The sequence below is a fragment of the Mya arenaria genome, chromosome 4 (genome assembly GCF_026914265.1).
Source record: "Mya arenaria isolate MELC-2E11 chromosome 4, ASM2691426v1".
NCBI classification, from domain to species: domain Eukaryota; kingdom Metazoa; phylum Mollusca; class Bivalvia; order Myida; family Myidae; genus Mya; species Mya arenaria.
In genome coordinates this window covers 74,894,025-75,030,861 of record NC_069125.1, presented here as the reverse complement: position 1 = coordinate 75,030,861, position 136,837 = coordinate 74,894,025, and the positions used below count along the sequence as shown (strand labels likewise).

At 39.4% G+C, this 136,837-nt stretch overlaps 7 protein-coding genes across 12 annotated transcripts; 3 read left to right on the top strand and 4 right to left on the bottom strand.

Annotated features, from left to right (window-relative positions):
• Positions 1-12,276: 12,276 nt before the first annotated feature.
• Positions 12,277-15,402, top strand: LOC128230249 (alpha-(1,3)-fucosyltransferase 7-like). The gene is made up of 2 exons (XM_052942359.1): positions 12,277-13,655; positions 14,179-15,402. The coding sequence occupies exons 1-2, from the start codon at positions 12,522-12,524 to the stop codon at positions 14,236-14,238; spliced, it is 1,194 nt and encodes a 397-aa protein (XP_052798319.1). The 5' UTR covers positions 12,277-12,521; the 3' UTR covers positions 14,239-15,402.
• Positions 15,403-21,078: 5,676 nt separating this feature from the next.
• LOC128231073 (serine-rich adhesin for platelets-like) lies at positions 21,079-31,789 on the bottom strand. Its single transcript, XM_052943494.1, has 8 exons — positions 31,756-31,789; positions 27,238-30,276; positions 24,925-27,078; positions 24,603-24,842; positions 23,658-24,473; positions 23,189-23,575; positions 21,354-23,018; positions 21,079-21,200 (listed from the first exon to the last, which is right to left on the bottom strand). The coding sequence occupies exons 1-8, from the start codon at positions 31,787-31,789 to the stop codon at positions 21,079-21,081; spliced, it is 8,457 nt and encodes a 2,818-aa protein (XP_052799454.1).
• Positions 31,790-32,096: 307 nt separating this feature from the next.
• Positions 32,097-42,817, bottom strand: LOC128230350 (alpha-(1,3)-fucosyltransferase C-like). Of its 3 annotated transcripts, XM_052942543.1 has the most exons (6): positions 42,712-42,779; positions 38,961-39,067; positions 38,542-38,624; positions 35,676-35,746; positions 32,954-34,108; positions 32,097-32,588 (listed from the first exon to the last, which is right to left on the bottom strand). In XM_052942543.1, the coding sequence occupies exons 5-6, from the start codon at positions 34,106-34,108 to the stop codon at positions 32,529-32,531; spliced, it is 1,215 nt and encodes a 404-aa protein (XP_052798503.1). In that variant the 5' UTR covers positions 35,676-35,746; positions 38,542-38,624; positions 38,961-39,067; positions 42,712-42,779; the 3' UTR covers positions 32,097-32,528. The 3 variants fall into 3 exon arrangements, with proteins under 3 accessions (XP_052798503.1, XP_052798502.1, XP_052798501.1); XM_052942542.1 differs by lacking the exon at positions 38,961-39,067 and having other exon boundaries at positions 42,712-42,817; XM_052942541.1 differs by lacking the exons at positions 35,676-35,746; positions 38,961-39,067 and having other exon boundaries at positions 42,712-42,817.
• Positions 42,818-44,646: 1,829 nt separating this feature from the next.
• On the top strand, positions 44,647-46,920 carry LOC128231926 (refilin-A-like). Its single transcript, XM_052945181.1, has 2 exons — positions 44,647-44,980; positions 45,505-46,920. Exon 2 carries the CDS (start codon positions 45,655-45,657, stop codon positions 46,243-46,245), a length of 591 nt encoding a protein of 196 aa, XP_052801141.1. The 5' UTR covers positions 44,647-44,980; positions 45,505-45,654; the 3' UTR covers positions 46,246-46,920.
• Positions 46,921-48,998: 2,078 nt separating this feature from the next.
• Positions 48,999-55,238, bottom strand: LOC128230212 (dynein regulatory complex subunit 2-like). Its single transcript, XM_052942287.1, has 10 exons — positions 55,132-55,238; positions 54,113-54,256; positions 53,481-53,733; positions 52,793-53,016; positions 52,150-52,347; positions 51,243-51,320; positions 50,143-50,283; positions 49,860-50,012; positions 49,468-49,685; positions 48,999-49,219 (listed from the first exon to the last, which is right to left on the bottom strand). The coding sequence occupies exons 2-10, from the start codon at positions 54,248-54,250 to the stop codon at positions 49,126-49,128; spliced, it is 1,497 nt and encodes a 498-aa protein (XP_052798247.1). The 5' UTR covers positions 54,251-54,256; positions 55,132-55,238; the 3' UTR covers positions 48,999-49,125.
• Positions 55,239-56,339: 1,101 nt separating this feature from the next.
• LOC128231318 (tyrosine-protein kinase receptor cam-1-like) lies at positions 56,340-95,954 on the top strand. Its single transcript, XM_052943975.1, has 20 exons — positions 56,340-56,449; positions 71,785-71,874; positions 72,180-72,266; positions 80,038-80,109; positions 80,660-80,731; positions 80,886-80,957; positions 85,718-85,789; positions 87,106-87,177; positions 87,288-87,359; positions 88,473-88,544; positions 89,011-89,237; positions 89,521-89,684; positions 89,815-89,910; positions 90,962-91,063; positions 91,343-91,481; positions 92,213-92,311; positions 92,475-92,674; positions 92,796-92,918; positions 93,235-93,470; positions 93,576-95,954. Coding segments are annotated over exons 7-20 (1,752 nt in total). The 5' UTR covers positions 56,340-56,449; positions 71,785-71,874; positions 72,180-72,266; positions 80,038-80,109; positions 80,660-80,731; positions 80,886-80,957; positions 85,718-85,787; the 3' UTR covers positions 93,724-95,954.
• A 3,003-nt stretch (positions 95,955-98,957) lies between these two features.
• Positions 98,958-134,317, bottom strand: LOC128231317 (NAD(+) hydrolase SARM1-like). Of its 4 annotated transcripts, XM_052943972.1 has the most exons (11): positions 133,382-133,496; positions 128,704-128,834; positions 120,875-120,955; positions 113,938-115,304; positions 113,236-113,415; positions 110,796-110,920; positions 108,583-108,818; positions 105,497-105,626; positions 103,127-103,316; positions 101,980-102,101; positions 98,958-100,556 (listed from the first exon to the last, which is right to left on the bottom strand). In XM_052943972.1, exons 3-11 carry the CDS (start codon positions 120,906-120,908, stop codon positions 100,328-100,330), a joined length of 2,613 nt encoding a protein of 870 aa, XP_052799932.1. In that variant the 5' UTR covers positions 120,909-120,955; positions 128,704-128,834; positions 133,382-133,496; the 3' UTR covers positions 98,958-100,327. The 4 variants fall into 4 exon arrangements, with proteins under 4 accessions (XP_052799932.1, XP_052799931.1, XP_052799930.1 ...); XM_052943971.1 differs by lacking the exons at positions 128,704-128,834; positions 133,382-133,496 and adding an exon at positions 134,063-134,317; XM_052943970.1 differs by lacking the exon at positions 128,704-128,834 and having other exon boundaries at positions 133,382-133,505.
• Between the last annotated feature and the right edge of the window lie 2,520 nt (positions 134,318-136,837).

Genomic DNA, 136,837 nt, shown 5'->3' with positions numbered 1-136,837 from the left:
AGTATTTATATTTTACCCATTGTCCAATTTTATATTTATTAAAAATCGTTTCATGATGGTAGTAGGGTTAATATAGAATGATGAATGGAAGTTGGTATTGTATCAATAACACAACAATAGAACACTGCACTGAATGTTATAATGATTGAATTGTCGGACTTTTCATCATTATCTCGCCACTATTTCAGCATGCTACACTCAGGGAGTTTTTTGTTCAATAGAAGTAGGAAGAACGACCAACATATGGTAAAAAGTATGAAAATTAACCAAAACTGACAGCTTCTTCATTCAAACTGCTACGCCGTATATTAAACAGCTACACAGTATATAAACGGCTACATCGTATATAAAACTGCTACACCGCATATAAACGGCTACACCGTATATGAAACTGCTACATCGTATATAAAACTGCTGCATCGTATATAAAACTGCTACACCGCATATAAACGGCTACACCGTATATGAAACTGCTACATCGTATATAAAACTGCTGCACCGTATATAAAACTGCTACACCGCATATAAACGGCTACACCGTATATGAAACTGCTACATCGTATATAAAACTGCTGCATCGTATATAAAACTGCTACACCGCATATAAACGGCTACACCGTATATGAAACTGCTACATCGGATATTAAATGGCTACACCGTATATAAAACTGCTACACCGTATATAAACGGCTACATCGTATATGAAACTGCTACATCGTATATAAAACTGCTACACCGGATATAAACGGCTACATCGTATATGAAACTGCTACATCGTATATAAAACTGCTACACCGGATATAAACGGCTACATCGTATATGAAACTGCTACATCGTATATAAAACTGCTGCACCGTATATAAAACTGCTACACCGTATATAAACGGCTACATCGTATATGAAACTGCTACATCGTATATAAAACTGCTACATAAAACTGCTACACCTTATATAAACGGCTACATCGTATATGAAACTGCTACATCGTATATAAAACTGCTACACCTTATATAAACGGCTTCATCGTATATGAAACTGCTACATCGTATATAAAACTGCTACATCGTATATAAAACTGCTACACCTTATATAAACGGCTACATCGTATATGAAACTGCTACATCGTATATAAAACTGCTACACCTTATATAAACGGCTACATCGTATATGAAACTGCAACATCGTATATAAAACTGCTACACCTTATATAAACGGCTACATCGTATATGAAACTGCTACATCGTATATAAAACTGCTACACCTTATATAAACGGCTACATCGTATATGAAACTGCTACATCGTACATAAAACTACTACACCTTATATAAACGGCTACATCGTATATGAAACTGCTACATCGTATATAAAACTGCTACACCTTATATAAACGGCTACATCGTATATGAAACTGCTACATCGGATATAAAACGGCTACACCGTATATAAACGGCTACATCGTATATGAAACTGCTACACCGTATATAAACTGCTACATCGTATATGAAACTGCTACATCGTATATAAAACTGCTACACCTTATATAAACGGATACATCGTATATGAAACTGCTACATCGTATATGAAACTGCTACATCGGATATAAAACGGCTACACCGTATATAAACTGCTACATCGGATATAGAACTGCTACACCGTATATAAACGGCTACATCGTATATAAAACCGCTCCTTCGTGATTTGAACGGCTACAACTAATATTAAACAGCTATACCATATATAAAAAGGTTACATCGTGAATTAAACGGCTACAGTTTTTTTTAAACGGCTGCACCGGATATTAAACAGCTATACCGTATATTAAACAGCTACATCGTATATAACACAGCTACACCGTATATTAAACAGCCGCACCTTATATAAAACGGCTACATCATGAATTCAACGGCTACATCTTATATAAAACGGCTACATCATTAAGTACACGAGTGCACCGGATATTAAACAGCTACACCGTATATTAAACGGCTACACCGTATATAGCACAGCTACACCGTATATTAAACAGCTATACCGTATATTAAATGCCTACATCGTCAGTTCAACGGCTACACCTTATATAAAACGACTACATCGTGAATTAAACGGCTACACCGTATATTAAACGGTTACGTCGTGAATTCAACGGCTACATCTTATATTAAACGGCTACACCGTATATTTAACGGCTACATCTTATATTAAACGGCTACACTGTATATTAAACGGCTACACCGTATATTTAACGGCTACATCTTATATTAAACGGCTACACCGTATATTAAACGGTTACGTCGTGAATTCAACGGCTACATCTTATATTAAACGGCTACACTGTATATTTAACGGCTACATCTTATATTAAACGGCTACACTGTATATTAAACGGCTACACCGTATATTTAACGGCTACATCTTATATTAAACGGCTACACCGTGTATTAAACGGTTACGTCGTGAATTCAACGGCTACATCTTATATTAAACGGCTACACCGTATATTTAACGGCTACATCTTATATTAAACTGCTACACCGTATATTAAACGGTTACGTCGTGAATTCAACGGCTACATCTTATATTAAACGGCTACACCGTATATTTAACGGCTACATCTTATATTAAACGGCTACACTGTATATTAAACGGCTACACCGTATATTTAACGGCTACATCTTATATTAAACGGCTACACCGTATATTTAACGGCTACATCTTATATTAAACGGCTACACTGTATATTAAACTGCTACACCGTATATTAAACGGCTACACTGTATATAAAACGGCTGCATCGGATAAAACGGCTACACCGTCGGTGTTGGAGGTGAACGTTGAGCAGGTATAATGACTAACGACAAATGCTTGTACCGAGTTAATTCAGAATCTTTCCTCAGGCTGTAATGATCTCCATTTGCAAATATATAAACATGGGAAACTATTTCGTTTAAATGTTCGTATAAATAATCAACCGCATAAAAGATGCCAATTACTGTTTGAGAAATTCATTTAGCGAAATGATATATAATAATATACCCATACATTTATTATAATATTGGCAAAAAAAACACATACTTATTTTTATCCATTTTTACAAGCTAAATGTATTGTTTTTGTTGAAAAAAAATACTTCCGCGGCATTGTTGCAACTGAACTTAACTTATCTTTATTTCCATCACACATGGTGATATTCATATTATATACAAATAATGATTAATAATAGAAATGACAATACTGTACACAATGAGCAGATTAGCGTTTCACTTTGGCAATGAATACGATTCTACAATGCAAAAAGCATTATGCCGCTCACATGTATTTACAATATAGAATTATGTCTAAGCCATTCAGACAATTATATATAAACATATATGATCGTCTCAGGAACTGTTTGCGAGTCAGCTTGTAGTCAGGAACTGTTTGCGAGTTTGCTGATAGTCAGGAACTGTTTGCGAGTCAGTTGGTAGTCAGGAACTGTTTGCGAGTCAGTTGGTAGTCAGGAACTGTTTGCGAGTCAGCTGGTAGTCAGGAACTGTTTGCGAGTCAGTTGGTAGTCAGGAACTGTTTGCGAGTCAGCTGATAGTCAGGAACTGTTTGCAAGTCAGCTGGTAGTCAGGAACTGTTTGCGAGTTTGCTGATAGTCAGGAACTGTTTGCGAGTCAGTTGGTAGTCAGGAACTGTTTGCGAGTCAGTTGGTAGTCAGGAACTATTTGCGAGTCAGCTGGTAGTCAGGATCTATGAGTTATGTGCCAAGAAGTGCGAGGACGAATGTTTCTTCGTCAATTGATGCTAGTTCATGGGCAAGGTTGACGTCAAGTCATGTGACGTCAGCGATAAAACACCAACGATCTCTTGTCTACTACATTCGTATATGCTGTGTATTTCTGCGTTATTAACGATTTTACCACAGTTGTAACATCGTTGAAGACAGTTCGTTGGTATTCTGCACCAGAGCTTAGCAATTAATTCGGTTGTGTTCAAAATAGTTCGTGTTCAAATCATAAAACACTGTTACCTCAGAAACATTTGGATGTAACACTTTGAAAAGTCTGAATCTTCGTCCGACATCGTTCTATCTGCGCACTACATAGTATTTTTAGAAAGCACGAGACAGTTCACAGTAGTTTTCCATTGGTGTCTAGATGGTATTTGTTTAGGGTGTATTAACTATTAAAGCATGGTTCATAAAGTTATGAAGTCCAAAAGCACATACCAATTTACAGATGTTTTACTAGTACGTTCGTTTAGAGTCACTCAAGACAGAAGTAAATGTTAAACGACAATTTCCCGAGTATTACAGACGAATATAACTTGTTAAGTCCCAGTATGGACTCGCACATATCAGATCTAGTTGTAAAGTGGAATCGTTCGAGTTTCTTAATAATAAAGTGTTGGAGTCGATTGATTGTAGGAATGTCACTAGCTGTAATATAATTCCAAAATTCACTACAATATAGAACAATTGGCATAATTGTTTTGATATTCAGGGCAACAGACACTAGTGCACGGGATGGATCCCTTGAGGGGTCATTGCGTAAACTGCATTTTTCAGCTTTCTGCTATCTCGTTTCTATGGTAGGTTTTCATATTATGTTGGAAGTTCGGTTAACAAAAAGGTGAGTAGCCGAATTAGTCTGCGTAATAATATAGTTTCCAACATAATCGCGATGTCTTGCTGTAAACAATTATCGATTCTCGTTGACTGATAGTATGTATATACGATATCCATCACTCGCTGTAGGTTGAGGGGGACAATGCTATCAGAGCTATGTCGTCTGCGTATGATGGGTTGCCGGCCTTTGTTGATTGTACGGTGCAGCCATGTTAAATGTTTTTATGCCCCCACAAAGTGGCGGCATATAGGGTTGCCCTTGTCCGTACGTACGTACGTACGTACGTACGTCCCGAAGATTGTTTCCGATCTAATTCTTGAAAACCGTTTGTCCAATCCTCACCAAACTTTAAACACATGTTTGTGACCATAATATCTTGATCAAGTTCGATAGTCATGGAAATCGCTTTAGTCATTTAGGAGTTACGGCCCTTTTTTGCCAAAAATTCCCGAAGATTGTTTCCGATCTAATTCTTGAAAACTGTTTGTCCAATCCTCACCAAACTTTAAACACATGTTTGTGACCATAATATCTTGATCAAGTTCGATAGTCATGGAAATCGCTTTAGTCATTTAGGAGTTACGGCCCTTTTTTGCCAAAAATACTTCAAAAATATATGTTTCCAATCTAATTCTTGAAAAGTATGTGTCCAATCCTCACCAAACTTTACATACATGATTGTGACCATAATATCTTGATCAAGTTCGATAGCCATGGAAATCGCTTTTGTCATTTAGGAGTTACGGCCCTTTATTTGCAAAAAAAGACTTGAAAAATACGTCCCGAAGATTGTTTCCGATCTAATTCTTGAAAACTGTTTGTCCAATCCTCACCAAACTTTTATTTTTTAAATCTTTTAGTAGTTGGTTCACGTATAGTAAATAATAAAACGTGGAAAGGACGCCCCCTTGGCGGCCCATTTTCCGTATGGTCATGTTCTTTACGATATGAATACATTAGTGTTCGTAATTCCAACTCAGCCATGCCAAGAAATCCATCCAAATTTCGATTAAGAAGGAAACCCTTGTATGCAGGGGCTATTCCTGCATATACCTGGCATATGCGAATGTTCCAGTCAGTGGTTTTGTGATTCTCCAGGCAACTTTTATCAGTTATCTGCTAACAGCTAAATCATCGAATTTTAATCGCCATTACGGCCAGCATGAACTGCATGGGAGTAATGATTTTGGTCAGTTTTTGGAATAGTGCATGATTTCAAGGTTTTACGCTTCATCTCAATTTGTATATTTCGACACTTGTCAAACATAAAACAAATGTTTCATTATGAAACAAATATGATATGACATGATTTTCTGAACTATAATAAAGCTAAGTATTAAATCTTTGATGTTGTTTAAAAATATCCTTGACAACAGTGTTTAAATCTCTAAACCAAACACTTGAGTTATGTTTAAAGATTGAAAACATCAAGTGCAGATGCAAGAAACTGTATGTCTTAAACTCCGCAACATCTAAGTGTATGAATATAGCGCATTTAGCTTAGATTGTGTCGATTAATTTAATAACTTGATTACGGTATTGTTGTATAAGAGGCTATCAGGATTTGGCCTGCGTTAGGATTGTTTTTACTTCGTGCCTTTATCAATTAAAAGTCCCTTTTCAACTACATATAGTTGATTAGCATCAGTAGAAGTAGTTATGCACCAGTCAATTGTAACCACGCCCCCCCTCCAGGTCCGGGGGTATACCTGGGATAGCCGGGGAAATGGGCCATTTTTTTACCTTTCAGGTGACCCCGCAGTGCCGGGTGAATGCGGTGGTTTTGTCTTCGTGCAAAATATAGCGGGGAATTCGCCTTACCCAGGCTCCCTGGGGTGCGGGGGCATTTGGCGGGGATTTGTCCAACAGTTCGTCCCCGCAGGGCGGAGATTTTATCCGGGGTTGGCTGGACCGGAAGTCAAAGTCCCCGCTATTCCCCGGACCTGGGGGTGGGGGGTGGTGGTTACAATTGACTGGTGCATTATTGGATAGTTAGTAGTTGGAGGAATAGCTGAAGCTGTAGAAGTGGCAACAACAACAACAGTATCAACATCAGCGTCGGTGGGTTCAGGGCAATCAACTTCATATCGGTGGTGGTGGTGGCAAATCGCCCCACCTTGAGAAAGATGCATTCGTGCCATGCAAAGTCAACGGCAGCCTTTTGGTCGAGCATGCCTACGAAAACGTTGCTGTTATGCACTGTCGTAACACAACTAAGTATCTTGAAATATCCTCGATTGTCATTGGCCCTCACAAAAATCAAGTATCTGCTACCTTTTATTTCTGACAAAAGAAAAAACAAGTTAGCCTAGGTCCCTATAGTAGAAGTTTCACTTAAACAGACGCGCCCAGGAGAATAGGGATTCATGTTTACTGTTCAATGGCCGTGAAAATGGGCATATGGATACATTTTAAGATAATTGATTGTAGGAACATTGAAAACTTAAAAATAACACATTTCTTCCAACTTTCCTTATTCTATGTTGTAACGGAACCCTGTATACAGCCAGTTATTAAATCTATAATAGCTGCAGTTATCGAATATCATAAACCAGAACTTCGATACACATTCATGACCACTAGCGCTTAACACGTCACAATTCCACAAAGCCTGATATAACTAGTATGGTTACTAGTACATCCTTACTGCGCCCGGTTAGGGCCACGTCCGCGCTACGTGGGTTTTGAACATGTTCAAAGTCCATGCAGCAGGAACGCGGTAACCGGGTGCCTTGGAGACAATGCTGTGTCAATGAAAAATCCCCATTGCGTCCTCAGTTTGCACTGCGTTACGGCATTTTTCGTGGACGCAGCAAGGTCTTCATTAGCTTTGGTGTTATTGGGTCATTTAATTTAGTAAGTGCCTCCTGGACCGCACACGGTTAATTGGCATTTAGTTATTACGTATCTATAAGTAAACCCGTTTTCCCCATTTTTTATATGAAAAATACTTTTGGTAATGCACCAGTCAGTCGGGGGTTTACCGGGGATAGCGGCGAAAATGGACCGTGTTTTTACCTTCCAGGTGGCCCCGTAGTGCCGAGTAAATGTGGTGGTTTTCTTTTCGCGCTGAAAATAGCGGAAAATGGGCCGTGCCTTTGTGCCGGAAATTATCCGTTCTATTAACGAGATTTGTCCCCGTTTTAGCCAAGGTTTTCCCGGAGTTTAACGAGATCAAAACGTATGCTTTAAATACATGAACATTGTTAGAAACCTTACCTAGGATGTACCCGGGGGGGGGGGGTGCGGGGATTATACCAGCAGTTTGTCCCCATTTTACCTGTGATTGGCTAGACAGAAAGACCCCGCTATTCCCCGAACCTGCGGCGGGGGGGGGGGGGGGGGGGGGGGGGTCGTGGTTACAATGGACTTGGTATACCAAATCTATCACTGGCGAAGCTCCATGTATGCACTGTAGACCCGATCATGCACATAATTTTCAGAAAATGTGCCATTGAGTCCTAAATATACCCAAACAAACGTTTCTTCGGGATATTTTTTAATAAAAAAAACATGAAGATATATGTCTTACGACACTCTAGCAGGACAGGCTTGTACATCTTATTTGGTCTGGCTACGATCCTTGTAGACCTCAAGATAGAAGTATCACATCCACCACCGGGTGCACACCTCAAGTACCAGTACACTTCTCAAGCACATGGTGCAAATCTCCAGCATCGGGTGCACACCTCAAGCAAATGGTGCAAATCTCCATCACCAGTGCACACCTCAAGCAAATGGTGCAAATCTCCAGCACCAGTGCACCCCTCAAGCAAATGGTGCAAATCGCCAGCACCAGTGCACACCTCAAGCAAATGGTGCAAATCTCCAGCACCAGTGCACAGCTCAAGCAAATGGTGCAAATCTCCATTACCGGGTGCACAGCTCAAGCAAATGGTGCAAATCTCCAGCACCAGTGCACACCTCAAGTAAATGGTGCAAATCTCCATTACCGGGTGCACACCTCAAGCAAATGGTGCAAATCGCCAGCACCAGTGCACACCTCAAGCAAATGGTGCAAATCTCCAGCACCAGTGCACACCTCAAGCAAATGGTGCAAATCTCCAACACCAGTGCACACCTCAAGCAAATAGTGCAAATCTCCAACACCAGTGCACACCTGAAACAAATGGTGCAAATCTCCAACACAAGTTGCACACGTGCAGTACAATCGGATACGTCAAGCAAATGACGCAAATTTCAAGGGTGCACACCTCAGGCAAATGACCGAAACCTCCATCACCGAGAATACACCTCAAGCACCAATGCACACCTCAAACAAACAAATCAAATTTTCAACACCGGTTGCATACCTCAGGCACCAGTGCACACCTCAATCAAATGGTACAAATCTCCAACATCGGATGCACACCTCAAGTCAATCGTGCAAATCTCCAACACCGGGTGCACACATCCGGCATCAGAGCCACCCCAAGCAAATGGTGCAAATCTCCATCACCGGGTGCACACCTCCAGCACCAGTGCACACCTCAAGCAAATGGTGCAAATCTCCATCAACGGGTGCACACCTCCAGTACCAGTGCACACCTCAAGCAAATGGTACAAATCTCTATAACCGGGTGCACACCTCCAGCACCAGTGCACACCTCAACCAAATCGTGCAAATCCCTATTACCGGGTGCATACCTCCAGCACCAGTGTACACCTCCAACAAATGATGCAAATCTCCATTATCGGGTGCACACCTCCAGCACAAGTGCACACCTCAAGCAAATCATGCAAACCTCCAACACCGGGTGCACACCCCCAGCATCAATACACAACTGAAGCCAATGGTGCAAATCTCTATAACCGGGTGCACCCCCCAGCATCAGTGCACAACTTAAGCAAATGATGCAAATCTCCATTACCGGGTGCACCCCCCCCCCCTAGCGTCAGTGCACAACTAAAGCAAATGGTGCAAATCTCCATTACCGGGTGTACACCTCCAGCATCAGTGCACAACTGAAGCATATGGTACAAATCTCCACCAACCGATGCATTCCTCCCATGCCAAGTGCACACCTCAAACGGGTGCACACCGATAGCTGTTGACACACACCTCCAGCTTCGGATGCATACCTCCAATGCTGGGTGCACACCTAAAACACCTCCAGAACCTGGTGCTCACCTCTAGCACCAGGCGCACACCTCCATCACCGGATGAAAACGTCAACCGAGTGCACAACTCCAAAACCTTGTGCAAGCCTCTTACACTGGATGCATACCTCAAGCATTGGTTGCAACCCTCAAGCACATGACACACAACTCCAATCCCTTGTGAACGCCTCTTAAATCGGGTGCATACCTCGAGCAACGGGTACAAACGTCCAGCACTTGGCGTACTACTTAAGTACCGGGTGCATACCCCCAGCACCGGTTACAAACCTACATTATCGGGTATAAATTCAATACCAGGCGAACACCACCAATTCTAGGCGCAAACCGTCAGCCCCGGGTGCACACCCCAAATATCATTGCACATATCCAGTAACGGGTGCACATCGCAAACACAGCACTGGGTACACACCACTAGTACAGGGTACACACATCTAGCACAATGTATACACCTTCAACGACGGCCGCCGACGGTACACCTGATGAAAACGTCCAGCGCCGGGCACACAACTCCAATTCCTTGTGCACACCTCTTATACCGGGTACATACCTTCAGCACCGGGCGTACAACTTCAACTCCAGGCGTACACATACAACCCGGTGTGCAGATCTCTAATACCGGATGCACACCTCCTGCGGCACTCACCTTAAACACCGGGGTACTAACCTCAAGAACCGGGCAAACACCGACAGCACTGGGCACTTATCTTTAGCACCGGGTACTCAGCTCTAGCACCGGGCGCATACATCTAGCACTTGGCACTCACCTTAAGCACCGGGTACTCACCTCAAGCGTTGGATGCACACCCCCAGCACTTGGCACTCACCTTTAGCACCGGGTACTCAGCTCTAGCACCGGGCGCATACCTCCAGCACCGGGCGCATACCTCCAGCACTTGGCACTCACCTTAATCACCGAGTACTCACCTCGAGCATCGGTCTGAAGTTTCGCCGTCTCTCATGCCTCTATACATGATCAAGAATGTTTAGAGCTAAAATAGAAGAAAACGACAACCATTTAGAGCTGAAAAGGAAAGGAGAATGTTTAGAGTTGTTCATAGGTAGATTGGCATATATATATATACATACAACATGTAATTATAAACAATTCACTAATGCTCCACTTCCGATGGTTTTGAATAACATGAGCTGACTTTAAGTGACACTCATATTTAAAATCAATACATACACACGTCTTACAAACATAAATTTTGAGTGATAAACCTTTAACACCTGACCAAATAATGCATTAATGGAAATATTAATTATTTATAACAAGATTGTAACCGTGTATTTAATAGCTTAAAACGCACATATATTAACTGACTTGCGAGTGCTAAATACTTTAAAGTGATTAACTTTTTATAAAAGGTAGAAATACCGTCTTTTCAGCACCTTTCTTTCAAATTGAACAAAGTATCCTTCCTAAGAACCACTGTTTTCGAAATTTATTCATCCTTACTTAAAACAATTGTACTCATTGTGGAGTGTGATACATGTATCTTATTTGGAAGAAAGAGTGCATCTTTAAACTATTTATCAACTGCGACGGATATAGTCACCATCTGAGAGCAGCAGCATACAGCATAACACAAGGCCGCTAGGCCGCTAACTTCGCGCCGCTAGGACGCTAGGCAGCTAACTTCACGCCGCTAGGCCGCTAGGTCGCTAACTTCACGTACATCGCAATCTTGATATTACATGAATGATGACAAATGGAAACAATGCGTTTATAAAAACCAAACTCAAGTCAAATAGTTGTTGTTGTTTTTTATATAAAATACATTATCTTATGACTGACTAATGGACGAACATGGCTACCAAATCTGCTCTGAAAGATCAAACATGGAAGTAATATGCGGGCTGAAATTCTTAAGAAAGCTGTTGTTGGCTGTGTAATGTCCGACAATTCCGGATAAAAAAATCTCGATATTTGATAATAAAAAAGAACGGACTATTGAGTTTCTACCAGCTGAAACTTCACCGTAAAATTTCCAAATGTACATGTACTCGTATCATACACATCTGTCGTTATCCATTTGAATCAAAGGGTTACTACGGAGGTGGTCGGCATTATTAAGTGGTTTCGAGGAGAATAAATGTGTGTAAAGCCTATGCAATCATAAGAACAATTTTTCCTCAGAGGTTTACTATGAAAAGCCTTTTCAAAAGTATTCCTGTGTACGTATATGCATGATGGTATGTATAATAGGTCGGTTATTAAATCGTAAAATACGTAAAATAATAATAATAATAATAATAATAATAATAAAAATAAAGCTTTATATAATCTTACAACAGAATATGATGATTTTCATATCAAATGCAGAAGCTTTTTAAACATCTAGTTAACAAAACTGATTGAGGGATTAAAACTTAATTATTAAAGCAAGAACGTTTTGAACCACATGAATGCACGAGCTAGTTATAGGCTCTACCCAAGCTACATGTAAGAATATGAATAGCTCTATGAATAGCTCTTACTAAAAAGAGCAATGATCCATACGACAGAGTAAGGGGAAGGAACTCCAGACTACATCACGATATTCAGGCCTACTTCGTCCGATGTCTTGTACCGACTAGTTACGGGGAGCGGCGATATACATGTATGTCGATGTTTCCGAGTTGTATCACAATACAACGTAGCCACGCCGCGCTCACTGTAAAATGGATTACACTAAAGGTTAAATCGATTGTCAATATTAAGTAAATCAACAATAGACGAGTGTGGTCATTAAACAGGACGTGTACATGTTAAAACCGTTTGTGAAGATTATGTCCTGTTATGTATAATGGGAAGATACACTAGGAAAATTTGTTTAAAAATATTTGTATTGATATTAATCGTTGTGTTGCTTAGTGTTATATATCTGAAATCATCCAAAGATTATTCAGGTGTGGAAAAGATAGTTTCGTTTCCAAATAAACATTTTAGACAAAAACAAGTTAAGAAGATTTTACACTGGACGACATTCTTTGAGAAACCCCCGGATATCACATCAGCCCGGACGTGCCTGAAAACATGTGACAGTCGGTGCGAGGTGACCGCCGACAAAGCGGAAGTCCAGTCCGCCGACGCAGTGGTATTCCACCTGTCTGATGTGTGGACGAAGAAGTGGCGGATCGGAACTAGGTCTGTGGTCGAGTTCCCGCGGTGGCGCGACCCACACCAGGTCTGGGTGTTAGAGAATCTTGAGCCGCCACCACACCTTTGGGGTGACCTAGCCATACTCAATGGCCGATTCAACTGGACACGATGGTACCGCGTAGATGCCGATATCCATACGCCATACGGCGCGCATCGACGCCTTGGTGATCAGGAGAGGCAGGAGACTTCCAAGCTTTTACAGGATAGAAACACATTCCTGGAAAAAACAGGTGAGGCTGCGGCGATGATCAGTAACTGCCGCGACCCGGGTCGGCGGTACAGAATTGTACGCGAATTAGAGAAATATATAAACATTGAGAAGTTCGGAAGCTGTTACAATACCCCGTGTGGTTTAAATCCGGTGAACCCTTACGACACATCGTGTGACTCCGTCTTGAAACAATTTAAATTTTATTTTGCATTTGAAAATGATCACTGCAAGGACTATGTGACTGAAAAATATTGGCATGCCCTGGACCGTGACCAGATACCCATTGTCAACTGGAAGCACGTATATGAAGATCTTGTTATACCACATTCCTATATAAACATATATGATTTCGATAGTTTACAAACTGCCGGACAGTACATTCGGAAAGTGAGCCAGGACGAAAACCTATACAACAGCTACTTCCATTACCGACAATACTACACTAAGGCAGAACGCACGTGCTCTGCGTGCAAGCTGTGCCAGGATCTGCATAACAAATCCAAACCGGCGCAGGTATACAGGGATCTTGACGCCTGGGTTCGAGACGATGTCTGCGAGAAAGCGGGGGTACGTCGGTTACATATCTGGTAGCATGGTAAAGTAAAAACATTACATGTATAAACATAGTTATGTGGTGTGGGCCTAAAGAATACATTCGGTTAGTGTTACCCGAAAATGCCGACCGTACCGTGTTTAAAGTCAGTTGATAAAAACAAAACACATTGTGAGTGTGTGTTTTAATAATGTATTGTATTTCAAATCTTAAACAGACCAATAACATTATTCTCCAATGATAACATTAACGTTCTCATATAAAGTCCTGATATTTAAAAAAAATCAAAATAAAAAGCCTACCTACCTTACCTGTTTTTGAAAAGGATGTAACCCTAACCGAACCATTTTTGGCGATAAAAGTAAATAAAAATATCGGTCAATTTAACAGCCAGAACGTATAACTATGTCTTATTGTGTCTTGACAAATACCGAATGAGTACAACACACGTTTATAAGGCCCTATATACGACGTTAAATAAGGCAGAAGATCGTATATATATAATTTAATTATGTATATTTTAAATTTTGTTTTCAGGTTTGGAACAACATCGTAAGGAACGTTCACAGTTTGTTGTTTTTCAAGCTGGGCATTTAAAATATCACTAAAGAAGCCTTGTTTGCACGCATGGAAAGCCGTCACTGAGGCGACTGGTTCTACCCCACTGAAATGGCGTGTGTGAGGATGGTCTGTAAACGCCTGACACGCCGTTGTGCGACCCTTCACTGAGAGGGCTTTTTCTACCTCACTGAAGTGACGTATGTGCGGATGGTCTGTGAGCGCCTGACACGCCGTTTGGCGACCCTTCACTGAGACGGCTGCTTCTACCTCACTAAAGTGACGTATGTGCGGATGGTCTGTGAGCGCCTGACACGCCGTTGTGCGACCCGTCACTGAGAGGGCTGGTTATACCTCACTAAAGTGACGTATGTGCGGATGGTCTGTGAACGCCTGACACGCCGTTGTGCGACCCTTCACTGAGAGGGCTGGTTCTACCTCACTAAAGTGACGTATGTGCGGATGGTCTGTGAGCGCCTGACACGCCGTTTGGCGACCCTTCACTGAGACGACTGGTTCTACCCCACTGAAATAGCGTGTGTGAGGATGGTCTGTAAACGCCTGACACGCCGTTGTGCGACCCTTCACTGAGAGGGCTGGTTCTACCTCACTGAAGTGACGTATTGGAAGAAACGTCCTGGGCACCACTTATTTGCTGTTTGGGTGGTCATTCACTGCCCGTGCTGTTTTTCATTAATTGAAACACCATGTTCCTATTAAAAGACCCTGGCTGCGTACTCCCGAACTCTATATGTGTCGCGTAGAACCGTTTGAGTGTTCCTGGTGATGTCCGGTACGCGCTGTGACGCCCGATCGCAAACCGCCCTTTACATTCAAAAGACATGAAAGAAAGAACACTTGTAACATTGTTAGCTTTGTAGCTTTTGCACCACTTAATCCTCAAATGTTGACTGCACATTGTTATAGAGATTATTTTTTAATCGTTTTAGTAGTGCTATTAAAATCGTTCAAGACGAAAATAACAATACCGTTTTTTCTAAACGGATAAAAGGCATGGCTTGCATAGTTGGGTATTGCTATCTGACTTGTCCATTTGGGCTTTATTACATGTAACATTCGGCTTGACCTGTGGCAATGACCTGTGGCATGTTGTTTTTTCAATTGCTCGATAAAGATAGTCTGTTAGCTGGTAAAAGTCGCATATTGATATTATAGGAGTAAAAAAATAATAAAAATAATTAAAACGCTATAAAAGGTTCTTCAAATATCTAACTTACTTAAATTCGTAACATGTACTGTGTGTTAAATTCGCGGAAGCGGGATTTAATTGATAAACAATTCCGAACAGTAAAAGCCCATTAGTACGTGACCACGAGCAGAACGCAAACACCCCTGTCTCTTTTAAACCGGACGGAAAGTCTCGACGGGATGAGACGATATTGCAATCACAATCATAAAGATTGTGACCCTTGATTAATATATAGACTAGTACTGCATGCGATGTTACATTTGGTTATAAAATTATAGGCCTAATCAGTGATGGTCACGGAAAAAACACTCAAGAATAAATTTACAAATAAAAAACCAATACAAATTCTAAAGTAATACGAAAAGAATACACAACGGCGGCGCCGCCGTGCGTACATATTTAAAAACCAGCATCAAGAAAAGCAAGCAAGCGGCAGGTTATGTGGCCTTGAGACAGTAGCAAGGACATGTGGCCTCCAGACAGTAGTTAGGACACGTGGCCTCCAGACAGTAGTTAGGACACGTGGCCTTCTGACAGTATCAAGGGCACATGCCCTTCAGACAGTAGCAAGGACACGTGGCCTTCTGACAGTATCAAGGACACATGCCCTTCAGACAGTAGCAAGGACACGTGGCCTTCAGACAGTAGTTAGGACACATGCCCTTCAGACAGTAGCAAGGACACGTGGCCTTCAGACAGTAGTTAGGACACGTGGCCTTCAGACAGTAGCAAGGACACATGCCATTCAGACAGTAGCAAGGACACGTGGCCTTCAGACAGTAGCAAGGACACATGCCCTTCAGACAGTAGCAAGGACACGTGGCCTTCAGACAGTAGTTAGGACACGTGGCCTTCAGACAGTAGCAAGGACACATGCCCTTCAGACAGTAGTTAGGACACGTGGCATTCAGACAGTAGTTAGGACACGTGGCCTTCTGACAGTATCAAGGACACGTGGCCTTCAGACAGTAGCAAGGACACGTGGCCTTCAGACAGTAGTTAGGACACATGCCCTTCAGACAGTAGCAAGGACACGTGGCCTTCAGACAGTAGTTGGACACGTGGCCTTCAGACAGTAGCAAGGACACATGCCCTTCAGACAGTAGCAAGGACACGTGGCCTTCAGACAGTAACAAGGACACGTGGCCTTCAGACAGTAGCAAGGACACGTGGCCTTTAGACAGTAGCAAGGACACATGCCCTTCAGACAGTAGTTGGACACGTGGCCTTCAGACAGTAGCAAGGACACATGCCCTTCAGACAGTAGCAAGGGCACGTGGCCTTCAGACAGTATCAAGGACACGTGGCCTTCAGACAGTAGCAAGGACACGTGCCCTTCAGACAGTAGCAAGGACACGTGGCCTTCAGACAGTAGCAAGGACACATGCCCTTCAGACAGTAGCAAGGACACGTGGCCTTCAGACAGTAGCAAGGACACGTGGCCTTTAGACAGTAGCAAGGACACATGCCCTTCAGACAGTAGCAAGGACACGTGGCCTTCAGACAGTAGCAAGGACACATGCCCTTCAGACAGTAGCAAGGACATATGCCCTTCAGACAGTAGTTAGGACACGTGGCCTTCAGACAGTAGTAAGGACACGTGGCCTTCAGACAGTAGCAAGGGCACATGCCCTTCAGACAGTAGCAAGGACACATGCCCTTCAGACAGTAGCAAGGACACGTGGCCTTCAGACAGCAGCAAGGGCACGTGGCCTTCAGACAGTAGTTAGGACACGTGGCCTTCAGACAGTAGTTAGGACACGTGGCCTTCAGACAGTAGCAAGGACACTTCGCCTTCAGACAGTAGCAAGGACACGTGGCCTTCAGACAGTAGCAAGGACACGTGGCCTTCAGACAGTAGCAAGGGCACATGCCCTTCAGACAGTAGCAAGGACACGTGGCCTTCAGACAGTAGCAAGGGCACATGCCCTTCAGACAGTAGCAAGGACACGTGGCCTTCAGACAGTAGCAAGGACACATGCCCTTCAGACAGTAGCAAGGACACATGCCCTTCAGACAGTAGTTAGGACACGTGGCCTTCAGACAGTAGTTAGGACACGTGGCCTTCTGACAGTATCAAGGACACGTGGCCTTCAGACAGTATCAAGGACACGTGGCCTTCAGACAGTAGCAAGGACACTTCGCCTTCAGACAGTAGTTAGGACACGTGGCCTTCTGACAGTATCAAGGACACGTGACCTTCAGACAGTATCAAGGACACGTGGCCTTCAGACAGTATCAAGGACACGTGGCCTTCAGACAGTAGCAAGGGCACGTGGCCTTCAGACAGTAGCAAGGACACGTGGCCTTCAGACAGTAGCAAGGACACGTGGCCTTCAGACAGTAGCAAGGACACGTGCCCTTCAGACAGTAGCAAGGACACGTGGCCTTCAGACAGTAGCAAGGACACGTGGCCTTCAGACAGTAGTTAGGACACGTGGCCTTCGGACAGTAGCAAGGAAACGTGACCTTCTGGCAGTAGCAATGACACGTGGCCTTCAGACAGTATCAAGGAAACGTGGCCTTCAGACAGTAGCAAGGACACGTGGCCTTCAGACAGTAGCAAGGACACGTGGCTTTCTGACAGTAGCAAGGACACGTTGCCTTCTGACAGTAGCAATGACACGTGGCCTTCTGACAGTAGCAAGGACATGTGGCATTCAGACAGTAGCAAGGACATGTGGCCTTCGGACAGTAGCAAGGACATGTGGCCTTCAGACAGTAGCAAGGACACTTCGCCTTCGGACAGTAGCAAGGACATGTGGCCTTCAGACAGTAGCAAGGATACGTGGCCTTCAGACAGTAGCAAGGCACGCCACAGCTCCTTGCAAGAGTTTCAGGGCCACAGCTTCTTGCGTCTGTCTGAAGGCCACGGCTCCTTGCGTCTGTCTAAAGGCCACATGTCCCTGCTTCTGTTTAAAGATCGCAGCTTATTGCTACTTTATCAAGGCGACGCGTCCTTGCTTCTGTTTCAAGGCCACAGCTCCGTGTGTCTGTCTGAAGGCCAAATGTTCTTTCTTCTTTGTAAAGGTCGCAGCTTATTGCTATTTTCTCAATGCCACAGCTCCTTGCTATTGCCTCAATGCCAAATATCCTTGCTTTTGTTTGAATGCCACATCGGACAGTAGCAAGAAGCTGTTGGCTTCAGACAGTTGCAATGACCAGTGGCCGTTTGATAATAGAAATGGCCTGGTGCCTTAAGTAGCAAGGACCTGTGACCGACAAACAGTAGCGATAAGCTGTGGGATTGAGACGATAGCAAGGGTTATTGGCCTTCAGACAGTGCAAAGATATGTGACATTCAGAAAGAAGCAAGGACGTGTGACCTTCAGACAGTAGCAACGACACGTGACATTGAGACAGTAGCAAGGAGCGGTGGCCTTCATACAGAAGCTATGACCTGTGGCCGTAAGCATTTAGGGCTTGTGATCTTCAGACAGAAGCAACGAGCTGTGGCCTTCAGACAGTAGCAATGAGCTGTGGCCTGGAGACGTCAGCAAGAAGCTGTGGCCTTGAGATAGTAGCAAGGAGCTGTAGTATTCAGACATTAGTATTGAGCTTTGGCCTTCAAACGGTAGCAAAAATATTTCAAAAAAAATCAAAAAAAAACAAAAAAACAACAACAAACAAACGGTATAGTGCCTTGCGAAACTGAAATGAGGTATGGGGAACAGCATCGTCGGATACCTCCAATACACTAATGCGCTATGCTCCACTATGTATGAAGTGTAACGAATTGAAGTACTGTGTATGTCGACGATGGGGGGCCAGGGGACCGGGGTGTCGCTAATGACTACACTAACCTTCAATGACGCGCTTCCGCCACTCCGTCATGAATCCGTAGTCAGGCACGCATATCTGTATCACTAGGTTTGGGCAAAGCACAGGCCCGAGAGTGGTCCTCTAAGATGAACATTAGGTAACGACACACAATATAGCACAAGACAGGCGTTACGCACGGTATCCTGGATCTCATATTGGTAATGCAAATAAAAACTACAAAAGAAACGAAACATCTTAACCAGCTATATGACCAATTTAGTGTTTATTAGCAAATTGTTTACAAAACAGTAGGCCCTAATTATGTATAATAAAATATATTTTCTTAGAACGAAGAAACCACGTGAGGTTTCGCAGAAAACTTTAACATGCCAAAACTGGGCCAAATAAAAAAATTGGAAATTATCAGTTTGAAATAGAACCACACTGAAAGAGGATAAGACCAATGATTTAAAAATGCAGACGACCAGCGGGACGAATGCTCCAGTGAGCGAGAATTGAACAGCAGCGATAAAAGCCTAAAAACTAACACTGGAAACGCGGCAGTCCGGTGCTCGCAGCGCCAGTGTTGACTATCCCAACTTTCACAAACTGTTATACCTTTGACGAACTTCAGAAGAAGCCAGAATATCTCGTTTTCTTAGCAAATCGTCTGAATGGGCGGGACGTATATCAGCTCACTATGTCATGGATTGATGCAAATGGAAGAGCTTTTTCCATTGGATATATCTGATAGGGTTAAGTATCTAGGAATAGTATTTAGCAATAGTGGGTCTATCTATTAAGGATAAATAGAAATATCAATACATCCTGTTAAAGCTAGGTACTGCCTTTTAGGAAAATTTATGCAACCATTTAGCCTCTGTCGATTGATTTGCAAATACATGTATATATATTCAACAAAATATATATTCATAAAAATAATCAAGCCTAAACTGTATGATAGTGAACGTTGGGGATACAAAAATTATGAAGGTTTGGAAAGGGTTCAACATAAATTTAAGTAGTTTGCGTGTGAAAATCAAACACAACTTATTGTATAGTTTTAGGTGAACCATGCGTTAACCGTTATCAATTGGCATGCAAATAGTCTCGAACTACCTGTATTTCAGAATGGATAATCCTTGTATCATCAATGTACCAAAAATTAGCAAATGCTTATTACAAGTTATGTTATTATATTTATAATGTAAATATACGTAGGAATATTTTTATTAAATACATTTTTAAAACATATTCTTATAAAATTGTTCTCTTGATAAATTATGGGATTCACATATATTCCCAAATCATGAATGGCTGGCCTGTAATGTGAAACAGACAAACACAGACTTGTATAGCACTATTTATACTTCTATTAAATATATAAATGATATATTGTTTTAAACGATTTTAGAAATTGAAAGTTATCTAATATGTACGCCTTACATTTTTTTTTGATTAAGTTTCGAACCAGAGATCATCGTCTGTCGATCTGCAAGTCTTCGTTGTACCATAACATTAGTATTGAAGATAAGTGCCACTGTATGATTGAATGTAGTGCGTGTATTTCTTCACTAACTACTGTAACACTGGTGGTTGTACTGGGGATGCCAGAGTCTGCACTAGACACGCTGTTAGAGGCTGTTGTACGTACTGTCTGCTTCACTAACTACTGTAACACTGGTGGTTGTACTAGCTTGTTGTACGTACTGTCTGCTTTACTAACTACTATTACACTGGTCGTTGGACTCGGGTGTCCAGAGTCTGCACTAGACACGCTGTTAGAAGATCTGATGTACGTATTGTCTGCTTCACTAACTACTTTAACACTGGTGGTTGTACTGGGGCTGCCAGAGTCTGCACTAGACACACTGTTAGAGGCTCTGTTGTACGTATTGTCTGCTTCACTAACTACTGTTAGAGGCGCCATTGTAGGTATTGTCTGCTTCACTAACTACTGTAACACCTGTGGTTGTACTGGGGCTGCCAGAGTCTGCACCAGACACAGTTAGAGGCGCTTCAACAACTACTGTAACAAAGAACGCAGCAGGTAAACACTTTTGAAAGTGGCTGTTCTTTGACCTTGAATGTGATTGTAAGCAAGTTCGTGGAATACAATGAATGCCAGTGATGTTGAAAAAGGTAACGAAAAAACAACTGACAAATGAGTGTGACCAAACACCTGTGGTTGTACTGGGACTGCCAGAGTCTGCACCAGAAACACTGTTAGAGGCGCTGTTGTGCGTATTGTCTGCTTCACTAACTACTGTAACACTGGTGGTTGTACTGGGGCTGCCAGAGTCTGCACTAGACACACTGTTAGAGGCTCTGTTGTGCGTATTGTCTGCTTCACTAACTACTGTAACACCTGTGGTTGTACTGTAGCTGCCAGTGTCTGCACCAGACACACTGTTAGAGGCGCCATTGTAGGTATTGTTTGCTTCACTAACTACTGTAACACCTGTGGTTGTACTGTAGCTGCCAGAGTCTGCACTAGACACACTGTTAGAGGCGCTATTGTACGTATTGTCTGCTTCACTAACTACTTTAACACCTGTGGTTGTACTGGGGCTGCCTGAGTCTGCACTAGACACACTGTTAGAGGCTCTGTTGTGCGTACTGTCTGCTTCACTAACTACTGTAACACTGGTGGTTGTACTGGGACTGCCAGTGTCTGCACCAGACACACTGTTAGAGGCGCCATTGTAGGTATTGTTTGCTTCACTAACTACTGTAACACCTGTGGTTGTACTGTAGCTGCCAGAGTCTGCACTAGACACACTGTTAGAGGCGCTATTGTACGTATTGTCTGCTTCACTAACTACTGTAACACCTGTGGTTGTACTGTAGCTGCCAGTGTCTGCACCAGACACACTGTTAGAGGCGCCATTGTAGGTATTGTTTGCTTCACTAACTACTGTAACACCTGTGGTTGTACTGTAGCTGCCAGAGTCTGCACTAGACACACTGTTAGAGGCGCTATTGTACGTATTGTCTGCTTCACTAACTACTTTAACACCTGTGGTTGTACTGGGGCTGCCTGAGTCTGCACCAGACACACTGTTAGAGGCTCTGTTGTACGTATTGTCTGCTTCACTAACTACTGTAACACTGGTGGTTGTACTGGGGCTACCAGAGTCTGCACCAGACACACTGTTAGAGGCGCTGTTGTACGTATTGTCTGCTTCACTAACTACTGTAACACTGGTGGTTGTACTGTGGCTGCCAGAGTCTGCACCAGACACACTGTTAGAGGCGCTGTTGTACGTATTGTCTGCTTCACTAACTACTGTAACACTGGTGGTTGTACTGTGGCTGCCAGAGTCTGCACCAGACACACTGTTAGAGGCGATGTTGTGCGTACTGTCTGCTTCACTAACTACTGTAACACTGGTGGTTGTACTGGGGCTGCCAGAGTCTGCACTAGACACACTGTTAGAGGCTCTGTTGTACGTATTGTCTGCTTCACTAACTACTTTAACACCTGTGGTTGTACTGGGACTGCCAGAGTCTGCACTAGACACACTGTTAGAGGCTCTGTTGTACGTACTGTCTGCTTCACTAACTACTGTAACACTGGTGGTTGTACTGGGGCTGCCAGAGTCTGCACTAGACACACTGTTAGAGGCTCTGTTGTACGTACTGTCTGCTTCACTAACTACTGTAACACTGGTGGTTGTACTGGGGCTGCCAGAGTCTGCACTAGACACACTGTTAGAGGCTCTGTTGTACGTATTGTCTGCTTCACTAACTACTGTAACACCTGTGGTTGTACTGGGACTGCCAGAGTATGCACCAGACACACTGTTAGAGGCGCTGTTGTGCGTACTGTCTGCTTCACTAACTACTGTAACACAGGTGGTTGTACTAGCTTGTTGTACGTACTGTCTGCTTTACTAACTACTGTTATACTGGTCGTTGGACTCGGGTGTCCAGAGTCTGCACTAGACACGCTGTTAGAAGATCTGATGTACGTATTGTCTATTTCACTAACTACTTTAACACTGGTGGTTGTACTGGGGCTGCCAGAGTCTGCACTAGACACACTGTTAGAGGCTCTGTTGTACGTATTGTCTGCTTCACTAACTATTTTAACACCTGTGGTTGTACTGGGGCTGCCAGAATCTGCACCAGACACACTGTTAGAGGCGCTGCTGTGCGTACTGTCTGCTTCACTAACTACTGTAACACTGGTGGTTGTACTGGGGCTGCCAGAGTCTGCACCAGACACACTGTTAGAGACGCTGTTGTGCGTATTGTCTGCTTCACTAACTACTGTATTACCTGTGGTTGTACTGTAGCTGCCAGTGTCTGCACCAGACACACTGTTAGAGGCGCCATTGTAGGTATTGTCTGCTTCACTAACAACTTTAACACCTGTGGTTGTACTGGGGCTGCCAGTGTCTGCACCAGACAGACACACTGTTAGAGGCGCCATTGTAGGTATTGTCTGCTTCACTAACTACTGTAACACCTGTGGTTGTACTGTAGCTGCCAGTGTCTGCACTAGACACACTGTTAGAGGCGCCATTGTAGGTATTGTCTGCTTCACTAACTATTTTAACACCTGTGGTTGTACTGGGACTGCCAGAGTCTGCACCAGACACACTGTTAGAGGCGCTGCTGTGCGTACTGTCTGCTTCACTAACTACTGTAACACTGGTGGTTGTACTGGGGCTGCCAGAGTCTGCACCAGACACACTGTTAGAGGCGCTGTTGTGCGTATTGTCTGCTTCACTAACTACTGTAACACCTGTGGTTGTACTGTAGCTGCCAGTGTCTGCACCAGACACACTGTTAGAGGCGCCATTGTAGGTATTGTCTGCTTCACTAACAACTTTAACACCTGTGGTTGTACTGGGGCTGCCAGAGTCTGCACTAGAAACACTGCTAGAGGCTCTGTTGTACGTATTGTCTGCTTCACTAACTACTGTAACACTGGTGGTTGTACTGGGGCGACCAGAGTCTGCACCAGACACACTGTTAGAGGCGCTGTTGTACGTATTGTCTGCTTCACTAACTACTGTAACACTGGTGGTTGTACTGTGGCTGCCAGAGTCTGCACCAGACACACTGTTAGAGGCGCTGTTGTGCGTACTGTCTGCTTCACTAACTACTGTAACACTGGTGGTTGTACTGGGGCGACCAGAGTCTGCACCAGACACACTGTTAGAGGCTCTGTTATACGTATTGTCTGCTTCACTAACTACTTTAACACCTGTGGTTGTACTGGGACTGCCAGAGTCTGCACCAGACACACTGTTAGAGGCGCTGTTGTGCGAACTGTCTGCTTCACTAACTACTGTAACACAGGTGGTTGTACTGGGGCTGCCAGAGTCTGCACTAGACACGCTGTTAGAGGCTGCTGTACGTACTGTCTGCTTCACTAACTACTGTAACACTGGTGGTTGTACTAGCTTGTTGTACGTACTGTCTGCTTTACTAACTACTGTGACACTGGTCGTTCGACTCGGATGTCCAGAGTCTGCACTAGACACGCTGTTAGAGGATCTGATGTACGTATTGTCTGCTTCACTAACTACTTTAACACTGGTGGTTGTACTGGGGCTGCCAGAGTCTGCACTAGACACACTGTTAGAGGCTCTGTTGTACGTATTGTCTGCTTCACTAACTACTTTAACACCTGTGGTTGTACTGGGACTGCCAGAGTCTGCACCAGACAGACACACTGTTAGAGGCGCTGCTGTGTGTACTGTCTGCTTCACTAACTACTGTAACACTGGTGGTTGTACTGTGGCTGCCAGAGTCTGCACCAGACACACTGTTAGAGGCGCTGTTGTGTGTACTGTCTGCTTCACTAACTACTGTAACACTGGTGGTTGTACTGGGACTGCCAGAGTCTGCACCAGACACACTGTTAGAGGCGCTGCTGTGTGAACTGTCTGCTTCACTAACTACTGTAACACTGGTGGTTGTACTGTGGCTGCCAGAGTCTGCACCAGACACACTGTTAGAGGCGCTGCTGTGTGTACTGTCTGCTTCACTAACTACTGTAACACTGGTGGTTGTACTGGGACTGCCAGAGTCTGCACTAGACACACTGTTAGAGGCGCTGCTGTGTGTACTGTCTGCTTCACTAACTACTGTAACACTGGTGGTTGTACTGTGGCTGCCAGAGTCTGCACCAGACACACTGTTAGAGGCGCTGTTGTGCGTATTGTCTGCTTCACTAACTACTGTAACACCTGGGGTTGTACTGTAGCTGCCAGAGTCTGCACCAGACACACTGTTAGAGGCGCCATTGTAGGTATTGGCTGCTTCACTAACTACTTTAACACCTGTGGTTGTACTGGGGCTGCCAGAGTCTGCACTAGACACACTGCTAGAGGCTCTGTTGTACGTATTGTCTGCTTCACTAACTACTGTAACACTGGTGGTTGTACTGGGGCTACCAGAGTCTGCACCAGACACACTGTTAGAGGCGCTGTTGTACGTATTGTCTGCTTCACTAACTACTGTAACACTGGTGGTTGTACTGTGGCTGCCAAAGTCTGCACCAGACACACTGTTAGAGGCGCTGTTGTGCGTACTGTCTGCTTCACTAACTACTGTAACACTGGTGGTTGTACTGGGGCTGCCAGAGTCTGCACTAGACACACTGTTAGAGGCTCTGTTGTACGTATTGTCTGCTTCACTAACTACTTTAACACCTGTGGTTGTACTGGGACTGCCAGAGTCTGCACCAGACACACTGTTAGAGGCGCTGTTGTGCGTACTGTCTGTTTCACTAACTACTGTAACACTGGTGGTTGTACTGTAGCTGCCTGAGTCTGCACTAGACACACTGTTAGAGGCTCTGTTGTACGTATTGTCTGCTTCACTAACTACTTTAACACCTGTGGTTGTACTGGGACTGCCAGAGTCTGCACCAGACACACTGTTAGAGGCTCTGTTATACGTATTGTCTGCTTCACTAACTACTGTAACACCTGTGGTTGTACTGGGACTGCCAGAGTCTGCACCAGACACACTGTTAGAGGCTCTGTTGTGCGTATTGTCTGCTTCACTAACTACTGTAACACCTGTGGTTGTACTGGGACTGCCAGAGTCTGCACCAGACACACTGTTAGAGGCTCTGTTGTACGTATTGTCTGCTTCACTAACTACTTTAACACCTGTGGTTGTACTGGGACTGCCAGAGTATGCACCAGACACACTGTTAGAGGCGCTGTTGTGCGTACTGTCTGCTTCACTAACTACTGTAACACTGGTGGTTGTACTGTAGCTGCCTGAGTCTGCACTAGACACACTGTTAGAGGCTCTGTTGTACGCACTGTCTGCTTCACTAACTACTTTAACACCCGTGGTTGTACTGTGGCTGCCAGAGTCTGCACTAGACACACTGCTAGAGGCTCTGTTGTACGTATTGTCTGTTTCACTAACTACTGTAACACTGGTGGTTGTACTGGGGCGACCAGAGTCTGCACCAGACACACTGTTAGAGGCGCTGTTGTACGTATTGTCTGCTTCACTAACTACTGTAACACTGGTGGTTGTACTGTGGCTGCCAGAGTCTGCACCAGACACACTGTTAGAGGCGCTTTTGTGCGTACTGTCTGCTTCACTAACTACTGTAACACTGGTGGTTGTACTGGGGCTGCCAGAGTCTGCACTAGACACACTGTTAGAGGCGCCATTGTAGGTATTGTCTGCTTCACTAACTACTTTTACACCTGTGGTTGTACTGGGGCTGCCAGAGTCTGCACTAGACACACTGCTAGAGGCTCTGTTGTACGTATTGTCTGTTTCACTAACTACTGTAACACTGGTGGTTGTACTGGGGCGACCAGAGTCTGCACCAGACACACTGTTAGAGGCGCTGTTGTACGTATTGTCTGCTTCACTAACTACTGTAACACTGGTGGTTGTACTGTGGCTGCCAGAGTCTGCACCAGACACACTGTTAGAGGCGCTTTTGTGCGTACTGTCTGCTTCACTAACTACTGTAACACTGGTGGTTGTACTGGGGCTGCCAGAGTCTGCACTAGACACACTGTTAGAGGCTCTGTTGTACGTATTGTCTGCTTCACTAACTACTTAAACACCTGTGGTTGTACTGGGACTGCCAGAGTCTGCACCAGACACACTGTTAGAGGCGCTGTTGTACGTATTGTCTGCTTCACTAACTACTTTAACACCTGTGGTTGTACTGGGACTGCCAGAGTCTGCACCAGACACACTGTTAGAGGCGCTGTTGTGCGTACTGTCTGTTTCACTAACTACTGTAACACTGGTGGTTGTACTGTAGCTGCCTGAGTCTGCACTAGACACACTGTTAGAGGCTCTGTTGTACGTATTGTCTGCTTCACTAACTACTTTAACACCTGTGGTTGTACTGTGGCTGCCAGAGTCTGCACTAGACACACTGTTAGAGGCTCTTTTGTACGCACTGTCTGCTTCACTAACTACTGTAACACTGGTGGTTGTACTGGGGCTGCCAGAGTCTGCACCAGACACACTGTTAGAGGCGCTGTTGTGCGTACTGTCTGCTTCACTAACTACTGTAACACTGGTGGTTGTACTGTGACTGCCAGAGTCTGCACTAGACACACTGTTAGAGGCGCTGTTGTACGTATTGTCTGCTTCACTAACTACTGTAACACTGGTGGTTGTACTGTGACTGCCAGAGTCTGCACTAGACACACTGTTAGAGGCGCTGTTGTACGTATTGTCTGCTTCACTAACTACTGTAACACTGGTGGTTGTACTGTGACTGCCAGAGTCTGCACTAGACACACTGTTAGAGGCGCTGTTGTACGTATTGTCTGCTTCACTAACTACTGTAACACTGGTGGTTGTACTGTGACTGCCAGAGTCTGCAATAGACACACTGTTAGAGGCGCTGTTGTACGTACTGTTTGCTTCACTAACTACTGTAACACTGGTGGTTGTACTTGGGCTGCCAGAGTCTGCACTAGACACACTGTTAGAGGCTCTGTTGTACGTATTGTCTGCTTTACTAACTACTTTAACACCTGTGGTTGTACTTGGGCTGCCAGAGTCTGCACTAGACACACTGTTAGAGGCTCTGTTGTACGTATTGTCTGCTTCACTAACCACTTTAACACCTGTGGTTGTACTGGGGCTGCCAGAGTCTGCACTAGACACACTGTTAGAGGATTTGTTGTACGTATTGTCTGCTTCACTAACTACTGTAACACCTGTGGTTGTACTGGGGCTGCCAGAGTCTGCACCAGACACACTGTTAGAGGCTCTGTTGTACGTATTGTCTGCTTCACTAACTACTTTAACACCTGTGGTTGTACTGGGACTGCCAGAGTCTGCACCAGACACACTGTTAGAGGCTCTGTTATACGTATTGTCTGCTTCACTAACTACTTTAACACCTGTGGTTGTACTGGGACTGCCAGAGTCTGCACCAGACACACTGCTAGAGGCTCTGTTATACGTATTGTCTGCTTCACTAACTACTTTAACCCCTGTGGTTGTACTGGGGCTGCCAGAGTCTGCACCAGACACACTGCTAGAGGCTCTGTTATACGTATTGTCTGCTTCACTAACTACTGTAACACCTGTGGTTGTACTGGGGCTGCCAGAGTCTGCACCAGACACACTGTTAGAGGCGCTGTTGTACGTATTGTCTGCTTCACTAACTACTGTAACACCTGTGGTTGTACTGGGGCTGCCAGAGTCTGCACCAGACACACTGTTAGAGGCTCTGTTATACGTATTGTCTGCTTCACTAACTACTGTAACACTGGTGGTTGTACTGGGGCGACCAGAGTCTGCACCAGACACACTGCTAGAGGCTCTGTTATACGTATTGTCTGCTTCACTAACTACTGTAACACTGGTGGTTGTACTGGGGCTGCCAGAGTCTGCACCAGACACACTGCTAGAGGCTCTGTTATACGTATTGTCTGCTTCACTAACTACTGTAACACCTGTGGTTGTACTGGGGCTGCCAGAGTCTGCACTAGACACACTGTTAGAGGCTCTGTTGTACGTATTGTCTGCTTCACTAACTACTGTAACACCTGTGGTTGTACTGGGGCTGCCAGAGTCTGCACTAGACACACTGTTAGAGGATTTGTTGTACGTATTGTCTGCTTCACTAACTACTGTAACACCTGTGGTTGTACTGGGGCTGCCAGAGTCTGCACTAGACACACTGTTAGAGGATTTGTTGTACGTATTGTCTGCTTCACTAACTACTGTAACACCTGTGGTTGTACTGTGGCTGCCAGAGTCTGCACTAGACACACTGCTAGAGGCTCTGTTATACGTATTGTCTGCTTCACTAACTACTTTAACCCCTGTGGTTGTACTGGGGCTGCCTGAGTCTGCACCAGACACACTGTTAGAGGCTCTGTTGTACGTACTGTCTGCTTCACTAACTACTGTAACACCTGTGGTTGTACTGGGGCTGCCTGAGTCTGCACTAGACACACTGTTAGAGGATTTGTTGTACGTACTGTTTGCTTCACTAACTACTGTAACACTGGTGGTTGTACTGTGGCTGCCAGAGTCTGCACTAGACACACTGTTAGAGGCGCTGTTGTACGTATTGTCTGCTTCACTAACCACTTTAACACCTGTGGTTGTACTGGGACTGCCAGAGTCTGCACTAGACACACTGTTAGAGGATCTGTTATACGTATTGTCTGCTTCACTAACTACTGTAACACCTGTGGTTGTACTGTGGCTGCCAGAGTCTGCACTAGACACACTGTTAGAGGCTCTGTTGTACGTATTGTCTGCTTCACTAACCACTTTAACACCTGTGGTTGTACTGGGACTGCCAGAGTCTGCACCAGACACACTGTTAGAGGCTCTGTTATACGTGTTGTCTGCTTCACTAACTACTGTAACACCTGTGGTTGTACTGGGGCTGCCAGAGTCTGCACTAGACACACTGTTAGAGGCTCTGTTGTACGTATTGTCTGCTTCACTAACTACTGTAACACCTGTGGTTGTACTGGGGCTGCCAGAGTCTGCACCAGACACACTGTTAGAGGATTTGTTGTACGTATTGTCTGCTTCACTAACTACTGTAACACCTGTGGTTGTACTGGGGCTGCCAGAGTCTGCACCAGACACAGTTAGAGGCGCTTCAACAACTACTGTAACAAAGAACGCAGCAGGTAAACACTTTTGAAAGTGGCTGTTCTTTGACCTTGAATGTGATTGTAAGCAAGTTCGTGGAATACAATGAATGCCAGTGATGTTGAAAAAGGTAACGAAAAAACAACTGACAAATGAGTGTGACCAAAATTCAGAATGTCACCTTGACCTTTGTTCTACAGACAGGGTTATTCACGCGACTCGCTAACTTCTCAGGGTAAACTAATTTTTAAATCCTCCAATTCAGCATACACAAAGGCAAGATGGGCAAGACACAGTGCAAGTTGTACTCAAAACATAAACAGACCATAATATATAAACACATGGCCACTCACGAATCAGTTTTGAAAGCCTTTATGCGTACGTATATAGTCCACGGGTTGTGTAAGCAATTTTAACAACTCGACTAAGAATAACTAGATGTGACTAATGTGTGTATCATTTCAGTCGATATTTACGATACGTCACCTTATTAAATTCATTATTGGTAGTCAGGTAGGGAATGTTGTTTTATCAATCAATAGTTTGATAATGGTTTTCATTTGAGCATAATATAATGTTTTGACAGTTTTTCACAATTGAGAGTTGACAGATGTTTACCTGAAATTTAAACAAATGTTTCGCATTACGGCAATCTGTGCTAATGAAAATGATATCCTCAATCCTATTTTAGTCTGATTAACCCTTATTGGATTATTTAATAAACAAATCAATGCCTATGGGTATGGTGGCATATAACTGCCGTATGATAACCTGTTAACGTTCGCGAATGAAGTGGTTAACACGAAACAATATTCGCGAACGCTATCAGGTTATCTTACGGCAGCAATATGCCACCATACTATGGCCATTAAACACATGGTCACGGTGATAATACACACATATAAAGATAGAAACACACAAAGTTTAAGTAGTACAAAAGTGATCTTAATACAAACAAGGGCGGCTATTGGCCGCTTTGTCTTAGAAATGATTAATGATAATGTAATTTGTGCCCGTCAAACGCAATAAAAATAAAGTTATAAGGTAAACAAGAAACGCCGCAATGCGACGAAACCCGGTTTTAAATGATTTACAGCAAAACTTCAGCCTTCGTTGTGAGATACAGTTTGAACTCCTTTCCTTTTTTCAGTTACAGTGGCATTGAACTTGACCCCAGTGTCCCAAAATGCAATCCCATGGAAATCCTCCATAAACTCTTCCTATATACCACGTTTGGTTATAAAGAACTAACCATTTTTCTATTTTTAGTAATTGTGACCTTGGCATTGCCTATGATACTCGGTGCCCCAAACACAATACCATGAAAGGTATTTATAAACTCTTATATATACAAAATTTGGTTGAAATATGTCAACACTGACTAAAGTTATTCAGTACCAACCATATTTCCATTTTAAGTAAGAGTGACATTGATCTTGACCCGAATGGCCCAAACGCAATCCCATGAAAGGTATCCATAAAGTCTTCTTATATACCAAGTTTGGTCACCATGTCAACATTAACTGACATTATTCGATATGATAGGTGAGTTTGACGCCGCCCTCATGCCGGCCGGCCCCAACAACGGCGAACGTCATTCTATTAACCAGGTTTCACTTTGATTAAAAATATAAAAAATGTGCCTGTCACAAGCAATAAAAAACAAAAAGTCTATCAAGGGTCATTATTTGTATTAAGGGCCATTATGGAGTTATGTAACCTAATTGTGTGGTGGCCGTTGTCAAGTTGACTCAATTAACAATGTTTTGATGACGTATAAATGCTTCTGAATTAAACTCACACTAATTAAGTTGAACTGTTTATTTCGTGTCTTGCATATGTGATCAAGTTCCTGTATCAGGACTAACTGGAGTATTTTCTATCAATACATTCTCATGCATCGTCATACATAAACAGACACTAAGTGAAATGCAACTTCTTTATCAGCATTTTTACAAATTGTGCAATATAATTTAATAATAAATCATTTATAATTCATGTCGATCTTATATATATCCACAAAGTTCACTGTTGATAGTGTCGATGTCGACTGTTTAAACACATGGTGTAGTACAAATGTACCTCTATTAAAGTCAAATATGAATCTGAACACAATATATCAGAAAATGTGTGCACATCTTTCGGCGGAAACAAATCAATGAGTGAAATATTTCGCGGCGTCCGCAGCGTCAGAACTTCGTTGTGGCAGACAGCAAGCACAAGCAGCTGTAAATAGGCCATCCAGTAACCTTCTCAGCTTCTCGGCCGCTCAGATGCCAAACTTCGAGAAAAGGAAGTTGTCCACCGATGCCACCCACTTGTTAAATACCTGCAATGCGAATTCATATTTCAAATCAACTGCTTCAACTACACGCCAACGTTCAAAGTACTATAAATGTAAATTATGGATTTCAATTCCGCCTTATGGATTCCAATGGTCCGTGTTTTCCTGTTATTATATACAGTGTACAACCAAACGTTTACGTCACGATAAAAAAACATATTAGATAAAGACTTATTTATGACAGAATATCCAAAAAATGTATTAGTATGAAAAGTATTATCATGTTTGTAATTAGAAATTATCTGATTTATCATGTTTGTATTTAGAAATAGTATACATATATATTTATATATATCCTCAGCAGTGCCATATAGTATATGGTTTGATTCATGTCATGAACTGAGCATTACCCCGACTTTGGGACACGTGTCGTTCGCTATCCATGCTTCAAGGTTTTCCACCACTTTGCGGGGGCGGCCCTCGTGTAGAGCGCGACACACCGAGCAGGTTGCACACGGCTCCTGGATGTCGTACTCCGCATGCCACTGGAAGTACCTGTTGTATAGATCCGTGTCTTCACTAACGCGCTGTATATAGCTCGCCAGTGCCGTGGTGTCCCGGAAATCTCGAAGACTGATGAAGGAATCCGGGATCACAGTGTCCGGACTCACCATGCTGTAGTCCCAGTTCACGATTGGGATCTGGTCCCGGTGTAAGGTCTGCCAATACTTCTCTGTCACATAATCCCTACAGTAAGAATTTTCTAGAGCCAAGTAGAACTTGTATTTCTTAGTCAAATCATCACATGACGTGTGGTTTTGTGGATCACCGCAAATGTTGTTATAGCACTTGCCATACATTTCAATGTTTAAATGTTTTTGTAAATCACCAACTATTCTATACCTTCGGCCTGCATCTACACAGTTACTTACCTTACCCGTTATTTCTTTGGTTTTCTCAGAAAATATGTTTCTAGTTTTCATCTTTTCGATGTTTCTAATAGCCTCTTCTGTCGTTAGTCTCCTCGGCTCGGAGTAAGGGAGGTGGATGTCGGCATCACTGCGGTACCACATGGTCCAGTTGAAGATGCCATTGAGGGCCGCCAGATCGCCGAACATATTAGCGGGCGGCTCAAGGTTGGATAGAACCCATACTTGGTCCGCATCGCGACGTACCGGTAAATCCACCAACTTTTTCGTCCCCAATTCCCAATTTTCTGCCCATACACTGGTTAACACGAATACAATTGCACTGGCATCAGCTGTGGCGTTTTTATCATCTGTTAATGTGCACTGTACGGGACATTTCTGCATGCACATTCGCTGCTTCTCAATTTTAAAGTCACTCTTATATCGAATCCACAGAAGTATTCGGTGTCCTGATTCGGTACGATTAGGTCTGTCAACAACATTCCTGGTATGGGTTGATAATGTGTGTATCTCCTGTCTAGTCTCTATTAACAACACGGCAAGTCGTATAGTAGCCAACACCACAACTGCCATACATATTTTTACTAGTTTTTTCCTGGTCACTGTGCACTGCAGTTGAATCTCATCGCTTATCATCTGAAACATTCGAGCATTTCTTGTCATACTTGCTAGATTTTGAAAGCAATTGACAGTGTGATCGATCGCTCGCTCGTAATAGGGTACATGTGTATGTAAATGTTTACCAACGAACTGGTCAAAACGGTGTCAATACTGTTATGTTTAATCGTCGCTGATCACAGATATAATCCGAGCGCCCGCGAGGGTTTATTGAAAGTTTTGAGGCCAGGAGATTTATTTACAAATTCTAAACTCCCGATGTATGGCATTAATGAAAATCCGGTTTTGCCACGGACCTATGGTTTATAGGCCAATCATTTGCATTACGTAAAGGCGCGTAAAATTTGAGTCCAGTAAAAATGTGGGGTGGGGTTAGGTTTTTGCTTATTTTATATGTATATGTTTATTACTCAGTGGTGTTCTTACTTATATAAGACAATAAAGTAAGGATGTCAGCAAAAGTGGAAAAAAAAACACTTTATAAATGGTCAACACACTGAAGTTTTTACAAGAAATGGATAACTTATTTTTCATAACAGACTTTCGCATAACTTTGAAGGCCAGTGAGTTGTTATATGTGCAATTTTTTTTTGTCAACTGACAAATGTCATTTTGACTTATCCAGGGGGTGTACACGTATTCCGAATATGAAATGGTTTAATTGAGGATTTTGAATATGAGCTGTAAGATGGCAGCGAAACGTTAAAAAAGTGATTTTAGTACTCTGTTTTCGCTAGTAAGTAGTATAAATTAAATATTTCCAAAACATAATGACGCGAATTCGGCTCTACAATCTTATGTTTCTCTTGGCTTATTATTTCAAGCGGAGGTTACGGAATAAAAAAGTTATTGAAGGAAAACCTTCGACCACTCTGATGGTTGATGGTTGTTCAGTAAACATTTGTAAAATACGGACGGACAATCAAACAGACCAGCCTATAATTATATAGAAAATATTCAATATTTGGTGGTATAATATTCTAAAAAGTGGTCGCGAGTTCAATTTGTCGCACTGCTCAAATGCCCAAATGTGGTTAACTGTTATCAGCACACGTTTAGGTGGTTTAACCGAATGAACTTAATCATAAAACCTCTTGAACAGCAAATAAAGATTCAGGAAATTAAAATATTCCATTTGAATAATAAGGAAGGAAAAAGTATTGCAAAAAAGTATGCATTTTGAGCTTCCCACATTTGTAAACATCAGACTAGACTAAAGTTTTCCTATAATAACTGTTTTATTCCCTAACCTAATAACATGAAATAAAAGGCTAAGAGAAACATGAAGTTCGAAGAACCAAATTCGCGTCATGAGTTTTTGGAAATCTTTAATTTATACTACTTACCAGGCGAAAACAGGGTCCAAAAATCGGAATACGTGTAACCACTGAAAAAATCAGGGATTCCTTATCTGCGTTTTAATATTAAAGTAAAACCAAGAATGTAGACAGAAAAGGTAAAAGAATGTGATAATGTTTGTTTTTTTAAAAATACACAAACTCCTATATAATAAACCGGTATGAGGATCTAATTATTTTATTAAATATACCCGGTATATGTATACTTAAAACATGATTTTTTTTACCTCCAGTGACTTCTAGGTAGAAATTTAAGTATCAATTTGAAACAACCATACTCGTTCGTCACAGCACGGACCTATAAAAATAGGTCATAATAATGCTTAAAGTAAAAGTTTCATTCAGGCAGTGGCTAAGCTGAAGGCAAAAAATATCAATCGGGTGAAAAAATACAAGAAACGCCGCAATGCGACGAAACCAGGTTTTTAATGATTGACAGAAGAACTTCAGCCTGTGTCTGTTTTCCTATTTTTAGTAACAGTGACCTTGACCCTAGGGACCCCAAATGCAATCGATTGAAAGGTATCCATAATCTCTTCCTTTATACCAAGTTGGGTCAGGATATGTCAACCCCAACTTAAGTTATTCAGTTTCAACCATTTTTCTATTTTTAGTAACCGTGACATTGACCGTGAATCTAGGGACCCCAAACGCAATCCCATGAAAGGTATCCATAAACTCTTCCTTTATACCTGGTTTGGTCAAGATATGTGGACCCTGACTAAAGTTATTCAGTTTCAACTATTTTTCTATATTTAGTAACAGTGACCTTGACCTAGACCCTAGGGATCCCAAATGCAATCCCATGAAAGATATCCATAAACTCTTCCTATAGACCAAGTTGGCTCAAGATATGTCAACCCTAACTAAAGATATTCAGTTTCAACCGGTTTTTTTCTATTTTTAGTAACAGTGACCTTGACCCTTGGGAACCCAAAGGCAATCCCATGAAAGGTCTCCATAAACTCTTCATATAGACCAAGTTTAGTCAAAATATGTCATCCCTAACTAAAGTTATTCAGTTTCAACTGTTTTTAGTAACAGTGACCTTGACCCTAGGGACCCCAAACGCAATCTCATGAAAGGTCTCCATAAACTCTTTCTATGGAATAAATTTGGTCAAGATATGTCAACCATAACTAAAGTTATTCAGTTTCAACCGTTTTTTATTTTTAGTAACAGTGACCTTGATTTGACCCTAATGACCCCAAACGCAATCCCATGAAAGGTACCCATTAACTGTTTCTATAGACCAAGTTTGGTCAAGATATATCAACCCTTACTAAAGTTATTCAGTTTCAACCATTTCTCTATTTTTAGTAACAGTGACCTTGAAACTAGGGACCCCAAACGCAATCCCATGAAAGGTCTCCATAAACTATTCCTATAGACCAAGTTTAGTCAAGATATGTCATCCCTAACTAAAGTAATTCAGTTTCAACAGTTTTTGACCAGGTTTTCACATAGTGAAACCTGGTTATTAGAATGGCGTACGTCGTTGTTCGGGCGGGCGGGCGGGCGGCCGGCCGGGCGGCGTCAAACTCACCTATGAAACTGAATAATTGGTCAAGATATATCAACCCTTACTAAAGTTATTCAGTTTCAACCATTTTTTTTATTTTTAGTAACAGTGACCTTGAAACTAGGGACCCAAACGCAATCCCATGAAAAATCTCCATACACTCTTCCTATAGACCAAGTTTAGTCAAGATATGTCATCCCTAACTAAAGTAATTCAGTTTCAACCGTTTTTAACCAGGTTTTCACATAGTGAAACCTGGTTATTAGAATGGCGAACGTCGTTGTTCGGGCGGGCGGCCGGGCGGCGTCAAACTCACCTATGAAACTGAATAACTTTAGTTAGGGTTGACATATCTTGACCACACTTGGTATATAGGAAGAGTTTATGGCTACCTTTCATGGGATTGCGTTTGGGGTCCCTAGGGTCAAGGTCAAGGTCACTGTTACTAAAAATAGAAAAACAGTTGAAACTGAATAACTTGAGTTAGGGATGACATATTTTGACTAAACTTGGTTTATAGGAATAGTTTATAGAGACCTTTCATGGGATTGTGTTTGGGTCCCTAGGTTCAAGGTCAAGGTCACTGTTACTAAAAATAGAAAAACGGTTGAAATTGAATAACTTTAGTTGGGGTTGACATATCTTGACCAAACTTGGTCTATATGAAGAGTTTATGGAGACCTTTCATGGGATTGTGTTTGGGGTCCCTAGGTTCAAGGCCAAGGTGACTGTTACTAAAAATAGAAAAGTGGTTGAAACTGAATAACTTTAGTAAGGGTTGACATATCTTGACCAAACTTGGTCTATAGAAAGAGTTTATGGGTACCTTTCATGGGAATGGGATTGGGGTCCCTAGGTTCAAGGCCAAGGTGACTGTTACTAAAAATAGAAAAGTGGTTGAAACTGAATAACTTTAGTAAGGGTTGACATATCTTGACCAAACTTGGTCTATAGAAAGAGTTTATGGGTACCTTTCATGGGAATGGGATTGGGGTCCCTAGGTTCAAGGTCAAGGTCACTGTTACTAAAAATAGAAAAAAACGGTTGAAACTGAATAACATTAGTAAGGGCTGACATATCTTGACTAAACTTGGTGTACAGGAAGAGTTTATAGATACCTTTCATGGGATTGCGTTTGGGGTCCCTAGGGTCAAGGTCACTGTTACTAAAAATAGAAAAACGGTTGAAACTGAATAACTTTAGTAAGGGCTGACATATCTTGACTAAACTTGGTGTACAGGAAGAGTTTAAAGATACCTTTCATGGGATTGCGTTTGGGGTCCCTAGGGCCAAGGTCAAGGTCACTGTTACTAAAAACAGAAAAACAGTTGCAACTGAATAACTTTAGTTAGGGTTAACATATCTTGACCAAGTTTGATGCCGCCAGGCTGTCACTATGTGAAAACCTGGAAAACCTGGTTAAAAATAGCATTATAATATTTTTATAGAGACAGTTAATGCCAGAATTTACTTCCAGTGACCTCTAGGTAGAAATTTGGAACAACCATACTGATGATACTAACATTCGGACCTATAACAATCAATACATGTAGGTCAGTGACCACAGTTACCTGTTTTTTAGACTGCAGTTTGGGCCAGTCAAGCTTTCCCAACTAGGATTCAAGAGATTCAGTCACTAGGTTGATATCTTGGTCTGAAAATAATAAAGAAAAAACAGACAAAATAATCAAATAATACATTATTGATAGTATTTTTACATAGTACATTGTTTTTAATATTTCATATAATTCTTATCATTTACAAGTACGGTAATGAAGGTTCACAAATTTAAGATCGAGAAATTATGTATAGAAACCAGATCAGATTTGTTCAATAAAACAACTGCATACCAGGAATGCATGTGCAAAATAAGTTATCTCCAAGATGCAATAGTTATCTCCAAGATGCAATAGCTCAACAAGCAATAACTACATGTAGTCATATTTTGCTATTTTCTTCAACAACACTGGCAAGGGTACTGTTTATTTACCCACTCAGTGATCTTGGAAGGTTTTTTTCTGCATGCTCACACCTCCCATCTATGCTTAAAACTGAAGAGAGAACGCAGGGTCTGGTGCTGTTGACTGCTACAATAACCTGTTTGACATTTCTCCTTGCTAATTTCCATCTAAGGTAATGCACCAGTCATTTGTAACCACGCCCCCCCCCCCCCCCCAGGTCCGGGAAATAGCCAGGACTTTGACTTTCGGTCCAGCCAACCCAGGGAAAATCCCCGCCCTGCAGGGATGAACTGATGGTTAAACCCCGGCCAAATGCCCCCGCACCCCAGAGACTCTATATAAGGCCCAATCTCGGCTTAATTTGGCGCTATGACAAAACCACCGCGGGGCCACCTGGAAAGTAAAAACATGGCCCTTTTCCCCGGTATACCCCCGGACCTGGGGGGGGGGGGGGGGCTGTGGTTACAATTGACTGGTGCATAAGTGTTACTTGTTTGTCAACATAAAGGTTAAAGAAAGTCTCTGCTATTTAAAATTGCAGATTTTATTCCATTTGTTAAAAATTCTGACGTTAAACAGCTGAACTGATTGAGATTTAGGTCCTTTCAGCTTGACATTCCTTTCTGTATCAACACATAACTGCCACTCAATGCATTGATTGACACTGCCAGCCGTTTGTGTGGCACTAGCTGTTAGGGCATAGAGGGGCAACTGTATACCCCCAGGACTGGGATTGTTTTGGCAAAACCCTAGATACTATTTTAGTCTAGTACTGTCTACACAGCAGCATATACGTTATAGCAATACAAAATTGTAGCATTTATTGAATAGTTTGCTTTTTAGCATTTAAGTAGATAAATGTTAAAAAACAAGAACAAGATTTTTTTTTAAGATAACATCTGAAATTGGAGCTATAATTTACTATTATATACTTCAGGTTTATTCTTTGGCGTGACAATGAAATGTTTATTTATTAACAGGTACCGACTACCAAGGGTAATTGACATTTGAGTACCTGGATCCAAACTTTATACCAGTCTATGACCTACTAGCATTCAGATGCAATATTTCTACACAGGTATATAATTCTCTCTTTTTTTTTGGTCAGTCAGTCTGGATTTGGGTTTTTTCATGGGTTGCACAAACATTCCATGAAAAAGGAGAACATAAATGAATTTTTGATCATTTATGGAAGAGTTTTACAATTAATAATATAAATAATAAAGGATATAATTAGAAACAAGCAATGTATGCACAACTTACTGATTTATCCCCAATGTAAGGCAAATCACTGATACTGTAGTCTGATATACAAATCACTGATACTGTAGTCTGATATATAAATCACTGATACTGTAGTCTGATATACAAATCACTGATACTGTAGTCTGATATATAAATCACTGATACTGTAGTCTGATATACAAATCACTGATACTGTAGTCTGATATACAAATCACTGATACTGTAGTCTGATATATAAATCACTGATACTGTAGTCTGATATACAAATCACTGATACTGTAGTCTGATATACAAATCACTGATACTGTAGTCTGATATACAAATCACTGATACTGTAGTCCCCAATGTAAGGCATACTGTAGTCTGAGTTATATTATTTTGTTAACTTTGCTTACCTTTTTAACCTTTTAAATTCAATCCATGAAATTTTAACTGTTGAGTTATTGCAGATTTGTTTATCATTTGATTCAAAAATCATTTTATAAATCAAATAAAAGTAAATGAAATCTCTTATCAACGGCGTACCTGAAGCGTTTTGAAATGTACGTCCGTACATTTAAACGAAGTGTTGTCATGTTAAGGTCTTTCTTTTTATAATTTATTCTCAAGTTGTTAACTTGTTATACAGGGTGTCCTTTCTGTTTTGAACATTTTTAATAAGACACTAATGAGGGAACCACTTCAAGCATTACCTAGGCTCTGAACACCTACATACAGTAAAATTAAGACAAATATTAACCATAGAGTAGTGTACCAGTCTAGAGTACAATGTAGATATCCTTAGCCTAGTCTAAATTAATAGACATGTTATACGGGATTCTTTCAATCCCCAACGTCTAAACAGGTTTGTGCAAAATCACGGGGGTTTTGAAAAGTAATAAAACTGCATTGAGAGAAATATTTTATGTTTGAAATAGATAATAAAAGGTTTATATTCGTATTTTACCATGTAAGTGCAAAGATATTTTGCACAAAACAAGCATTAAATGCATTAAAACACAGGAATACATGTACCTTTCCTATAAAATGAAACATGGTTGACACAGACAGCTTCGAGATAGACCTTGTGAATACAATCTTAACAACTCAGCCATGGCCGAACTTGCAAAGTATTCCGATTGTCATAAAACTGTGAACCACAGCCTTGCTTGTGCCCTTCATGTATATATCGTTATGTTTTGACATAATGAAATGAAGAAAACCCATCAAACTCATAATTATTCGTTGTAGAGTAAACCTGGGAGGAAAAGTGCGCCCGGTGTAGGGCTTGTGAACCCACGACCGCCGGAACACTAGCACGGCGCTCTAACCAACTGAGCTAACCGGGAGGCTAGTTCTAACCCACACACACTACACTCCTCCCACCATTAACCTTTTTAGCTGATGGAGGCACTCCTGCCGTTTACCGCTGCCACCAGTAAAGTAAACCTGGGAGGAAAAGTGCGCCCGGTGTGGGGCTCGAACCCACAACCGCCGGAACACTAGCACAGCGCTCTAACCAACTGAGCTAACCGGGCGGCTAGTTCTAACCCACACACACTACAGTTGGATATTTATTTTTTGTGTACGGAACTAAAATAAAATAGCATTATCTGGTATAATTTCTTGTGATTATTGTTGATATTTTATAGACGCAATATGCTTTAACCCTGAATCACGATCGGAATGACTAGCCACTTTTGGTACAAAACAACTTGTACGTGAAGGATTTGCCTAACAAATGGTAAAAAAGATCCGTCAACGTACAATTATTTGGACTATCCTTACTGGTTGACGGTACATTTCTGAACAGGACACAAATCCCGAACATCGACTAAAACACGCGTTTGTTTACCAAGATCGATTATTCAAAGACCTAGATCAATACAGAGGCTTGCCTTGGTCACACTTGCGAAATTTCATCTTGTTTTGTTAAGTATTTTCCTAAAAAATGCCATTCAATGTTTATAGGCTTATAGATCAAAATGTAGCACATGGGGGAATGACGTCAGAAGGCGCACGCCCATCTTTAGGTTTTGCAGTTATGTTGACCTACATTCAAAATATTTATAAATAGAAATCAGGCTTTACTGTTTACATTTGAATTGCATGTTTTGAAAAACATTGGAACCAATAAATAACTTTACAGCTAAGTGTTTATTTAATAAAGCATTCTTTATTAATTATAATTGTATGACCCATGTATTTTCACTTTTAAAGTGTTCGGTATTTGTGCCCTCCATAGCATAAATTTAAGGGTGATTTACTGTCCATAAAATGCATGATTTTTGACATAAAATTGATGAGGTCGTGAATCTGTATTTTGACAGATGTCGTCACATTAACCAAAGATGTTTCATATCAAATTTTGACTTACTACAACAAAAACTCTCCAAGAAAATTGTGAAAAACCTCAAAAAGTGTTCGGATTTGTGACCGTAGCCAGTAGCCTTCAATTGTTACTCCTGATTTGGAGATTTTAGCACTTGCCATATCGGGGGCACCAGAATTGATTTGTACACCCAGTAGTACTGGTGATAGCCTATAGGTACATACCTGATCAAAAATCCATGATTTATATACGCATTTGTTGTCAAGGGTTGTCAATGAAGCATTTTCGAGGAGGCTGCCATTCTGAAAATTCTTAAATCATAACTTTTGCAAGCGGTTACAAACAACTAGTATTAGCATTTGATGTATTTTTTAGCGGAATTAGGTATCTTTGACAGTATTATTTTGAGCTTTGATAAAACTAAGGATTAACTTATGGTATAACTTGATGATGATGATGATGATGTTTTAATATGAAAAAAATGCGTTAAAATGCTTTTTTGTGCTACTTTACCATCGGGGAGTTCATCGACAGACGACCTATGATTTGGAGGTATTTTTGCCTAATTTTATATTTTCCAGAGTTCATTTTGTTACAGCCTGGGACCAATAACAATAATCTTACTCCCAGTTACAGCTCAAATAACACTGCTATTTTCTGTCAAAGTAAAGCATGATGTTTATTGGCGGCATTTGGGGCGTAAGGTTCATTCCAATTGCCGGTTTACCATGATGGGAGACGGTGGCGCGCTCGCGGCATTATTTGAGCAACCTAAGATTACCCCAAGTTGAAAAACGCACACGGCAATAGCTCGGCACATCACAATATGTCCAAACAGAATATGGAACATACGAATCCCAGTAATTACACACATACATGTAGGTGGGAAACAGAAAATCGCCATGAAAACATATTGAAGATAAAAATGATTACATACATGTACATCGACGTGGACCAACAAACCATTTTTTAAGAAAGACGATGTTATTAAACATGCTCATTTAAATCTAGATACACAAACAAGCTTGTGCAAACTTTTGAATGAAGTTATCTAAAACATATCAAGAAAGGGACTTTCAAACTTCGCTATCACGTGGTGCAAACACATCATTAGGTATATATAGTACGTCTGGTTGTATCAAGAAGTTGCTAATGTAAAACTATTTGTTCCATTAGTGTAATAAAGGTTGAACGATAATCTCATACAAGATTGGCATAGTAGATTAGAAAATGTGAAGTGGGGCTTGATTTTGCAATAATATGTCAAGTTTTAAACTTCAAAATATTAAACACTTCGAAATTTGTGTCTAAACTTCGGGTATCGCCACATGATTCAGCATTGTGCATTAAGCATTGAAAGGGGTAAATGGAATAGAGCACACTTAACGCATTTGCATCAGAGCTAGTATATTAACTTTTTGTTACTTATTTAAGATGAAATATCAATTATTCATGAATTCACATCGTATAACTTGACAATCACATGAGAAAAGTAACCTTCCTGTCTTAAAATCAGTGGTAGACACAAACCTTTCAACACAAATTATTCCCAGCAAACATTTGACGTCGGACTCCGACATGGGATTTTGATGATTTTTGCAAAGTGACTTTACTTTAGATCAAACCCCGCCTTAAAGGTGACGTCGCAGTTCGTTTTTGACGTAGATCCATTCCCACAAATGTCATAGTATTTAGATCTAGCTTTTCTCTACTTAGCAAGGTCAAATACATTAACACATTTCTCTCCTCTGTTACCACAATGGACTAGATGAGCTGATACATACATGTATGCATACATAACCGGCAAACAAGACAAAAAAATGAATTCTCAACCACCAACTTCACCGCCATGAATTGTTCGTAATATCTGCTTCAGGTTTGTATGGAGTTGGTTCAGGTATGTTATATAAATATTTGTCCTCCGAAACCGTACCCGGATGACTTCTAGCTGACGGTCTCCTGTATGCGATCCGGATAATACTAGGACAATTCCCTGTTACACAATGTGGCTTGGAGACCGGGCCAAATATGACTTAAGCAGTTGAGCAGTACATACTTTCAGTACCCCTGTGCAGCCGAATTGATCGACATATTGACCAAGAACGCATTCCGATCATTTATTTATAACAAATCCTATTGATCAGTGGTGAAAGTGACACTAGTATTTGATTGTTTCTTTACATGTTAAGTCTGTTTAGTTTGTTGTGTTGATAGCACTAGATTATAGTCTTTACCATTGCGTGTGTGCATGTTGTGCATAATCATATACCACAAAGTGTTTATAATTTCAATTTTCGCGGCTTTATTGAGTGTCAATTCAAAATTGAAATAGGATTTAACCATTCAGTAAGCAGAAACTAAACATAAATCTTGCACGCGCGAGTGTGGGATAACAAAACACTCTTATCCATAAAGCCCAAGGTTTAGAATTTCACATCGTGAAATGGACTTTGTTTAAGACTATGTGTGGATATCCTGTGTTTCTTCAAAAAGGTAAAATCAGTTTTTAGTTCAAGTAATTAAACTGTCATTGGACTTATTATCCGACTGGAATGAGGCAATTGCGAGTTCCAGGTGTTTATTTTTTATTAAACAAAACTTATTGATTTACGTACTTTATGACTTTAACTTGTCTCAATAAACATTTAACTGAACGCGTCATGTACCTTTGCATTGCAATACCGTCACGGATCGATAATGAATTAAATATTCAATCTGGCTGGCATGTAAAATTGAATATCAATAAGTATGGCTGTGTTTCGTATTTACAGCCATTGTATGAAATCAAATATGAAACGAAAACTGAATGGATGACAGGTATACATGTGCACGGTGTCTTCACTCAACCCTAAACAGGTTGCAAAAAGTCCACTAAACCAGGTCATTATCACCATTTGACGCCACCGTCTTAATTGCCTCTGCGCTATCTTTATAAACTCCCAGTTGTCAGGTAACGCCTCGTGATAAATGGCTGTAACTGTATCTTGCATTTTTAAACACCTTGCATGTATTTTCAGGTAGTTAGAACGACGAGCAGTTGCCCCCGGTCCCCAGTAATCCCGGCGCGGACCCGGTAACGCCCGTCTGAACCCTCCCTACACTAGCCCCCCCGGCTACCCTTGCCGTGTGAGGTGACTCAACGTGAGAACCTCCGCCCATAGTTACAAATGAGGGACTGCAGGCTGCTCGTTCCTGAGCAGGTGAGCGAAACCGTCTCCGTGTCACCTTTTGCCACTTACACCGAAAGAAACGACATTACCTATGTGGATTTTATCGCAATGAAACGCTACAATGAGGAAGTTACATTCGTCCCTCGTTTGACACCAGTGGCATACAGGGATTCAGTGATATGTTTCACAAACTCAACGAAGCGGCGGTACCGGAGCCAGACCCTGTATGAGACACGCGTGAGGCCCAGCCGCTTCTCTGACACTGTGATTGTGTTCCCCAAGCGGCCGGTGAAGAGTTTCGTCACATGCATCGACCACCACATAGACGAGTGTCGACGCTGGTTCAAGACCAGCATGGAGTTCAAGGCGCGGACGTTCACAACCAGGAAGGTGATAAGGGACTCGGGTGGGGAGAGTGACACCGACACCGAATACTCTTCGTCCGGGGAATCAGAGACAGAAGTCCCCCCACCCAGTCCAGGGGTCTCCCAGGTGTTCCTGCCTCGCTGGAACAAGGACAGACAGACGGACGATAGCACAGTGCCTGTGATCGGGAGCCAGATACTCGTAAATGGCTATCATAACTAACAGACATCCCTAGATCTCTGAGTTGCGTAACTAAATGAGATGGTGTTTATTTACGTGACTAGACTAGTCTTTTAAAAAGTTTTACTAGGATAGTGTACTGAAGGGAAAAACGAGAAAACTATCATATATTCTGATTTAAACCTTTCGCCATGCTTATGAAGTATTTAATACATGTATACGGAGACTAGTTAAATTGTTGCTGACATATAGCCATATTATTCATGCTTCAGGGATTTGATCAAGTTGTTATGATAAATTAGCATCTGTGTGCGTTAATTACAGTGGGGATATTAGAGAGGCTATGAAACACTACGTGAACCTGTACGCGTACATGTTACACTTGCATTTGAATTTTTAAAAGTCGTTTGCGAAATTTCACTTGTATGCTCGCTGATTTTCGCATTAATCACTTTCCCTTCGATATCGTACAAATGTGCTCCATACCTGGATGAGGAAGGTCATACCTGGATGAAGGAAGTGCATAAAGAGAAGCCCACATGTACATGTAGTGTTTTGTAACTAATCCTCTAATATTTCAATAGCAGTGTGTGAAAGAAGAGTGTGTATATATATATTTTTATCAGTATAATTTTGTGTCTGTCTTTTTATGTTTAGTGCAATAAACTATGTCCCTTTGTCTGAAAATACTTTTCTTTAATAAATCTCATTACACTGCAGTGTTTTTAAACAATGCTATTTAATGCATTCAGGCCTTCGTGTCCGCACTATTCCCTTGATCAAACGTTCATACATATCTTTTAATTATGTTTTAAAACACTTTCTGAAATGACTCGAGTTACATCCAGACAAACGCAGTGACTGAAATATAATTATTAGATATTGCAGTTTTAGTATTACACTAAAATGTCGAATAAATAGCTTCGCTGCCGATCTACACCGGCTGTCACTCAGGTTCAAGCAGGGCTAAACAGGGGGTCAACGTCTCCGCTACCGTGCTATTGTCAGTTTTGTTGATAAATGTAGAGCGGTTGTGCGTACGTCATACCTCTGAAAGACTAAAAGTATCTTCCATTGCCGAGAGTGTAAGATACACTCGGTAAACCTCGTTTTCGCATAACACCCTACGCTCGGGTCGGAATGAACCTATCTTACACGAGCGGCTATGGTAGATGCTTTTTCTCCCACCTCAGTTAAACAAATGTAAGTAAAAAAAATGCTGGAACTCTTGTGCTTAGTGAAAATAATTGCGTATGGATATGCGATAATTCGTGGTGGTCATGAATATGCGCGCAGTGATTCAGATTATGTTAATAGTCAAATCGGTCTTTAAATAGTTCTAAGGAGAGTGAAGCATTATTCCTTGAAAGGTGCGTGAAAACTGTCTTATGGTGACATTTGAAGCGAGAAATAATTTATATAGCAATCTAAATATAGCCACAAGACAAGGTTTCCATGATGCTACAGACGACAGTCTTCAACAAGGGAGGTAATTTCAATGTGGTGACCATTAAAAAGGAGTTCCATACGGGCATTTTATCCTCGCCCGTCGGCAAGATAAGAATTTCTAGCATGGTTAAAATATTGGATCTACTTATCTGAGGTGGGAATAAAGAATGTCTAGCCAAAGAATTGATACTTGCCGACTCTACTTGAGGCCTACATGTACAAGTATGGACGTATACTCGTATAAAAAAAAACTTTTTTGAGATTGTGAAGATCTTAAAAATGTCTGTTTCATTTATATTTTAGACGGATATACAACCGTGCGTTGTTTGATAGATAGATAATTCTTTATTTCATCCTTTGAAGAAGAGATATATTTAAGTCTGCATTTTTAAACACAACTTGAACATATAAAACCATTTGTAGTTGAGGACGTTATCAAGCATTACTTCGGAACACTATCCAAAAAAATATTCTTAGAATTTGATGAAAGGATTTTCGTCCAATACTCAATCATTTAATTCTTTATATAGCAACCCAACTATGCATACAGTATATTTTCGAAGGAGTGATTTTTTCAGGAAATGGTATAAAGAAATCAGGAAGTCATTTTGTATTCATTTTATTTGATGCAGAGAATCGTATCCCCAAAATTCATTGAATGTTATTTTTGCATGGCTATGATGTTGTCACAACATTAATGCTAATAAAACTAATGTTATGTTATTAACACCGTAGAATCAAAAGGCTTAAGTTGCAAACATTTTTTCTTCACAATAATAACTTTTGATTGCAGTTTAGCCATATTTTTTTTGTTTATTTTTGGAAAAAAAAATCTTAAGACAACTAAATTATATTTTCGTATTTTGTTAAAAAAAAATGACATGATTAATTAACAAGCTGTTTGTTTGTTGATTGTATTTCATATATAGTCTTGTTTAATTTAGTCACTATTCAATTACTCACTGTACATAATTATTAGACATGGTTTAACCCCCCCCCCCCCCCCAGATCAGATGCATTTTCAAAGCATTTTACAACACCTTTACATACCCAGTGGCAAATCAAGGGAAGCAACCACGATACAAATACAGGGATAGTACGAAGGGGGCAAATCTTGGATATCATGTTTAAAAAAAATCGAAACAATTAAAATGAGCCTTTTTACACCCTATCTATTTATAACCTTAAGTTATACGCTAAGAAGTATTTCTTGCAAAATATGTATAATTCGAAAGTTACTTCGTATTATCCGGTATTAAGAGTTGCACCAAGAAGTTAATGCCTTAACAGTAACAACGAGGCGATGGTAGCAAAATTTATCAAATGTAACAAAGCTGACTTCAAAAAAGTATTCCATGATTTATTTTTACAACATATAATTATCTTAACAATTATATAACATCTTGTACAAGTAGTCCATGTATCACAGTAAAAGGTGCCCCATTTGCCAGTATGGGGTGTGGAGGGGCGGGGTTACATGAGGGTGTGCTTGACAACGTGGGCTGCCTCAACCACCGTGTTGGCCGCCGGCCGCCGCAGTCGAGGGTCGTGCACAGGAACATTCAACCTGCAAACACACACACAAATTATTTTGTAGCAATGATAAATCAGAGTTTTAGTTCAAAAGTAGTTATTACTCATTTACTATTCAATCCATTATAGTTTACAAACATTTTGATAACTACTAAAAAGGTTCATGTACATGTACATACATGTATATATGAAAATACCCTTTTGGTTTTGATTTTTGTTTTTAGTCATCAATCAAAATAAAAGCAGATCTCATGTTGTCGCATGTAGCTTAAGTGAACATACTTGACGTTGGTCTTGTTGTTGACGATAAAGAGGGGGTTGACTTGGCTGATGATTTCGTCGTTGACAGAGATGCCATCGAGGTACTGTTTGAGGAGCGTGCGCAGCTGTGTATTCTCCCCCAGCAGCGTCTGGCGCTCCTTGTCGAGGGCCAACTTGTCCAACAGTACCTTGTTGAAGCGCTTCCAAAAGTTCTCCAAGGACGTGTACTCGTGCATTGCCTATAAGCAAAGGTAGGTTATGATACAGTTATAAAAAGTGTAGTGACCTAGGGTTACTTTGAATAATAAAAGTTGAGAGTAAATTGTGAATTTCAATATTGTACAAAAAGCTTAACTTTGACAGTGGACGTTGTAATTTTTTTTTACTACATGTCATTCCAAAAGGGGACATACATTAGCAAGTGGCTCGGAGGGTGGTTCTAGGACAGCGGCCTCCACATCCTCCTTTTCCTCATGTGTGAGGGAGCTAGCGTAAAACGGCAACACCTTCTCCTCCTCTGTCTCCAGTTTACGGCACATCTCTGCCACCTTCAGGATCAACTCAACCTGTTCACAAAACATGCATACACTTGTTAAATGGTCTCATAGTAAAAACAAACCGATATTGTCAAAGACTGAAGTGGTAATAAAGTAATGCTGATTTGATTGCAGATGTTATTTCACAGAGTATTCTGACCTTTTCTTTCTGTCGTTTCACCTCCTTAATGGCCGCGTTGCTCTCCAGGGTGACCTTGGTAAGTTTGTCTCGCTCATTCTCCCGCACCTTGTTCATCTCAGCCTTCATAAGCTGGAAGTGGGCCAGCATCTTCTCCCGGTCCTAAACAAACACTTGAAAATCAGTCAAGCTTATCATCTACAGTACTGTAACTTGATAGCAGTCATATTTTGTGTTGCAAATTGATACTTATTTCATCATCAAACTTGACTTGATACAAGATGCCAGGAAAACATCGAATCAATATACCTCTTTTTATATATAAAGACATAAATGGAAGTCAAAAATATAGTACAGTCGAAACTCGATGGCTCGATATTCTAGGGACCGGCCAAAATACTTCGAGCCTCGAGAATATCGAGCCAAGCGGGAGTGCTTACAGAATGCTTTTTTTTTATTCGTTACAAAAAGTCTTGTTTACCTCGTTTGTTATTGGCTACGCAAGAGAAGAGAAGAGTATTTATTGGACATAGTTACGCATCGTAAAGTTCGTAACATGACTTATTCGATACATAGAAAATATCATTTGATGTTTTTTTATTCATTGTAAAAAGACGTTTTTGCGAAAACAAGACACAAGCAATTTTAAACAGTGGGTAACGCAAACATAGCTTATAAGTTATATCAAAATGCATTGAAATTTAAAGATGGATAACAATTAGAGACAGAACTTAAAGTGATGACATGTTTATTCAAACTGTTAAACCATTTAAATTTGATAATAATTATAATACCAGTCAAGCAATTTTAATCGATTAGCGCCTTGTGCTAAATGAAGCCAATCAAACAAATCAATGTGTGAGATTATTAACTGAACCCGCGAAAATGACATTGACCCAAGCAAACAAAACAATGTGTGAAATTCTTACTTGGGACCGCAAAAATGACTTCGAGCGTGGAAAAATATCGACCCTCAAGATATCGAGCCATCCGATCGAATTTTATATGAACAAAGAGTAAAAAATATCGGTCCTTTTAATCTGGTTCGAGCCAACAAGGATATCGAGCCATGAGATATCGAGCCAACGAGTTTCGACCGTATAAGAACTTTCTAGTTTTACCTCTTTTAATGATTTATTTCTGTCTTCACATTCTTTTTGGTTCGCTGCCATCTTTGCCTTTAAACCAGCTATTTGATCCTAAAAAAACAGCACATTCATACATTACAAGACAACAAGGTGGTTTTACCTCTTATCAACAAGAGCCGTTTCAGTTAACATCCATAAGCACCTCTTTGTCAGCAACATGATAAGGAAAGAAGGTGCATTGCTGATGAATACAATCTTATATACAAAGCTTTAAGAAAAGTAAAGTACTGGTGAAGGTCTAGTGTGACCTATTAACAGTATTCCAAGATCCTATATCATATAATGTACATGTAGCATTTTGAAGACACTTTTCTAGACAAAATTTGGACAACAAAATAATCAAGGACCTTGACCTTTGACCTACTGACCCAAAATAAGGGTCACCGCCTGGTCAAGTGCAACCTAGCCCTGAAGTTGCAAGGACCTACTTCAACTTGTGCTTGAGTTTTTGTGCAGACAACTTACGAAAGTTTTCTTAAGACTGTTGACCTTCTCTTGACTTAAGGCTGTTGACCATGACCATAACCTTTGACCTACTGAACCCCAAAACAATAGAGGTCATCTACTGGTAAAGAAAAACCTATCCCTGCGTTCCATGGTCCTAAGTCAAGCAGTTCTCAGTTTCAATGTTTGGACTTATTTAGCAAAAACAATAGGGGTCTGACGCCGGACGACTAATATTTGCAAACCTATATGTCCAATCTTTGAAGAGCATAAACAGTATAAATGTTTCAGTCTTAAATAAATAAGTACATGAATGCATGCATATATAAATTAAGAACTGCAAAATATCATATACAATTAATTATTGTGCCTATAGGAATGAAATAAAAGAACTTCTGAAGAATCCATAAAGGATGGAGACATAACAATGTCTTACAGAAATTCTCTGGAGTTTCCTCATCTGTGATTCAATCTCCTTTGCACTCTTCTCGTCCTTGACTTTGAGGTTTTCAAACGCAACCTTGCGCTCCTCAGTGGTCATGTTGTAGTTCTGGAGCGCCTCCCGGAACTGCATCCACAGGTTGTCCACCTTCTGCTCCAGCTGTACTCGCAGCGCATGCTTCTCCTCAAGATTCTGACCATATGCACCACAACATTATTACACATTATAAATGCACATATATCTATTTTTTTTATTTTTTGTTCATAATCTTGTCAATTGATGCACATTAAAACTGCCCCAGAAACATATAAGTGACTGTGTATAACTCTAGCTAGGCTTTGTTTTGTGACATGTACAGTAGAACCAAGGATTATTCAAAATAAAGTCTGAAATCCCATTCAAACAGACATTTGAGTCATTTCAACAAATTTTATGCCATATGGAGCATGTTTAAGTTAAGCACAGTTCTGCCAATTTTTAAAACATTTGAAAACAAAATATATTTCACCAAAGAAACCTATAGTAAAAGAAAGACAAAATAATGGTCAGTTATCATGAATTCTATCTTACAATTTCACAATATGAACACAATATCTTCATATATTTTTACAAACACACACAATGAAACCCACAGTACCTTATTTTTAATCTCATCTCTCATACTCTGGAACTCTGACTTGGCATCGTTTTCGCGTTCATGGAAGTTCTGCTCCATGGCAAAGAGTATGTCTGCAATGTCATTCATCTCGTGGTTGTGCTGGTCGACCATAATGGCACGCTCTGTATCAAACTCCTCCTTGATGATCTCCAGCTCATCCTCGTACTCCTCCTGCAGCTTCCCAAGCCGTGACTTCTGCAGGTCTACAAGAACAGAATGAACAGTTTTTATGCAAAAAATCTTACATACAGTGTGCAAACATTTGACTAAAAGTCATTGAACACTGAATATCATAAAAAAAATATTTGCAACAATAACAGTGTTTCCTTTTAATTGTTAAGCTCTTTAGTAGTTTGTTTTGTAACTTTTAACTTTAAGGTGTCAGTGTTCTGGATGAGGTCATATGAGTGAGTTGTTACAATGCACTTGTCTATGTTCTGGAGGAATCTGCATGTGCCTGTGTTGTACCTTAGATGTTGTCTGTGTTCTGAATAGAGCTATTTGTGCTTTTGTTGTATCTTTGAAGTTGTTTGTGTTATGGATTGAGCTTAATGTGCTGCATTGCATGTGTTGTATGTTTTATGATATTTGCTGTGTATTGTATTTTAATGCTGTTTAGTGGCGTTAAGCAGAATTCTGGAGGCGGCCATAATACAGTGTGTTGTACCTATAAGGTTGTCTATATTCTGAAGGTGGCTCCTTAAAGCCATAGAATACTGCTCCTCTGCTTCTACTAGGTCTTTGGCCAGCGACTTGATCACCGCATCCTTCCGATCAACTACACGCTCAAACGTCTGACTCAGTATCTCTATATCCTTCTTAAGCTCTTTTGACTTGGCCTCTCTCATTATATTTCGCCACTGGTGGTTCAGTTTGTTCAGATTGAATCTTGTAGCCCTTTCTTCTTTTGTTAATTTGTCCTTAAACATAAGTATACTATAAAAATAGACATAATAATGGTAAATACTGGATAAAGTTTCAAATATTAACGTGCAATATCATAAATTTCTTAAATAAAACTTACAGTACGTATACACAATGTACATGCATTTTTTAATTATGAATTTGAAAGAAGTTTAAAAACATTATTACTGTTACTATTCATCTTTTAAATATGCTTTTATAAAAAAAAAACAATACCAAAATATGAGCAAGTTTTTTATGTGTCATTTCATATATCAATGTGAGTATTGCTTTGAAACAAAACATAAAACCTTGGTTGTGGACTTGTGGTGCATACTCTATTTGATGCTTGGCAAACACATATAGATATGACTCTTATTAATTAAGATATCAAACCTTCAAAAACTGTGTGAGCATGTCTTCTTTCTTTTTCCTCATCTCTTCCTCAGCCAGTCGTTTCTGTTCCTCATACGCTATTCTCTCTGCCTCTGTCATCTTTGACAGCTTTGCCGATTTCTTCTTCTTAGCTGGCATTTTGTTCTAGAGTCATTTAAAAGGCAAATCAGCAATTATAAGAAGTGCACTGATGAATAGATAAGACTTACTGATTCAATGAGGCATACTGCGGTTTGAGAGTTATTTATAAATATAATATTGTACATTTATTATACGGAGAACAACAGTCTAAACTAAACCTGGGAAGAAAAGTGTGCCCAATGTACCTTAGCTCTTTGTGGCTGGGCGCAAGTAGATAGGAAGTGTGTACTTATACCTAAACCTTTTTGGTGTAACAAGAAAGCGACTAAAACCCTTAAGATTTATTCCATCAAGTTGGGGTATTATTTCTCTACAAAGCCACTGGTTATTTAAAAATCTAGGGATTAGGATCAGTACTTGAAAATTAGCATTCAATTCACTACGGATGGGTGAAGCAAAGTTCTAGACCTTTAAATGTCCGTCTATCAGAGATAGTTATATCTTATCCCCCCCCCCCCCCACTAACTCCTCCCCCAATAACCTTGGCCATTCCAGGTTCTCTTGTCCTTTACTTCTGACACCAGTGAAGTAAACCTGGGAGAGCAAATGTGCCTGTAGCTATTGACCGACTACAATGACGGGCCTAGTGACTAAACTGACTTTGAGAGACAGTGTTTGAAAGACCCTCTTTTACAAATATAAGGATTCTTGTACTTTAACCTTCAAAGTGCACAGTGTTGATGCTTCTACATCGTAAACATTAGTTTTGATTATAGTTTTCCTCTTTTTTATTAAAAATTAAACGTTCAATGCAGCTGCAAGTGGATATATTGTAATATTATTCGAGAAAACACCCTTATTTCAGAATGACACTTATAACCACAATAATTTGAAGATATCATAAATACGTTTGTACTATAATCTGAGTAAATACTTACGTAAAATTACTTTCAAACCGGGATACAATGGATATAAACAATGAAAATGATATTGATCTTAGTTTCCGTGGAGACGGTGTTACTTAAATTATACGCTGTGAGAATTGCAAAATAACCTACCGTAACACAAAAGGCTACATAATACTAGTAATTACTAGTATGTGTTTAAAGTGGCAGCGCTCGTTAATTCGCACTACGGACAGCTGAGCTGGTATTCATATAACATCTAAGTAATTTCTTAACGTAAGTTGACTTCTTAAATATTCATGGTCAAATGTAGAAAACAAAACAAGTTGTGTTTTTTACCATAAAAATATACATGTGTATTACATCAAATTAATGAAAATAAAGTATTTAAGATTTTATTAAACTATTATATCAAATGACCGGTGATATACCTAAGCTTAGAAAAATACTTAAGTTAGGAAATGACTTAAGATGTTTTGTGAATACCAGTCCTGGCATTGAACAGATATACAAACATACTGTTAGGAATTTGTGGAACTTATAAATAGTTGAATATAATATTATGGAGGAAAACAAATGGCCAGTCAACAAATGTGTGTGTCCATTAACAATGTACATAGTTAAATGATTCGTATCGAGAATAAATGTAGGTGATGTGTGGATAAATTATTTTATGATGACAGTTACTGTATTCGGTATGGTCCTCGACATGGTTTGAGTATAGCAATACAACCCATTCTTAAACACTGTTTTTAAAGTGTATACTTCCCTTGCCTTGAAATTGGATTTCACGTTTGTTTCCTGATGTAAATACCTTTAATGTAATGTAGAATCACTAGGCAGAATTTTTAAACGTACTTTTATGTAATCATTCTCTATATCTGTACAGTTATATATATTTACAATCAACTTGATAGTTATATTGTTATCTAACATTAGCACAGACAATTATCCTCTGTAATTATTCATAAAACACCCCGATTCGACCGTGCGATCGTTGTAATCCGACCATGGCGTTGATATTAATTTTGGATGTTATATTTGTGCATGCTTTCTGTCTGGTGCTAAAAACAATATTAACCGTCGAAAAGGCTCGGCACTGCATTAAATATTTGTTTTCAATTGGTCGTGCCTTTTTGAACAGATACAATTACATCTATCGATTGTGCTAAGGTGAAAACTGCAATTTCTTGTAGCGCAAATGCTCATTGCACTTAAGCTTAGAACAGCTAAGTATGCTATCTCGTTGTACAACGTTTGTGCTGATAGCTGTCCTGGTAGTAGCAGGCGGGGCGGGGCAAGGATCGACCCAGACCTGTAAGGATAACTTACGGATACACAACTACATATTGTAAGTTACGATTTAAATTTCTATAATATTTAAAATAATAATAAGCTTTGCAGTTTGCACGAAACTAACTTATTAAATAATTGTATTAATTTAACATCTTGCATGGTTCGTATATAACTTTATAGCTTGAAAAACACTACTGTACAGTTGTTACCTGTTGATGGATACTCACCGAGACGTACTCGATGTGCATACTCTGTCTTTGAGCCTTTTAATACTATATATAGGTATTCGGGTGTTTAAGGAGAACTCGGGATTCAAGTGGTAGGTACACGGTACAAAGAACTGAACATTTGAACTTATTCAGCACAAAATAGCGAGTGTGGTTGTGGGAGGGTAAACATTTGAAGTTATTCAGTACACAATGTTGAGTGGGGTTGGGGGAGGGTAAACATTTGAAGTTATTCAGTACACAATGGTGAGTGGGGTTGGGGGAGGGTAAACATTTGAAGTTATTCAGTACACAATGTTGAGTGGGGTTGGGGGAGGGTAAACATTTGAAGTTATTCAGTACACAATGTTGAGTGGGGTTGGGGGAGGGTAAACATTTAAATTATTCAGTACACAATGGTGAGTGGGTTTGAGGGAGGGTAAACATTTGAAGTTATTCAGTACACAATGTTGAGTGGGGTTGGGGGAGTGTAAACATTTAAATTATTCAGTACACAATGGTGAGTGGGGTTGGGGGAGGGTAAACATTTGAAGTTATTCAGTACACAATGGTGAGTGGGGTTGGGGGAGGGTAAACATTTGAAGTTATTCAGTACACAATGGTGAGTGGGGTTGGGGGAGGGTAAACATTTGAAGTTATTCAGTACACAATGGTGAGTGGGGTTGGGGGAGGGTAAACATTTAAATTATTCAGTACACAATGGTGAGTGGGGTTGGGGGAGGGTAAACATTTGAAGTTATTCAGTACACAATGTTGAGTGGGGTTGGGGGAGGGTAAACATTTAAATTATTCAGTACACAATGGTGAGTGGGTTTGAGGGAGGGTAAACATTTGAAGTTATTCAGTACACAATGGTGAGTGGGGTTGGGGGAGTGTAAACATTTAAATTATTCAGTACACAATGGTGAGTGGGGTTGGGGGAGGGTAAACATTTGAAGTTATTCAGTACACAATGGTGAGTGGGGTTGGGGGAGGGTAAACATTTGAAGTTATTCAGTACACAATGGTGAGTGGGGTTGGGGGAGGGTAAACATTTGAAGTTATTCAGTACACAATGTTGAGTGGGGTTGGGGGAGGGTAAACATTTAAATTATTCAGTACACAATGGTGAGTGGGGTTGGGGGAGGGTAAACATTTGAAGTTGTTCAGTACACAATGGTGAGTGGGGTTGGGGGAGGGTAAACATTTGAAGTTATTCAGTACACAATGTTGAGTGGGGTTGAGGGAGGGTAAACATTTGAAATTATTCAGCACACAATGGTGAGTGGGGTTGGGGGAGGGTTATTATCTTCCTACACCGCTCAGACATGGGATACTCACAAAATAACATTTTTCATTGAGGATTTTTTCTGGTGGCGTACTTCAACATGGCGTACAACATAAGGTCTCGTGCATATTTTGACAACCCTTTCGCCTTTTAACAGTGAATGTTTCTAGTTTACTGAATTTATATGATGGCAGATCTTTAATTTTATTTTCCTCCATATACGGAGAGAATAACACCTATATAGCAGGCACACATACAAGCACGAGTTCACGCGAGCGTAGTAATATTGTGTCCTTACCGATATTTTGTTCTTTCATGTCCTTATTTTTATCTGTATACATGTTCAACAGTTAAAGTCAATAAAACTTGAAATTAAATTAATAATGTGCTCCAAGAGCTCAGTATTTTACGCTCTAAATCGATTGCAGATACTTTCATATTAATTTAATCTACACATACCACCGTAAAATGAATACATTATAGATCGCATCAAATTTGTATATGAAAAAAGTCTGACGTGACGTCACTTCCGGCGAATCATGAAAATGACAGCATTTCGAATGTTAATTCCGTATGAAAACGTTGAAGCGTTCAGTAGGCCAGTGAAAGTAGTCTTTAAAAGTTTATGTAACCGATACGGACAGTTCACACACCCGATACCAAATTTCGTTTGACGCTTAGAAGCAATATTAAACAACTATTGACTAGTGATCTATATAATATGTTCTGATATACACTGGCAACACTTTCTACCAGTAAATGCCAGATCATATTCAATGGCTCACTAGTCAAAAAGTGTTTTATTATATGACAAATTATTTTTTAAGATTCGTTTTATTTGCAAACAAATAAGACTTAAAAAAAATAACCTCACCGGGGCATTCTATGTTTCGATCAACATAATGAAAATAACCAGTGAATATGATATTTATTTTGCTTCGTCGATTGCTATCTTGATATTTATAGGTCATATAATAAATATAAGCAGTACCCATGTGTAATTTAACATTGCTCTATTTCCATTGGTAAAATATCATACCGCATGTTTGCAATCAATCCAAATGGCAAAAATAATAGCTTAAGTGGCAATGTTCTAGCAAATCATACGCTTATTTTTCACTTTGTATTGATGATGAAGATTTATTTGAATAAGTAGTACATTTTACACCAAACCCTTAAGAGGAAAGCGTGGATATAAATTACTGGATATGATGTCACAATTCAAAAATAAAGTTAATTTCGTTAAAAGTATAGTGTTTTTGTTGTAATTCTTATTGGATATCACTTTAGTATGCATTCTACTTATACAATAAAAGTATGTATTATATGACGACTCGTGACAGATACTATATAAAGGAAACTAGTTTTACGTAAGTTTATTATTATTGTTATATTCAACAACAACTTGTTGTTGTTGTTGTTGTTTAAATCTTAATTTGCATAAATGCGATATAATAATCTTGCCATCAGACGAACCTGTAGATACAGTCATAGTCGGAGAACTTATGCACCAGTCAATTGTAACCACGGCCTCCCCAGGTCCGGGGACTAGCGGGGACTTTGACTTTCGGCCCAGACAAGCCCGGGTAAAATCTGCGCTCTGCGGAGACGAACTGATGGTAAAATCCCCGCCAAATGCCCCCGCACCACAGGGACCCTAGGTAAGGCCCATTCCCTGCTATATTTGGCGCGAATACAAAACCACCGCATTCACCCGGCACTGCGGGGCCACCTGGAAGGTAAAAACACGGCCCAATTTCCCGGTAATCCCCGGTATACTCCCGGACCTGGGGGAGCCGTGGTTACAATTGACTGGTGCATTTGTAACACTGTAGTGGATACAAATGTGGTTGTTTTAAATAAATATAGGAACTTTTCACGAATCCGAGCTGTCATGGATTATATATGTTGCATATAATGTTTGATTTAAGTCATATTTATCTTAAAAATTGTCTTTGGAGATGCTCTACAAATTTGTAAAATTGATTGAACTCCCGTAATCAGTTAAACCATAATGGCTGAGATACGTGTTGGTGTTTATATACACACAATTATCATCCATTTCTCTATTTATACAAATATTACATTTAAACACTCAAGGAAAAATAACTACATTTGAACAGTTTAGATATGGAGAAAATAATCATATTACAGTATTACTAGTAAAACATAAAACAAGGTCATAAACCGACTTAATTTCAATAACATTACAAATGTCAAAAATAATTAATCCTCGATACTGAATATTTTATTCTACGCAGTAATTTAAGCACATAAATCGGAACAGGATAAATGACAAAACAACAGTCATAATTTTCAGTTCTGATCTTGAGAGCAAAACAAAACAAAACCAGTAACAGAAGTATACGAATGTTGTCGGTCATTAAGTGGCAATATTTACATATCTGAATATATAGGCGAGGCACGAAAAAGTGCTTATTCATTCAGAATTGATTTACAAACTGAGTGAAGTTTCGGTCTTGTTCAAGGAATTTCCATAACGGCCATGTCACATTTTCAACAACAGTTTCTGCATAACCAATACGTTTAATGACCATGATAATGCCGATCCATGCGTACTTCGATGGAAACTGGCTGGTGTCCGTATTATGCGTTAAATGTGACAGCAAGATGTTTTTCTTTAGCAGCCAATAAAAGTCAGGTTTAAAACCTACATTTTTGTTATCAAAGTTAGTAAAAGTCGAATAAGCCTGTTATTGAAAATAGTCTTTGCTAAATAATGGCATGGTAATTCTCACAACTTACCCAGTATTTATAGCATTTTACAACCAATGGATATGGTATCATGTTTAACGGCGACAGAACGTATTCGACTTCGACAGAACATATTTGGTTGATATATCATATGGATTGTTTTTGGAAAAGTTATTCAAGTGTATAGGGCCTTTGGTAAAAAAGCCTGACTTCAATGTGTTTGCACTAATGGTGCCAGCCATGATGTAGATGACATTGCTGATGCGCATATATTCAATAAGCCTAATGTTCTCTCTGCAAGCGTATTACTCTTGAATATGTTCCTAACTGACAATCTGTCAATGCATATTATCAATAAGTGCGTATTCTTTTACACTAGTTGGTAGTGGTTCCTAAGAAGAAAGGCTACTGTTAAGCGTTTGATGGCCAAACCTTAGACCTGGTCTATTAAACACAATAGAAGAACACTTATTTGAATCATACAGGAATCTCCACGTTTTTTACTAATCAGAGCAAATATCCAACATTTGCAACATATCCATCCATTCTTATTTCCACATACGGCACACGCAACAGTAGGTGCGTACATAATAATGTTATGTACACACAGTCCGTTTCTACTGTGTTCAAGCTCATGTTCAAACCATTAAGGCGAACTCTTGCCTCCTTGACGGGATCACTGGAGTACCGGGTGACCCTCGGATTACAGCCCACTGTTTCGCGCTACACGAGTACATGTTGCGTTGCCGTCATATATGTAATGTTATATTCCTATAGATCGTCGGTTATTAAACATTTACGTCTGTATTCGACTTCAGCTATTTATAAGAGACCTTCGTGCCACACCGTCGGGCGTGTACTTAATACATGTATACAGGGAACGAGAAGTCTGTCGCAAAATACAAACACGTTCTTAATGAAACACTGGTCATAATGCAACCCATGCAGTTGGAAAGCATCATGCTGCCTATTCAGCTGTTTAGTAATGTTTTCCTGACATCGGTCCAGTAAAATGCATTCATACATTTTAAAGGGTCACAATATTGGTTGATACAAAAAATTTGATGCATTATTTTTTAATGATGAAGACAAAAAATCATATGATAATTTTATAGAAATAATGTTTATGGATATATGTACTATAGAACTCTCCAATAGAAAATGGTAGAGAAAATCATCAATTTTTAGCTGAATTTCGCTTAGGAAGTATACATTTGAGATAATACTAGTATTAACGAGTGCTTTTCTTTTTGTCGACAATGAATAAGACCGCCTGTTCACTAGAATAAGCATGTTTTTCTCCTTTTGGGGTTGAGCTTGAGCCAATAGCCAGGGAGTTTGAGCCAAAGGGCGAAGACTGATGCAATACGTGAGCCAAAGCCAAGGAGTTTGAGCCAAAGGGCGAAGACTGATGCAATACGTGAGCCAAAAGCCAGGGAGTTTGAGCCAAAGGGCGAAGACTGATGCAATACGTGAGCCAAAGCCAAGGAGTTTGAGCCAAAGGGTGAAGGCTGATGCAATACGTGAGCCAAAAGCCAGGGAGTTTGAGCCAAAGGGCGAAGGCTGAGGCATACGTGAGCCAAAGCCAGGGAGTTTGAGCCAAAGGGCGAAGACTGATGCAATACGTGAGCCAAAGCCAAGGAGTTTGAGCCAAAGGGCGAAGACTGATGCAATACGTGAGCCAAAGCCAAGGAGTTTGAGCCAAAGGGCGAAGACTGATGCAATACGTGAGCCAAAGCCAAGGAGTTTGAGCCAAAGGGCGAAGACTGATGCAATACGTGAGCCAAAGCCAAGGAGTTTGAGCCAAAGGGTGAAGGCTGAGGCAATACGTGAGCCAAAGCCAGGGAGTTTGAGCCAAAGGGTGAAGGCTGAGGCAATACGTGAGCCAAAAGCCAGGGAGTTTGAGCCAAAGGGCGAAGGCTGAGGCATACGTGAGCCAAAGCCAGGGAGTTTGAGCCAAAGGGCGAAGGCTGAGGCAATACGTGAGCCAAAGCCATGGAGTTTGAGCCAAAGGGCGAATGCTGAGGCAATACGTGAGCCAAAGCCATGGAGTTTGAGCCAAAAGGCGAATGCTGAGGCAATACGTGAGTCAAAGCCATGGAGTTTGAGCCAAAGGGTGAAGACTGATGCAATACGTGAGCCAAAAGCCGGGGAGTTTGAGCCAAAGGGTGAAGGCTGAGGCAATACGTGAGCCAAAAGCCAGGGAGTTTGAGCCAAAGGGCGAAGGCTGAGGCAATACGTGAGCCAAAAGCCAGGGAGTTTGAGCCAAAGGGCGAAGGCTGAGGCAATACGTGAGCCAAAAGCCATGGAGTTTGAGCCAAAGGGCGAATGCTGAGGCAATACGTGAGCCAAAGCCATGGAGTTTGAGCCAAAAGGTGAAGGCTGAGGCAATACGTGAGTCAAAGCCAGGGAGTTTGAGCCAAAGGGCGAATGCTGAGGCAATACGTGAGCCAAAGCCAGGGAGTTTGAGCCTAAGGGTGAATGCTGAGGCAATACGTGAGCCAAAAGCCAGGGAGTTTGAGCCAAAGAGTGAAGGCTGAGGCAATACGTGAGCCAAAAGCCAGGGAGTTTGAGCCAAAGGGTGAAGGCTGAGGCAATACGTGAGCCAAAAGCCATGGAGTTTGAGCCAAAGAGTGAAGGCTGAGGCAATACGTGAGCCAAAAGCCAGGGAGTTTGAGCCAAAGGGCGAATGCTGAGGCAATACGTGAGCCAAAAGCCAGGGAGTTTGAGCCAAAGGGCGAATGCTGAGGCAATACGTGAGCCAAAGCCAGGGAGTTTGAGCCAAAGGGCGAATGCTGAGGCAATACGTGAGCCAAAGCCAGGGAGTTTGAGCCAAAGGGCGAAGGCTGAGGCAATACGTGAGCGAAAGCCAGGGAGTTTGAGCCAAAGGGTGAATGCTGAGGCAATACGTGAGCCAAAGCCGGGGAGTTTGAGCCAAAGGGTGAAGGCTGAGGCAATACGTGAGCCAAAAGCCGGGGAGTTTGAGCCAAAGGGTGAAGGCTGAGGCAATACGTGAGCCAAAAGCCGGGGAGTTTGAGCCAAAGGGTGAAGGCTGAGGCAATACGTGAGCCAAAAGCCGGGGAGTTTGAGCCAAAGGGTGAAGGCTGAGGCAATACGTGAGACAAAAGCCAGGGAGTTTGAGCCAAAGGGTGAAGGCTGAGGCAATACGTGAGACAAAAGCCAGGGAGTTTGAGCCAAAGGGTGAAGGCTGAGGCAATACGTGAGCCAAAAGCCAGGGAGTTTGAGTCAAAGGGTGAAGGCTGGGCCAATAATTTATATAACAATGCACAATTTATACGCATCGGCAAATTTCTAACGCTAAATTCCTCATCAATAAAAAGTACGTAATTAATACACACAATTTACATGTACGATTACTCCTGGATATATATCAATTCAGAAAGTCAGATGATTTGGTGGTTTTAAGTTCAAATCACAATATAATATATTTTGTTTTGTTTAGAAATATATATATTCATTGTTTATTCATTTATTTCTCTGTTAAAAACTGGCAACACATGAAAACCTAAGTTTTACACTGTCAAAATACAACTTCTAGCAAGTTCTAGACGTTCATGAGTTTGCATTAATTCAGAATGTTCACATCTTACATAACACATAGGCAACCCTATAAAAAATACTTTCCCCGATTGTTTAAATTGTACTAGTAAGCAAGGAAAAACAAGAGACCACCGTTTAGGCCCATTTTCCACTCGTTTGCACTACAACAAAAGACACATTAAAATGTTTCTCCAATGAATACCCGCCATGTTTCTGCAAGTATAAATATATTTGCAGATGGCTTATCATAAGCTTTAAACAATCTGTATCCAACCTACATCTGACAATAAAAGGGACGCCTTTACAGAAAGTGTAACTTGGGATTCATATTGCTAGTACTAGTAACTCATAGTGGCATTCTCAGATTGACTTTGTCTGTAGTGAAACAAACTCTAAAATTTCGGTATCTAATTGGTTATTTGTTATTTCTATCAGGCCATTTATATGTCGATATTTACGCACTTGGGCAAATAATTGAATATAAACGAAAATAATTAAGGGCATACATTTGCCTTCGGTCTGGAGGTGGCGCAAATTTGCTCTCGGTCTGGAGGTGGAGTGAATTTGCCCTCGGTCTGGAGGTGGAGTAAATTTGCTCTCGGTCTGGAGGAGGAGTAAATTTGTCCTCGGTCTGAAGGTTGAGTAAATATGCTCTCGGTCTGGTGGTGGAGTAAATTTGCTCTCGGTCTGGATGTGGAGTAATTTACCCTCGGTCTGGAGGTGGACTGAATTTGCCCTCGGTCTGGAGGTGGAGTGAATTTGCTCTCGGTCTGGAGATGGAGTGAATTTGCTCTCGGTCTGGAGGTGGAGTGAATTTGTCCTCGGCCTGGAGGTTGAGTAAATTTGCTCTCGGTCTGGAGGTGGAGTAAATTTGCTCTCGGTCTGGAGGTGGACTGAATTTGCTCTCGGTCTGGAGGTGGAGTGAATTTGCTCTCGGTCTGGAGGTGGAGTGAATTTGCTCTCGGTCTGGAGGTGGAGTAAATTTGCTCTCGGTGTGAGGTGGACTGAATTTGCTCTCGGTCTGGAGGTGGAGTAAATTTGCTCTCGGTCTGGAGGTGGAGTGAATTCGCTCTCGGTCTGGAGGTGGAGTGAATTTGCTCTCTGTCTGAAGGTGGAGTATATTTGCCCTCTGTCTGGAGGTGGAGTTATTTACCCATTGTCTGAAGGTGGAGTATATTTGCCCTCTGTCTAGAGGTGGAGTAATTTACCCTCTGTCTGGAGGTGGGGTATATTTGCCCATTGTCTGGAGGTGGAGTATACTTGCCCTCGGTCTAGAGGTGGAGTAATTTACCCTCTGTCTGGAGATGGAGTATATTTGCCCTCTGTCTGGAGGTGGGGTATATTTGCCCTCTGTCTGGAGGTGGAGTACATTTGCCCTCTGTCTAGCGGTGGAGTAATTAACCCTCTGTCTGAAGGTGGAGTATATTTGCCCTCTGTCTGGAGGTGGAGTAATTTACCCTCTGTCTGGAGATGGAGTATATTTGCCCTCTGTCTGGAGATGGAGTATATTTGCCCTCTGTCTGGAGGTGGAGTATATTTGCCCTCTGTCTAGTGGTGGAGTATATTTGCCCTCGGTCTGGAGGTGGAGTTATTTACCCACTGTCTGAAGATGGAGTATATTTGCCCTCTGTCTAGAGGTGGAGTTATTACCCTCTGTCTGGAGGTGGGGTATATTTGCCCTCTGTCTGGAGGTGGAGTATATTTGCCCTCTGTCTAGAGGTGGAGTATATTTGCCCTCTGTCTGGAGGTGGGGTTTATTTACCCACTGTCTGAAGATGGAGTATATCTGCCCTCTGTCTAGAGGTGGAGTTATTTACCCTCTGTCTGGAGGTGGGGTATATTTTCCCATTGACTGGAGGTGGAGTATACTTGCCCTCGGTCTAGAGGTGGAGTAATTTACCCTCTGTCTGGAGGTGGAGTATATTTGCCCTCTGTCTAGAGGTGGAGTATATTTACCCTCTGTCTGGAGGTGGAGTATATTTGCCCTCTGTCTGGAGGTGGAGTTATCTACCCATTGTCTGAAGGTGGAGTATATGTGCCCTCTGTCTAGAGGTGGAGTAATTTACCCTCTGTCTGGAGGTGGGGTATATTTGCCCTGTGTCTGGAGGTGGGGTATATTTGCCCTCGGTCTGGAGGTGGAGTTATTTACCCACTGTCTGAAGATGGAGTTTATTTTCCCATTGTCTGGAGGTGGAGTATACTTGCCCTCGGTCTAGAGGTGGAGTAATTTACCCTCTGTCTAAAGGTGGAGTAAATTTGCCCTCTGTCTGGAGGTGGAGTATATTTGCCCTCTGTCTGGAGGTGGGGTATATTTGCCCATTGTCTGGAGGTGGAATATACTTGCCCTCGGTCTAGAGGTGGAGTAATTTACCCTCTGTCTAAAGGTGGAGTAAATTTGCCCTCTGTCTGGAGGTGGAGTATATTTGCCCTCTGTCTAGAGGTGGAGTAATTTACCCTCTGTCTGGGGGTGGGGTATATTTGCCCTCTGTCTGGAGGTGGAGTATATTTGCCCTCGGTCTGGAGGTGGAGTTATTTACCCATTGTCTGAAGATGGAGTATATTTGCCCTCTGTCTAGAGGTGGAGTTATTTACCCTCTGTCTGGAGGTGGGGTATATTTGCCCATTGTCTGGAGGTGGAGTATACTTGCCCTCGGTCTAGAGGTGGAGTAATTTACCCTCTGTCTTAAGGTGGAGTAAATTTGCCCTCTGTCTGGAGGTGGAGTATATTTGCCCTCTGTCTAGAGGTGGAGTAATTTACCCTCTGTCTGGGGTAGGGGTATATTTGCCCTCTGTCTGGAGGTGGAGTTGTTTGACCTCGGTCTGGAGGTGGAATTATTTACCCATTGTCTGAAGGTGGAGTATATGTGCCCTCTGTCTAAAGGTGGAGTAAATTTGCCCTCTGTCTGGAGGTGGAGTATATTTGCCCTCGGTCTGGAGGTGGGGTATATTTGCTATCGGTCTGGAGGTGGAGTAAATTTGCCCTCTGTCTGAAGGTGGAGTATATGTGCCCTCTGTCTGGAGGTGGAGTTATTTACCCATTGTCTGAAGGTGGAGTATATGTGCCCTCTGTCTAGAGGTGGAGTAATTTACCCTGTGTCTGGAGGTGGGGTATATTTGCCCATTGTCTGGAGGTGGAGTATACTTGCCCTCGGTCTAGAGGTGGAGTAATTTACCCTCTGTCTGGAGATGGAGTATATTTGCCCTCTGTCTGGAGGTGGGGTATATTTGCCCTCTGTCTGGAGGTGGAGTATATTTGCCCTCTGTCTAGCGGTGGAGTAATTAACCCTCTGTCTGAAGGTGGAGTATATTTGCCCTCTGTCTGGAGGTGGAGTAATCTACCCTCTGTCTGGAGATGGAGTATATTTGCCCTCTGTCTGGAGATGGAGTATATTTGCCCTCTGTCTGGAGGTGGAGTATATTTGCCCTCTGTCTGAAGGTGGAGTATATTTGCCCTCGGTCTAGAGGTGGAGTAATTTACCCTCTGTCTGGAGGTGGAGTATATTTGCCCTCTGTCTAGAGGTGGAGTATATTTACCCTCTGTCTGGAGGTGGAGTATATTTGCCCTCGGTCTGGAGGTGGAGTTATCTACCCATTGTCTGAAGGTGGAGTATATGTGCCCTCTGTCTAGAGGTGGAGTAATTTACCCTCTGTCTGGAGGTGGGGTATATTTGCCCTGTGTCTGGAGGTGGGGTATATTTGCCCTCGGTCTGGAGGTGGAGTTATTTACCCACTGTCTGAAGATGGAGTATATTTGCCCATTGTCTGGAGGTGGAGTATACTTGCCCTCGGTCTAGAGGTGGAGTAATTTACCCTCTGTCTAAAGGTGGAGTAAATTTGCCCTCTGTCTGGAGGTGGAGTATATTTGCCCTCTGTCTAGAGGTGGAGTAATTTACCCTCTGTCTGGGGGTGGGGTATATTTGCCCTCTGTCTGGAGGTGGAGTTGTTTGACCTCGGTCTGGAGGTGGAATTATTTACCCATTGTCTGAAGGTGGAGTATATGTGCCCTCTGTCTAAAGGTGGAGTAAATTTGCCCTCTGTCTGGAGGTGGAGTATATTTGCCCTCGGTCTGGAGGTGGGGTAAATTTGCTCTCGGTCTGGAGGTGGAGTAAATTTGCCCTCTGTCTGAAGGTGGAGTATATGTGCCCTCTGTCTGAAGGTGGAGTATATTTGCCCTCTGACTGAAGGTGGAGTATATGTGCCCTCTGTCTGAAGGTGGAGTATATGTGCCCTCTGTCTGGAGGTGGAGTAAATTTGCCCTCTGCCTGAAGGTGGAGTATATGTGCCCTCTGTTTGAAGGTGGGGTATATTTGCTCTCGGTCTGAAGGTGGAGTATATTTACCCTCTGTCTGGAGGTGGGGTATATTTGCCCTCTGTCTGGAGGTGGAGTATATTTGCCCTCGGTCTGGAGGTGGAGTTATTTACCCATTGTCTGAAGGTGGAGTAATTTACCCTCTGTCTAAAGGTGGAGTAAATTTGCCCTCTGTCTGGAGGTGGGGTATATTTGCCCTCGGTCTAAAGGTGGAGTATATTTGCTCTCGGTCTGCAGGTGGGGTATATTTGCCCTCTGATTGGAGGTGGAGTATATTTGCTCTCGGTCTGGAAGTGGAGTATATTTGCCCTCTGATTGGAGGTGGAGTATGTTTGCTCTCGGTCTGGAGGTGGAGTATATTTGCCCTCTGTCTGGAGGTGGGGTATATTTGCCCTCTGATTGGAGGTGGAGTATATTTGCTCTCGGTCTGGAGGTGGAGTATATTTGCCCTCTGATTGGAGGTGGAGTATATTTGCTCTGGGTCTGGAGGTGGAGTATATTTGCCCTCTGATTGGAGGTGGAGTATATTTGCCCTCTGTCTGGAGGTGGAGTATATTTCCCCTCTGTCTGGAGGTGGAGTATATTTGCTCTCGGTCTGGAGGTGGAGTATATTTGACCTCTGATTGGAGGTGGAGTATATTTGCCCTCTGTCTGGAGGTGGAGTATATATGCCCTCTGTCTGGAGGTGGAGTATATTTGCCCTCTGTCTGGAGGTGGAGTATATTTGCCCTCTGTCTGGAGGTGGAGTATATTTGCCCTCTGTCTGGAGGTGGAGTATATTTGCCCTCTGTCTGGAGGTGGGGTATATTTGCCCTCTGATTGGAGGTGGAGTATATTTGCTCTCGGTCTGGAGGTGGAGTATATTTGCCCTCTGTCTGGAGGTGGGGTATATTTGCCCTCTGATTGGAGGTGGAGTATATTTGCTCTCGGTCTGGAGGTGGAGTATATTTGCCCTCTGATTGGAGGTGGAGTATATTTGCTCTCGGTCTGGAGGTGGAGTATATTTGCCCTCTGATTGGAGGTGGAGTATATTTGCCCTCTGTCTGGAGGTGGAGTATATTTCCCCTCTGTCTGGAGGTGGAGTATATTTGCTCTCGGTCTGGAGGTGGAGTATATTTGCCCTCTGATTGGAGGTGGAGTATATTTGCCCTCTGTCTGGAGGTGGAGTAAGTTTGCCCTCTGTCTAAAGGTGGAGTAAATTTGCTCCTGTGGATATTTTATGTCATATAAACGCACAAATTGATAAGCCCCGGGGGCATTTCGATTTTGGCAGAGTTTACCGTTAATAATTGACAAATAAAACAAATTAAGGAAAGCAGACTGTTTAACAAACAATGTTATCCTTTAGAGAAAAGTTTGAGAGAATAACTTGTTTGAAACTAATTTATTCTCTCAAACTTTTCTCTAAAGGATTAAACTGTTTGAAATACCATGTTTGTGTCTGATTTAACTAGTAAGTGTCGGTGACACACACACATGCATGTATGCTATCAAAATGGAGTGTTAAACTTTTAATATGCATTTAATTTATGGCTATCGCACTACTTTTTCTTACAGCATTGGTTATAAAAGAAGCAAACAATTCATTATTATTTTTCCGAATTTATAGTAACAGTATATCACGTATAAGTTGGTATGTTAGTAATAGCTTAATCATTATGTACTTTTCAACACAAGCTATTGGCATTTTATTCATAATATCGATTTTTTTAATTGCCATTTAAAATACCACAGAATGCAAATATGCGCACATGGGTATATTTGACATAAAGATGTCCTATCATTCATATATACTTTCCGTTTGTAACTTACTTGATAAGTTCTTGTCATATTTGGAGAAATGTGTTGTTAAATGAATAGAACTACATGTTTATCATATAGTTATTGTAGTTTGTGTTTGTCCTTTGTAAAATGATTTTTTTATTGATTTTTTGTTCACGAAAATTTTCTTTTTTTATCTGCTTTCATAACCCGGGACCAGAATGTATTTGGGACACAAGGCATCCACAATTGACATTGTTGTACATCGAAAACCTTAATTCGCCAAACATGAAACTATACTTCGGCCATTTATACAAAATGCTCACCACTCTGTAAACATGATGTGCCTGACCCGAAAACAGCCCCCGGTTTAAGACATTTCCTCTGAACCATTATTGAGACCAAGTTGGTTTCAGTGTAAGATCGTAGTATATTTCACCGAGTGAGCACCAAAAGTTATATTTCACGAGTGGCGTAGCCACGATCTGTTGTATAGCTTACACATAACTGATTAACATTTTATTAGAAAAACGGTCCAATTGATATGCGCATGTGTCGTCGGAAATGACGTCGTTGATATTGTGGTCCGGTATTGTGCGCACTGATGTTTTATAAAGTTGAAAGTCAAAGAACGGGCTAAAATTTCAAATCAGTGAAACATTTCAAATTGATATTTTCACTGTTTGAAACAGTGAAATATCATTTTTATTTCACTTATAAAACTCTATAAACCACGGGAAAGCATATAATAAACATAATTAGTATGCGCACCAAAAACAACAACAACAACAACAACAACATAATGTTTAATGGTGTCTTAATAACCCATAGAACTGCGTTTGTTGTATACACACGTACTCACGCACTGACCACTCATCTGGGGGCTAATTGCTTCCGATCCATACAATATACACACAACCTAGAACAAATGGTGTTTCCTTGGAGACAGTTTGCATGTTCCTGTATGCATAAAAAATATACAGTGCGCGAGTGCATCGGATCTTCTTTTCATAAATATTATTTAAAATCTTCATTTTAAAGTAATAGGGAAACATCGATGCCACGTTTTTTAAGCTCAAACTATTGCAGAAATGGATTGATAAATGCTAGTTTTAATAGAGCAGGAAAACACGATTCAAGAAATCATATAATCAAAGTTTTCGCTCAATTTATGCTGAGACTGTGCAGTCAAAATGTCATTTGCAAACTAAGTAACACATTTTTGCTTATCATAACTTCAGTATAATCATTGTTGCGATTTGAATGTATTCTCAGTATATTAGAAGAAGAAGAAGAAGAAGAAGATTTATTCATAGCATAAATAATACAAAATACACATTTGAAATAGGCCAACATGACCCTTGATCAAATCAAATTAATACACCAAATTGTGATTGCGAACAGGTACATATAAATGTATATTCATTAAATAACAATTTTATCTACAACTTACAAATGATACTATTCATAATTCATAATCTAGTAAATACATATGATAAATTATTTATATAATGGAAATAAATTTTGCTAAGCGATATATGTTCCCACAGGGATTCCCTCTCCGGGTTCAACCTGACGGCGACACAGTTCGCCGAATGCTGGAGCGAACATATTCGGGAAAACACAAAATATGCCGAACTGTAAGTACCTTCTCGCATATTGCTCTCTGTGTTCGGTAATATCAGTCTAAACATATTATTTTTTTCATTTCAGTAAGCCTATAGTAATAGTAATAGTAATAAGAAGTTTGCATATTGTGTGTTACTGTGTTGTTGTAGTTAGCGGCTTAGCGTGCCGGGTCCTAGCGGGCCGGGTGCAGGTGGGCCGGGTTCTAGCGGGCCAAGTTGAGGTTGGCCGGGTTCTTACGGGCCTGGTTCAGGTGGACCGGGTCCTAGCGGGCAGGGTTCAGGATGTTTGGATGTAAGAAATATGTTTCTCTCTTCAGTCGACTATCAAATGTGAGCAGCGTGACATTAGACGCAGTTGTGGACATTCTGGAGAACACGTCTGAACACGTCCTCAACGTCTCGCTGTACGGTGATTGTAGACTAAGACATTTATAACGTGTTTGGCACTGGAACACCCATCATGCACCAATCGAAATTCGACTCGATATTACTATTAAGTTTGAATGTCGAACAGGGGTCGGTTTCAATTAAGATCTTAGTAGATATCAATTGTCAAACAGAATGTCATATTGTCGAAGATTGAACTTAACCCAATATTAAATTTAACACAAAGTCAAGGAAATAAAACATCTGGACATTAGGCGCGACATCCAAACTGCTTATAGAGTCCGAATTTCGATCTAACTCGTCGTTATAAGTGTTTATAACTCGGTTATGCGTTGAATGATTGAACAACTTCGTAGCTTCAATTACGATAACTTTTAATGAGCATGTGCTTTTTAGAACAAGGGAGCCAACTCTTGCATAAAAGTATAACGGGAGGGACCGTACTTAAACTACGGTATAGTAATTAGTATAGCCAATACTGTTACATCCTTTTTCCTTTAACATTGAATGTAAGAAAGCTTACTGCGGAATAATCTCACACTGAAATGAAGTTTAAATTTTACAAGAAATACATGATACGCATAAGCATAATAGTTCAAGTCTGTTATGGCTATTGACTAGATTAATCACCTTTAAAGAACATTTAAAATAAATTTGAACTATCAATATGTACATAAGTTAACACTTAAAGAGTCTGGTGGTAAGAACTGTCCTAGAAAGATCTTTACTAAGCACTTAACACTGGTGCTGGAATATTGAATAAGCACTTTGTCTCTTTAAGGATCTTATAAAATAATTATAGAAATGTATTATGCTTCACTTGTCAATTAAATCAAGACTTAACCTTACTATCTTTCTTATCTAAATTTTTAAAGTATATATTTCTGATTGGATTCTTATCAGACTGTGATACACTCTCAAAGTGAAGTGTCCTAAACTGTCTTGTGACTTATTTCACATAATCTTTAAATCTTAGCGGAACTTTAACTGTCCGTCCAGAACTAGTTTGTTTGGCCTCGTTTGGGAAACCACAATGGTCACTCGTCCCTGGCTCAGCAGCGGTAGTATTGGACCGATTCGCTTCAACATCTGTCTGCAGGTCGGGTATAGGATCAGTCTGCACCGGACCACTCGGTTGGTCAGAAGGATCGTTGTCGGCCCTAGTGAATTTCTCTCTCGATTGCCGAAGATGTCTTCTGTTGCGGTTGATAGTGGTACCATTTTCTGTCATTACATCGTATGAGCGTCTTTTCGGACTGTTGACAATCAAGCCTTTTTCCCATTTATCTCGACTGTTCTCAGGCTTGATTCTTACTGTTGTACCCATGTCTAGTCTTGGCAGAGGTTTTGCTGATCTGTCATAGTAAAACGATTGTTTTGCTTTGCTTTTGTCTAGATTTGTTTTCACATTTATTAGCGTTTTTGGCCTCAGCAGACTCTCTTTTGTGGGTAATAGTGTTCTTGTCTGCCTGTTCATGCTTTGTTCAGCTGGGCTGTATCCTGTAGACTGCAGAGGGGTATTTCTCAGGTTCAAAAGGGCTAACATTGGGTCAGTATGTGAATGTTTACACTTTTTGATGAGAGATTTTGCTCGTTTTACTGCACTTTCTGCTTTTCCATTCGATTGAGGGTATCTTGCAGATGAGGTCACATGTTCAAAATCCCACTGTAAAGTGAACTGTTTGAACTTTTCTGATTTGAATGTTTGAGCATTATCCGAAACTAACTGGTTTGGAATACCATGACGAGCAAAATGTTGCTTAAGTTTGCCGATGACACATCGCGATGTCATATCTTCCAGTTTGTCGATCTCGAAGAAATTACTGAAGTAATCGACTGTTACCAAGTAGTTATTATCATCCAAGGTAAAAATGTCTGTTCCGACTTTGGCCCATGGTCGGTCTGGTACATCATGGTTTAGCAATGGCTCTTTGCATTGCTTTCTGGCAAATGACTGGCACGCTTCACATTTCCCTATGAAATCTTTAATTTCAGATGTCATGTTTGGCCAAAACACACACTGCCGCGCTCGGTTGAGGCATCCTTCTACCCCAATGTGCGTGTGAATTTGGTCCAAAATGTCTCTGCGCATACATCGAGGTATAACGCACCTTTCACCGCGAAATATAATGTTGTTTTCTACAGAGAGTTCATCCCGAATATTGAAGTATGGCTTTGCTTCTGGTGGCGTTTCTTTCGAAATCCAACCGCATTTGATTTGCTCAATAACTATTGCTAATGTTGGATCCAGCTGGGTGGCTGCTCTAATTTTCTCTTGACGGCTTGGAGTGACTGCTAAGAAATCTGTCAAACAGACCGTTTCAACTTCTTTCTCAAATTCTGACTGCACGGACAGTACTTCACCTAAGCTTGTACTTTCACAACTGTTCTGTAGATACGCTCTCGACAGAGTATCAGCAATGTGCATGTCTTTCCCTTTCTTATAGATGATCTCAAAGTCGTACAGCTGTAATCTTAATAGCATTCTTTGAAGTCTCTTTGGCGCTTTATGCAATGCTTTCTTGCTGATCGTTTCTAATGGCTTGTGGTCGCTTTCAACAACCACTCGGCGCCCGTATGTAAACTGGTGAACTTTTTCAAAGCCAAACACAACAGCAAGTAGTTCCTTTTCTATTTGAGCGTAGTTCTGTTCCGTTGACGTCAGTGCTCTGCTTGCATATGCTACTGGCTGGCCTTCTTGCATCAGTGTCGCACCAAGACCGGTTTCCGACGCATCACACTGTAGAACTGTATTCAACCTGGAGTCAAAGTATCTCAGGACTGGAACATTGCACACTGCTGTTTTGATGTTTTTGAATGCTTCGTCATGTTCATGTGTCCAATTCCAGATTGCATCCTTGTGTGTGAGCGTGCGTATAGGCTCACATATATCACTCAAGTTGCCAAGAAACTTTGTGAGGTAATTCACTACTCCTAACAGTCTCTGGACAGCTTTCTTGTCACTTGGTTTCTGCATTTTCATGATTGCTTCAACTTTTGCACTATCTGGCTTAACACCATTTTCTGTAAGTAGATGTCCAATGAACGGCATTTCTGTTTTGTGTAACTCGAATTTGTCTTTGTTTAGCTTAATGTTTCTCTCTTTACACCGTTTGAGCAGTTTCTCTAGTTTTCTGTCGTGATCCTTCACTGCGTCCTGGAAAGTTTCGCCTTTTCCATATATTAGAATGTCATCCGCTATAGGTTTAACACCATCTAGTCCTTCCAGATTTTTCTCTAAGAATTGCTGGAAATATTCTGGGGCTGGGGAGATTCCAAAAGGCATTTTGTTCCATCTGTATCGTCCGAATGGCGTTTCAAATGTTGTTAAATAACTTGATTCTTCGTCCAATTTGACGTGCCAAAATGCATTTTTCACATCACATTTGCTGAAGACTTTTGCTTCACTTAGTTCTGGTAGTAAATCTTCAATGATCGGCAGGGGATAGTGGCTTCTTTTAAGAGCTTTGTTTAGTGGTTTGGGGTCTATGCAAATTCTTAATTTACCACTTGGCTTTTTTACTACAACTAGGCTGGATACCCAATCTGTTGGTGTTTCAACTTTGGTGATGATGTTAGCTTTTTCCATTCTTTGCAATTCACATTTCAGTTTCTCTTTTAAACCTAATGGAACACGTCTGACTGGCATTTTCACTGGAGTCACCGAATCATCAATTTCTAGATGTAGTTCTTCTTCAAAAGTACCTTCGCCTTGGAAAACATCACTGTAATTGTTCTGGATCTCTTGCATGTGCAACTCATTTTCCTTTTCTACATGACAAATGTTTTCATATTGGATTTTTACCAGTTTCATTCTTTGGATGGCAGCAAGTCCAAGAAGTGGGGCAAATTCGTCATCAACAACGATAAACTCTACCGTGTATCTGTCATAAGTCTTTGGGTTTTTGAGTGTCAATTTACATGTACCATACGTTTTCATCTCAGACCTGTCATACATTCTAAGCGTATTTGCTTTCAATTCAATAAGCTCTTCCGGCACGTATGTTTTTGGAATGAGGTTTGCTGTTGCTCCACTATCTAATTGGAACTTTACTGTTTTCTGAACATTGACGACAAGCATGGAGGCGAAAACTTTGGACCTTGTTCCATTGCTGAGTGTCATAATCTCAAAGTCATTCTCACTCTCCGAACTATCGTCAACATCAAATTGTCTGACATGTCTTTGCCTGTGTGATCTCGGTTTCTGCTCTATTTGTTGACATTCAGACGCGAAATGATTGTATTTCCCACATTTCATGCATTTCTTCCCAAAGGCTGGGCATTTACCTTTTGTGCAGAATTTACCACAATATTTGCATTTATTTATGTTTGGCGTTGGGTTTTTTGTCTTAGGTCTATACGTTTGCTTTTGTTTCACGTACTGCACTTCCTCTGTGGTACCACTTGCACCACTCATTGATTTGACCTTTGCTTGTGTTGATTCAGCAGCTCTGCATATGTCAATACACTTGTCAAGTGTTAGCTTATCCTCTTGCAGAAGTCTTTTCCGCACACTGTTCTCACGTATACCTATGACAATGCGGTCAGTAATCAAGCTCTCGGTGAGATTTGCATACTCACAAGTCTTTACTAATTTTCTCAGCCTCGAGACATAAGTGTCAAATGTTTCATCTTGTGTCTGTGTGCACATATTAAAATTGTACCTTTCATATGTGACGTTTGTTTTTCCAATGCAAAATGTCTCAAATTTCTCAATGACTGTTTTAATTTCAGTTTTCTCTTTCTCTTCAGCAAAATGAAATCCATCAAAAACATCCATGGCTTCTGGCCCTATGCATGTCAATAGAGTTGCGGTTCTGAGTTTTTCATCCTTTTCTGCGAGACCTGCCGCTATTTCATAGTTATTCCACGTACGCTTGAACTTTTTCCAGTTGTCACTGATGTTTCCTTCCATGTCAAGTTTAGGTGGAAATGGGATCATTGAAGGAACAGCCATGGCTAGTGGTATTGTTGTGGGTGGGGAAATTCACGGCTCGATGCTTTGCTCGTTTATAATGTTCTTTTACCTTCTGTTTCAATTTGACTGCTTATTTCAGAGAGATGCATGCCTTTACGATCCTCTGGCCACTTCTGATACCATGTTTATAACTCGGTTATGCGTTGAATGATTGAACAACTTCGTAGCTTCAATTACGATAACTTTTAATGAGCATGTGCTTTTTAGAACAAGGGAGCCAACTCTTGCATAAAAGTATAACGGGAGGGACCGTACTTAAACTACGGTATAGTAATTAGTATAGCCAATACTGTTACAATAAGCTTAACGTTCACTGACCAAGTGGCTCTGTCATCATTTCAACTGACAGAGCACGCATGTCGAGAGGTGGTTCCCATTTGATATCGGTAGACATTTGGAGTCATGGATAAATAGGCTATCGGCTGGCAGTGATCCTATTTTAAATATAAATAATAAAAGGAAATATATAAACAATAATCAAAATACAAAACCACTAGAGTAAAATAACGATGAAAGTATGTTACCTTTTAAAACAACTGTTGTATTCATATATTTAAACCTCAACTTCCATTCCTTAATTAACCATTTAACACGCAGAACATACTTTCCTTTTGGGCCATGGGCACAGCGACTTTAAGTCATCATATCCACACTCGAATTAAGTGTCAACAAAATCACTAGTACTTACAGGTTGCAGGCTCAAGTCTCGTCTGGGCAACATGTCCTGTAATCCAAAATATACACGTTCTCTTGACCTGTCCACTCCATCAAATCGCCGCACGAAGATTAAAGATTGGGTACACTCATCAATGACTGACTATGAAGAACAGCCTACTTAGGATAAGGATAATACTATCTCGTGTCTACTCTTTATTACGTGATGGGACACCATGATATCGGGGTCCAGCCACATTGCAGCCAACTGGTGCGTGCAGACCTAACAACATCACGTTGACACGCAATATCTACACACAAACGGACTGCGGGGTTTGAATTGAGACTAAAACAATGCTCCGTTTAATACTTGTTAAAAATTCCTTTCCATTAGTTTGGAAACCCGTTGTAACGTGACATGTGAGGATCTTAAATGAAGCACTCTTTTGAAACCATGGATAGTTTACTTTTCGTTTCTCTTGTTGACGATCTAAAAGAAAATTCTTTAAAAAACGTATCATATTCATCCAATAACGTGGAACAAGAAAACAGAACATTGATCGTTAAAACTGTTTGTAAGCCGTACCCCCCTGAGGACCACTATAGAACCTGCGATTACATTAAATTGTGCGGGTGCTATAAATATTTTAATGTGACAACAAAATGACAATATCGCCTGTCATATCTTCCGGTAACATTTAGTTTATCTCTTCCATATTATTTTTGCGTTTTCCCCTTGTCAAATGAAAACATCAACCAACTCAAATGTTGAAATGCATCTCTTTACATTAAAACGTAGGTGGAAGCTAATGAAATAATTCTATTTCAGAAGGTAAACACACTATTAATCTGAACAAACGAAGACAGTTGGTCGACAGAACCCAACCCGTGCAATAGAACAAGTCATAGAGCTTCTGTAGTGGGAAATTTACCTTAAAAGGGAATTTCCGTATCAAAGAGTAAAATTATATTTAATTATAATGAGTTTTTTCAGGTGCATTACCATGAAAAGAATGAGCGAGTCCCTTTAAACGAATGAAATATTCACCGGAGCATTTCTTAATCAAGTTTTATGAGTCTAGTCTCACGATGGTAGGCCACGCTTTTAGATGAGCCTTTTTTAGACATAATCGGTTGTTCTTACTTTACGGTTATTAATGGATATACATGTAAGACTACCTTCGATTATAGAAGTATTCACTAGTCGGACGTTGTAACATTTATGACATGTTTTCATCTGAGTCAAAAGTTATTTTAAAAGTAAACGTAGTAGTAAGACAATATCAGTTCTTGAATTAATTTTAAATTTCACTCTTAAAATCTAGGATTTTTCGCATGTGTATGGTTTTATTAATTGTTATTACATGTATATTGTTTGGTATTGTTGCACCACATAGACCCGTTTTCTTCCGCATGTTTTATTCAATTAAAGGGTCATGATTTTTAGGCGTCATTATACTACCAACCTACTTATAGTTAAAAAATGCTCGTGTAAATGAGGTTCTTTTTCCTCCCCAAACTTTAACTGATATTTTGACATAATAATATCCACGATTTGATAGCAAAACAGGACACAAACAACATTTTTCAATCAGATGAACGCATATCCATAATTTCTAGTAATCACTTATATAGTATATGTGATATCATCTTATGAATATCTATAGTAATTTATTTCCAAAAACAGTAAAACAAATACGTGAAAAGATAGAACTATTTATTTTTGCCAAGAAAGGCTCGTCTAAAACCGTGATCTATAGACCATCTCAACTACAATATCTTCCGTCGTGACTACTATACGGTGCCCCGGTGATCCGATCAAAATTGCCATTAAACATATAAGTAAAAAGGTTTACATGATAATTAAAAGGACTCATGTTTTCCCTTGGAATCATAAAACACAACTATAGTTATGCAACTTCCCAATCACAAATCTGACAATGTTCCATTATAGATTCAAGATTTATTTACAGAATATCCAGAAGCCCATTATAAACAATAACATTTTTAAATGATCCATATACACACATACTGTAATAAAATGGGCATGTCAAGTTTTTTGTTCTGTTAAATCATGCCACCTTTTGGTCATTGAGATTTATTATAAAGCAAGTTGCACGTGATACTCGAGTATATCATAGTATATATATTGTCAGCTCCTGGAAGCGTTCTGCACTGCCGCTAGTTCATGACCATTTCTTCGAAAATCTGCAAACAATAAAGGAATTGTAAGTTGTGTTCTTTATTTTATAATTCCCGCCTATCTTAATATAATGGTTGTCCATGGCAATAAGTAATAATTTAACTAATTGTATAACAAGATTTTATACACTTATTTACCATTATTTAATGACCTGCATGTTTCATATGCTTATCAGTAAAATAAAATTAATATTATTTTCACTCTTTCGAACAGTACAATGATCAATTTGATATTGGTCAAGGTCACGGCCACAGTTTATAATCTATACTTTATCCGGCTGGAAAGGCCTATCAGAAACTCGAGGGCTATTGCTACCACGTTTATAGGAAAATGAGATGTTCCAGTTTCTAATGACCATATACTCGAAGCAAATGCATTTCTTTTGGTTTTATTCTTATTTCTTTTAGCTCGATTTTATTTCCTAGCCTATACTATTAACTATACATCTATACTATCTCTCTCTCTCTCTCTCCCTCCCTCTCTCTCTCTCTCTCTCTCTCTCTCTCTCTCTCTCTCTCTCCCCCCCGCCCCTTTTTCTCTTATACCACTATTTCATTGTTTGCCTCTTGTTGCAGAATCCTCGAACGTGATGGAATATCCTACCTAGCTCCATTTGCCTTTCACAATCTGACTCGACTGGAAACCTTGTAAGTGGCAGTACACACATGTAAGCTCCTTCAGGCCCTTACTTCGGTTTCTCGTGTTCTATAAAATGTAAGACATGCTAAGTTTTCATTAATTTTATCTGTTTGATACTTTCATAAAACGCATTTGTAATGTGCAATAACGTCTTTCCGACAGATCTCTCAGATTCAACAACCTGTCTCGAATTGCCAATAGGACGTTCGCGAAGTTATCACGGCTCAGAGCACTGTAAGTTTCAGTATACAGACATGTTTTAATATGTTAATACATTGTAGTTAGTTATTACCAAAGGATCGTGTAGTTGAAATAGCATTGAGCACGGTATGTTTGTGAAATATTCAATATGTTTGCTGAACACTCAAGGAACGTATTTAGTGACAGTAACAGAAATATGTTGAAAAGGCATGCTAAAGGTAACTCAACATGCGTATTACGTGACAGTGAAACTTACAGAAACCCACAAATGTACGTAGAGACAGTCATACTAACAGTAACTCCACAGTTGCACTTAGAGACAGTCATACTAACAGTAACTCCACAGGTGCAATAAGACACAGTCATGCTAACAGTAACTCCACAGGTGCAATAAGACAGTCATACTAACAGTAACTCCACAGGTGCACTACGAGACAGTCATACTTACAGTTACTCCACATGTACACTTAGAGACAGTCATACGAACAGTAACTCCACAGGTGCACATAGAGACAGTCATACGAACAGTAACTCCACAGGTGCACTAAGAGACAGTCATACTTACAGTTACTCCACATGTACACTTAGAGACAGTCATACGAACAGTAACTCCACAGGTGCACATAGAGACAGTCATACGAACAGTAACTCCACAGGTGCACTTAGAGACAGTCATACGAACAGTAACTCCACATGTGCACTTAGAGACAGTCATACGAACTGTAACTCCACAGGTGCACTTAGAGACAGTCATACGAACTGTAACTCCACATGTGCACTTAGAGACAGTCATACGAACAGTAACTCCACAGGTGCAATAAGACACATTCATACTTACAGTTTCCCCACAGGTGCACTAAGAGACAGTCTTACTTACAGATTCTCCACAGGTGCACTTAGTGACAGTCATACTTACAGTTACTCCACATGTACACTTAGAGACAGTCATACGAACAGTAACTCCACAGGTGCACATAGAGACAGTCATACGAACAGTAACTCCACAGGTGCACTAAGAGACAGTCATACTTACAGTTACTCCACATGTACACTTAGAGACAGTCATACGAACAGTAACTCCACAGGTGCACATAGAGACAGTCATACGAACAGTAACTCCACAGGTGCACTAAGAGACAGTCATACTTACAGTTACTCCACGTGTACACTTAGAGACAGTCATACGAACAGTAACTCCACAGGTGCACATAGAGACAGTCATACGAACAGTAACTCCACAGGTGCACTTAGAGACAGTCATACGAACAGTAACTCCACATGTGCACTTAGAGACAGTCATACGAACTGTAACTCCACTGGTGCACTTAGAGACAGTCATACGAACTGTAACTCCACATGTGCACTTAGAGACAGTCATACGAACAGTAACTCCACAGGTGCAATAAGACACATTCATACTTACAGTTTCTGCACAGGTGCACTAAGAGACAGTCTTACTTACAGATTCTCCACAGGTGCACTTAGTGACAGTCATACAAACAGTTACTCCACATGTGCACTTAGAGACAGTCATACGAACTGTAACTCCACAGGTGCACTTAGAGACAGTCATACGAACAGTAACTCCACAGGTGCACATAGAGACAGTCATACGAACAGTAACTCCACAGGTGCACATAGAGACAGTCATACGAACAGTAACTCCACAGGTGCACTTAGAGACAGTCATACGAACAGTAACTCCACAGGTGCACATAGAGACAGTCATACGAACAGTAACTCCACAGGTGCACTTAGAGACAGTCATACTTACAGTTACTCCACATGTACACTTAGAGACAGTCATACGAACAGTAACTCCACAGGTGCACATAGAGACAGTCATACGAACAGTAACTCCACAGGTGCACTAAGAGACAGTCATACTTACAGTTACTCCACATGTACACTTAGAGACAGTCATACGAACTGTAACTCCACTGGTGCACTTAGAGACAGTCATACGAACTGTAACTCCACATGTGCACTTAGAGACAGTCATACGAACAGTAACTCCACAGGTGCAATAAGACACATTCATACTTACAGTTTCCCCACAGGTGCACTAAGAGACAGTCTTACTTACAGATTCTCCACAGGTGCACTTAGTGACAGTCATACTTACAGTTACTCCACATGTACACTTAGAGACAGTCATACGAACAGTAACTCCACAGGTGCACATAGAGACAGTCATACGAACAGTAACTCCACAGGTGCACTAAGAGACAGTCATACTTACAGTTACTCCACATGTACACTTAGAGACAGTCATACGAACAGTAACTCCACAGGTGCACATAGAGACAGTCATACGAACAGTAACTCCACAGGTGCACTAAGAGACAGTCATACTTACAGTTACTCCACATGTACACTTAGAGACAGTCATACGAACAGTAACTCCACAGGTGCACATAGAGACAGTCATACGAACAGTAACTCCACAGGTGCACTTAGAGACAGTCATACGAACAGTAACTCCACATGTGCACTTAGAGACAGTCATACGAACTGTAACTCCACTGGTGCACTTAGAGACAGTCATACGAACTGTAACTCCACATGTGCACTTAGAGACAGTCATACGAACAGTAACTCCACAGGTGCAATAAGACACATTCATACTTACAGTTTCTGCACAGGTGCACTAAGAGACAGTCTTACTTACAGATTCTCCACAGGTGCACTTAGTGACAGTCATACAAACAGTTACTCCACATGTGCACTTAGAGACAGTCATACGAACTGTAACTCCACAGGTGCACTTAGAGACAGTCATACGAACAGTAACTCCACAGGTGCACATAGAGACAGTCATACGAACAGTAACTCCACAGGTGCACATAGAGACAGTCATACGAACAGTAACTCCACAGGTGCACTTAGAGACAGTCATACGAACAGTAACTCCACAGGTGCACATAGAGACAGTCATACGAACAGTAACTCCACAGGTGCACTTAGAGACAGTCATACTTACAGTTACTCCACATGTACACTTAGAGACAGTCATACGAACAGTAACTCCACAGGTGCACATAGAGACAGTCATACGAACAGTAACTCCACAGGTGCACTAAGAGACAGTCATACTTACAGTTACTCCACATGTACACTTAGAGACAGTCATACGAACTGTAACTCCACTGGTGCACTTAGAGACAGTCATACGAACTGTAACTCCACATGTGCACTTAGAGACAGTCATACGAACAGTAACTCCACAGGTGCAATAAGACACATTCATACTTACAGTTTCTGCACAGGTGCACTAAGAGACAGTCTTACTTACAGATTCTCCACAGGTGCACTTAGTGACAGTCATACAAACAGTTACTCCACATGTGCACTTAGAGACAGTCATACGAACTGTAACTCCACAGGTGCACTTAGAGACAGTCATACGAACAGTAACTCCACAGGTGCACATAGAGACAGTCATACGAACAGTAACTCCACAGGTGCACATAGAGACAGTCATACGAACAGTAACTCCACAGGTGCACTTAGAGACAGTCATACGAACAGTAACTCCACAGGTGCACATAGAGACAGTCATACGAACAGTAACTCCACAGGTGCACTTAGAGACAGTCATACTCACAGTTACTCCACAGGTGCACTTAGAGACAGTCATACGAACAGTAACTCCACAGGTGCAATAAGACACATTCATACTTACAGTTTCTCCACAGGTGCACTAAGAGACAGTCATACTTACAGATTCTCCACAGGTGCACTTAGTGACAGTCATACAAACAGTTACTCCACATGTGCGTTTAGAGACAGTCATACTAACAGAAACTCCACAGGTGCACTTAGAGACAGTCATACTAACAGTTACTCCACAGGTGCACTTAGTGACAGTCATACATACAGTTTCCCTACATGTACACTTAGAGACAGTCATACTTACAGTTTCTCCACAGGTGCACTAAAAGACAGTCATACTTACAGATTCTCCACAGGTGCACTTAGTGACAGTCATACAAACAGTTACTCCACATGTGCACTTAGAGACAGTCATACGAACAGTTACTCCACAGGTGCACTTAGAGACAGTCATACGAACAGTTACTCCACAGGTGCACTAAGAGACAGTCATACTAACAGTTTCTCCATATGTGCACTTTATGACAGTCATTCTAACAGTTACTTCACATGTGCACTTACAGACAGTCATACTAACAGTTACTCTACAGGTGCACTTAGAGAAAGTCATACTAACAGTTACTCTACAGGTGCACTTAGAGACAGTCATACTAACAGTTACTCTGGAGGTGCACTTAGAGACAGTCATACTAACAGTTACTCTACAGGTGCACTTAGAGACAGTCATACTAACAGTTACTCTGGAGGTGCACTTAGAGACAGTCATACTAACAGTTACTCTGGAGGTGCACTTAGAGACAGTCATACTTACAGTTTCTCAACAGGTGCACTTAGAGACAATCATACTAACAGTTACTCCACAGGTGCTCTTAAAGACTTTCATACTTACAGTTTCTCCACAGGTGCATTTAGAGACAGTCATACTTACAGTTACTCCACGTTTACACTTAGAGACAGTTATACTTACAGTTACTCAACATTTCCACTTACCCAGCCCCAACCCGAACATAATTGCACTAAGAGGCAATCATATTTACATGAACTCCAAAGGTTCATAATTATAGTGACAGTCATTCTCACAATAACTCCACATGTACACTTAGAGACAACCATACTAAGACTGTTACTCCACAGCTGCACATATTGACAGTCATAACAGTACCTTTTATTCTTTTCAGAAAACTTTCGTATAATCGCATCTTTGCAATAGAAGCTGGCGCATTCTTCGATTTTAAAACTATAGGATATATGTAAGTACTTAAATATAATGAGTCCTTTTTCAGCTATTGTTTTTTACGTTATATAATCAAGCCAACTCGCACAAGTACCCACTATTGTTGACATTCTTCGCAATACCGTAATGGTACGATTGTCATGTTAAATAAATTTCTTCAAATTAGGAATAACACAAGGAGAATTTCATTTATGTGTTTAAAACTAAAACAAGAAATGTGTTCAAAGGACAAGGATTACCCCTAGTCCAAATAATTGTACGTTGACGGATTTTTTTAGATTTTTGATATGGCAAATCCTTCACGACGTTAGGGATTGGAAGAATACCGTATAACACGTCTATTATTTTAGACTAGGATTACCCCCACTTGGCCATGTTTGTCAGCAGGTAGTTTGTTGGTATCCGTACAGATACACATGTCAGTTTATCAAGCCGATGTCGATATGCATGGAGCCCACATTGTCATTTGAAAGTGCATGGCTTGCTCTTTACTTAACTGTAAATATTTACACCACATCTTCCATTCCCTAAATGAACTGCCTTTCGGCAATTGTGTTTATCAATCGATGAACGCAACATCTTCGGATATGTTCGGATCGCAATTCATCGCATAACAATATACATGATTTTTTTAAATCTTCTTATTGTTTGTATTGTGTCAGCAGGTGCATTTTAAATAAAATAAACATTTTAGAAAGTGTTAAATTATGATATGTTAAATGTATCGTTTCCATAAGTGTTTCAATTTTACGTTTAAAACTGATTTCAAATGGTTGATATTTTTCCGCGTTATCGTAACGTCATTTGATAAAACGTTTCCGGCTACAGTCGGGTCGTTCTATTTACAAAATGGGTAAGAAAGGATAACTGAAAGTTTTTTTTAAATGAAATGAAGTAATTTTTTTGACAATTCTTGAATGAAATAAAGTACTATTGGTGTAAATATAAGTAATGAATTGCGGGATTTATGTCATTATCGGGGATATGAACGCAATTTGGCTAGTCAAAGTACGCGTGGAGTCCGAAACGTTTTGACCAGCCCAAATGCGTTCATACCCCGATAATGACATAATTCCCGCAATTCTTCCTTAAATGAAGTGCCCGAAACATGAATACAGATGCAGTTATGGCAGTTTGCATTTTTGTTCTTTATTTTAACTGAAATCACGCGTTCGTTAAATGACCTATTATGCAATCTTTCAAAGCCTAAAACAGATATTTGTAACAGAAATCGGTATCATCTTTACATATTCATTCTCTTCTCATGGAGCTACCTGGCGTAAAACAACATAATTGTTCAGGGGAAACCTTCATGTGTGCAGCTGTTTTCAGGGACCTGCGAGACAATCGCCTGAAGACAATACCGGTTGAGGCCCTCAACATGCATACTCAGCTAGATTTCTTGTGAGTAGTATCTCATGCATGTTTTCCACAATTAATCATGTGAATTCAGTTGCATTTAACCCATATATAGAGATTGTATATACACAACTAATTATAAAACCATCTTGCAGGCACCTGGGTGACAATGAAATTACAGAAATTGGCGAGGATGGCCTGGGTTCCTTTCCGAATCTCGCAATGTTGTAAGTTGCAAATATTTACCACAAAAAAGGTTCTTGTTGTTGATGTTATATGTTGGTTTGTGTTGTTTATTATCTTTGCCACACAATATACATGTCAATTGTAAAGAACAAGTTGTCAATGGACCGTGATGCCAGGTTAAGGGCCTTCCGAAATATTTCTGTGTAAATATGGAGGAACAAATTATCTGAAAAATGCCAAAATTAATGATTTTTGGGTGTTATACTGTGAAATCATAAATATTCGTGTGACCTTAATTTTCGTGGATTTCGTGGGTTAGCTTATCCTCTTATTTTGAAACTACTTTCCTTAAATGGAAGGGAGTTGTGGCATCATTTTATCTAGTATTTATTTCGATTAATTAAAATTAAAATTAAGTGCTACTAAGTTCTTTGTTAATGTGGTTATTTGGACATAATTTATATCACCTGATTATTTAAAAATGTCAAATAAAGTTCTTAAATGTAACGTCGTGTATGACTACATATATGAGTATGTGACGTCATGTGACCTCAAAGTTACCCACCAAAGTGGTAAATCACCTTCTGACGTGGTTCTGAACACATTTCTTTCTCCAGTTTTAGAGACATCATCTCAAAAATATTAAGCATTGCTTCATTACATGTCACCGAATTGAAATATCAAACACGAACAGCACATGCGTGTCTGAATGGCGAAAGTCGTCTGTCGCGGCATATTTATGCAGATGCAGATCATAGTTTTACATAAGCATATTAAAAAAATGGTTAAAAAATACGTGAAATACCGAAGCCATACTAACTTTAGGCTACAATTGTTTAACGACATAAATGAGCTATGCGCGTGTCAATCAATTAAATGATTAATAATTGACTTTTCACACTGGCACCGGATTTTCAAACTCAAACATTTTTTTAAAAAAGCAAAAAAAAATCTTATTATTCCTCACTAAAAATTATAATACCGAATATGTGAAAAAATCTTGAAATTTATTTTCACATATTCGGTATTATAATTTTTAGTGAGGAATTATAAGATTTTTTTTTATTTTTAAAAAAAATGTTTGAGTTTGAAAATCCGGTGCCAGTGACTTTTCATTACAAACAATGTCACCAGACATTTTTCTTTTTTCATAGGCACATACAAAACAACTATCTGCAAACCCTGCCACGAAAGATGAGATCCACATTTCTTCACTGCGATATAGTGTATGTTTTCTTCTTCTTAGACTCACCTGGATACTGAGTATCTCAGTGAGCTATTAGGGTAGTCGATTGTCCGGTGCTCGTCCGTCGTCGTCCACTAATGAGTATACTTTTGATACAACGATTCTGGTCTGACCTCAATGAAAATCAGTTAGAATGTTGTTGTTTTCATGCCCTCTGCGTTGTTATTGTTTTAGTATGGACCTGTTGTAATGAACTTAATCGGAATGTTTGCCTGCAAGGCATAGAATAACTAGTGGAACTTCAGTGTACCGTGGTCATTTGGTATCTTCTACTATAGCTGCATTGTATTTTGCGAGCGTAATTATCAAATACATATTATTAAATTTACATTGTATAAACATTCCAATGAAAGTATTCGCCCATTTAAATTTTGGAGATGGGCAATATATGTAATCCAACTGTATCACAGAGAGTGGTGTAATTATGAGTTTCGTTATGTGGACAGTTCGTTAAGGGGGAACCCGTGGCGCTGTGACTGCGAGCTGCGCTGGCTGGCGGATATACTCATCCAACGGCCGGATCTCACCGACAACTCCCCAATATGCGCCACTCCCGAGCAGCTCCGCAACATGACCCTTGATCAGGTCAACTTCACGCGGTCGTGCGGACCCGATACACTTGAATCAACCACAGCGGTGTCCATTCTAGAAAATATAAGTACTCCTATCAATGGTAATTTGCACGTGTGAATTCACGTTTAGTTTAAAGATACATTTTCTTCAATGTACTTATTTCGCTTTAGTGTTACTAACTGCCTGTTTAAGCATGTAGGCTAAATCTAAAACATAGTCTGCATGGTTAATACAATATGACTTATACATGTTTTGTTCTGAGTTACCTCGCACATTTGTTTTCGAAATAATGCTCGTGTACAGTTCTCATTTCGCATTAGATGTTTCAAAATGATATTGTTGACAGAGGATACCTCTGATGTTTGAAACCCCTATGTTTTCAGACATCATGCCGCCCCAGTCCCTGGTGATGTACGTGGTGGGCGTGATTGGGGCTGGGCTATTCCTGATTGGGGTGGCCGCGACATGCATGTGGAGGCGGTGGTTCTTGGACCGCTGCTGCAGACACCGGGAGCGCCTACAGCCGCTATATAGAGTCGCCAAACATGTGTGTCTTATTAAGTTTTAATACTGATAAAATACCAGACAATGCAAATAAACTGGTTTTGGAGTTCTTGTCATTTTCAATTCAATTTGCATATTGGTCAAATGTGTTATTTCCATGTTTATCTTTCCAGTTAGCCTTAAATCAGAACTACTACTCTCCGCATAAGTCCGCGACCAACCGACTCGGTGGCGGTCGCGTCACTTACACCAGCAATAACAAGGCGCGGGTACGACCTCTCATACCACTGAAAGCATTGCTAGAGAATGCTTAGTTAATAATTAAAACGTGTGAATACAAACCTACAGAAACAACCATGTTGTCTCATGTCCGGCATTACACATTACATATGCGAACTGTTAGTGGGATGTTGTCTCATGTCCGGCATTACACGTTACATATGCGAACTGTTAGTGGGATGTTGTCTCATGTCCGGCATAACACGTTACATATGCGAACTGTTAGTGGGATGTTGTCTCATGTCCGGCATAACACGTTACATATGCGAACTGTTAGTGGGATGTTGTCTCATGTCCGGCATTACACATTACATATGTTGTCTCATGTCCGGCATAACACGTTACATATGCGAACTGTTAGTGGGATGTTGTCTCATGTCCGGCATAACACGTTACATATGCGAACTGTTAGTGGGATGTTGTCTCATGTCCGGCATAACACGTTACATATGCGAACTGTTAGTGGGATGTTGTCTCATGTCCGGCATTACACGTTACATATGCGAACTGTTAGTGGGATGTTGTCTCATGTCCGGCATTACACGTTACATATGCGAACTGTTAGTGGGATGTTGTCTCATGTCCGGCATTACACGTTACATATGCGAACTGTTAGTGGGATGTTGTCTCATGTCCGGCATTACACGTTACATATGCGAACTGTTAGTGGGATGTTGTCTCATGTCCGGCATTACACGTTACATATGCGAACTGTTAGTGGGATGTTGTCTCATGTCCGGCATTACACGTTACATATGCGAACTGTTAGTGGGATGTTGTCTCATGTCCTGCATTACACGTTACATATGCGAACTGTTAGTGGGATGTTGTCTCATGTCCGGCATTACACGTTACATATGCGAACTGTTAGTGGGATGTTGTCTCATGTCCGGCATTACACATTGCATATGCGAACTGTTAGTGGGATGTTGTCTCATGTCCGGCATTACACATTACATATGCGAACTGTTAGTGGGATGTTGTTTTTGTTATTCTGTTTTTATGAAAATAGTTGTCTAAAGGTTTTCAATTTCATATCAGCTCGACAACTATGAATATGACGCAAAAGACGTGGATGAAGACAATTTGAAAATACTGGATATCAAGAACAACGAAGAAGCGGGGGAACTCGCTCTGATTCTCGTATGTCCCACATTGTCACCTCCCATTCCTCAAACATGTTTATTTAAATGTATTCATGATGTTAATATACATGTTTTCACATTATGGTTACAGAATTGTAAAATTTAAATGCTTGTTGTTGATTGATTGGTGTATTTTAAGCTTTATAAATAACTGAAACCTGGCTACAAAACAAACAAGGTAGGAACATATATAAATATGTGACGACGTCAGCGAAAATAAGTACTTGAGGAAAATGTTGTAAATTGTGTCTGCAAATGTAACATCTTTACCTAACAGGATATGGGTGGCCATCGCGGCTACGGGAAGGTGCGCCTAGATCGGCCGCTAGGGTTTGGTCATTTCGGAAGCGTGCGGCTTGGGCATGCGATCCTCAGCCGCCACTCAAGACGTGTGGCCGTCAAGCGGATCGTTCATGGTATCACTTCCGCCATTAAGTTTGTAAAAAAACCTTTAAGTTAAGGTATAGATAAATAAGACGTAAGAATTTGTGAGTTTGCCCTTAAAGCTGCACTCTCACATCTCACAGATTGAACATTTTGGCAACTTTTTTTTATTTTTAGTCTTGGATTGAACCAATTTATGCGAAAATTAATGTAAACCAGTCATATCAGACTGCTGACAAAAAAAATGAACGCAAAGTTTTATATTTAAGTTCAAATAAATGATGTTTAATGCATTTTTCTTAAACCGTTCGTAAAGCCTTTAGCCATAAAACATTAATTTTCGAACGGAAATATGAAAATCTGCGATCTGATCTTTTGTTAGCAGTCATGTATCACTGGTTCGCAGATATTTACGCAGAAATTGGCTCATTCCAAGACTAAAAAAATAAATAATAAATGTCAAACGGTAAACCTGTGAAAGTGCAGCCTTAATGCCTGTCAATCAATTTCATGCGAGAACCGTCATGTTTTTGTCACAGGACATGTGTTGATTGTATTGAATACATTAATAAAATATATTAAATTTGCATTAAGTCAGGAGTCTTTGTATTTATTACATCCACGATATTCGTATTATTCTTATTTCCTATATTTCTACTTTTGTCCTTACCTTGATCCAACTAAACTCCGCCCTAGGTGTCCTGTGATCATTATTTTATTAATGTATTCAATACAATCAACACATGTCCTGTGACATTTTCAGGCACAGATTCCAAGGAAATACTGCACGAAATCCAGAACGCAATGATGAGCTGCAGACACGAAAACATAATAAAAATCCATGGCTTCCGGTTTTTCAAAGGTTGGACAAAAAATTTTTTAATTATACTTTTGGTTCTTAATTGGCATATTTAGAATTCCTAAAGTGGTATATCGAGCGTAAATGCAACATGTTTTATGTACTCAGTCCGTCCACGAAACAGCTGACTGTAAACGTGCATTGTGACATGGGTGTATGTTTGTAGGCGCCCCGACGATCGTGATGGAGCTGGCGAACGGCGGAGACCTGGAGGAGTATCTCCGCCATCTGCGACCGGAGGTGAGTGCGCAGATTGCCGGTCTGGAGGCTCCGCACCGCCGGGAGTACCTGCAGCGGAAACAGCCCATATTGTACATATTCATGCTGCACGTTGCGCGGGGGATGAAACACCTAGCCAAACTGAAGGTGAATCATCGATTTATAACGATTTGATTTTTATAATGATTTTAATACTATCAATGATTTAAGTCATTTGTATGGTGATACATGTTGACTACGTTTCTCATAGCTATATATACTTTCATAGATAGTACATAGAGACCTAGCGGCTAGAAATATTCTCATCTGCGAAGGCCAGGTAGCCAAGATTTCTGACTTTGGCCTCTCACGGGATATCTACGGCAAAGAAAATTACAGGCGGCAGACAGATGTGAGTACGTCACACGTTGTTTTAGTTAAAGAAGCAATCGGTTGCATTCATGAAAGTCTTAAGCAATCACTATCGTACAAGCCAATTTAATTTTGCAAAATGATATTGCACAGACTCTTTGTGACGATATAATAGTTTTTTTCGAACTAAATCTTTGGCCACCCACTTTGCATATTTTAGAAAAAAAAGTTCTGTAACTGTACTACAATTCAACAGACTTCTCTCCAGCCAGCATATACCCAAGTTAAACTCATTGTTTGCTCTTAAACAGTTGAACATATAAACCAACTTACAGTGCAATATGCCCGTCTTACAGCGGCCACTGCCTTTCCGTTCGCTCGGTCCGGAGTCGTTGTCTAGTGGCACGTTTACTTCGAAGAGCGACGTCTGGGCGTTCGGTGTTCTGCTTTGGGAGGTGACGTCACTCGGCGAGCGGCCCTACGAGCACGCGCTCGCCGCCGCCCCGCCGGGGGTGCAAGTACACGAGCACCTCCGCAGCCTTCTTATGTCAGGCTACAGACTGGAATGGCCTAATCTCTGTCCGGTTGAACTGTAAGCAAATGCCTGTCTTCATTTTACTCAATTAATGCTATTTTCATATGTGTGAAGAATGGAAATGTACATTTGTCATGTTTATTGCTGCCTTTGTAATTTCAGTGAGGAGATAATGAAGGCGTGCTGGGCCTTGGAGCCTGCCGACCGGCCCGACTTCTCGTGCCTCGCTAACCGCCTCCAGCACTTCATTAACACACATCAACAGATGACAAGCCGGCACATTACACCGCACACACACAATGACCTGTAGTGCATGGCACAATGTAGCCTTAAAGGCGGAGATTTTCACACTTAAGATTAAAGCGTGATCGTAGTCCATGCAATTGCAATGTTTGATGTATGCGCAACTGTAATAGATGTGTGTGACTTAAAAAGAGTGTCAATCAAGTTTGTTTAAGTGTTATTCACATTTTCCCGTGATAATATTCAGGCAACTCATTTGACTCCTTAACTTTGCCCAAAACGGGCGCTAACTTCTTATGCATCAATTGCAGTATTTTTGCACAATTCCAGTATTGTACAATCGAATAATTTTTGCAAAAAATGCAGAATTCTTGCATTTGCAGTTTTCTTGCACTATCGCATTGTTTGCTGTATTTTAGTATTATTGCACATTCACAGTATTCTTGCACATTCAGTGTATTCTTGAACAATCACACTATTCTTGCACGTAAACAGTATTCTTGCAAAATCACAGTATTTTTGCGCACTGGCAGTATTCTTGAACACTCAGTATTCTTGCACATTCACAGTATTCTTGCACACCTGAGTAGTCATGCAGTACACTTGCACTGTCACAGTATTCTTGCATACTAACAGTATTCATACTCACTGACAGTATTCATGCACACTAACAGTATCCTTGCACAATCACAGTATTCTTGCACACTTGTAGTGTTCTTGCATAATCACAGTATTCTTGCACAGACACGGTATTCTTGCACACTCACAGTATTCTTGCACACTCGTAGTGTTATTGCGCAATCACAGTATTCTTGCACAATCCCAGTATTCCTGCACAATCACACTATTCTTGCAAACTAACAGTATTCCTGCACACTCACACTATTCTTGCAAACTAACAGTATTCCTGCACACTCACACTACTCTTGCAAACTAACAGTATTCCTGCACACTCACACTATTCTTGCAAACTAACAGTATTCCTGCACACTCACACTATTCTTGCAAACTAACAGTATTTCTGCACACTCACACTATTCTTGCACAATCACAGTATTCCTGCACACTCGCACTATTCTTGCATTGACACAGTATTTTTTGCACACTCACAGTATTCTTGCACAGACACAGTATTCATGCACACTCACAGTATTCATGCACACTCACAGTATTCATGCACACTCACAGTATTCTTGCACAATCACAGTATTCTTGCACACTCAAAGTATTCTTGCATTTACACAGTATTTTTGCACACTCACAGTATTCTTGCACACTCAAAGTATTCCTGCACACTCACACTATTCTTGCACAGACACAGTATTATTGCACACTCACAGTATTCAAGCACACTCAGAGTATTCTTGCACAGACACAGTATTCTTGCACACTCACAGTATTCTTGCACACTCACAGTAATTTTTGCACACTCACAGTATTGTTGCACAATTACAGTATTCTTGCACACTTACAGTATTCTTGCAGTACTCAAAGTATTCTTGCACATTCACACTATTCTTGCACATTCACACTATTCATGCACACTCACACTATTCTTGCACAGACACAATATTCTTTGCACACTCACAGTATTTTTGCACAGACACCCTATTCTTCCACAAATACAGTATTCATGCACACTCACAGTATTCTTGCAAACTCACATTATTCTTGTACACTTACAGTATTCTAGCCCACTCAAAGTATTCTTGCACATTCACACTATTCTTGCACACTCACACTATTCTTGCTCAAACACAGTATTTTTTGCACACTCACAGTATTCTTGCACAGACACAGTATTCTTGCACAAACACAGTATTCATGCAAACTCACCGTATTTTTGCACAAGTACAGTATTCTTGCAAACTCACAGTATTCTTGCACAGACACAGTATTCATGAACACTCAGTATTCTTGCACACTCACAGTATTCTTGCACAGACACAGTTTTCTTGCCCAGTCACAGTATTCTTGCAAACTCACAGTATTCTCGCACACTCACAGTATTCTTGCACAGACACAGTATTCTTGCACACCTGAGCAGTCATGCAATATTCTTGTACAATCACAGTATTTTATGCAAATACGTGGCATATACGAGAGGCATTGAATTATACAGCAACTGAAACTCGGTTATTAACTGTTATTACTTCCAATTTCAATATGTTGCAGCTGAGTTGAGTTTTTTTTTCAGACATAATGAAGATATCCATAATCAGCTTTAATGAAAGTAAGATTCTCTCACACTCTGATATTGTCTACATACTGTAGTTTTGGAATTGCTTACATGTATGAACTGGCTTTTCTTAGATGTTATAGTAAAATATGACATCTTAAAGGTGTATAATTCAAACTTTTTTCAATAGTCTTCATTACTTCATGAGAATACAAAGTATAGATACATTGTAATTTATTCATATAAACATTACACAAGGGTTTTAACACTGGGACACCACAGTTTAACCTTACATAACAAGAGATGTTTGTCAAACATTATGCCCCCCATGAGCCCCAGGTTGTCAAAAAGATTTGGACAATTGAATGAAATATGCATGGAACGAAATGACAGCTAATTTGTCATTGACATTGGATGCTTTTGAGGCAGTTTTAAGATTATTACTATTCAAAGTGTGGGGATAGTAGGTATAGTTTTTAATCATGTTCAAATGATGATGACTGATCTTTGCAGATAAACATGTATCCTTTTAGCAGCAGGGAATAAGTAAATATGAAGTAATTTTAATAACCAATATGATTGTGACCTTCACTAATGACCTCAAAATCCATAGGGGTCATCTACTGGTCACCCTCAACCTTAAAGGTCAAGTTAGAGGGCCATGGGTGCATGCATTGCTGAGCTATAACACAGACAAGATTTTTGAGTTTAAGGTCACTGTGACCTTTGACCCGATGATCCCTCTAATCAATAGGGGTCATCTACTGGTCAAGCCCAGCCTTAAAGCCAAGTTTGAGGGCCATTGGTGCAGGCATTGTTATCACTCCATCAACATTTTTGCATTCAAGATCACTGTCACCTTGACCTCTGACCCCTAAAATCAAAAGGGGTCATCAACTGGTTAGGCCTAACCTTCATGTCAAGTTTATGACTAGAGGTCCAGGAATTGTCAAGTTTGTGTTCAAGGTCACTGTGGTCAGGCCTAACCTCCAAGTCAGGTTTGAGGGCCATGGGTACAGGTATTGTCGAGTTATCACTCGGACAACCTTTAATCATTCAAGGTCAGTGTGATTTGACCTTTCACCCAATGACCCATAAAATCGAAAGGGGTCATCTAATGGTAAGGCCCAGCTTCTATGTCAAGTTTGAGGGCCATAGGTCCAGGCATTGTTGAGTTATCACTCGGACAAGCTTTGACATTTTTTCCCAATTGAAGTTCACTGTGACTTGACCTTTGATCCCTAAAATCAATAGGGGTCATCTACTGGTCAGGCCCAACCTTTGTGTCAAGTTTGCTGACAATAGATGCAGAAACTGTAAAGTTATCACTCGGACAAGCTTTGGTCTACATATGGACCGACAGACCGACATGTGCAAAGCAATATACCCCCTCATCTTTGAATGGGGGCATAATAAAAATTGAAAAAAAAAAACAAGAAAAAAAAAACAATTCAAGTAGGAGGTTTAAATAACTGATCTTTATGGTTATATGATATAAAATGATGAAGAAAACAAACAATGAATGAAGAAAAGCACACATATTGACAGATTTCAGTCTTAGAAAGTAACTGGTTTTTTTACTTCACAACACCATAATGTGTCGATAGGAGGTTGTTAAAATAGCCTTCCAAACAATGAAAAAATGAATAAATTGTCCAATACTCCTTTTAGAATACAAAAGTTATTGAATTACATGTTGTTTATGTTTTATGGATTACATTAATAATTTGTGAAATTCATTTGCTCCTGTCCACAAACTTTAAGACCAGTCCTCATCCTCAACATCATAGACAAGATCTATCGAATCTTCATTTACATATGGACTTCACCCAGTTACCGGTACATGTTTACTGAATGAACATGAACACCTTATAAAGAGGACTCTGAGTTGACCATGGGACAATAATCGACAAATAATTACATCAGAGTGATGGAACTTGTATAATTCTCATTGCCAACACAAAATGTTTTAGTGTGTAATTATCGAGAACAGTTTTAGAGGTATGGCTGACTTCAAAATTTTAGAACAATGAGGTCCATGAATCATCTTCTTTTTTCTAAATAAAACCAAGTAAAATGAATCAAAAATGAGTAATAATTTGGTTAGCAAATTAATGATACATGTATATGTCACCTTATAGCTAGTATTTGATTTCAACTCTTCCACATTATATGTTGGTCATTTTATATTGTATCTATATATGTATTGTGGTATGCCGGTAAAGGTTTTAGCTTCAACCAAGTTGAAAAGTTTAGTCAGTTTTGCACTTTGATATACTTTTCTAGCAGCAGATGTTACATCAAAACTGTAGTCCAAACAGAAACTGAAATATTTCATAGGAGTTGTTGTAGAAACAAGAGTTATCTAATTTTGAAGTAGTATTTAAAATTATGTATCTCAAAAACACTGGCCATTTTTTTCACTGTAAAGTGAATTATTAATATGAAAATCAAATTGCATTGTCAAATCAATAAAAACATGTCTGTGAGGAGTGACTAATGTAAATAAAAAATTGTGAAATACCCAGCCCATATAATTAGGGGGCTGGTGTCTTTTCTGGACTAAAAATCATAAAATTGTGCTTAAAAGCAGGTCTTTTCTCAAGATAGAAGTCCTTGTTAAAGTGCTTACGGGTCAGGGATATATAATAATGAAAATTTAACACCTTTAAAAGGTGAAGCATAATGTGTCAGTGCCTTTACCCTGTACCAAGGGCAGACCCCTCTGAGGATTAAAAACAATAACTATTAAGATTACAAAAATATCTTGGGGCGATTTTGTTGAAACCAAACTAGTTTCAGTAGTGGTTTCAAAGGTTTTGGTGGTTTAAAAACTTGTTTCAAAATTTTTGCTTAAAGTGATAAATGCAAGGTTTTGTGTACTGCTTCAACATGATGGAGCTTCTGCATGTAGCTAATCTCAATTTCTTCCAAACAATGATACCGCAGATGGTCGTTTGCCTGTTTGAACTAAATGGTGTTTCAATGTCACTGTGCGCCATGTTGCTTTTTCAAAGTAAGCTAGTTTTCAAAGGGAACGAACCGACGAACCGTCTCCCGAGGGCTTTCCATAGTTTCAAAAACCAGTTTGGGTTTTCGTTGGGTTTTCGTAAAACAAACAATTAAACTGGTCTTTATTTTATTTGAAACTGTCACAACAAATACACAGTTCGTGAAACCAATATAAAATCGAAACTACATGTAGTTTAATACCAACAAAAACGCCCTTATTGTACAAGAGGTATATATTGCGATACAAAAAACAATTTTGTGTATCTTTAGTGGTTAGTATGTTATTCAGTTACTGTATAACATATAACTTTTTAAAGGACCCCCATTTTGTGTAGAATTGGTAACTTTAAGCTGCTTAGATAATTTATTTTCCACAAATCCAAACTACTACATTTATCAAACACAAGCTATTTCTTAAACATTATGCAATCTAAGCGCCACTTTGTCAGAAACATATAAAAGATTGAATAAAGGTATTTTAGGAAGAAATGCATTAAATTATTAATGACTGCACAAAGTTTTCAAGAAAGTGAATATAATTTTTTGAACTTTAATATGCAACATGGTTATCTCAGACTTCTGACCTTAAAAACAATAGATGTCATCTACTGATCAAGGACAACTTACCACTGAAGTTCTCGAGTTATTATGCAGACAAAACTTGGTCTACATACCAACCTTTGCTACTTGTTTTTTAAAAAGGGGCATAAAAATCTGTTGTGTTGTATTTCCATTAGCTCCATGTTCTAACTTCCACCGTTCAAGCGGTGGAACAGTAAGAAAATTTTAACATCAGACATCACAATACTGAATGTGCAGTTATTTAAAGCTCTGACATTATCCATATGAATTTGCAAATTGTTATTATAAAATGTGATAGTTGAAATAGCTTGATGATTATTTTTTTAAATTTTGTTTTACTATTATGTTATATGAATTTTTTTTTTATTAATTCTAACATTGTTCTTCCCTGTTCTATTATATAGATACTAACCAAGCTCCCACAGCAATATCAAGTTTTTCTTGCTAATAAACATAGAAAGCTAAAGTACAGTATTAATCAACTGTTTTGGCAAAACATGAACACATTCTCAATAAATCACTACGGAAACAGTGCATGCTACAGTTGACACCCACATAACATTTGGGGTATCAATCTTTAACATTCATAGTCACATATGCATGCATAAAGCTTTAACACAACTAAACGCGCAAGGAAATGGACCCTAAACTTCTCAAGTGACAATGGTATCAGCTAAGCCTGTACCATCACAACACAAGATAAATACACTTAACCAAAAACACTTTTTGCCAATATTCTGTACAAAGTAATGTTTCTCTCAAGAAACATGTACCTTGAAAGCAATGTACTTGAATTCACATGTACTACAACATTATGTTCGTTACAATCGTGTACATCTATCTATATCACAATGATGACAATAATGGCATTCCACACACTGTCCATGGATCACAGTTCTCAGAGGCAGTCCTCGAACGAGGTGCCGAGCCCCTGCATATGGCCTCGCTTGGTCCGTGTTGTTGAGTCGTGGTGCCCGTGGGGTGATGAGCGCCCGTGGGGTGAGGAGTGCCCATGTGGGGAGCTGTCCTCGAAGGAGGAGCCCAGCCCGTGGAGCGAGGGGTGTTTCTCGCCTGTGAGGAATCGTTCTAGCTTCTCCACACATGCCTCCTGGTAGTCGTGGATCCACCTGTAACAAACAAGTAATTCATGAATTAACTTGTAACAAACATGTGAGTCAAGAATCCACCTGTAAAAAACAAGTGAGCCTTGAATACAACTGTAACAAACATGAGTCCAGAATCCACCTGTAACAAACATGTGAGTCCAGAATCCACCTGTAACAAACAAGTGAGTCCAGAATCCCCCTGTAACAAACATGTGAGTCCATAATCCACCTGTAACAAACATGAGTCCAGAATCCCCCTGTAATAAACATGTGAGTCAAGAATCCACCTGTAAAAAACAAGTGAGCCTTGAATACAACTGTAACAAGAATGTCAGTCCAAAGTACACCTGTAACAAACATGTGAGTCCAGAATCCACCTGTAACAAACATGTGAGTCCATAATCCCCCTGTAACAAACATGAGTCCAGAATCCCCCTGTAATAAACATGTGAGTCAAGAATCCACCTGTAAAAAACAAATGAGCCTTGAATACAACTGTAACAAACATGTGAGTCCAGAATACACCTGTAACAAACATGTGTGTACAGAATCCACCTGTAACAAACAAGTGAGTCCAGAATCCCCATGTAACAAACATGTGAGTCCATAATCCACCTGTAACAAACATGTGAGTCCAGAATCCACCTGTAACAAACATGACAGTCCAGATTACACCTGTAACAAACATGAGTCTAGAATCCACCTGTAACAAGAATGTCAGTCCAAAGTACACCTGTAACAAACATGTGAGTCCAGAATCCACCTGTAACAAACATGTGAGTCCATAATCCACCTGTAACAAACATGACAGTCCAGAATACACCTGTAACAAACATGAGTCCAAAATCCACCTGTAACAAGAATGTCAGTCCAAAGTACACCTGTAACAAACATGTGAGTCCATAATCCACCTGTAACAAACATGTGAGTCCAGAATCCACCTGTAACAAACATGTGAGTCCAGAATCCACCTGTAACAAACATGTGAATCCAGAATGCACCTGTAACAAACATGAGTCCAGAATCCACCTGTAACAAGAATGTCAGTCCAAAGTACACCTGTAACAAACATGTGAGTCCAGAATCCACCTGTAACAAACCTGTGAGTCCAGAATCCACCTGTAACAAAAAGGCAAGTTTTGAATCTAATCTAGTCATGAAACCGCCTGTAACAAATGTGAAAGGTATTTACATGAACCAGCATTTGATATATGCATATTGACTAGGGCATACTTGGATATTCTTCCAATAAAAAAACGCCAAATGTAGAGACATTGAAAATTGAAAATGAAAGACTGTTTTAATTGCTTCAGTTTTATCTCATTGAATATAATTTATAAGAAGTATTTTACTATAGTATATTTATTGCTTCACTCAGAAATACTCTAATACTCTTTAATTCTGATACTGAAATGTTAACTATATAGGACCAGAAAAGTGTTACTTGATGCCATTGAAGTAGCAGATCTGTCGTATATCCTCCGGGAGGGAGTCAGGGGTTGGCCACATAAAGTTGTCTGTCACAGGGATGATGTTACACTTGCTCTCCATGGCAGCAGCTATCTCCTGTGAACAGTCAGACATGAGATAGGCATTGTTTAGGAAAATGATAAGCTGCCAGGATTTGCTCAGATTGCAACATTTTTCCTACATAATTAAGCCCTTTTTTATAGATTGCACTAGAATTAATATATAATTAGAAGTTAAATTTTATTTATTTAAAAAAAAATATTAAAAGACCTGGGCAGAATTCAAGGGAACCTGACAGATTAAGAGTAATAATTTCATTGATGAACAGTACCTTTTCAAAAAAGTAATGTCAAATACTAAATAGTCTCTAACACTCCTGCAACTACTATTGTTCTGTGAGCCCTAACTTTCGGAAAAAGATCATTATTAAACAACTACCTATTATTTGTAGGAATGATGCAAGAAGAGCGATAAGTTTTACTATTGCTTTGGATAATGATAGTTAAAACACATAATGAAATATAAAGAGATGGTCAAATTTGATAATTCAAGGCCAATAACTTTAAAATCAAGATCATATTGTTTGTATATAAACATTGTAACCATATTTTGGCGAGGATCTGAAAAGAAATGTGCAAGTTTAAGAACAGAAGAAGTGACTTTGCTCAAAGATCTACATCAAATAAAATGCTTCATGTCCTTTTATAACAAAACAAATTTATATTGATATAAAAACTAACTTTGATATTACAACACCTTTGCTTGGTATTTAATTTGACGTTTTGGGAGAGGGCCGTAACTGATGTTGGTATAACTCGTGGCCCGATCCCTTTACATGTCAGATAATCACGCAATTGCTTTAAATAAGGTATATATATATATGATCTATTTGTATTGACTTATTGTCAACATACATGCAATAAACTATTATTAAATTAAAATAAATAAAATGCTTCCATAAAAGAACAGACAAGTAAGTGTACTACCACAGACGCTGCCGCTAGACAAAATGATCCCCTATGTCTACCATGCTACGCTGGAACGAGAAAAAAATATTCAATGAGATGAATATAAAAAAACTAAGTTCTCTCATGGACTGCCAAACATAAACCTTTCCATACCCTGTGGACCCAGTCTTTTCGCTGGGTGTCTCCGATACAGCGCTCCAGGGCATCTGCCGTCAGCACCAGAATAAAGTTCTTTGAGTGGCCAATGCTCGTGAGCAGACCTTCGTCAAATTTGCCGGCATTCAGTCGCTCGATGTCGAGGAACACGGAGAAACCACGCAGCTGGAGGTGCACTTTCAACAGGCTGCAGACAGATAGAGTGAATGCTCTATGGGTGATAAAACATTAACAGAACAAAAACATGCTCCACAATAACTACAAATCTCCAAGTTTTACTCTTGTAAGAGTACAAAATTAAAACTGCAGGGTTAGAAAGACAGTTTGTCGTATTTTTAAAATGATATAACTTCTAAAGTAAAACCATGAAACTACAAAGATCAACATTTAGTCTGTACATAAAACTTTATAGATCAACATTTAGTCTTCACATAAAACTTCATAGATCAATGTTTAGTCATCACATAAAACGTAAAAGATCAACATTTAGTCTTCAAATGAAGCTACTTATATCAAAATTTAGTCTTCACATAAAACTTTATACATCAACATTTAGTCTTCACATAAAACTTTATAGATAAACATTTAAACTTTACATAAAACTTTATAGATCAACATTTAGTCTTTACATAAAACTTTATAGATCAACATTTTGTCTTTACATAAAACTTTATAGATCAACATTTAGTCTTCACATAAAACTTTATAGATCAACATTTAGTCTTTACATAAAACTTAATAGTTTAACATTAAGTCTTCACATAAAACTTTATAGATCAACATTTAGTTTTCACATAAACTACTAAGATCAACATTAATTGTTCACACAAACTTTATATATCAACATTAAGTGTTCACATAAAGCTACATAGATTAACATTAAGTGTTCCCATGAAACAACATAGATCAACATTAAGTATTCACATAAACTGTGTAGATCAACATTAATATTAAAAAAAACTGCATAGATCAACATAAAGTGTTCACATAAACTGCATAGATCAACATTAAGTATTCACATAAGCTGCATAGATTAGTATTAAGTATTCACATAAACTACACAGATCAACATTAAGTGTTCACATAAACTAAATAGATCAACATTAAGTGTTCACATAAAAAATATAATATATATATATATATATATATATATATATATATATCTACATTTAGTTTTCACATAAAATATGTATATCAACATTAAGTATTCACATAAACTAAGTAGATCAACATTAAGTATTCACATAAACTATGTAGATCAACATTAGGTGTTCACATAAACTATGTAGATCAACATTAAGTATTCACATAAACAACATAGATCAACATTAAGTATTCACATACACTATGTAGATCAACATTAAGTATTCACATAAACTATGTAGATCAACATTAAGTATTCACATATCCTATGTAGATCAACATTAAGTGTTCACATAAACTGCATAGATCAACATTAAGTATTCACATAAACTGTGTAGATCAACATTAGGTGTTCACATAAACAACATAGATCAACATTAAGTATTCACATAAACTGCATAGATCAACATTAAGTACTCACATAAACTGTGTAGATCAACATTAGGTGTTCACATAAACTATGTAGATCAACATTAAGTATTCACATAAACAACATAGATCAACATTAAGTATTCACATATCCTATGTAAATCAACATAAGGTGTTCACATAAACTAAGTAGATCAACATTAAGTATTCACATAAACTATGTAGATCAACATTAAGTATTCACATAAACTATGTAGATCAACATTAAGTATTCACATAAACAACATAGATCAACATTAGGTGTTCACATAAACTATGTAAATCAACATTAGGTGTTCACATAAACTAAGTAGATCAACATTAAGTATTCACATAAACTATGTAGATCAACATTAAGTATTCACAAAAACTATGTAGATTAAAATTAAGTATTTACATAAACTACATAGATTAAAATTAAGTATTTACATAAACTACCTAGATCAACATTTAATCTTCACTTGACTTAAAGAGACTCCCTCATGTTTTTGGACCAAAAATTAGTTTTCAGGGTAACTTACTTTATCATAATTTTACTCTATGATATCGAATTTACAGAGACAATACAATAAAAGTATAATAAAATAGTTTGGTTTTAGTTGGGTGCAAACCCACGCCCATACAGTCAAGACAAATCATTAAAACAAAAAAGTGCTTTTAACAAAAACATGAGTAAGTCCCTTTAACAAAGAACAACTTTCGTCCATGGATTTTTATCAATGAAGTAGATTTGTAAGAATAAAAATAATGTTAGTTTGTATTCATCCATAATACAACCCTATCACTGCAAGCATGTGAGAGTTTAATGTACATTACCTAGCAAGCTGAGCGCCGTTGGTTCTGCGGTAGCTGATAAAAGCATCAATGGTTTTGTCACTGGTGTATGTGTCCGGGGCATCAGTGAGATCGACACTCGACTTGGAACACAGCGGGTGCATAACTTGCTCTGAAAAATGGTAAAACGGACTTGTTGCTCAGTACAACAACACAGTAAGTGCTGATACTCAATCTAAAACAGAGACAAACATTTGAAAGTGTTAATGAGATAAGTATAAACTATGGAAAAACTGACATGTGTTTTTTTCTGAACTTAAGAAAATTTAAGTGCAGTGTAGTATATTTATTGTACAAGGACACTAATAATCTGAATCATTCGAGTGCCTCAGGCAATTTCAGTAAAAGTATGAGTCAAAATATTTTTTTCAAAAAGTCTGAGTTCCAAAGCAAGGGTGTGAGTCCATACACATGCCAAATGTGAGGAAATGTGAACCCTGTGTACCCCACAGCTCTTAACTAGTACAGTATGATACTGTCTCTGAACAAGAGATGTTTGTCAAACATTATGCCCCCCCTGAGCGCCATGTTGTCAGGATTATATGGACAATTGAATGAAATATGCATGGACCGAAATGACAGCTGATTTGTTGCCGTTAAGGCAGTTTTAAGATTATGACCATTAAAGTGTGAGGATAGAGTGTGTTATGACCATGACCTTTGACTCTACGAACTCAAAATCCAGAGTCATCAGCTGGTCACCAGAAACCTAAATGTCAAGTTCGAGGGCCATGGGTGCAGGCATTGTCAAGTTATCACACAGACAAGTATTTTTCGTTCAAGGTCACTGTGACATTGACCTTTGACCCAATGACCCCTTAAATCATAAGGGGTCATCTACAAGTCAGATGCAACTCCAAGTCAAGTTTGAAGGCCATGGGTTCAGGCATTGTTGAGTTATCACTCGGACAACCTTTTACCATTCAAAATCACTGTGACCTTGACCTTTGGCTCTATGAATCCTAAAATCAATAAGGGTGATCTACTGGTCAGGCTTAACATCCATGTCAAGTTTAATGATCATAGGTTCAGGCATTGTTGAGATATCAGTGGGAGAAGATTTGTTAACTTTTTTGCGTTAAAGGTTACTGTGACATTGACCTTGGCCTGATGACCCCCAAAGTCAAGAGGGGTCATCTACTGGGAGGCCCAACCTTCATGTCAAGTTTGATGACCATAGGTCCAGGAATTGTCGAGGTCGCTTTCAAGGTCACTGTGACCTTGACCTTTGACCCCTAAAATCAATAGGGGTCATCTACTGGTCAGGCCCAACCTCCATGTCAAGTTTGAGGGCCATGGGTGCAGGCATTGTTGAGTTATCACTCGGACAACCTTTTATCATTCAAGGTCACTGTGACCTTGACCTTTTGCTCGATGACCCCTAAAATCAATAGGGACCATCTTCTGGCCAGGCCAAACCTCCAAGTCAAGTTTGAGGGCCATGGGTGCAGGCATTATCGAGTTATTACTCGGATAACCTTTTACCATTCCAGGTCACTGTGACCTTGACCTTTAGCCCAATGACCCCTAAAATCAATAGGGACCATCTTCTGGCCAGGCCAAACTTCCAAGTCAAGTTTGAGGGCCATGGGTGCAGGCATTGTTGAGTTATCACTCGGACAACCTTTTACCATTTCAGGTCACTGTGACCTTGACCTTTGGCCAGATGACTCCCGAAAACCATAGGGGTTATCTCCTGGTCAGGCCAATTCTCCAAGTCAAGTTTGAGGGCCATGGGTGCAGGCATTGTCGAGTTATCACTCGGCCAACCTGTTACCATTCAAGGTGACTGTGACCTTGACCTTTGGCCAGATGACCCCCAAAAACAAAAGGGGTCATGTACTGGTCAGGCCCAATTCCAAGTCAAGTTTGAGGGCCATGGGTGCAGGCATTGTCAAGTTATCACACGGAAAACCTTTAACCATTCAAGGTGACTGTGACCTTGACCTTTGGCCCAATGACCCCCAAAAACATTAGGGGTCTTCTACTGGTCAGGCCCAACCTCCAATTCAATTATGAGGGCCATGGGTGCAGGCATTGTCAAATTATCACTCGGACAACCTTTTACGATTCAAGGTCACTGTGACCTTGACCTTTAGCCCGATGACCCCCAAAAACAATAAGGGTCATCTACTGGTCAGGCCCAACCTCCAATTCAATTATGAGGGCCATGGGTGCCGGCATTGTTGAGTTATCACTCGGACAACTTTTTACCATTCAAGGTCACTGTGAACTTGACCTTTGACCCGATGGCCCCCAAAAACAATAGGGGTCAGCTACTGGTCAGGCCCGACCTCCAAGTCAAGTTTGAGGGCCATGGGTGCAGGCATTGTCAAGTTATCACTCGGACGACCTTTTACCATTCCAGGTCACTGTGACCTTGACCTTTGGCCTGATGACCCCCCAAAACAATAGGGGTCATCTACTGGTCAGGCCCAAGCTCCATGTCAAGTTTGAGGGCCATGGGTGCAGGCATTGTTGAGTTATCACTCGGACAAGCTTTAAAATTATTTTACCATTAAAGGTCACTGTGAACTTGACCTTTGACCCGATGACCCCCAAAATCAATTGGGATCAACTACTGGTCAGGCCCAACCTTCATGTGAAGTTTGATGACCAAACGTCCCGGAATTGTTGAGTTATTACTCGGACAAGCTTTGGTCTACCGACGGACCGACCGACTGACCGACTGACATACCGACATGCCTGTGCAAAGCAATATACCCCTCTTCTTCGAAGGGCGGCATAAAAATAGTACTGAATTGAGATCACATGCTAAATGTAAATGATATTACCATGGAATGAATTATTGATTAAGGTCAAAATGGCAACTCCCATTATCTTGTGATACAAAAATAAATGCCTGTTTATCCCATACTTTGTAAAATCATAAACCCGTAAATCCTAAATACCACCAACAAAATTAAATCACAATGAAATAGCAAAATATGAATCACTCTTATTTTTACAGACTCGATTAAAAAAAATATATGCATAAACATATCAATGTCATTAAACATAATAAATCACTTGTTGTTTCCTACAGGAATGCTGGCAGGTTCACCTACCCCTGATCTTCTGGAGTATCTTGGCACGGTGGATGCCGTTATGGATGGCACAGTCGTCACGAAGCTGGTCCTCTGAGATCTGTGGCAAATATGTTCGGTCAACCCCGCTCTGCAGCAGCTGATATGTGTACTGGCCCAGGTCACCTGACAACTCCTTCAGCCAATCAGAAAGCTTTGTGGGGTCACATGACGAGTACTCTGACTGTGTCTTCAGCTCATGTAGTTCCCTTAGAAACCTGCCATGTTTATATCATAGATTAATGATTAATTTATTTTCAAGGGATTTTACTGCCCAACTATTTACAACAAACTATAAACAATGGGGATGGGGAAATATCAGTGTGTTTTAATTTTCAGCATCTGTATGCTTTCGCAATGACACAAGGTTTTCATGTTAGAGTTTGTACTAGTTTAAAATGAATTTATGTTATTCACTCATTGAAAATAATTGAGTATTCAGGCCCCTCTCAGTATAAAATTGTTAAGCAACTTTTTTGGCTAAGTTAAGTATCAAATCTTGGAGTGATTTCACTTACTTAAAAAAAAATCAAATAAGAGCTCATTAATTCGTTAAACCACTTCATACTTTATACTATCAACTTGAATAGTAATTTTAAAAGTAACATCTAACAGTGTCAAAATTAGGCATTAACCCAGTATGTCATGTGACAATGTCATTAGAACTTTGAAGCATCACCAAGTAAAACATACATCACTCTGAATGGATAGATTAACACGTGGAATCGATGTATCATGAGTATACATAAAAACAAAAGTACCCAACAAAATAAGTGCAGTTGGATCAATATCAGAAACATTTTTCTGGTTTTATGTGACTCTAGTGTCATGAACAATAGGCATCATGTGAAATCTGAGTGTTTCTTTCCCCAGCAGTAGTATACCAGTATTAACAATACAGATGATTCATAAGGTACCCAAGAGTCACCTCAACACTAGATTTATGACTGATATTCAACTCTTTATATCCTGATTTTATTGTTGATAGATTGGAATGATGTGATCTACATTCATTGCCTGTGGCTTATGCCCCTAAATTACTACACAGCTACAGTAATCGGAATGACCAACAGAACACATACTGAATGATGAACAGAACACATACATCTTCCAAAGAGTTCATACGTATATTGTTGCATCTAAAAGATTAAGACCAAGTTCAGTAGCGATGCCTGTCTACCATTATACTTGCAGTATAAGCCCTAGTGGACTTGGCGACAACAGATTCGTTTACATATACCTTTTCTCTTCCTATCTTTCTACTTCTCTCTCTCTTTCTTCCGTTAGCTTAGCTCTTAAGTCAAACTCATACTAATCTTATCAATAGTCTGACACATTACAGGGAGGGTCATTTTTTAATGTTGTGATAACTTGTGGCCCAACCCAATTGTATAATAGTATTGTCAAAAAGATTTATATCACGGCTATATATATTATACAATAAAATGCAATTAAACTGATTGCATTTGTCTCAAAACAATTTCAAGTGAAATCAAGTGCTATATAGACTGCAATCCCTTGTATTTTACATCCTTATCTTACAAGGTAAGAACTAACCAAAAAACTGAGTATTTTCATTTAATACTCTTGGAACATTTCAATTCTGTACAGTGCAGAATATGCAAGTTGGTCAGCGTACAAGGCCTCTTGGGGTGAACATTGATTTGTGAAACATAGCTGTATTCAACTCAATGCATTATATGTGGAGTGAAGACTGCCCCCTGTAATCAACTCCAATGCATTATATGTGGAGTGGAGACTGTCCCCCTGTACTCAACTCCATGGATTATATGTGGAGTGAAGACTGTCCCCCTGTAATCAACTCCATGGATTATATGTGGAGTGGAGACTGACCCCCTGTTATCAACTCCAATGCATTATATGTGGAGTGGAGACTGTCCCCTGTAATCAACTCCATGGATTATATGTGGAGTGGAGACTGACCCCCTGTAATCAACTCCAATGCATTATATGTGGAGTGAAGACTGTCCCCCTGTAATCAACTCCAATGCATTATAAAGGGAGTTTAGACTGTCCCCCTGTAATCAACTCCAATGCATTATATCTGGAGTGAAGACTGTCCCCCTGTAATCAACTCCAATGCATTACATATGGAGTGAAGACTGTCCCCCAGTTATCAACTCCAATGCGTTATTTGTGGAGCGGAGACTGTCCCACTTTGCATCTGTGTGTACCTTTTCCTGATCAGGGAGGAGTTAATGCAGATACTCTCTGCCAGATCAAGGTCAGACATCTTCAACAGAAGGTCACCGTCCACCAGACACTTGCTGAACTGTGGAATGTAGTCATTGAACCCAATCTGAAATGGAACAATTACTTCCGAATAATTTCATGGCAATGCCACATACTTTCAACTATTTCTGAGGTAATTTCAAACAAAATGTAAGACAAACCATGAAACTTGTGCAGGAGTCAATATCATCTCTATGAAAAACTTCTCATTCAGTATTATTCACACAAGATCCTTCAAATTCCTCCCAGTGTAACTTCTCAGTAAACAGTCTCATATTGGCATTTTTCTGTTACTGATATGTGATATATAATATAAAAGTACACAAGGTTCCTATTGTGTAGCTGGATTACCAAACATACACCAAAGTTTTTAGTCCTAAATAAATTTACTTGTTGGAAAAAAAACACCATTCAGAAATACTTAAAGATATACGAGGGGTGCCCCAAAATATTGTTAAATTATTTACTACAAAACAAACCAGGATTAGGCTTACTTTCTTACAAATTGAGCAACAATTTTTTTTGGTGGATGGAATAAAAACAATGAGATTTCAGAAAAATTAAATGACATAGAGGATAATAAGGAAGTGCCATGCATGGGGAAAGTTTATTTGGCAAGGCAAAGGAATATATCGGGGAAGCTAAAGGGGAACCTGATAAATTCTGCATTTGATGAATACTTCAGACCAGCCAGAGAAACTTTACCATCCACGGCACAAACATGTTACTCTATTCATCTTGTCACATATTTGTTTTCATATCAAATATGCGATTTCAACAAAATATCTATTCAAAATAAGTTAATAACAATCAAGATATAGGAAATAGCTCTGCAAAATTGACAAACTTACTGTAAGATATTTCATTATAGAAATAAGTTACATACTTTGCATGCTCTGAAATCATTTTTCTGACTTAGTTCAGTGTTCAGAAGAATATAGTCCATTTGCAGTAACACATATTTTGAAATGTCATGTTGCCATTTTCAAATTCTGGGCTCTGGCCTGCCCAGGGTCATCACTCAACTGACTGACTTTCTAAACAAGATCACATTCTGTAGACAAAATAAGCTCAGTGAAATCACACAGACATAGTACCCAAACAGAAATATACCTAGAGTGTTGATCAGTGTTTCTTTTTTACTGAAAATGGGGCCAAAACTCAGCCCTATTCACAATCCCCAAAAAGTGTATGTTTTTCACAAACAAGAGGCACATCAGTGCCTGTGCTCCACTGGCCAAAAGGTTCAAGCAAAGACCACCTAACGAACATTTTCGTCAAGTTTCATAGAAATACAATCATCAATTTTTGAGGAGAAGTTATTTAAAAAATTTTTTTACTTTAATAGCTCTGGCTGCCATGTTGTGCAATGGACCGAAATGATTTGGGCAATTTGAGTAAAGGAGCACCAAACAAACATTTCTGTCAAGTTTTATCGAAAAAAGGTCATCGGTTTCGACGACAAGTCGTATAAAGTTTTTTTTATTTTTTTAGCTCTGGCAGCCATGGTGTGCAGTGGACTGGAACCATTTAACAAATTTTGGTTAATGACTACCCAAGTAACATTTCTGTCAAGTTTCATTGCAATACGATCATCGGTTTCTGAGGAGAAGTCGTTTAAAGGTTTTTAAACCTCTATATTGTGCAATGGACCGGAACCATTTGAGCAATTTTGGTAAAGCACCACCAAAGGAACATTCCTGTGAAGTTTTGTCAAAATCCGCTTATCAGTTTCAGAGGAGATGTCGTTTAAAGTAAAAGTTTACGCACGCACGCACGCACGCACGCACGCACGCACTCACGACGGACAATCTGTGACGACATAAGCTCCATGGCCTTCGGCCAGTGGAGCTAAAAAGGACTCGAAATTCACAATAATTTTTTCTCAACTAGTAGTTATATTTAAATGCCTTCCTAATTCTCTTAAAATTCTGAATCTTAAAGTGCCTTTGCTTTATGTCCTTGTATGAATTATACTAACATAAATTCCCAATTTTATTCATTTTGTCCCTATTTTCACAATTCTGAGGGCCCTGAAATCATTCACAAAATGGAAAAATGTGAGAAAAATGGCAGTTGCACAACAGCCTATGCCAACCAACATTCCTATGAAGTTTCATATCCATCTGGGAATATAATAATTGACATTTATCCCACTGACGTCATGTCTTACATTGGCAATGTCTGGTTTCAAGTAGTCGTGTAAATTAAAACCTTGATCAAATTGGTCAGTTTTTGAGATTTGTACTTTAAATTTTGCCCACTTTTTCAGATATTATGTATGAATCACCAAATTCCATAACTGTTCTGCCTTCACCTGTTATGCAACAATGACTGTCTAAAGTATTCTGGGGCGCCCCTCCTAAATATGTGTACACTGACCTGTGTAAGCCAAAATATGACATCCTCGTTGGACCAGAGTGGTACATTCTGAGAGAGCTTGTGTGGAATGCTTTCCCCAAGTATTTGTAGAGCGCTGGCTGCGAGACGAGAGGCGGTTGGGTTTGGGCTTGTGCTGGCAACCTTCTTCAGGGGCTCTACTGCTCCTATTTCCGTAAACACCTGCAGCAACATGGAATACAACTCAAAATTACATCATCATTTCATTTCTGAACTTTGGCTGAAACATGTCAACTTAAATATATATATATATATATACATTTACTTCTAAGTTATACCTAGATTTCTAAATATTACATGATTTTTTTATTAACAAGAGCCATCACAGACACATGACAAATGCCCCCAAATTGGCCCTGTCAGAGTGATAGCCCTTTGTTTAATATGAAAGTAATTTGAATAGATGTAAATAACTCAATCAGCTCTATCCTTTAGAGTGAATGTCTCTTACATAATAAAACCTATGCATATATTCTCTTGTTGCAAGCAGCAAACAACTGGCCATACTCTGACAACATTTATGCTTGCAGACTCACAGGAGCTCCCAAGACCGATTTTAGGTAATTTTGATAACTGATGTTTATAATGGACAGACTTAGCAACTGCTATATGCCTTACCCCAGGGGTATAAAAATATAACATTTTAAGCAAAAAAAATAATTCAAATAATTCTTCCTGCCTAACCTTTTCCCTGCCCTGCTCCACCTTGATGCCAGCCTCCATGGCAAAGTGGAAAGAGGCAAGGGCCTGTGGTTCTGTTCGTTTGCTGGTGAGGACGGGGACCAACCGCCGCAGCCAGTCCCGAGAGCGCCCATGCCGGTGCCACAGGTCCATGTGGGCAAACTCTGCTGGCGTGTGGCTGCTGATGAACGGCAGGACCAACTCCAGAGTGCCAGAATTTAGCACCTCCGTCTCTATCTTTTTGTCATAGGTGTTCGCTAGGTGAACAAGGACTGATATTGCTAAGCAGGCATAGTATCTAACAATGTCATCTCTATTGAAAGCTAATGGAAACAACCACTCAGGGACTTTGAGTCTGATCATCTGTGCGTGGTTTTCTGTCCCCCCATAGATGGCAAGGTTTGCAAGGGCGATGGCACAGTGTCGGAGGGTGAGGCGGTCCTGGCCACGACACCAGAATAAGATCACCTCCAGCCCACCCAGGTCTATGAGGCGGTGGCACGTGTCTTCTGATGTCTTGAACATGCTCTCCAAGATGCCTGTTGTCATCTGTGAGAGGTCACGATCTTCCTTGTACTTGAGACACACTGATACCAGCATGTCAAGTCCATTGGCTGCGACATATTCACGATTCTCTGTGGTTAAAACCTGCTCTAACACCCTCACACTAGCAATCAATAGAGCCTTTGACCCGGTCGCACTAGTTTTCAATATAAAATCTAAAGCTTTCTCTTGATGAATAATTGCACTTAACCCGTAAGCAAGATCTCTTCCAATGGCTGGCATTGCCCAAGCCTGTTCAATTAAGATATTGATTTCATTGAAAATTTCTATCAACTCTGAATCTACTGCAGTTGCAGACAGTTTAGCAATTTTATCTTTGAGTGTGGTAGACAGGGTGTCAAAGCTAGACTGGTAGGTTAAAGTATCCACATTGCCACGGGAGTCAGACTCCAGCTCACCCTTGAACACACGTCCATCCATACTGTCCATACTGGACATGCTGCCAACTGATATTGATCGATGATCCCGGTAATTCAAGGTCAAATCATTCACCCTCAGCTCCTCATTCTGTCGTATAGTCTCTAAAAAACGTCCTGAGTTTGACCTTGTAGGGGCAAAAAATAAGTTCTTGCCGGTGTGGTCCTCAAATGTTTCCTCCTTCGAGAGGTCAAAGTAAACCCTGGAGCATTCAGAAATGGAGTGGATGTCGACGTTCTCCGTGCTGTCCTGGGAGCTGACGGAGCTCGTCTGGCCGTGCCGCTTTCCTGTCAGCAGAGCTGCCTCTGACTTGGACCGCTCCAGAGACTTGAACCCATACGAGCCTCCAGATGAGCTGTCATCCTCAATAAGGAGGTCTGGTAGGCGACCTGGATAACAGAAACCTACCATTAAGTATAAACCAACTGTGCACATTTACAGTTCCTAATAGCAATGAATGTCAAAAGGCACAGAAATTGCAATGAATGTCAAAAGGCACAGAAATTGCAATGAATGTCAAAGGGCACAGAAATTGCAATGAATGTCAAAGGGCACAGAAATTGCAATGAATGTCAAAGGGCACAGAAATTGCAATGAATGTCAAAGGGCACAGAAATTGCAATGAATGTCAAAGTGCACAGAAATTGCAATGAATGTCCAAGGGCACAGAAATTGCAATGAATGTCAAAGGGCATAGACATTGCAATGAATGTCAAAGGGCATAGACATTGCAATGAATGTGAAAGGGAATAGAAATTACAATGAATATCAAAGGGAATAGAAATTACAATGAATGCCAAAGGGAATAGAAATTACAATGAATGTCAAAGGGTACAGAAATTACAATGAATGTCAAAGGGTACAGAAATTACAATGAATGTCAAAGGGAACAGAAATTACAATGAATATCAAAGGGAATAGAAATTACAATGAATGTCAAAGGGTACAGAAATTACAATGAAATGTTGCAAAGGGTACAGAGTACAAATGAAAAGCAGCAGGGTTAGCCTTTTCATTTGACAATTTTAAAACAATCAAATAAATTGACAAAAACATAGTAAATTAAAACATATACCGCAATTCTTACTTCTCTTTCAATAGCTTGTTCAGCTTTAAGCAACATATTGTAGAATTTATAAATTGAAATAATTGTGCAAAAACCATTTTTATAAGAAACAATAGTGTATTCAACTTACATTTAAGAATAGTTGAATGTTCAGATCATATTCAATAGTATTTCCAATGTGTCAAATCCTCATATGCGAATCACACAAACATTGCTGACAATACAAAACATACATAAGAGTGCTTCATGCGTAACAAACATTTATAACACTCTGTCACTGAATCTCATTAATGATGTATTTCAAAATGACTCAGCTTCAAACACAAAACATCCAACCCAGCAATGAGCAACATAGCAATCACTTTAACATTTGATCACTGCAAACTGAATATATATGAAGAAACTGATTGAAATAGTTGATCGATACAGCTAGGTTAGATAGTTTCCCTCCTCACCTTACATCTGCTGACTCAACGAGCAAGTGTTATCAGGACATTTCTAATTAAAGCTACTTAGCTTTTAGTGATAATTAAAGCCCATCATTGCAAGTTAGGCTTTATTTTCATTCAAAATAAAAATATATTGAACACATTCTGAAATTGCTGAAGGAACGTAAAACCAATATATGCATATATATACATATATCAAGTTTAATGCAGACATGTAACTTCTGGCATAAACCCTTCACATGATACTGAACATTACCCTACATGATAGTTATGTTTGAATGATTTATTGGTTTTTATTTTCAAGAGAAAAGCACTATTATCAAGGCAAAAATATAACACCATAACACTTTCTAGAGGCATTAAAGTTAAATTTCATCACACAAGGTGAATGTAAATACCCGAGGTCAACAGACTTCCCGTATAATATGTGTACACTCTCATAGTGAGCATGAGCACCCAGTTTCAAGTAGCTGACTCAAATACTTTTAGAGGTATAGCTAACATGACACTTAGACATCTTAAACAAGAGCTGTCAAAAAGACAGCGCGCCTGACTTTTCTGCTAGGTTATTTAAGTAGATGTAATGGTTATCTACCAAAATATAAAGTCTCAAGGCAATATATCAAATAGTTCAGATATATTAAACAATGTGACAGTGTTCTTACATGAAAAACTTCCAGAATTTCTAGGTCAAATAAAAAACGGCTATAATTTGAATTATATTCTGGGGCAGCTGATGCTACATAGCAAATACAGGATCTTTAGCTTTAGAAGGCTGGGGAGGCTGATGCTAAATAACAAATACAGCACCTTTAGCTTTAGAAGGCTGGGAAAAAAGTGCTACATACCAAATACAGTATCTCTAGCTGTAGAAGATTGGGGAAACCAGTCCTAAATACCAAATGCAGTACCTCTAGCTTTAGAAGGATGGGGAAACCAGTGCTACATACCAAATAGAGTACCTCTAGCTTTAGATGTCTGAGGAAGCTGATGCAAAATAACAAATAAAGTACCTCTAGCTTTAGAAGGCTGGGGAAACCAGTGCTACATACCAAATACAGTACCTCTAGCTTAAGAAGGATGGGGAAACAAGTACTACATACCAAATTCAGTACCTCTAGCTTTAAAAGGCTATGGAAGCTGATGTTACATACCAAATACAAGGGGTGATCCAGGATTACGTGGACTTCTTACATATTTTCTATATTGTTCGTCCAAATCATTTTTAAATTTATGAGTATCTTATTTAAAGTATTCTGCATAGACGGTATGAAATTTAGGTCTGTAAAATTAATGAGTATTGAAAAATTACGGGGTCTAAAATAACAGGAACACACTGTCGGAGCACCGTCGAAAATGTACGTTTACAAACTTTTTATGTATCCCTTTCAACATGCTTTTCTTCCATGTTTATCTAAGACATTCCGCCAAATTAAGTCATATATTACACTGACTTCATACGAGTATACTGTTCAAATTTATAATGTCATTTCCGTCAAAAAGTCTTTATATTCTGACTTGATTACAAGCACAGTCTAGGATACAACATGGTGTCGTCGGACTTTGTAGAAGCGCGAGACGATGAAGTTTTGCGTGGAAATGGGGAAAACACGGACACAGATTATCATAATGATGGCCTAGTGGAAAAGAAGCAACATGTGCCCTTCATTAGTATTAAACTGGTATTAACGTTCAAGAGAAGGATGATATCCCATAGAAGGAAAAGGAAAAGGGACAGAAGAAGACGAGGGGCACGGCGTTTTTGATGTCGGTGAAGAACGTCATCAGAGGGGATCACTGATTGACAGTTCATGTTGTAGCAAGCATCGTCAGGGCAGGGTACGGAAGTGCAAAGAGTTTTAAGAGACGATTTAGACATGCGAAAAGTTGGTGCGAGATTGGTCCCTCGATTGCTATGTAAGGACGAGAAAGTAAAAAGTATGGGTTATTCAATAACATTTCAGCAAAGATTTGCACGGGAAGGTGAACAATTAATGAACCGGATTACTTTGAAAAGTCATAACTGTTTATCAATTAATTATTATTATTCATTTTTTTCTATTTATTGATATTATTTATAATATATGTAGTGGATTACGCGCCATGTGTCATTGTTGGTTGGTAATACTTCGAAAAAATATGACACTTTATGAGCGCAACTCGATGACGTCATTGGACTGCCCCGGTCGGGTTCAACCATGTATCGGAATTTGACTGTAATTCAGCGGAAATTCCATGTTTTGCTCTGAAAATTGGATGAATTACACAGCAATATGTTATATGTATTGAATGTGAAGTTTCTATGTTCTATGTAAAATGATATTTGAATTATTAAAAAAATCCATGTAATTCTGGATCAACCCTCGTACACTACCTCTAGCTTTAGAAGGCTATGGAAGCTGATGCTACATACCAAATACACTACCTCCAGCTTTAGAAGGCTATAGAAGTTGATGCTACATACCAAATACACTACCTCCAGCTTTAGAAGGCTATGGAAGTTGATGCTACATACGAAATAACCTCTAGCATTAGAAGGTTGGGGGAGCTGATGTCATATACCAAATGCAGTACCTCCAGCTTTAAAAGGATGGGGAAGCTGATGTCACATACCAAATACAGTACCTCTAGCTTTAGAAGGCTGGGGAAGCTGATACTACATACCAAATACACAACCCCTAGCTTTAGAAGGCTATAGAAGTTGATGCTACATACCAAATACACTACCTCTAGCTTTGGAAGGCTATGGAAGCTGATGCTACATACCAAATACACTACCTCTAGCTTTAGAAGGCTATGGAAGCTGATGCTACATACCAAATACACTACCTCCAGCTTTAGAAGGCTATGGAAGTTGATGCTACATACGAAATAACCTCTAGCATTAGAAGGTTGGGGGAGCTGATGTCATATACCAAATGCAGTACCTCCAGCTTTAAAAGGATGGGGAAGCTGATGTCACATACCAAATACAGTACCTCTAGCTTTAGAAGGCTGGGGAAGCTGATACTACATACCAAATACACAACCCCTAGCTTTAGAAGGCTAAGGAAGCTGATGTCACATACCAAATACAGTACCTCTAGCTGTAGAAGGCTAAGGAAGCTGATGCTATATCCAAACACAGTACCTGGGGCTTTAGAAGGCTTGAGAAGCTGATACTACATACCAAATACAGTACCTCTAGCTTTAGAAGGCTACGACAGCTGATGTCACATACCAAATACAGTACCTCTAGCTTTAGAAGGCTGGGGAAGCTGATGCTACATCCAAATACAGTATCTCTAGCTTTAGAAGGCTAAGGAAGCTGATGCTACATCTAAATACAGTTTCTCTAGCTTTAGAAGGATGGGGACGCTGATGCTACATCCAAATACAGTATCTCTAGCTTTAGAAGGCTAAGGAAGCTGATGCTACATCTAAATACAGTATCTCTAGCTTTAGAAGGCTAAGGAAGCTGATGCTACATCTAAATACAGTATCTCTAGCTTTAGAAGGCTATGGAAGCTGATGCTACATCCAAATACAGTATCTCTAGCTTTAGAAGGCTAAGGAAGCTGATGCTACATCTAAATACAGTATCTCTAGCTTTAGAAGGCTATGGAAGCTGATTCTACATCCAAATACAGTATCTCTAGCTTTAGAAGGCTAAGGAAGCTGATGCTACATTCAAATACAGTATCTCTAGGTTTAGAAGGATGGGGACGCTGATGCTACATCCAAATACAGTATCTCTAACTTTAGAAGGCTAAAGAAGCTGATGCTACATCCAAATACAGTATCTCTAGCTTTAGAAGGCTATGGAAGCTGATGCTACATCCAAATACAGTATCTAAAGCTTTAGAAGGCTAAGGAAGCTGATGTTACATCCAAATACAGTATCTCTAGCTTTAGAAGACTGGGGAAGTTGATGCTACATCCAAATACAGTATCTCTAGCTTTAGAAGGATGTGGAAGCTGATGCTACATCCAAATACAGTACCTTTAGCTTAAGAAGGATGGGGAAGTTGATGCTACATCCAAATACAGTATCTCTAGCTTTAGAAGGACGTGAAGCTGATGCTACATCCAAATACAGTACCTCTAGCTTTAGAAGGATGGGGAAGCTGAGGCTAAATCCAAATACAGTACCCCTAGCTTTAGAAGGATGAGGAAGCTGATGTCACATACCAAATGCAGTAACTTTGGCTTTAGAAGGTTTTGGAAGCTGATGCTACATACCAGATACAGAACCTCTAGCTTTAGATGGCTGGTGAAACCAGTGCTACATACCAATTGTACATGTGTTTGTGTGCAAATTAAGCCAGTTAGATTCATGAATAGTAATTATTGGATGACTATTTTTGTCAATTCTAACCATGCCAAAAGTTCAGATCAGTCACATTTTAAAAACATTTAGTGATCATGATGTTATTTTTACAAATGACTTTGTTAGTGTCAATACCTGGACTTGGAGATGTGGCTTTTGCCTCGGCCATATTAAAATTCCACCCTCAACTCTTTATGGGCTACATTCCACCATAACCTGAAACAAAAATCTGTTCATAGACAAACAATATTTTTGTTTCATTTATTGAGAGAATTTTTCTTTCACAATTTAGATTCTGATAGTGATTAGACTTAAATAAATATTTACTTGGATAGGATATTCATTTTAGCAAGATACTTCGAGAAAGACCCTATTTCATCTTTAAAGCAGAATAAGGCAATGTTTGTGTATACATCCTTTGTTTAGGTCAGAAATAAGTCAGTCAATACTACAAAGTTTGGAAGGTGCCTCATGTTGGACAGCTTTGATGTAATTTTTTAGTTCATTACTATAATTATCCCAGACAACATTGACATTCTGGAGTAGAGGTCTGATGAAAGTGACATATACATTTTATCTAAGGCTGCACCAGAAATAACAAATTTCAGAGTCCTAAGAATACCAATTCTATGCCTTGCTTTGTTGATGTTTGAAGATATGTGAGATTGCCATTTGCCATCTGAAGAGAAGATTACCCAAAGATGTTGAATGGTGCTGACTGATATGGGAACATTGTTGAGCTAAAGGGAGGGGTGATTTTCTTTCCGATGTTTACAAGAAATAAAACAGATTCAGTCTTAGATGGATTAAAAGTTACAAGCCATTTCTTCAACCATGATGATAATTGAGACAGATCATGATTGAGGACGGCTGCAGAAGTTAAGGGATCTCTGATGATTATGTAGACTGGTGTCATCTGAGAATACCTGTAGGCAAATGTTTGCCTTAATGTCTTTGACAATGTCATTAATGAAGATGAGTTGTTGATCGATCACTCCAGTCACGGAGACAATCCCCCACAATGTCAAAATTTTAATCATTTTTTCGGTTGATAATGCTTTACTTGGCATTTACCCTGTGCCATTAAATGGGGTTTATGTTTAAACTTATGCCTACTGAGCTTGTTTCTGTAGATTTTCAAATAAATATTGGAAAGATCTATTAATTTTGTTTTAACAATATTAAAAAGGTTTCTTAAAATGTATGTGTTAAGAAGTTGAAATCAGGATATCAAAGCAAACATATCAATAGAAGAACTGCATAAATTGTGTTGGTCTTTCTTTTTATACGCCCAAAATTTGAAAAACGGATTTGATTTTCAAAATATAAATTTTAATAACCTTTTTTTCATATGAAAATCTTAAGAATTGCTCCACAAATAAAATGTTATCAAACTGAAAAAAATCTGCAGCTATCAATGTTTATGAACAGTGGTTACTTTTTATCAAATTATCAATTATCAGAATCAGGTGCTAGTGACTCTCAATCAAAGGAATGTATAGGTATTCAAACTTTTCATTGTATTTAAAGAAAGAAGGTTTTATTTATATATTACTGACATGTATTAACTACAGTAAAACTGCGATCGCTCGAGGACGCTGAGGATCAAGCTAAATCCTCGAGTGATCCGATGTTTAAGACTCATTTAAGTAGACTGTCATGAAATGTGTTTCAATGTATTTTCAAAGTTTGAAGTCGTCAGTTTCAAGACTTCGGCACTGATTATGTATTGCTTTATAGAAATCGCTCATATGTTCAAAAGCTGCCGTATACTACATGTAAAAATGTAAAAGAAAAACCAATAAATGAATAAATCAATGAATTAGTACAAGAGTTAATAGCAAATTCATTGCAATTTGCACAAAAATTTTAACACCTGCCAAATGTTTGTTTATTTATGAACATGTTTTCGGGAAAATGTGTAAAATTATTACCTCGAGGTAATCATTAGGTTTTGCTCATGATTTGTGCTTTCGGGCTCGGCAATAGTGCTTGACACCTTGACTTATTTGAGTTTCGATCCAGCATAAATATATTTTATATGAAAATAGAAGGAATATTGGTTGGGACTAAGCATCGACCTCCACCTGAGGGAAAATTAAATTAAAATACTGGAAGCAGCTATTCCAATGCCTACAATATGGATATTAAAACAAATGTTTGTCTAACATTACCCCCCCCCCCCCCTCCCCAAAGTTTGAGGGCCATGGGTGCAAGCATTGACGAGTTATCACTAGGACAACCTTTTGTATTCAATGTCATTGTTACCTTGACTTTTGACCAAATGACCCCTAAAATCAATAGTGGTCATCCACTGGTCAGGCCCAACCTCCAAGTCAAGTTTGAGGGTCATGGGTGCAAGCATTGACGAGTTATCACTAAGACAACCTTTCGCATTCAATGTCATTGTTACCTTGACCTTTAAACAAATGACTCCTAAAATCAATAGGGCCCAACCTTCATGTCAGAATTGATTACCATAGGTTCAGGAATTGTCAAGTTTGCATTCAAGGTCACTGTGGCCTTGACCTTTGACCCCCCAAAATCAATAGGGGTCTTCTACTGGTCAGGCCAAACCTCCAATTCAGGTTCAAGGGCCATGGGTGCAGGCATTGCCAAGTTATCACTCGGACAACCTTTTAGCATTCAAGGTCACTGTGACCTTGACCTATGATCTGATGACCCCTAATATCAATAGGGCTCATCTACAGTTTTTACAGGTTACAGAAATTAATAAAGATAATAATGAAACTCTTTAAAACTGCTCTCATGAGCAGAACATAACAGTTAATTCGTAAAATGTTGAATGTGTCATATAACAATACTGTAACAAGAAGCCCATGAGGGCATAATTATACTCTACTGGCATGGCTCTTGTGGTCATGTTCAATCCAGAGCATGTATATATGGGTAATAGGCAACATACTTGTAGTTCATTTCAATATTTAGTGTTTTGAATACCTAAAAATGTTGCATGTTCAACATGTGAGGACAGTGAGAAATGTACTAAGGAGGTTAGTTGGATGAACTATTTTAATATATGCCAGTGACAGTAGTTCATATCAATAGCATGTACTTAATAGTAACAGCACACATTCAAAGAGAACCAGGTTTTAAAGGGCAAAGACAGACAACAAACATTACAATAATACACAACTATCTGTAACAATTGTCTCCCTTAGAGTATACTTTGATAAGACTACAAATTTCAAGGGCCATAATCGACTCACACATGACTCCATGAGCGCATCTACCTGGTTTGCAAAAACAATACACTACCTACCACATTTCTAAGCAGATTTTGAACATCGCTGCAAATTTTCCTTACCGCAGACGTTATCTTTTAAAACTAATTTTCACTATACAACGGGATATAAGCATAACAGCCAGTGTTCATATCTATAATTTTCCCTTCCCTCCATCACAAAGAGTCAACGCTATACTTTACATTGCCAAGTTAATTAACCGTAATGGTAATTAAGGTAGCTGCTCGCAATCGTGTGATAGCCTTTCTGTCAGTATGGTACAATTTATTTTCTATTTGTACCAACGGTACCTGCTAAAATACCTGAATTTATACCGTATGCATATTTTCAGAAGTCGTACTTGGTAGCAGATGGACACCGTCTATCAAGGTCATCAGAGGAAATTATGAAAAAATATTCGAAGCTGTACACATGGTCCAATTTTCAAATGAAAGAAAGTCAAAAGGTCTGGGCCTACGGGCATAATTTGAACAAACATTTACAACCAATTGCGTTCAGACTGGCCCACAAACAACATACACTACACCATCGCAAAAACTCTCCCAATGCTTAGCCGGTAGAGCTAAAATAAGTAATATGATTTTTTAACAGGGGTAAGGGAGAGTAAAACATACAACCAAATGCACTTTCTATAAAAGGTTGGCTCTCTGTAATATGGTTGGCCACCCGTGTAAACCGTACATACAACCGAACCAACCGTGGCCTTATCCGAGTTACACTTGGGCCATTCGAGTGTATCCGTGAAAGCCGTGTATGATTTTTAAAACTTTTAAAAAACTGGCACGGGTGCCATGTCCGTGTATGATCGTATTAGCTATCGTACAAGACCGTGAGAGACCGTACGAGACCGCATATACAACCGCACATGAAGTCCACTCCACGAGTGAGCTCAACCGTGTCAATATCATATATAAATCGTATGGAATCGTGTGAAACCGTTCCCAAGTCCTACATCCAACACCTGGATTAACACTCGAATGTCACACAATCACCGTACGATTCACACGAGTGTACACACGTTTTTATACGATCGCCATATGACCAATACGGTTTCATACGATCGCCATACGACCAATACGGCAACTTTTGGTTTTTAATTTAAAAAAATATCTGTTAGAAAGTGTTGGTACCAACAGAAACTTCATTGATAATTATGTCACTTCCACAATGATGGGAATATCGTGATCACCTGTGATCGTGATAGGAAAATCGTGACTGTCGACTGTCTACTAGTATTTATGAATTGTGCTCAATTGTACCAGTTCTGCAATCATAATTCCATAAATCAGTGATCCACATGTGGGTATTCATTGTATGACAGTGAAGAAGCCAGCTGTCAAAATCACACATGTTCTAAATATTCACATTAACATGACAGGCAATGTCCCTACCATGATTATGCTACATCCCAAAGTATCTCAAAAACACAGCCTCCTGACCTCATTAGACAAAAAACCTGCTACTGCAATATTCCTATTAATCTTCTTATTTTAAGAAAAATATGTACATTGAAGGAATATTTGGCAGGAACTGCACCAAAAGGCCGGCACAGCAAACACAGGGAGTAAAATATATGACATTTCAAGTTTGCAGACAACAGACTTATGATGCCATGATAAATCTTCATATTTACCCTTAACAAATCTCAGGGAATTGTTAAAATCCATAAGATGCAATTAACATATTATATTAGGTTTACTGTATGAAGTAAGACTATAGAATATTTATGAAATACAGAAATAAGAGAAAGCATTTAAAAGAAATGCCCTTTAAAGCAACTGACATGTGAAGCCCCTTTATCAATTGTAAAGCAAACTATGTTTGAAAAACTGCATTGTCAGAAACATGTGCATGGTTGAATCAATTAATGTATTGCTGGTGAGAATTTTTAAGTTAAATATGAAATGAAGTAAAATTTTAATGATTAAGAATGTGAGCATGGAGAACAACACCTTCTTAATCATTAAGAATTTAAGATATTACTTCAGGTCATCTAACTGATGTAAAATAAAACCTTATTGGCAGCACATAATTTATGCAAATCTAATGCATGGTCTGTGTATCAGATGGCAGTAGGCAGACACACTTGAAAGTTGAAATTCTTAATGATTATGCCTTAAGTACTTTTATAATGATTGCCTATCTGCAATTTCATTGGCTGCATGAAAATGAAGGTCATATTCTAATGTCTTTAATGCTATTAAGTCTAAACTTTTCCAGACAAAATGGTGGCTGTTTGACCATGACCTTTGACCTATTTACCAAAAACAATCATGTATTGATATTGGCAACATACAGCTAAATTTCATGATCATAAGTCAAATCAAATGAAAACTTTGTGGGCACACTCGCAAGACAATGATTCATTGTCTTGCGAGTGTGCCCACAAAGTTTTCATAAGATTGTTGGCCTAATGAATCCAAAAGTAATAGGGGTCATTCACTGGTCAAAGTCAAAATACCACTGAAGGTTAATAGTCAAGTGTTAAACTGTTGTCTAGTTATTGTACGGAATTTTCTTCTTACGACTTTTGACCTTTACCTTTGACCAACCCACCTCCAAACAAAAGTGTACTGGTCAAAGACAACTCAAATGTCCTTGAGTCATGGTGTGGACATGACATGGTCGAATGACCAAAAGACCATCTGACCAACCTACCGGCATTTGTAGACCTATAAGCCCCATCTACTTTGAATGGAGCACAATAAAACATTAATTAGCATAAAATATTTATCCACACACCAAGTACCAGCAGTTGTGTGGACACTTCAGCACCAAGATTACAGTATATATACAGTATATATGACAAAATCACAATGTATTTGAGGGTTGTTATAATCAGAGCCTCATTATCATTACAAATACAATATAGATGTAAATCTGAAACAAAATATATCTCCAAAAATTTCTCTTGAAAGGCCTACTGTATAACATGGCAGACCACAGAATATTAGTCTCTGTGGGCTTAAAAAAATGAAACCAATTTCCATGTTGTGTGAGGAAACTAAATAGCTTGATTTCAATGTCAATAACTGAATTTGTACAGATAATAACATAATCAAATTTGTAGAAATACCAGGGCTATATTTAAACACAAGGCTCCGTGATTTCATCACATAATTGCAGTTGGATAAATTCCCTTCAGACAATATCCTTGAAATACTGAAAACCTTACAATAAAAATAAGAGCAAAGCAAATCCAATCCATATAAGTTTGACTAATTCATGCTGGTATGGTAAATAATGATGACAACAGTTCTGGTATTATGGACAATGATACAGATGCATTAAAAATATAAATGTCTAAATAAAGCCAGTTAAATTTATTAAGTTTTGTCCCATTGTAAAGAAGACCCATATTTATACTTATCAGAGATATGTTCATACAAATAACCTGATCGAATTTCATGAAGATAGACAGAAACTATTCCATTTGTGTGAGGAAAAATGAAGAAAATATAAAAACATCAACTTTTCCTAAAAGATAAGTCTCAATTCAACACCTAGTTTTTGAACCCATACGCTCTAACATCTAAGATTTCATGCAATAAAAATATAAAAAAAATTAAAGTAAAGTAAAATTTAAATCAAGAACAGGGAAAACTATTTCCAAACATTTTAATTAATGACTTATTTTTTTATCCAAGATGATTCATATTCACAACAGCCTAAGATACAATGAAGACAAATTATCGGAACAAGTTTTATGAAGGTTTGATAAAAACTTTCAAATTTTTGACAAGTAAAAAATATTTCCTAAGGTTTGACCAAGTGACCTTGGGTGACCCAAATTCACTAATGTTCAAGCCAACATGAAGACAAGTTTTCTGACAAAGTTTCATAACAATTGGATATAAACTATTGACTTAATACCATAGAATTAAAACCACCTATGATTTCGGCTAGTGTCCTGAGGTGACCCATATTCACAAATGTTTAAGACATCATGTAGACAAGTATTCTGACAAAGTTTTATAATAATTGGATAAAAACTATTGACTTTATCATGTAATAAAAACTTAAATGCAGAATTGTTAAAGCCCGCCGGCCGCTGCCCACACGCCTGTTTTTCGCCATTCTATAACCCTTAAATTTTGTTGAAAATTTTCAGCTAAAAACTTACTTTTCGAAATCACTTTTAGGATGGTCAAAATCGACTGTCTCTTCATTCCAAAAATTTATTCTAATCATGCTTATTAGCTGATTTATGAGTTCGCTTTTCTTAGTTTATTTGCCAACAGTAGTGTAACAGATACCTCACTTATGAAATTTACAAAAGTAAACCTTTGTGATTATGTCAAATGTATTGGGTCATAACAAACACCATCAAAAGTACAAAGTTGCTTAAAAAAATTGTCAACTAAAAAACTTGTAAATATTAAACACCATCAAAAGTACAAAGTTGCTAAAATAAATTGTCAACTGAAAAACTTGTTAATGTCTGATGTAAAATGTCTTGGGTCAGTACAATATTAAACAGTATCAAAAGTACACAGTTGCTAGAATATTGCCAACTGAAAAGTCACATAACGTAAATGTCCTTTTAGACGCACAGAGCGTGTGTCTTTTTTGAAAGTCTGTGCACTAAATAAGAACTGTTTTCTCTCTATTCCTTTAACTTTTTAAAAAAAAGGTCAATTTATGGAGTCATAAATATCAAAAACTGATACTGCTAGTCGAAATTACCCATCAACTTACTAGATGATAGTAGGAGTCGAAAGTGTCTGCTACAGCATAACTGTATACTCATCTATGTAGGTGGTTAAAGCGTGAATAAGATGATGGGTCATTGGTCTATATGGATGACATCAGCAGCCTGAGCAAATGCTCTGTAAAGAAATGGCACTGATGAAATGCTTTTCATTAAACAAAGTTTCATCTTTTTAATTTATGAAATAAGGTTAGTATTGTTCAAGTCCCAGAATCGGAAACCAGAAAGCGGAAAGACCCCTTGCGCATCTATTAGGGCATCTAAGTCTTATACAACATTTGAATGTACTTGGCAGAAATGTTGGGTTATCTTTTTGTCAAGTACAACCTCTCTGTAAAGTTTCATAGTACTAGATAAAGAGATTCTGGAGTTAACAAAAATAAATGTAATGTTGACCTTAAACCTACTAACACCAAAAACTATCAGGGTCATCTACTGGTAAAATACAACTTTCCAGAACAATCCACAGACATCACATTTAACTATTCCTGCCACTTTTGGGGTTTGCACATTGCCAAAAAAGGGCAATATCAATGAAGAGTAGTATTTTCTTAATCTTACGAAGTTAATATCAAATGCAAGGTTATTATTTGTCTTGGATGCACAACTTTAACCAAGCATTTAAAGTGGATAAAAGGCAAAAAAGTTGAACAAATAATTTTGTTTATAATTTCGGAACGTTTATCAATGTTTAGGTACATCAAAACATATTCACCTCAACCAATCCTTTATTCTTAGTACTAGAGGTGGTCTATTAAGCCCTTTTAAGAGAATAGAAAAAGTACTAGGCAAAGGTCGACATGTTTGTTCCCTCATAACTGATTACATTTTGACCATTAAAACTATCAGTTTTATAACATGCAAATTGCTACTAAAGCCAGCCAGATGGAACTCCAACAGCAGAGACAGACACCACATGTTTCAAAGTAGCTTTAGCAATCAATGTCAGGGTTACAACCTGGAGTTATTTCACAAAATATATTTCCGAAAACAACTGCATCTGTTAATTAGAGCTATAATGTAATCTTGTATAAATTTGACTTGTCAAGATAACATGGCAGATTAGATTAATTTTGTGAACAGACATGTATGTAATTATTTATTAATCATACAACATATTCCAAATAAATGATTATTGACACTCAGACACTGTATTTTAGGCCAGTATACCCAAGCCTACCCAATTCAAAGCTCCAGAAATCCATTAATTATTGACATAGGTACATGGAATGTTCAGGACTTATGGAAGATAGGACACTCGTTCAGTTGGTAAGCAGAATTCATGTAAACACACCACTGTGGAAATGTGACTGGCAGCTAAGCATTATATACTGAAAGCCCCTCATAAATATGCGTAAAATGAGGAAAACTTTTATAAAAACATATGTGGTTAGCTATGGGGATGGAAACAGTTACCCAGTATCAGTACCATACCAAATTGTTACTTCAAAAGGTATTGGTATATATCATTTCGAAAAGAACCGGTTCTGATATAGATATTTCCATAAAAATAAATTAACAATTCTGATCAAGTTTCAGCTAAAATACAGCAGAAAATAAGCAGAATATCTTACGGCAAGGGTCGAAATTCATGAGTGACAATTTATACTCACACCATCAGTGCACTAAGTACAGTTTCGCTTTCGCATTGTAGCAATTATTTTTAAGATTTGTTTTCCTGTCATTTAAGACAATATATATCAAGATAAAATAGACAAAGATGTACTAAAGAGCATAATATGTGGGAAATGGTATCAACAAAAATGCTGCAACACTTCCTTGGTATCAGTATCCAATTGGTTTGTCCATTACAATATCCAACCCCAAGTTAGCTATGAGCATGACACGAGCTTGCATGTATTACCTTAACCAATTTGATACGAAGTACAAGACAGTCCTACGCATATGTACCAGAGAGCGACTGAGACTCAGCAATGGCTTATCAATGGCTTATCAGCTAGTAAATCACTTATAAGAGTTTTATGCTTTGTCAATTTTTAATATTATATAAAATGGAAAGAAAAATGAATGAAATAATAAGGCAATATGGATATTTTTGTATTTTTAGCTCACCTGAGCACGAAGTCTGTCATCCGTCCGTCCGTCTGTCAACAATTGCTTAAAAAACATCTCCACTGAAACTAGCAGGCCAAATTCAATGTAACTTTACAGGAAGCGTCCTTTGGCAACCCTCAACAAAAATTCAACAAGAGGTCAAGATTGATCAACAACAACAAAAACAAAATGGCCGACTTCCTGATTTGCTTTTAAAATAACGTCTCCTCTTAAACTAACAGTCAAATTCAATGAATTTTACAGGAAGCTTCCGTAGGTAACCTTCAACAAAAATACAACAAGGGGTCAAGATTGATCAACAACAACAATAACAACAATCATGCCAACTTCGTGTTTTGCTTTAAACAAGAGGGCCCTAAAGGCCCTGTATCGCTTACCTGATCCAATAAAGATCATCAAGAATAACATTCTGATCAAGTTCCATGAAAATATGGTCATAAATGTGGCCTCTAGAGTGTTAACATGCTTTTCCTATGATTTGATCTAATGACCTAGTTTTTGACCATACATGACCCAGATTCAAACTTGACTTAGAGATTATTAATATAAACATTCTGACCAACTTTCATGAAGATACAGTCATAAATGTGACCTCTAGAGTGTTAACAAGCTTTTCCTTTAATTTGACCTGGTGACCTAGTTTTTGACTGCACATGACCAAGATTCGATCTTGACCTAAAGATTATTTATATTAACATTCTGACTAAGTGTCCTGAAGATACAGTCATAAATGTGACCTCTATAGTGTTAACAAGCTTTTCCTTTAATTTGACCTGGTGACCAAATTGTGACTTCTAGAGTGTTAACTGTCAAATTGTTGATGACGGACGACTACGACGGAGGACGGACACAGGATGATCACAATAGCTCACATTGAGCTCAGGTGAGCTAAAAACATCTCCTCTGAAACTACCAGGCCAAATTCAATGAAACTTTACAGAAAGCTTCATTGCATGACCCTCTACAAAAATACAACAAGGCAATGAGATTTATCAACAACAACAACAACAAAATGACCGTCTTACTGTTTTGCTTTTAAAAAATCTCTGAAACTAACAGGCCAAATTCAATGAAACTTTACAGGTAGCTTCATTGCATGACCCTTTACAAATATCAAACAAGGCATTGTCATCAGTATAGATATGTCTAAATTGTAACATTTTTATTAATGCTTTATCACAGATTTGTGGCCCCTTGCTTAGGTGAGCGTTTTAGGGCCATCATGACCCTATTGTTGCGTTTTCCATGATTGTAATAACAGAGTATGGAAAGGTCTTATGTTTTAATTATTAGGAAATTTGTATACTGCAATATACAAATAATAATTTATATACATTGTATGTCCACATAATCGAAGCCATCTTATACAGCTTCCTGCCCGGTTTTTCAGCAACCTACTGTCTTTTACTACGCCCTGCTGGCCCTTTTGCATCACAAAATCAATTTTCAGAAAGTATAAAATAACAATTTAACATCATTTTTACACTAAATTATAGATACAAGTTTAGGTATTCATAACAAACTATTAGTATTGAAAGAAGTTACAACACATACTCATTACGAATTGAACATTGACTGATGCAAGTGTCCAAAAGGATATTTCAACGCGCATGAGAAGTGCCCTTTCGGACCTAGCACCCTGCCCTTTACAAATTCTGGCTGGAACAATGAATCATAAGTTTGTGAAGCCATTATCAATGAATTGTTTGATGTTATTCAAGAGTCACATACCTTAAAACCCCTCTCATGATTCAAGTTCTCTTCAAAGGTGTCATAAACAAGGTGACAATAAAGCATGCTGAGGACAAACAATCATTTTTGTTAAGAAATATACAATATTATATTGCCAATACGACACGTTTTTGAATTAATTGAATGAAAAATAATAATGATACGGAAATGTTTTAATTATTTATTTATTAAGTTCATGTGTAATGGATTTATTAAAGTCTCCATTGATCATTTCGTCTTGACAATTCAAAATGCAGTTTTCTGAAATTCATTGAACACTGAATGAACAATTCTCATTCAGTTAAATTGCACGAAGTATTACTACGCACCTAGACATTTATTTTCAGACACTTCAAGGTCTTTGAAAACAACCCACTTATTTCAGCATTAGTGGACATAATTATGTTTATATTTTCATTATGAGTCATAAGTGATATCAACAAATTACTTATTCAATCAAAATTATTTCAACCTTTGTTACAAAATTGTTATAATTTGTTGAGATAAAAAATTATTTTTAAACCAAATTGAAAGTCCCCGTCTTCATCATTTCTAGCAATGTTCATTTTCTAACCCTAGCTAAGACTGTAATCTTGAAACTTGATAGGATCATAAAACATTCCAGGATGATACAGTACTATCAGCAGCCCATGACAAGCAATTAATTATAATTAAATGCCCATCACTGGCCAATGCATAGGAAATTTTGGAGGGAAATGGAAATCTGGTACATAAGCGTAGGACTGAAGAGTGGCTCTCAAAACAAATGTTAGTTTTCTAATATTTGAGCTAGTAATTATAATGAAACATAAAAATATCAGAAATCATGACTACTGGTGAAGATAAAAGGAAACTTACTATAACAGTCCATACAGTCGGATGTAACTGGACACTTCTATCCCTTTATTCCCTACACAAGATACTTCAAGAGATCTATACTGGATTACCCAAACCTGATCTGTAGAAGAAACAATATTGCTCTTCTACCATTCTTAATACAGGGAGAATTGATTTTTGTTTGGTTCCCTTCTCATGAGGAGAAGCTATTGATTGGCTGACTGATAATAAGCAGCACAACCAGCCTTGTTGTCTATCAAACTGAGGTCCTAGAAATCCCCACACCAATAACTTATTTCTCATTCTGTCTGATCACAAGTGTCAGCATAATCATGAACTATCATAAAATAAAGAAACACAGGCCAATATTTGCCAAAACGGCTTCAAAGACTGGCATTGTACGCTTGCCGAAATCAGCTTCAAAGACTGGCATTGTAAGCTTGCCAAAATCAGCTTCAAACACTGGCATTGTACACTTGCCGAAATCAGCTTCAAAGACTGGCATTGTAAGCTTGCCAAAATCAGCTTCAAACACTGGCATTGTATGCTTGTAAAACTATGGTCTTTACCTGCATTATTCAAGTTCAGTTCTATATAGTTTCTACTGTATACAACCTCTAAGTGTTACAACTGAAACTGAATTTGCACCTTGCCTGTCTCAAACTCACAGTCATACAGGTATAACATATGTATATCACTCACCTGTTACAGAGGTCCTCAGGAGTGGTGTTAGGAATCATTCAGGGTATTGATTCATTCAGTCATCTTATAAACCTCATTCTTCTATAGTGAGAAACCTCAGGTATTCTAGAAACTGCAAGTATCCAACATCACTCACTGCTACACTACAAAGCAAAATAACACAATAATCAATTACTGATTTCAAAGCATTAAGGAAGTTTTAACCTATAAACCAGGGAATGAAGATAGTTGTAGCACTTACAGATGCAGAACTCTCAAATAGTTAACAGTTTAACACAAGTAAAATTAAAATTTAAATAAAAATACCATTTCTCTGTATATGGGTAGAAAAATGGTTCTTTTGTTCTTATATTTTACAAAACATTTTGTATCACCATTCAATATATTTAAAGCTGTTTTGATGTGTTTTATTGAACAAGGCAAAGTTGTGACGTTTTTTGAAGTCATCGGTCCATAAAATATTTTTAGACAAGTCTGGAGCAGCCAAATTTTATTTTTAAAGACCACTGACGTCAGAAAACTGCATTTTTATTAAAATACAGTTATATACAGCCCGATTAACATTATATATACAAAGAAGAGACTCATTTATGTAAAGTATAATCATAAAATTTTATAGTTATGTGCCTTCTATAAAGTTTAACAAGAGCCGTCGTAAGACAGCGCGCTCGACTACGCCGCTTTGACTTAGAATACAATAACGATGTAATAATACCAAGTTTGGTCTCTATGTCAAACCTAATGAATGAAATTGAAGTTTTTTTTATTAAAATCCCAACTTGCCCTTAACTTTACTTGCCTAAAACTTTAACCTAAGTCAATCAGGGGCCATAACTTGTATTAAGGATATGGAGTTATGTAACTTCATTGGGTGATGGTCCTGAACAATTGTGTGGAAGGTCCTGAACAACTGTGTGAAGTATTAAGTCAATTGAACAAAGGATATAAAAGTTATCAATAAATATTCCAACTTGCCCTAAAACTTTAACCTAAGTTTCATAGTCAATCAGGGGCCATAATCTGTGTAAAGAACAATATGGAGTTATCTAACCTCATGATGTGATGGCCCTGAACAACTGTGTGAAGTATTAAGTCAATTGAATGTAGGGTATTGCCTTATAAGTGAAAATCCCAACTTGCCCTAAAACTTTAACCAGACGCCGACGCTGGGGCGAGTAGTATAGCCCACCTATTCTTCGAATAGCCGAGCTAAAAATGTATAAAATGTTTTTACACACTTCATACCGATAAACAGCTGCACACTGTACTCTTCAAACAACTGCAAACAATCGGACGAGCATAACAAAATAATCACGCATTAGTGAAATTGAATCATTGGCCTTATTCTTTAACATGTTAAAAAATTATTTTAATTGTATAAAATTATGTCAAAAACTCAAAATAGTTACCTCAGTTTGCTCTAAATGGTATGACTTGAAGACCAACACTGCAGGCTATAATGATGCCCTCACTTTCTTTACAAAAGATATTATTTGATATTCACTGGATTCAAAATTAACCACTTTTATAGATTTAAAGGGACTAGACACCAGATGATACAATTGTCAAAAACATGTATAAAATTGATATCATTGTGTACAACGTATTGAATCCTACTTACTATCACAACGCTTATGACACATGCATCTTTCACAGCTATTAATCTTTTTTTCAAATTGTAATTTACTGTGGTTGTCTACCAGGTAAATTCCAGTAGTAAAATATTTAACCATACTCATCACATTGTGACTTTCACACACTAAATAAACATACAGTACTTCATGGCTTCCTGCAAGAAGGAAGCAGAATACTGCTGCAAAACAACGTAGACACCGAGTCCGAAAGATCCAAATTCATGATGAAATTGATTCATGGAAACATTTGAAAAAGGTTAACTCTGCTGAAAATGACAACAAGTTGCTAAAACGCTTATTGACAGTTTTGTGTGAAACGATCACATGACTTAGTGCAAGGTGTTCACGTGAACCATTCCGCTCTTTTTTAAACAGAGAAATCATTATGCACTTTTTTTAACGGGGAAACTCAGCTGAGACAGCGAAATGATTTTTGCTTTTATTCTTTTAATCATTGTAAAATGATGTATTATCAGCCTCATAGTAGCTGCCATTGACAATTCTATGCTTGATTTGAGGAAATACTGTAGCCCATCTGGTGTCTAGTCCCTTTAAACAGATATCTAGCTTACTTTTAATTATCCTAAATATTTTTCAAGCAGACAAAACTGAGTATGTTAATATCTTGCCAAAAATAATATGATGATGACACTTATAACAATTGTTGGCAGGTAATCATATGTATAAAACCTTTCAAATAATCCTGCAACAATAACTGTCAGTGAGGATGTTACATACCTTCATGTAGCATGAAAAACTCCCAATGTAAAGATTTCACATAAATCTTCATCATCATTCATCATTATGTGACTGGATGAAGCCAGAGAAACAAAATGACAAGACCTATCAGGGAGGCAGGGAAATTGTTGTCATTTTATCAAGAGCTTCTATCTCCTGGCGCATCAACAACATGGCCAATCGAAAAGTGCATGGTAATTTTTCTCTAAATCATGTAACAGTCAAAAAGGATGTAACCAGATATTGGAAATGGCTAAATATGATGTTTTTATGAAAGTTTTCACAGTGCCATAATATGAAACAAGAGATCAAAGAGGGCCTATGCTCTACTGGAATGGCTCTTGTGTTCATTTTCAATCCAGAGCATGTACGTACGAGTAATAGGCAACAAATATATAGTTAA

Excerpts from the sequence above, each read along its gene's own strand:
- LOC128230249 (XM_052942359.1), top strand. The coding sequence starts at position 12,522 with ATGGGAAGATACACTAGGAAAATTTGTTTAAAAATATTTGTATTGATA. Across the intron at positions 13,656-14,178 it reads ATGTCTGCGAGAAAGCGGGG|GTTTGGAACAACATCGTAAG; the intron begins GTACGTCGGTTA and ends TTTTGTTTTCAG.
- LOC128231073 (XM_052943494.1), bottom strand. The coding sequence starts at position 31,789 with ATGTCAGTTAATGTTGACATGGTGACCAAACTTG. Across the intron at positions 30,277-31,755 it reads TGACATGGTGACCAAACTTG|TAGTTGTTGAAGCGCCTCTA; the intron begins GTATATAAGAAG and ends TCTTTGTTACAG. Across the intron at positions 23,019-23,188 it reads TGCAGACTCTGGCAGCCCCA|TAGTTAGTGAAGCAGACAGT; the intron begins GTACAACCACCA and ends CCTGTGTTACAG.
- LOC128230350 (XM_052942542.1), bottom strand. The coding sequence starts at position 34,108 with ATGATAAGCGATGAGATTCAACTGCAGTGCACAGTGACCAGGAAAAAA. Across the intron at positions 32,589-32,953 it reads ACACGTGTCCCAAAGTCGGG|GTATTTAACAAGTGGGTGGC; the intron begins GTAATGCTCAGT and ends TTCGCATTGCAG.
- LOC128231926 (XM_052945181.1), top strand. The coding sequence starts at position 45,655 with ATGAGGGACTGCAGGCTGCTCGTTCCTGAGCAGGTGAGCGAAACCGTC.
- LOC128230212 (XM_052942287.1), bottom strand. The coding sequence starts at position 54,250 with ATGCCAGCTAAGAAGAAGAAATCGGCAAAGCTGTCAAAGATGACAGAG. Across the intron at positions 53,734-54,112 it reads TGCTCACACAGTTTTTGAAG|GACAAATTAACAAAAGAAGA; the intron begins GTTTGATATCTT and ends CTTATGTTTAAG. Across the intron at positions 53,017-53,480 it reads GAATATAGACAACCTTATAG|ACCTGCAGAAGTCACGGCTT; the intron begins GTACAACACACT and ends CTGTTCTTGTAG.
- LOC128231318 (XM_052943975.1), top strand. Across the intron at positions 89,238-89,520 it reads TATAAGTACTCCTATCAATG|ACATCATGCCGCCCCAGTCC; the intron begins GTAATTTGCACG and ends CTATGTTTTCAG. Across the intron at positions 92,312-92,474 it reads TGGCTTCCGGTTTTTCAAAG|GCGCCCCGACGATCGTGATG; the intron begins GTTGGACAAAAA and ends GTATGTTTGTAG.
- LOC128231317 (XM_052943971.1), bottom strand. The coding sequence starts at position 120,908 with ATGGCCGAGGCAAAAGCCACATCTCCAAGTCCAG. Across the intron at positions 105,627-108,582 it reads GATACTCCAGAAGATCAGGG|AGCAAGTTATGCACCCGCTG; the intron begins GTAGGTGAACCT and ends ACCATTTTTCAG. Across the intron at positions 103,317-105,496 it reads AACGGCGCTCAGCTTGCTAG|CCTGTTGAAAGTGCACCTCC; the intron begins GTAATGTACATT and ends ATCTGTCTGCAG.